This window comes from Dipteris shenzhenensis, chromosome 9 (genome assembly GCF_047967505.1).
Source record: "Dipteris shenzhenensis isolate YYH24624 ecotype China chromosome 9, Dip_SZ_1.0, whole genome shotgun sequence".
NCBI lineage: Eukaryota > Viridiplantae > Streptophyta > Polypodiopsida > Gleicheniales > Dipteridaceae > Dipteris > Dipteris shenzhenensis.
In genome coordinates, this window is record NC_141604.1 from 251,977 (window position 1) to 396,155 (window position 144,179).

The 144,179-nt window shown below is 40.6% G+C and overlaps 1 protein-coding gene and 7 pseudogenes across 1 annotated transcript; 2 read left to right on the forward strand and 6 right to left on the reverse strand.

The window, feature by feature from the left end:
- Nucleotides 1–2,853: 2,853 nt before the first annotated feature.
- On the forward strand, nt 2,854–5,972 carry LOC147898034 (protein NUCLEAR FUSION DEFECTIVE 4-like; annotated as a pseudogene).
- An 18,155-nt stretch (nt 5,973–24,127) lies between these two features.
- Nucleotides 24,128–91,084, reverse strand: LOC147898035 (uncharacterized; annotated as a pseudogene).
- LOC147898036 (uncharacterized) lies at nt 25,907–27,090 on the reverse strand (annotated as a pseudogene).
- LOC147898037 (uncharacterized) lies at nt 35,050–35,769 on the reverse strand (annotated as a pseudogene).
- LOC147898038 (uncharacterized) lies at nt 88,632–89,305 on the reverse strand. Its single transcript, XM_087378820.1, has 2 exons — nt 89,162–89,305; nt 88,632–89,054 (listed from the first exon to the last, which is right to left on the reverse strand). Exons 1-2 carry the CDS (start codon nt 89,288–89,290, stop codon nt 88,632–88,634), a joined length of 552 nt encoding a protein of 183 aa, XP_087234946.1. The 5' UTR covers nt 89,291–89,305.
- LOC147898039 (uncharacterized) lies at nt 89,566–90,407 on the reverse strand (annotated as a pseudogene).
- Nucleotides 91,041–92,771, reverse strand: LOC147898040 (uncharacterized; annotated as a pseudogene).
- A 2,244-nt stretch (nt 92,772–95,015) lies between these two features.
- LOC147898041 (uncharacterized) lies at nt 95,016–95,939 on the forward strand (annotated as a pseudogene).
- Nucleotides 95,940–144,179: the final 48,240 nt, after the last annotated feature.

The following is a 144,179-nucleotide window of genomic DNA, read 5'->3' on the forward strand; positions in this document are numbered from 1 at the left end:
AAGACTATTGAATATACAAATTTTTTGAATACCATGTTTTGTTGGATTTTCATATGTAATTGTGTTTAAGTAAGATAATTCAATGATAAGCTCTAAATAAGACTATGAAGTGCTCTATCCACATAAATTATATGGCCTTCCCAACAATATACTAGGAACAAAAGCATTGTCCATATGCACTAGACAATGCACTCTTTGTAAAAAGTAGGTAGTTTATTTAATATAAGATAATGGAGTCCACTCAGCCTCGCCCTTTACAATTCTTGGTCACCCCATTCTTAAGTTTTTCCTTAAAGGTAATGGGCATTGAGTAGTGGTCACCTTCTTGTCTTTTTTGTTAAATGTAATGTGCATTGCATAGTGATCAACTTTGTGCACAAGCACGATAGAAAAGCTAGAGCTTCTGCAACTTTTTGGCTTTTTATGTAATAGGAACATGGTCTAATGACATGTGATAGTAGGACTCGATGCCTTACATGATCGATGTGATAGGGACATTTATTTTGTCAAGATTTATTTGCTACTCATGTCCTAAGCTTCTTAATTAATTGAACAATTTACTCAATTTTGTTTTTGTTTTTCTCATGAAAGGTAATGGATAGAGATAAAAATCAGGACTTGGTGCCCACAAAGTCAAGAAGATGCTACTTCCTTTATCTTGATGACCGATTGCTTATCTTGCTAGAGACCGAAGGGAAAATTTTACATTTTTTAGGTAGGGGATATTTATGAACTTGGTAGATAATTATATTATGGTTAATTTGATTGAGATTATGGTTTAAATAAGCCTTTATCAATTGTAAGAGACCCACCCTTATTTTTAGTGCATGCTTAAAATGAGTTTTGAAATGGAGAGTTGGGTTCTCTTTTTATGATTTTTAAAGTGAAATAATTCTTTAAAAGAAATACTTTAGTAAAATTTTATGCCAAATTAATTCAACCATAAGCTCTGATGAAATGCTCTATACCATATGCCATGTCATAGTCTTGTTAAAAGTGTGCTTTACACTACCTAATGTACCCTTCCTCGTGGGAGATGTATACATTGTTCATTGCATGAATGCACTTATTAATTATAGATGGTAAATAATGTGTGGGTTGAACACACTTAGTACTAACATATAGTGAAATAAGGCACGGGCTGAACAATGTGACATTGGGAAAACTTTTTTTGTTCCCCCCAAGAAAGTGGAGGAATAAATTATAAGAGAAAGTAACAAAGAAGATTACAACTTCCTACTAGAATCGCACTATTCGGGAAAACAATTGCCAGCGAGGCAAAGAGACCAAAAATATTCTTCAAACATAGAAGCATCAATGATGAAGGTACGGGCGCTTTTTTCTAGATGTAGTCTATGACACTAGAGGCCAGATAGAGACTTTTTTTAAAAAACCAAACAAGTAACATGACCTATCTTCGATAGGCTAGAGACTTGCTCCGCTGGGTCTCAATGTGGAATCTTAGAATGCTTTTAATTTCAAGAAATAAAATTCATAAGTCTCACAGTTTTAATGACATATTCTTTATGTGTGTGTGTGTGTGTGTGCGTGCGCGCGCACATGCACCCCCTTCCTATACAATGTGCATGTGTGAGAGTGGGACCTCTCTCTCTTTATGTGTATGTATGAGAGTGGGACGTCTCTCTCTTTATGTGTGTGTGTGTGTGTGTGTGAATGTGTATGTGTATGTGAGTGTGGGACGTCTCTCTCTTAATGTGCATGTGATGTCATTGTAGGCATGTGTATGTAATGTGTGTGCATGTGTATGTGTGTACATGTGTGCCTACATGACTGAGTCTATGTGCGCATGTGTACGTGTGATTGTGCGTATGTTTGTGTATGTGTATCTATGTGCATGTGCATGTGTGTGTATGTGTATGTTATGTATGTGAATGTGTACGTGTACATGTATGTATATGTGTATGTGTATGTATATGTGTATGTGTATGTGTATGTGTATGTGTATGTGTATGTGTATGTGTGTGCTTGTGTGTATGTGTATACTTGTGCCTACATGAATGTCTTCATATGTGTATCTGTATGGTGTGTGCATGTGTATATGTGAGACCTGTGTGTGTTCGTGTGTGTGTGATGCCACGTGGTGCTCTAGTTGCTCACTTACAAATTATTGGGAGATAGTAAGATACATGTGAGAAAAAAGGGAAGCGGCTTTTGCATGCCACGTGGTGCTCTAGTTGCTCACTTTTTGGGAGCTTCCAAATTATGAATAGTTAGATACTCCGGTCAGTGCTTAAATTTGCTGCACACCTCTAGGCTTCATAAAAAATTCTGTGAAGTCTTTGAAAAAAATTCAAGCTTCAAAATGAAGATGACACTCAGTACAAATCCCTTTTTTAAGCTGATGCACAGACTGCGAGACTGGTGCCAGGCCCTCGAGATTCGAGAGAGGGGTGGGATACATATTAGTAGTATAGTAGACAAATTCTAACTAGTAACTATATGTATGTATATTATATGTTGAAGTCTTGGAGATAGGCTTGAGCTTCATGAATGCTGCGCTCTTGAAATTATTGGGCGTCATATGAAGCCCAAAAGTCTAATGAAGCTCAATCTGCACGGCAAATTTAAGCACTGACTCTCGTTTAACCCGGCAATAATTGATGTTATAGAGGCAGCGCGGAGATCCCAAGAGAGTCTTCTTTGTATCGGACTGACTCGTGAGTTCATTTTCTGCTACTGACTCGTGAGTTCATTTTCTGCTGTGTTCCAGAAACCTGATGGCTTTGTTTAATCATGTGGGAGTTTGCTTAAAATCTTCTTTAAAACTTTATATTTAGGCTTGTTTATTAATATGGGAGTCTGCCGCCTAAAAACTTGTTGGAGGTGGCAGCTATGGCCATGATGATTCTGGATGCATTGAAGCGAGTCGTGAAGAGTAGACGGCTGGTGCTGGTGGCGGGCATGTATCTGATGGCGTGTGCAGGCGCAGCCTACGATTTCTCAGTGTATTCGCAGAGCATCAAGGTGACGATGGGCTACAATCAGAGGGACCTCAACACAATCTCGTTCTTTTTAGGCTTGGGGGATGGCATGAGCTTCATGGCAGGACTGCTCTACGATTTCTGGATACCGTGTGGAGTGCTGGCAGTCGGTGCCTTACTGAATGTGTTAGGATACGTGATGGCATGGCTGGCTCTCACAGCGCGCTTGTGCTCGTTGTATAAGTTGCGAATATGGCAGCTTTGTGTGTTGTTCGCTGTTGGAGCCAACGCACAAACATTTCCGGAAACCGTAGTCATGCTGGTTTGCCTCAAGAACTTCCCACGGAGCCGGGGTACCGTCTTAGGCCTCGTCAAAGGATTCTATGGCCTTAGCGGTGCCATCCTTCCCCTTCTTAACTATGCTGCTTTCGGGGATGACCCTATTTCCTTCCTCTTGCTCGCAGGATGCCTTCCCCCTCTCATCTCTCTGCTCTCCATTTTCGTCATGCATTTTGTAGAGAACCATGATGATTCGCAGCACGAAGATGCTGATCATTCAGACAGCAATATATTGCGACTTTTCAATGGAATTGCCACCGCTCTCGCAGTATATCTCATGGCCCTCCTGGTAGTTGAAAATTTGGCTTCTAATTCGCTCACTAGGCCACTCGTTGCAGGTCTCACGTCACTCGTTTTGGTCATTTTGTCTCTACCCTTATTGGTGGTCTTTCGGTTGGAGATCAAAACAAAATCGAGCAACCTTGTAACAAATCACGAGTCTCATGAGCAGAACGAATTGGAAAGTAAGGAGGTTCACAACTCACAGACCCAGAACCGGTCTTTGACAACAGCTCACTTACCCATTGCCGGAGCTCATGATCGGCTCGACTCCTCCAACTTCCAAGAAGGATCTAATATTGAATTAGAACCATACATGAAGTCCAATACTATAGGGAACCATGCTCTCTTACAGCTTTCTTCTCGACCTGCACGTAGAGGGGAAGACCATTCCATCGCCCAAGCCTTGATGTCGCTGGACTTCTGGATTCTCTTTCTAACATTAACATGCGGACTCGGTTCAGTGATGGCATTCATCAACAACATGGCGCAGGTGGGATACTCGCAGAATTACTCAGCTCTTCATATCAACACGTTGGTATCTTTGGTCAGCATTTGGAACTTCTTCGGCCGCATTGTATCCGGTTTGTTCTCAGATTTCTTGATGGATGCTGCTTTCGTGATCACCCGACCTGCTCTTTTCGCGATTTCGCTAGCGATCATGGTGCCAGCAAACCTGTCGATTGCATTAGGAATGAAAGGGGGACTTTACATTGCCTCCATTCTTGCGGGTCTGTCGATTGGAGCTCAGTATACCTTGACGACAGTCATCATATCAGAGCTTTTCGGCCTGAAAATGCTTGGTACGCTCTACGCGGTGCTAGCCTGTGCAGAGCCATTGGGGGAGTATATTTTATCGATCCGAGTAGTGGGATTTATTTACGATGAGCAAGCCACAAGGCAAAACAGAGGGAATAATATCATGGGAACAACTCTTGTTTGCCAAGGAACTACATGCTTCCGATCCGCCCGGCTTCTTCATCCTGACTGCAGTAACTGCATTTGGGTGTGGTATGTGTGTGGTACTCACACTACGCACATTGGCATATTACAAAACCAAGGCAACTAAGCCTAAACTAACCACATCCCCTTAGCTCAAGTGATAACGATATTATGAGGAGTAGCATTGACCAACATGAAACCGCCTTTTTTTTTTCTATAGATAAGAGTAACATGACTCGTCTACTATGGGTTACAGCCCCGCTCCGTTGGGTCTTAAAATAGGATTATAAACCCTTTAATTTTAGAAAATAAAATCAAGTTTCATTTAAAAATTTCAATATGATTGTACAAAGGAACTCACATTGACATTATGATATGATATGAGGTATAGGAGGAGCTCACAGTAAAAATTATGCTTTAACATTTTTGTGGAAAAACATCTCTCTCTCTCTCTCACATACTCATCATGTGCATTTTTTGTGCATGTGGATTCGCAAAAGTGTGTGCATCTACGTCGGCTTTAAAATTTCCCCTTAACTCGTTTCATTAAGTTGTCACACGTATTTGAGACCATCCCAAATTGTACACGACTATTTTCATGTGTCTTTGTGTGCATGGATGTGTGTGAATCTTTTTCCCAAAGGATAAACTCACTCCCTTGGATTGCAAGGTGACATTCTACGTCCTCATGATTGATCTATTGATCACTACTAGTGTAAACTATATCTAAGGTATGCTTTGTGATATAGGTGAAACCATCAGCGACGACGATGGATGCTGGAAAGACATCACCTAAGGAGCTGGATGCATTTCTAGCATTATGTCCACATGTTTTTGGATATATGAGAGCCTCATACTGAGGGCTTACTACTATAGACTACATGATTGCTGAGCTTATATTGAGTATCTACATCATCTGATGTCATCCGTCAATGGCATCAGATCCATGCATACATGTGATGGTTGTACATCATTGGAATCAACCTATGTTGGTGTATTTAGGGTGCCTCATGGTGAAGGATTACAATCAAATACACATGATCAAAAAGCGTAGGCTAATCCATGCAAGCATGTGGTACATCTATGTATGATCTCTCAAGACAATGAGGTTTGAGTCATCATCATAAATTGATACATATCCTTTGGCAATGAAAGGTCAAAGTAGGCTCTCTTTCCACTCATGGATGTCATTCAGAGTCATGAATGGTGTATCATCAACTGTGTGATGCAAAGATGTATGGCTCCATACTAGAGGAAATTTGGTGCACTGTGCTAAAGGCTTACCTATGTATCATCAACAATCATGTCTACCCATGAGAAAATTGTGTGTGAGCTACCTCTATGGGTATGCTTGGTTAGCCACCATGGGGCTTATGATGAACCTATCAATTGGTCAACTAAGTCATGGTGGAAACATTGTGTGCCAAAGATCAAGCCTGTAATAAGATGATGACAATTGTGTGTCAGTAGTAGTAGATAAGAGGTTGTACAAGGCTAATATATGTGTGTAGGAACCGATGCCAAAAATAGTCAACACTATGTGACTATATATGGGGGGCATGTGTGTTCAAGCTGTATGCAGCTATCCTAAATTTGAGAGGAAATCACTACCAAAGTGTTGAAAATCTTTGATGCAGTGTATATAGTAATGTATTGCATTGGTGTCAAATGTGTGAATGTATATAGTAATGATATGACCAAGGTGACAAATGCTAGTGGAAGCTGATTGGGTGATATGGGCAATGGATCACTTAGATTGGTGGAGTTGAAATCTCTTCTAAGGCTGTGCTACTCTATAGCTAGACTACATGTCAGTGTGTAAAATGTACCAAAAAACTCAACAAAAGTATATATAATTGCCAAAACAAAAAAGTACCTTGTCTAAGCAACTACAATGCAATATGAAGATTAAAAAAGATGATATGGAAAAAGACCTAATATATGTCTACATATATGATCCTAATGGAAAAGAGAGCATCTAGGGCCTTTCCCCCTCCCTCAGGTATGTCAACGATGATGGTTGTACTCAAGGATAATACCTAGGCAATATTTAAAAATGTAAATATAGATTTAAGTTTCAAATACATTACATAACAACTTAACATGTCTTTGTCATTAAATATACTTAATCTATTGGATTGGTGTACCCATGCACCTCAAGAAGCTGAAAATGATATCACGGTGTGAACCATCTAGAAATACCTCCCACCCCACACGCTCTCGATATCCAAGAAAGCATATGGTCATGCTGACTCGACTCACTGGGCCTGCGACTCTCTCAAGACGAACCCCATAAAGTCCAAGGGGAAAATCCATATCCATATCTAGAAAAATCTCAAAGCTAGTAAGCCACACTCTGAATGTTGTATCTGGAATGTGCCTATAAAAAAGAGAATTGCTATTTTTACCCATTATTATTAAATCAAATAAAATTACATCAACCTGAAGGTTTTAAGGTGCAAGAATCGCACACCCTCAAAAGTATGATGCATAGTCCACAACACTTTCAACTCCTGTATACACCCATTGAATCAAGCCCTCCATGCAGTTTGTCTCTAATAGCATTTTTTCTAAAATTAAAACAATATCTTCTTTTATACATCTGTTGACTCCATTTCCAATATCTAGAACCCACTGTATAAACTCTTGCTCTGCCCAGTTCTAATTATTTTGGATAACTCACATATTCTATTTAAGATGCAATATTTTAACATATCTCCAAATTTTTGAATGACACAAAGAAACATTAACAATTTCCTCTCGCCTTGCCTTCGGAACCATTGGCAAAATTTGTCTGAAATCTTCCCCCAGAACCACCACCTTTCCACCAAAAAGTTGATCATTGCACATGATATCTTGCAATGTCCTATCCGGTGATTCAAATGCATAACGATGTGTCATAGGTGCCTCATCCCATATTATCAGCTTACTTTGCCTTGAAACATCTAGGAGATGGCTATTAACCTTTACATTGCAAGTGCTAGTGGCATCCAGATCCAATGGTATTCTAAATCGCGAGTGTGATGTGCATCCATTGGCAAGTAACAATGCTGCAATTCCAAAAGATGCACATGCCACGGTAATGTGCCCCTCCCCACGCAACCGAGCAAGTAAACAATTATAAGGAAATGTCTTTCCAGATCCTCCTGGACCATCAAGAAAAAACCCTTGACCAACGTCTGCATATACCATTTCCAATATTTGATCAAAGGCAATCCGCTGACAAATGTTTAGCGTCCTTTCCATTTGAAAACCAATTTGTGCCTATTCCACAACATCAAACATTCTTTCTTCCTACAATAAACCATTGGTAGGTATCGAAAAACATGATCTATTGATAGTTGGCAATCCATCAAACTCTGTTAACTTTTGTCCATGTTGCTAAAGAATGTGGTCCAAAAGCAAGAGAGCGTTTTTGGTTGCCAGTGCTTGACGATCAATTAAATTCTCCACATTGAACTCTGGTGCATGAAAAAAATCATTTGAAAGATTAGAGGAAAATCTTTCCCACAATTGACCAAGACAAGCAGGCTCACAAAAACAAAAATTGTGACAAACAGGTGTCTTAGATGTGTACTATTTTGATAAGAGATTGCCTCTTGCATGCACACAAACCGCTCTTCATCGCTTTCTAATAAACCTCTAGCTACACATGCTACCTTGAAGGTAGGATGTATTTGTCCATTAAAACTACGCAGGTCATCATATGACTTAAAATTCTTGCAAATGTTAAGCAACATGCGCAAAAAGTATTGTTCACTAGCAAGTGGAGAGATGTTGTACATTCGCCCAATACAATTGCCCAACTTTCTTTTGCTCCACTTCTTACTACTTTTATTCCAAACCCATTTGCATGGGAAGTCACCATACAGTAAATCATTTGCATCAAGTTCTAACTGATTGCATCTTATCCATTTTGTGAGAGTTTTTTTTCTATTTTGTTCTATGTCTACTACACTTTGCAAATCAGATGTCATTATCTCCAAATATGACATTGTTTTGCATAGGAAGATGAACATGTAGCCTCTGGACGTTGGGCTTTTCATCATCCATTTCATACTCAAAGATCCTCCAACATGCTTTCGAGGCTGACACATAGCATCCATCTAAGAACATGTTGATCTCATCGACGACACCATCAACTCGGTTGTGAAAAGCTCTCTGTCCTTCCGTATGGTTTATTAGCTGCATTTTTATTATTGCCCTATCATGTCCCTTATATACATATTTATATAAATACTTCACCGTAGTGATCGTGGAGCAAACCTCAATGTTGATGTGTGCCTTGTACTTCATTGAGAGAAAAGGGTTAAATGGCATGATCCAACGATTATCTACCATACTCCCTTTCACTTGAACCTTCCTACCATCATCACGACGCATGTAAATTGGATAACCATCATTACTAATTTCAGTACCACTACAAGGGATTGGGTTCATAACCCATGCCGCTAGCCGTGGAAAATGACTTGTGAAAAAAAAGTAGTGGGCCCATACAGACATGCGTGTAAAAGCGCATGTATGATGCCCATCAAATGCGCTGATACATGGGCTTATACATGCGTTTTACCAGTTTTGCTGCACCGATACATGCGTGTTTAACAAAATTTCCATGCATATACACGTGAGTTTTACAGATTTTATGCACAGATACACACGAATAGAGAGCAAAAATAAAAAATCCAGAGAGTGCTATTTGGTGCCTAAATGCTATTCCAGCATTCCAGCAACTAATAGCACTCTTTGGATTTTTTTTAGGTGCATTGCAAAAACATATATACAAGGGAGTCCATATGTCGAAGTAGCCCATGGCTTCATTTATAAACAACTATATACAAAATCAAATTGCTTTGTAAAAAAAAGCCCATGGCTTCAGTTACAAAAATATATATACAACCACATCCCCAATACGGATGTGATACTATAAGTCTGAGTACTACTCAGACTCAGATGATGACGAGCTGCTCCCTCCATGATCAAATGAGCTCACATCAGTATACATGTCTAATGAGTAGTACTCACCCTATCATTCACATCCAACAGGAGCAGGAGTAGGAACAGGAGCAGCGGCGGTGGCTGTAAGTGGATCTTCAATAGTAGGAGCATCAGCAGGTGCAACAGCAGCTTGTGCCTATTCAAGTAATATATCATATATAAGTATATATATATATATGTAATTCAAAATTTAATAAACCAAAATCATTCGTTTAGAGGTTTTAAGTACCTGTCGACTGTACGGTCTCATGGCCATCTCAAACTGCGCATTCGTAATACATGATCCCTTGGTTTTGAAGAGGGACCATGTGTCACGTCTGCAATAAGGGATCAGTCGCTTTTTGACGTTTATACCGACATCAACAACAAAGAAATTGAAAATATTTTTTAATAACTTTCGACGGTATTTCTGTCGGAATTGATACATTGGTATGTCAACAGTACATTAGTGTCGGTATGTGCCGACACCCATACCGACGCTGTTAAAAATAATTTTTTTTTTGGGTAGACTATAGCCTCATCAGCCACATTCTGCCCAATTCTACACCAAATGCAACAGGTGTATTAAATGTTTCAAATGGACACAGCATGTAGTTTCAATTTCAAGACTGAGCAATACATGACAATTGATACATAGAAGTCAAAAAATAAATCATATTATACAGGTGCTTCAAAATTTTGTATGTACAAATAAATGTGGGTGCAACCATGGAAAGCAAGCTACAAAACTTGGTCATTGAATATATAAAATGGCCTCTCTGAAATAGGCCGTACACTAGCTAAGTGTATGATACATTCCTAAACCTATGCTACTCCTCGTCCTCATCGCCTGCATCGTCATCCGGATTGTCACCAGCCATGTGCTCGTTTTTGCCCTCTTCAAAGAGATTTGCTAGCCCTTGCATCATTAATGGAATCATTTAATATATTAGTTGCTTCCAAATTAGACAGCGAGAGCAATGTGATGAGTACCAAGAAAGGGTTACTTACACGATACCGACTCACAACTGTCCAATCGACTACTCCTCCTCCATCCTCCACTTGTAGAAACATGGCATCCGCGCCATTCTCAAAGCCGTGCCAATACTCTTCCTCGGTCATAGGACGACCCACCGCTTCGTGCTGCAAGAATTAGAATCAAATTTATCACATACATACAAATCTAAATGATGAACAAAAGAATACAAATTAGGTAGTGCAAAAGATGAAAAAAATACTTACAAACCAAGCTCGTATGGTAGCCTTGCCGCCACTTCCAAGGTGGGAAGAGCCATGCGAGTCCATGGCCACTTGCTTTGCCTTCTTTTATTGCTCCCACCTTGTTGGGTCGTTGCAAAGCTCCCTCTTGGTGTGGTCCCAATCGCTCTTATCAACCTAGCCGGGCTTTGCTTTTTCGAGCCCGCACTGCATCTCTAATCTCAGAGCAGCGATGTTTCAACACATCGCACATGCATTTCAGCATGTACTTTGTGTCAAACAATTGTAACATGTCTGAACTCATAGCGAAGGGCCTCAATCACTGCATCCTTCTTGTGTTGAGGCTGATGAGGCCAAGTGTCCATAATACCATCTGGAAAGTGAATGGACATCAGCTGCCTCATTCGTGCTATGACTACAGCACCCCTCATATCCTCAATGATCTATCTAGACTCATCCACATAGTAATCCAGCAACTCCCCTGTCACCGGTACCCATTGTGGGGGTGGATGGGGGTGGACTGGCATCAACCGGGGGAGTAGGCAAGGGTGAAATGGGAGGTGTGGACTGTACACATGTCATAGGCAAAGGGGGGGCCTATATAATCTGCGTCTCCTCTGTGAAGAGGATCCTCCAACCTCGCAACAACTTGCACTAGGGGCCCTAGGAGTGATAGGCGAGGCGGATGTTGAGCGTGTGATAGGGGCGGATGGAGGGACTGGTAAAATGCTCTGTGCAGTCTCATCCACATTGCCACCATGACCTCCACAAAGCAAGTGTCTTGCTCAGGACTGCATTGTTGATGATGATGATCTCGCCTGTATGGCAGGAGGGGGTCTAGGTGATGGTGATGCCTGTCTACTAGCGAGACCAATTTGACTAGCATGGTGCAAGCGCTCTTTGTCCTCCGATGTCATCGTCCCTATCCTCGAGGGGGCCACTATGTATAAACCCTCTATACCACGTGCGTTCAAGGCCTATTTCTAAAATCCCCTATCTATAAATTTTTCATTAATAAAATGTACCCCTTTTCTTTACAAATCTGTAAAATTTTCCCAAAACTATTTTAAATAGTCCCTTATGTATATTTATTTCTGTAAATTTTAGAAATAAAAAATATCCTTCTGTTGAACTCACGTGATAGGGTTACATATCATGAGTGACCCCCCTGAGTCCCTATCCAACTCACTAACTCCTCATCACTCATGCAAGAAACGCGAGACCTTTGACTCCAGTGGGAGTCAGAGGAATCCGACCTCCTATGAGACATGGTACCTACAAGTAAAAGACATATACACATGCATATACACATTAACAAGATGCTAGCAATAAGCTGAAAATGATGATTGAAAAATGAGACGCATGTCAAATACATAAAATGCCGATTACTTCCGTGTTTATCATATACACAATTTCAGGTTTGTTATCCGAGTTTATCAAGTTACATGATAGGGGTGGCAGGGTTTATATACATTGCTTGAAAAGAGTGGCAGGGTTTAATACACTGGCAAAAAAATGGGGGTGGGACATGATAGAGTGGCAAGGGAGATACAATGCCAAAAAAGGGAAAGAGGATAGAGATACAATGCCAAAAAAGGGAAAGAGGATAGGGATACAATGCCAAAAAGGAGGAGAAGAGAGAAAGAGGTCTCTCCTCAACGACACTCTCTTCGAGTAGCACATGGGGCACACTCTCCTAGCAAGACAATAGAGGGATCTCCGTGCGACGAGGTACGAGTGGTGCGGGGTGTTAGGTGACCACCATCTTGCTTTGGGTCCTAGGGGGTATGCATGTGCTAACAAAGACACTGGACAAGCTTGCCTACGGCACACAAAAGTGCCGCTACAAGTAGTAGGACCCCAACTACCAAATACAAGAAGAAGTGGGCCTCCATCTCGCCTGTACAACAAGATGATGGTTAGATGACAGGATTATGCATAGAAAAGAGGAAAGAGGATAGGGGAAGAGGATAGGCATGCATATATATGCATAGGAAAGGCATAAGGGTAGGGGGTAGGCATAAGCATATGGGGAAGAGGATAGGTATGTGCGTATGGGGAAGGGGATAGGAGATGCAAAATGGATATAAATAGGCATATAGGGAAGGTAGGCAAGGGGATAGGCATATGCATAGGATAGGGGATAGCATATGCATATGCATATAGGGAAGGTAGGCAAGGGGATAGGCATATGCATATGTATATATAGGCATATAATGCATATGGGGAAGGGCATAGGCATATGCATATGCATAGGATAGGGGATAGGATAGGCATAAGGGCTCCATAAGGGTAGGGGTAAGGCATATGCATATGGGCAAGAGGATATGCATATGCATATGGGTAAGGGGATAGGGGATGGAAAATGGAGGGGAATTTGCATATATAGGGGAGGGGAAAGGCATCGACATATATATGCTTATGCATAGGATAGGGGATAGGGTTGGGGATAGGCATATGCATATAGAAGGGGATATGCATAGGAATATATATGCATACACATATATAGGGGAGGGGATATGCATATATATAGGATAGGGGATAGGGGATAAGGGAGGGTAGGCAAGGAGAGGGCATGTGCATATGCATATATGCATATATAGGGGAGGGAAACTACCACTACCCAACTCCAGTTTAAAAAGAACAACACTTTAAAAACACAAAATAGGAGCATATATAGGGGAGGTGATAGGCAACTATATATATATATATAGGCATATATATGCATATAGACATATAGGCATATATAGGGTTATATATATATATATATATATATATATATGCATATGCATATATACCCTCCCCTATCCCTATGCATATATAGGGGATATGCTAGGGGAAGAGGATATAAATATGCATATATAGGGGAGGGGAAAGGCATATGGGAATAGGCATATGCATATGGATAGGGGAGGGATATGCAAGTGGAAGAGGATATAAATATGCATGTATATGCATATATGCGTGCATATGCATATATCCCCTCCCCTATCCATATGCATATGCATATGTGCATATGCATATATAGGGGAGGGGATATGCAAGGGGAAGAGGATATAAATATGCATGTATATGCATATGCATATGCATATATCCCCTCCCCTGTCCATATGCAGGAGCATAAATATGTATATGCATATGCATATGCATATATAGGGGAGGGGATGCATATGCATACATGCATATATAGGGGAGGGGATAGGCATATAGAAGGGGAAAGAGGATACGGGATGTATATAAATATAGAGGATAAGCATATAGAAGGGGAAGAGGATAGGGGAGGGGGTAGGCATATAGAAGGGGAAAGAGGATAGGGGATATAAATATGCATGTATATGCATATGCATATATGCATATATAGGGGAGGGGATAGGCATATAGAAGGGAAAAGAGGATAGGGGATATAAATATGCATGCATATGCATATGTAGGCATATACATATATCCCCTCCCCTATCCATATGCAGGTGCATAAATATGTGTATGCATATGCATATGCATATATAGGGAAGGGGATGCATATGCATATATGCATATATAGGGGAGGGGACAGGCATATAGAAGGGGAAAAGGATAGGGGAAGAGGATAGGGGATGTATATAAATATAGAGGATAGGCATATAAAAGGGGAAAGAGGATAGGGGAAGAGGATAGGGGAGGGGATAGGCATAAAGAAGGGGAAAGAGGATAGGGGAAGAGGGTAGGGGAGGGGAAAGGCATATGGATAGGAGGAGGGAAAGGCATATGGGTATGGGAAGGGAAAGGAATATTGGCTTGGCACTCTCGAACTATCTTTTGGGCTTCAAGTAAACATTGTTTCTCAACAAAAGGGTTGGGATACTCACCTAAGCCTTTAGGCATGGATGGTTTGGTAGTTGGACCGACAAGGACCGGCATTAGTGGGTTATCTAGCATGGTCTGGAGACTATCCTGAGGGGATTTCTCACTAATTGATTGGGAGGATACTATAACAGTGTCCTCAACGAATCCATCCTGGATCATGACTTTCTCCTTTCCCTTCCCTATAGCTAGGGCTTTCTTATCCTTGGACTTTTTGGGTGCTTTTGCCTTAGTCTGAGGTTGCGAAGGTCCGGCCTGAGGGGATGTTTTCTTCTTTTTCTACAGGACCTTGTCTTGCAAGCGGGTCAACACATTCAAAGGAACTGTTGAGACTCTGCCCCCTTGGATGCCTAGCAGATTCAGGCTGATGATTACCGACGGGGGCAGTTGGGGTCTATTAGGGCAGTTTTGATAAAGGTGTTCCACACCACACTTGTTGCAATGGGGCGCAAGTGTTGGAGTTAGGGGTGGAACAGCAGACAGATGCTTATTAGGCGATTCTATGGTTCTCTTGATAGTGGTAGCATCGCATGGGTCCTGTTTGAGTTCTGAGGGGACATTCTGACTACCTATGAGGGGCTCCACATTTAAAGCATTGTTAGGGTGGACGCTTCGTCAGGCTATTTATGTCCCTAATTTTGGACTGAAAGGCTGTGCTCTGAAAGACGGGCACAGAGCCTTTTCCTTGTTGAATGTTATAGCATGGCTCGATAAGGTCATCTTCCAGTTGTGAATAATCATCATGCAAAGGATCAATGTACCCTTCCTCATCATACATTTCCTCAATTATCACCTGGTTTATAGGGGCTGTGCCTGGGGCTGGTAGCTATGGCGATAGGATCGGTGGGGGAAGAGGTAGGTCATTGGACCTAAATCCTCCTTTAGGGACATTGATGGGTGACCCTACTTGCTAGGCCGTGTTGTGGATAGAGGGGGCTGGTAATGCCAGATGCTGTTGTGGTGGGTACTGTGGAGGGTTGGGACCGCGAGGGTACCAGCATTGGGAAGTATCGTGGCTTCCATACCTCCTACAATGCTTGCAATAAAGAGATTGAAAAGCTCGAAGGTGGGGGCATTCGGATGTGGTATGATTCTGTCGACACACTCCACACCAAACGAGGTCTCTTCTCGGATACAGATGCGCATTGGGAGGGGCACTAGGGCCAACTGTGGGTGCTGCAATCTATTTTTGGATCAAGCTACCAAGCTCATCCGTGGTCATGTCAGCAACTCGAAGCTTATCCTCTTTAGAATCCTTGGATGTACTGAGAGGTATTGAGACCACTGAGGAAGCTACGGACGCTGAGGAGTTTGACCCTCCTTCATCCTTCATGTTATCGCTAAGGTGTATGGCAAGCTTGCAACACAACTCAAAGGATTTTGGATTATTGGTAATGAGGGTGTCATGGATCTTCACACTCTTGATACCTAGGATAAACCTTGGCAACAGTTATGTATTATTCAACCTCTCATGCTCTTCGCATCGAGAATTAAGATGTCGGATCTTGGCTATGTAATCTCGCATGCTTTCGCCACTTCCCTGGGATACAGAGTATAGTTGGATTATGGGGCTCCACTTGTGACCACTAGGGGCGAACCCTATAATGAACGCCTTTTGTAGGTTGGTGAAGGTGACCGTCTCAGTTGGACTTAAGGCTCGTTACCACCACCTGGCCTTTCCTTCCAATGTGAGTCCGAATGCACCACCCTTGGAGAGGTCATCAACCTCACCAAAGGTGCTACAGACTTGCTCAAATTGTTCTACATGCTGGATGGGGTCAGATTCACCTGCGAACTTTGGCACTAGCTTTGAGATGTTGTGTGGTCGGACCTTGGGGACTGGGTCATGGCGAGCTCCCCCTCCTAGAGCTTTTGCACATCTTCCTAAGGTTTCTAGTGCTCGAGCAAGAGCATTCCCTGGATCTTCATCCCTGGATCTTCAATAGGTGGAATTGGTGGGGGCTCTGGAGGGTAAGCCATGTGATGGTCACTGTGTGTTGGGTCAAAGGTCACATGAGTAGGGTAGGCTGGTGGCCCTCCATGATTCCCAACGAATTCATAGCCAGAGGGAGGACCATAATCATCATAATAGGTGGGTGCAACCGAAGGTCCTGTCCCTACTGGTGGGAAGGGTGGGTTCATAGGTGGGATTGGTTATCTTCCAGGTATGGCAGTCCAAGCATTTGGGGCTAAGCCTTCGTGATAAGCATGTGGGGTGCTTGGTCTAGCTAGCAGGGAATAAAGTCCTGTTGCTGCGTGGTAAGGGGGCCGGATCAGTGGTCTAACACTATGGTGCATCGGCACGGGCTTGTAGCAATGGCAGGGTAACTCCTTGGATCCACATACCCAATGAGGTTTGACTCATAGGGGCTCTGGGTCCACTAAGTGGTCCTTATGCAATTGAGGGATCTAGTGTTGCCACGGGGGCAACATTGCTCGATGGCGCATACTGCTATGGAACGGAGGTGGGCCTCATGGGTGGTCTAGACGAGGTCACTGAGTCTGGAATGAAGCTTGGCATGGGAGAAAGAACAGGTGCCGCACGCAGCATCGGGGGGTATACTGCTCTTTGGGCCATGCCATGAGATGTTGGTGGGCCCTGAGGGATTGCAGATGACTGCGATATATGGGAGGATGGCTCCAACAATTATCAGGCATCCATTAAGTTTGGACTCTCATTGTAATCCATGCGCCCTTGGGGTAGTGGTTGGGATTCCCAAAGTGCACTGAAGGGTGGCCTAGGGGGGAACCTGGGCAATGGGGGCCCTTCGTGACTAAGGTTACCAGATTGCATTCTTCATCGGCGGATGTCAGGTGCTATCTCAGTGAGCGGGCGAACCGCTTCTTGATATGGCAACCATGGATTGGCTGGGGGTGCTAATGGGTTGACTGAGCTTGGGTATACTGGGATATACTCCGCGCGATAGTCCACGATGTATGACTCTAATGGTGGCGGTTCAGTCAACTCCACAGGGGGTGGCTGTGATGGTGGATCGGCCATTACCCCTATGGGTTGTGAGGATGCAAGTCTAGGGTTATCTGCATGAGGGAGTTGGCTTTCAACCCTGACTTGGGCCTCTTGGAGGCGATCATGGATCCATCTTTGCTCCATATCCTCGTGGTGATGTCTCAAAGCCTCTTGATAGGCTAGATGTTCGGGTGGAGCAGCTTGATCGCTAGGTTCCGATCTGATTTTAGAGGAGGTCATTCTCTGAGTCGACGAGGTAGTTGGAACTCTAGTTCTCCTGGGATTTGATTGAAAAAGATTGGTCATTCGATTGAGTATTCCCATTGAGGAAGCTGTGTGTGAAAGGGGTACTCTAGGTGCTCCTTCAACCTCTTGGGTCTCTATGTCCAAGTTGATTGTGGTCATAGTTTCGGCTATCGCTAGATTGTGGCCAATTCCACGGGAGAGAACTGAAGCCTATATGGGCACTGGTATGATGGCTTCTGGCCTCTGGGGATAAGTGTCTTGGTGCTTGACGAGTCGTAGCTATGTTGGATGCACTTTCAATGGGCGGTTTGGTTGTGCCTAGTGTTCGTCCTGACCTTAGGTGCATGTGTTGATCAGCGCATTTGAGGCCTCGGACTTGAGGATAGTCCCGTTCAATGTGAGGTCAAGAGGTGGCAGCCCCTCATTAGTTTTTTTGATAAGGGCAGCTGGGGCAGTTATGCGCTTTCAATGGGAATTATGACCTTGACAACTGTGCCTGACAACAAGTTTACACATAATTTTATCAATTTTATGCATAAATTTAACAACTCTATGTGTAAACTTGACAACTTTACGTGTAATCCTGACAACTTTACGCGTAAAGTTATCTTCCCAAAAGTGATTGTGTTTGTTTACGAGCCGTGGGACATTGTTTTCGGCCTATGGGTGAGTCTCTCTACTCCAATTTTGACTATGATGTGCTCACAAGCAAGGGGGGAAGCTACTCTAACTAACTATCAAAGAAAAAACAGAAAAAACAACATTTTTTGGGTTTTGAGACTTTTTCATATTTTCAGTAGAAAAAACAGAACCTGACAAAATGCAAAAACAAGCTACTACCCTTTCTTTCACACCTTCTCCTCCTACCTCAACCTCAAGAGATCAAGCTCTATGTGGATGGAACTAAGAAAAACAACAAATCTAACCTCCTACCAACTCAACCGCTCCACACAAGCCTTTGCAAGCTATGATAAAGGTAATAACAAAGGAAAGAGAGAGAAGAATCAAGAAGGCTCTTCATCCATCCTCGGCAATGGCACCAAAAGATGTTAAGGTCTCCATGATCCTCAACGATGTCGTGGGGTGGATGTAAACCGAAGGAGCGCACTCACTTGCCCAAAGCTATTCTTTTAGCTTCTGGTCTTGATTCTACTTCACTCCAACTCGAATGTGTCACACATTCAAGCCTCCAGTCTGTCACTCATGCACATGGTGGGGGAAAGGGGGATGGAAAGGAAAAGAGAATGCAACAACACCAAAGCAAGAGGCATACAAGGTGGTACAAGAGAGAAAGCACAACAACATCAAATGGAGGGAGAACTCACTTGTGTATTCCTTGCTTGCAAATGACAAAATGAAGACTTGGTCAACTGACCAGCCTTTTATACATCAATTTTAGGATTTTTGCTAACCCTAATCTTCTCACTAGACCTAATCCTACTCAAATGGCCCAAAATAGGTCCAAATTCAGTTCTGAAAGTTTCTACCTCTTCCTCTTGGCCTAGGAATACAATACCAAGTGGAGTCTCCCATTTTCTAATATTTACAAATGTTGCTTCGTAATTATGTTACAAAGAATGAGTATGATATATTATTGTACATGTTGATGGAGCTGGAAACTCAACCTCTTGATACTCGTGGTGATATGAGGGTTAACAATCTACAAGCTCCCCATCATGGTTGAGAAGGAGAATACGTTTTTTTCTTCATGAAGCATCCAAAAACCACCCAAATCCATGTAAAAACCACCCAAGAATGCTCTAAACTACTTTCCAAAACCACCCCAATCCAAAGGGGTCCAATCACTAGCGGACATATGGTACCTATTCACTACCCGTTTGGTCCACTAAGAAGCTGGCATGCAGATTCTCTTATCCACCCATAGTCTCACCCCAACACCACTCGAATTCGGCACCAATTATCCATTTCCGCAACCACTATAAATTTGCAACCGTAGCCTCAAATGTCCAGCCGCAAAACTAAAAAAATATCCAAAAAATAGCCATAAAAAATCCACTTGGCACATTGACAGGAGGTGATACTCTGCCGATACCTGTGATACCCAATAATCACCATAAAAACCACCATAATACAGACACCAATCCATGATAGGGCATCAACTATCATCGTTAACAATAAAAATGCACCGTCACTGCCATAAAAATCCATGAACCAATGCGAATAAAAATAATAATAGCCAAGCATAATCATCATGACATGGCAATACGGTGTCAACATGGAACCACCGGCATCAATATCACACACTCATCAAGAATACCGCATCCACGGCATAAGACCACAGTCTCCATTAAAAAAAGATGCTACGACATCCATGAGACCATTGCATCCATCAAATCGGTACACCAAGGTGCCAACGACAACATCCTGGCTTAAAGCATCAGCATAATCAACAAACAATACCCAAGTATTTGGGGCCTTATTGGGCCAAGGCATCAATCACAAAGAAACTTGGCCTGGAGGTCCAAATCCCACAACCGTTAAGGCATAATCTAGCATCTTACATGAATCTATTCACAAAACCATAAGACCTACGAAAAACCAACCGTCATGCCAAGCTAATACATATCCTCAACCGGTCATCAATCCATCCTAGCAACACCATCTGCATATCCGAGCCTAATCCTAGAGTACATGAATCCTCATGGTATCAACAAGAAATACCATAAGCAACCTTGTCATCACAAATCACTTAAGGAAATAAAAGTACATGTCACCCAGAGGAATCAGCATCTGTAAACCATCCATACCCACATATGCCATATAAACCATAGCATACCAATGATGACCACCACTAGCATAGAAGAATGAACACCAGGATCCAAACCATAGTTCCATTAGATAGCACATCACATGCATGAGACCTGATGCCATAGCTACATCCTACACAACCCCAGGTACAAACCAAGACTAATAGTACCGAAACCACGAAGTATCAAAGAAATGCATCATGACCATATCAATCCTGATCATACACAACATACTACCATGCTGGAATCCGTTGATCCATCCTCATTGTCATCATCAGAACCCATGTGATCCTGCAAAACAAGCATGAAGAAGGCCCACAAAGTACCATGCTATACTGGCACAATGCAATAACATCATGAACACCACTGAAAAAGACCATCTGACATACCATAAAGTACTAGTCATCAGTCCATATGGGACATAGAACTATTATCCTCTTGGAATCCAACCATGAAAAAGTGACCATTCATCATCATGTAACCTTGACAAATAATGCATCATACCCAATCATAGCCTCGGCAACATCCATAATATGCGCACTTATATATGGCACGACTAGTCTGCTTCAACCTGCCACAAGTCATGCATGAACAACATACATGTAATCACCACGGAAACCATCTAGAAGCATTATAAATATCATCAGAAAACAACCTCCTAGCCATTGCATAAAAGATAGAATCCAATACACATCCAATCTCACAGAAAGTAAATGGCATCACACAGTATCCAAGTAAACCCATCCTGCAAAGAAACAATATGGCATGCATAACATCTATGCCATGCTGGCATATACCACAATGATAGTCACCAAACACAAGCATCAGTCTAGCCACTGGTATAAGCACCCATCACCATAACAACCCTAGCATAACATCATAAGTGAAAAATGGTGCATAATACCCGTGGCCACTGCATAAAAGATAGAATCCAATACACATCCAATCTCACAAAAAGTAAATGCCATAGCACAGTATCCAAGTAAACCCATCTTGCAAAGAAACAATATGGCATGCATAACATCTATGCCCTACTGGCATATACCACAGCAATAGTCACCAAACACAAGCATCAGTCCAACCACTAGTATAAGCATCCATCACCATAACAACCCTAGCATAACATCAGAAGTGTAAAATAGTGCATAATACCCATGGCCTAATTGATCCCAAAACATCAGTCATAATCAACTATCATCAGCATAGCCATGCAACTGATCACAATGTCCCATCACTAACACAATGTATCAATCCAGGCATAAACCATAGAACAACTGCAAGTCCATGTCATCAACTATCACCACAGCATCACTACATGTAGAACTGCATATCGATCGAGGTAGATCTAGTAACCACATAGCACCACCATGTGCTGCAGAAGAACTAGTCATGTGTCTGAATACCATCACCTGTTGCAAGGTATAAAAACCCAAAAAACCACAATGCATCCTAATACACCATATGAAAATTCCCCTAAACAAAATGATCATATAATGCCCAGCCAAATGATTTAGCAAGATGTAGAGAGAATGCTAGCACGTAGGAACATGCAATGCAGTCACAGTCAGTAGTGTCTAATGCAATGGAAAAGGTAAGTGCATATGCAAACACACAGAGGGTAGCCGATGCCGATAGAAAATCACTCCACTCAACTTACCACTCTCAGTTACATATGATCTAGGATACTCGAGGTCTCAGCCCACCCATTTACCATCACTCAAGCTAGCCGACTACAACACCCAAAACTTTACAATCCCGTGGCTCAGTGTCTCATTCAAGTGAGATGGGACCTAACAACATCATCTCCAAACTGGAATGACATATCAAAAATAAAGAAAAATGCATGTGAAAATAAAGTGAGTGCATAGGAAAATGTGACTGCCAAGTGATAGGTCTAACAAGGACCAGGCCTAGGCCCACCATGTCTCTCCAATCCAGAGATGTCCAAGCAACTACCATGTCAGTATAGTGCTCAAAGAAAATGTAGAAAAACGCATCCAGAAACACCCATGTAATCCTAGATGTCGGCATGATCAGAATGACGTCAAAGTAACTGGTGGTCCATCCATCCACTAATATAGTGTGTTGTTGTGAAGATAGCTACAAGAAAGACTCCTCCCTTTTTCCCACTCTCTTTTCATGGTATCAGATCTTGGTTCGAGGAGTGCAAGCAGTAAGGTAGAGTCCACAACATCCTAGTAAGAGGAGCTTTGCTTCTTTTCCATTTGGACTTTTGGGAGCATTCTCTATAGGTACATTGCTGTGAGTGCAAGGTGCGCTACATTTGATTGGGGCGGACTTTGACATAAAGCTTGGGGAGCATTACTTGGTCGAAACTCACTGCAAAAATTAGGGTCTTGGAGCCATTTTGGACCCCATTTTTGCATCGCAAGTTTGCAAGAGGCACTCGGAAGGAGTGGCCGTTTTTTCTTGTTTGTGTAAGAAATCGCTGTGTTGTGAGAAACCGACCCATAGTTTTAGGTCTATGCCTTTGAGGGAGATATATTGAGAAGCACAAAGCAATGGTGAATGCATGTCTATGTGTAAACATCACTTGGTGTGACTATGTGGTTATTGGTTTCAAGCATTGGGTGCAGACTTGTGTTTTTGACTGTTTGTGTGATGGAAGGTTGAGTTTGTAGAAATTGTGTTATTTGCCCTTGTGAGGTAGAATCTCTGTTTTTGAAATTATAGCTTGTTGGTTGTAGTTAATTGAGATGGCCTTTGATAGTCTCATCTAGATTGTGAGTGAGAAGCTAGACAAAAACAATTACCAGGCATGGAAGTTAAGAATTTCCAATTTCTTGATGTGTAAAGGCTATTGGGATTTCTTCACAGGAGATGAACAACCTTTTCTTCTTGATATTCCAACTGTAGCACAAGTGTAGGCTCTTAATACTTGGCATGAGACAACCAGAAAGGTTATATATTGGCTTTCTATGAGCATCTCTGATGCTATGATTGTGCACATTCAGGATGCACAAATGCCAAAAAATGCATGGGACACATTTTCCAAATGTATAGCACAAATATGCATACACGAAAGATGCAACTCAAATGAGTCTGCTTTCTATTTTATTCAGATATAGGTAGAGCCAAAGGAAGAGGAAAAGGTGCGGTTTGGAAATCAGAACCAGCAAGATAAGCAAAATTATGGAGTTGGAAGTGGTAGCTCTACACAACAACACAAAGGGTTGGTAGCCGCGGTATTTTGACACACAAAATGACGGGCCCGTCTATAATCATGGCTATGTTGGCTAAACTATGGGTGCGTCTATTAATGCATCTATTTTACGCATCTATTTGCCCATCTTAATTACGCGTCTATATGCCCATCTAAATTTTGCAGTTTAGATGCGTTGATAGACGCATTTTAAGACACGATACAGAGAGCATTTTTTTTATGATACTACAGTCATTGTCTTTTAAACATGGCAAATTCTATAATAAATTCTTTATATTGCACACATATAAGAGAAAGACATTGAAACTGACATGGATGCACAACAATTAACAACATACAATGGAACAATGGTTTGCTTTTGAATAGAATGAGACAATGTACAATATATTTGGTTAGTGCCATCTAAATATAAGTGATACATTGAAGCCTATGTTTTGATCTCATCCTCAATGAGATCCACCCTTGCCAAACTATCCACTTCAATATCTACATCTTGAATGTCACGATTGACAAATACATCCATCCCACTTGAACCATCATTGTGCTCATGAAAATCAACATAATCATTAGCGGGCTCATCCTCATGCTCATTAGTATCTCCTGTCTCAAGATCCACCTCTTCACCCATATTATTATCATCCTCATCTCCATTGCCGTGATCATCCTCCACTCGCTCCAAATTAGTAAATGTTCTATACATTGCTTTGGAACATGGCATAATGGGGATGACAAACCACCATATATTATTGTCCACTGCGGTTTGAAGATAACCTATAAAATTAAAAAAAACATGATCAATGATTTATATTTCCATAATTTGACATTGTCAAAAATAAGTAATGCTTTAAAATATGTGTTGAGTACCTGATCACATTGTTGCGGTAAAACTAAAGTTTCCTTCGTGCTTTGCCAAAACTTTGTGGAGTCAATAATTACAAATCCACTTGCATGGCATCTTATAGTTGCATTAGAGCCTCTTTCTACCACGTCCTTGAACCACTTCACATCCAAAACATACAGAAAGAAGCTTCAAAAGTCAAGCTTAATAATATCTTGGATTATGTCACAATAATCATCCATTTCTCCGTTGCATCCCTCAAAGCTAGCAATGATGCCACAATCCTGTGTGTTTCTCTTATCATCAATCCGTTGGCTCTGAAAATGCTTCCCCTCACACCATATAGCATTGAATACAATACAATACATCAAGACAAAAGCAATTGGATGAGAAATTGAATTTGTTGAACGATTTTATCTTATGCAAAATAATAATCAAGATAAGATACCTTCGATAGACATCCTCGACCATACTCTCATTCCTGATTTGTGATACGCATGTTCTCGTCTCTCTCTACTCTCTCCATTTTCTCATGTAGCCAATTGACAACCATATTCTTTAGAAGTGTTCTTAGATGATGGGGGTATGGCACATGAGGTCCACATTGTGTACGAAAGCTTTCCCTTTCTTTTTGTTTGCTTGCCTTTGCATGCTCATATCTTTCCACCCATTTCTTCATCACATCACTATTGAGCCAACAAAAGTGATTAAAGTTATTAATCATTTCACTATCCATCACTTTGCTCTGTCGTTTCCCCTAAGGCACAATAGAGGTCATCCTAGTATCTTCTTCATCTCTTCACATTCGTGGGAGAGATCTATCCACCTAGACAAGAAACTCAGAAATATGTACAAGTGACTCTTGTATCAACCAACCCTCAGCCATGCTACCTTCGGGTCTCACATTTTGCCTCACGAAGCCCTTTAAGGTCTTCATGAAGTGCTCAAGAAAGAACATCCACCATGCATGTACAATGCCACATAATGCTATCTCATCCACCAAATGCCCTATGAGATGTAGCTGTGTTGTGAGGATAGAGCGTGGAAATGTCTCCTCCACCAAACAAACCACTTCCACGGACATAACACGAGCATCCTCAAGCATGGTTGGATCGATTTCTTTCGAGCTCACATACCTGAAAAGGAAAGAAGCACCATCTTAGCATATCTGGAAAGCTTGTAAACCATGGATACACTTCACATGTAATGTTGTGGAAAATACCTCACAAGCTCACCAAGTTTGTAAATGCAATCCTTTACACCCTTACATGCAACATGAGAACTGCTAGTAGGTAGTATGAACTGAAAAAATGACAATAAGTTCATTAGTCTAGGACATAGTATAATTTAGGAAGGAAAAAGCCACCGTCAAAATTCATGTATACTTACTTGGAGCATCTTGTGCCAGTCATGAATACGTCTCCAAGCTGGAGTGTCTATAGCTAATCTCCACTTACCATCAATTGATCGATGGGAAGAATGCCATGACATGAGCTCTGCAGTGGATTTGCACTTGAACATATGTTGAATGCAAGGGACTATGGGAAAATGTCGTAGAACCTTACGAGCCACATCTAGAGTTTTGAGATCTGCTCTATATCTTGACTCACCACAAATAAGACACTCTTGAGCATCTATATGTGCTCCACGAAACAAGATGCAATCATTTACACATGCATGGATGCGTTTATAATTCAAACCTTCAAGAGAAGTCACATAATACCTCGCCATATCTCTCAATATTGGTAATCAGTTCTCTTTTGGAAGCATGGATGACAACAGCTTGCATGTGTAGACTATATATCAGAGAAAGGATGCACAATCTTGTTTTCACAGGACCGAAACTCACACGATTTAAAAGATATGAAAGCATACTTCAATAAGGCATTTAAACTTGTGTTGCTCCATCCATAGATTGTCTACAAGTTTAGTAATTCAAGGAAGGCATGCAAAACAGAGAAAGTGCATCCCTCAAATACCGATGTGCCCACAGCAAAAAAAATATGAGCCTTCTCCAAAGTATCATCACTGCCTTTGTGACCACATGGAAAAAGATCACGAACCATATCATCAAACACCTCCTCCTCCATGGCCTCATGAGGTAATGGTGGAGGGCTTGGGGAGGGCTTTCACCACCATCACTAAAATCCTCCTAAACCCGTGGCCTTGAAGATCCCGCATCATCTCTCCTACACTTAGCTTTGGCTTGACGTCTATATGGTAACATTTGCACATGTGGAGTTTGATCCTATGTGGAAAAAATGAAGCATAAATACCTTAAGCAAAATTACATGCATGCATACCCACATTAAAAAAAAGAGCATCAATTCCTTTTCAACTCTTACCAGATCTATAGCTAGATCCAACTTGCCGTACTTTGGAATGTGGTTCATGGTAATTCTCCTTGAGCGAGTCATGCACTTCCAACATCGATTACAACCACATTTTTTCCTTTGATCCAACCACGCTTGCAAATTGTGTATACAGAGTGATTCATCTTCATTGGATGAGTCATCACTTGTGTTGCCTATTGAAGAAGAGATTGAAAACATCCTAGACAAGAAATCCACAATTTAACCATCCATAGATCATATTTTTAACAAATCACAAAGAAGGCTTTTACATTCTCAATCTGACATGCATTTATGTGCACACCTAACATCGCGTCTATTTTACAGTTTACACATTTATAAGTGCATCTATTATGCAGTTAATGCGTCTATAAGCGCATTTATTGTTTAGTGTGACACATTTATATACATGTTTTTAGATGCACCATCGTTTAAAAAACCCTATGCAAGTCGTCTCTTCGCCACTTTTTTCCTTGCCTCTTTCAAGTGACTACGCCTTGTTTGTGTGTTGGAGGCCACCTACATCAAGCAAGCAATGCATCCACACAACCACCCTCTCTTCCCAAGCAAGGAACTCACCTTCCAAGTAAGATTTGTCTTTCTCCTCTTTGTCATTTGTTGAAAATTGTCTGCAAGTCCTTTTGTCCTTTGCTTTTGTCTTTGGTGGTAGGGTAGCTTTGCTTCTTTGTGAGTTGTGCCAATGTCTGGGTTTTATTCTAGCCTTATATTTTGTACCACAGCTATCAAGTTTTGTTGAAAAATTAACATGAGAACTGTCAGCGTCCAACCTTTTGATCGAGCACGTGTGCAAAAATGCGTCTATATGCACGTCTAAAAACACGGCTATTTAGTAGTGGTTATAGATGGGGTTTTTGCTGGAGCTATAGATGCGTTTTTAGATGGGCATTTAAATCAATTTTTAGATGGGTTTTTAGATAGGCTTTTAGATGGGCTTTTAGATGGGTTTTTAGATGGGTTTTTAAATGGGGTTTTAGACGGGCATATAGATAGGTTTAGGATAACTTACATAGTACATTGTGCATTGTGCATCAAGGATATTAAAGTGGTGCATCATGCTTATAGAATGTGGTGGGTTCTACAAAAAATGGAGCATAATCTCATTATTTTTGCGGTAGTTTTGGGGGCCTTGCTCATACTGGCAGTCCTTTCTTGTCTGGCCTTGTGGCTCGCGACATTTTGTCACTCCTACACTGAGGAGAGCTCATCTGTGTATGCGTGTCACCATGGCATGCATGGGGAGCGTGCAAAGAAAGCAAGGCTGCATCCTTAGCTGCATCCGTCTTTGTATATATAAACTTTTGTACCCTACAACTATAATATTATACTGGCATTACTATTAGTGGTAGCCTAAAACATATATACCAGCATGTAAAATAGTTACACCTCACGCAATTTTGAAAGCTCAAACATTGGAAATATTTTTTGAGATGACTTTCTCTCCATATAATTGATCTATGTAAATCTTTTTTTAGATGGACTTTGTAAATCTTTTTTGAAAATCTTTTTTAAATCTTTGCATATCCCCTCCCCCTATGCATATCCCATATCCCTTATGCGTGATGCATATCCCATATCCTTGTTGAGGCGACATGCAAGAGAGGAGGTAGCGCGGTTAGAGAGGAGAGATAGGGGAAAAGGCATGCCTCGCACCGCTCATAAAAAGGAGTGGACACAGGCAATGAAGGTTACAAAGGAAGACAAAAGCAAGCAACACATAGAGGCACGACGGATCTAGATGGAGCAGTATGGCTCCTCTCACTTCAGATCAAGCGGTCTTGCATCATGGCAGGCCGAATTTGTAAGTTTCGATCTTAACGTACCAAGTGATTATTTGCTTTTAATATGATATACTTTCTTTCTTCTAAACCTGTATGTGAGTTTTGTCATCTTGCAACTTGATATCATGCATAGGTAACCCACTACTACAGAGACTCAGTATCACCATTGCCATAATCGACGAGATACATGGCAGCATTTTTTGGATCAAGGGATGATCACTAAGGAGCAATTCCTCAGCTATGAGATCAATGCCCATATAGCAGGTATCTATATCACTACAATTAAAACTCGTTAATGTAAATATGGATTCATTTCAAATGCATTTATACATTCATTGTTTTTTAGCAGGCACAAGGTAACGAGAAGCCTGCAGTGATTCATCTAGTGAGGGTGCTGGAGGCAATGATGATGAGCATGGTGGCTCCTCTGAGAACGATGAGTAGTACTATAATTGTTTCTCGAAGTAGCCACATAATAAGCACTGCAACCAATTCTTCTTTCGGCATGCAACTTCTTGTACAATGTTTTATCTATCACATATTTTAAATGTTTAATGTTTCAATGTCTCGATGTTTTGAACTTGGACTGTTGCAACGTTCTAATTTGTGTTTGCCATCTATTTGCATGTTCAATGTTTCAATGTTTTACCGATTTAATTTGTGATGATCATATGGTGGCTCTCTTGTGAAATTTTTTAATAAAAAAAAGGCACAACATGCTGTGTGTTTGCGATAGTCCATTCCATACAGTATGAATGGATTACTACAAAAACACAGCATGATGTGATTTTATTTTTATTTTTCTTTAACCGCATTTAAAATCCCGTCTATCAGTGCATCTATTAACGCATCTATAATACAATCGTGATGTGCGAATAGATGCAAGTCTTTTGACATGCTAATAGATGAGATTTTAAACGTGCTCATCATTTTTTGTTATAGATAAAAAATCGTGGCTATTTGCATGCTTATAGGCACTTTCCCTTGTTGTGCTAGAGGCAAGGGGAGCCAGAGAGGCCATGGTAGAGTGCAAAGAAACAATAATGCAAGTAGCAGTATTGAATGCTAGCATTGTGGAAAGCCAGGCCATATGAAGAAGGGATGTCATAAAAGGTAGTATGATCTGAAAAATGGGAAGTCACAACAAGGTCACTATGTGTCATCAAGTAATAATAGAAATGAGCAATTGTTTGTTAAGCAGCATATGTTCAATTTAGTTATGAGAGGAGAAGCTACTTGTTCAAATGATGTCTAGTACATTCATTCAGGAGCCTCTAACAACATGACTAGCCATGCTGATTGTGTAAAGAAGTAGGGAGAGAGGGGGGAGACTCTACTGCAACTTTCTTCACAACTCACAAAAGAGAGAGGACATAGGATTGGAGGTTGAATCCTATCTTCACTTAGCACACAACAACAACACAACGAAAGATGGGTATACACTATACTTGTAACCCTAGAATACACAGTCCATATGTGAACCCAATCCAAACATACGTGGCTATCTAACTACACCACAAGTATACCTAACAAAAGACGGTGACATAAATGATAGTCACAGAGGATATACATCAGGGGTGGAGCTTGATATCTCAACACTCCCCCTCAAGCTCAAATCCATCTTGAGTACACCAAGCAAGCTCCTAAATCTGTGAAGCTTCTTTGTACCCAAGGCCTTTGTGAAGATGTTAACCACCTGCTCCTCGATGCTGACATATATAGTCAACCTCTCCAGCTAGAACCTTCTCTCTCACAAAGTGATAATGCACCTCAATATGCTTTCTTCTAGCATGATAAATTGGGTTATTAGCAAGCATAATGCTGCTAATGTTGTCACAATAGATGACAACTGTACCATGTATTGATTGGCCCAAATAAGCAAGTAGCTTTTGTAACCAAGCTACCTCACATGCAGCCATAGTTGCACTCCTGTATGTGGCCTCTGTGCTCGATAAGGCAACTGTCGGCTGCTTCTTGTTGCTCCAACTACTGGTAGCACTCCCAAGGGAAATATAAATCCGCTTACAGATCTCCTATTAGAGATACTACTAGCCCAGTCAGCATCCATGTACCCATCTACCTATATCAAACACCCAGCCTCATAAAAAAGTACATAAAAAAAGTACATACTGTAAAGTGGACTTCACATAATATCTCAATTTGCGCCTAGTCGCATCCAATTGTGGCATCCTCGATGCCTGCACAAACTGACTCACCAACCCCATAGCATAGCTCAAATCTGGTCTGGTGATAGTCATGTATGTGAAGATAGTGGGAGAGAAGGAAGGAGTCTCACTTGCGGCTTTCTCACATACACAATGGGGGAATACACACAAAGGTGGAGGCTAAAAACAGTTTTCCTCTTCTTAGTTGTGAAAGCCAAAAGAACTCTAGTATAAAGAAATAGAAGAACCCTATATGTGAGTCTCAAACCAAACTCAGCTAACTAAGGTGGCATACTAACTGAGCCACGAACTAGAGTACATAAGGATAGCTGTCATCCAGCTATTATTCATGGGCGGTGTACCAACCACATCTACAGCTAATAAGTCGGTGACATTAATGCACAACGGTCATCCTGGCATATCACGAGTGGAGCTCGATATCTCAACACTCCCCCTCGAGCTCAATCCCAATTCCTGCACACCAAGCAGGTCTCTAAACTTGCGCAGCTTCTCTATGCCCAATGCTTTCGTGAATATGTTAGCTACCTGATCCTCTATGTTGACATAAACTAGATCAATAAGACCTAGTAAAACCTTCTCCTGCACATAGTGATAATGCACCTCAATGTGCTTTGTTCTAGCATGATAGACTGGGTTATTTGCCAAGTGTATACTGCTCATGTTGTCACAATAAATGACAACTGGCCCATCTGTAGACTGAAGCATATCATAAAGTAGCTTACACAACCAAGCTACCTCACATGCAGCCATTGCTGCACCCCTGTACTCAGCCTCTCTGCTCGACAAGGCAATTGTAGGCTGTTTCTTGCTGCTCCAAGTGACTGCAGCACTCCCAAAAGAGAACACATATCCACTGGTAGATCGTCTATCAGAAATACTACCAGCCCAATCAGCATCAGTGTATCCATGCAACTGTATGTGAACCCTAGTCTCATAAAATAGTCCATACTGCAATGTGGACTTCACATACCTGAGTATGCATCTAGCCGCATCCAAATGCGGTTTCCTTGGAGCCTGCATAAACTGACTTACCAATCCAACAGCATAGCTCAAATCTGGCCTGGTAATAGTCATGTAAATCAAACTTCCTACTATGCATCTGTACATAGTAGGGTCTTCCAGAAGCTCACCTGCATCTGCACTCAGCTTCACATTCTGCTCCAAAGGAACTGAAATAGGCTTACAGTCTATCATCCCATATTTGGATAGCATGTCCAATCCATATTGCCTCTGCAAGAGCCGTATCCCACTTGTTGATCTAATCACCTCAATGCCCAAGAAATAACGCAGCTCTCCCAAATCCTTCATCTCAAACTTTTGCTTCAATAGCATTTTCACATGAAGGATATCTTCATCACTATCACCTGTGATGATCAAATCATCAACATAAATGACAAGCAGCATAATACCTTTCTCTGTTTTTCTCACATAAAGTGAGAAATCTGCCTTGGAAATCTGAAAGCCAATAGTGACAAGATACTGTCCTATCTTGTCAGACCATGCTCTAGGTGCTTGCTTTAAGCCATATAAGGCTTTCTTCAACTGCAAACAAACTCAGGATGAACAGCATGAACATAACCTGGTGGCTACTCCATAAAGACCTCTTCTTGCAAATCACCATGCAAGAAGGCATTCTTTACATCCATCTGATGTAAAGACCATCCCTTTGATGCAGCCATAGCAATGACTGCTCTTATGGTTGCCATCCTTGCCACCGGACTGAATGTTTCTTCATAATCAATGCCATATGTCTGTGCATACCCCTTGACAACTAATCTTGCCTTGTATCTATTCACAGAACCATCTGCATTGTGCTTCACCTTATAAACCCACTTACAGCCAATTGCATTCTTGTCTTTAGGCAAAGGCACCAATTCCCATGTAGCATTTGCTTCCAAGGCATCCATTTCTTCATCCATGGCTTTCTCCCATTTTTCTTTTCCCATGGCTTGCTCAAAAGAAGTGGGTTCTAGTTCCTGTATCACTTTGACCATATAGGCATAGTGAATGGCTGTAAATCCATCATATTTCAGCCTATCCACAGGATACCTAGCTCTGGTAGACCTGCGCAAAATAGGCTCACTTCCAGGTGCTCTCAAAACATCCTTAAAGCAAGTTGGCTCTAGTTCTTCTAGGATTTTGACCATATATGCATAATGATGGGCTAAAAAACCATCATATCTCAACCTATCAACAGGATACTTCACACGTGTGGATTTGCATGTTCTTGCATCACCTCCAGGAGTCTTAACCACATTCCTGTTTTTTCTTACACCTAGCATAACAACTGAAGGAATCCCAAGTTCCTCATCAAGGCTCATTTCTGATCCACTTGACTCTCCATCAACATGAGAGTGACCACATGAGGCATCAAAGATAGGTGGAGGGTCCACCTTCTCTTTCCCTTTACGTGATACTTGTGCACCACTATCTGGATTGCCATGAGAAAAGCCATTAGATCTCATTCTCTCTATCCATGCATTGGATCCATTGTTTGAGGACTCACCAGGTCCACTCAAACCTTGGGATTGCTGCTCTACATTTGCAACAGCATTTCCATTTCCTGTATCTACATCTTCTGTCACTTTTGTTGGACCATACCAACAACTCATTACATCAAAAACCACATCTCTACTCACTTGCATCCTATGAGTGGAAGGGTTATAGCAATGGTACCCTTTTTGCTGCAAAGAATACCCAATGAAGATGCATTTTTCTGCCTTTGGATCCAGCTTAGTTCTCCTCTCATCAGGAACATGAACATAAGCAATGCAACCAAATATTTTCAAGTGTGAAATATTTGTTTTTCTGCCTGTATACTTTTCCTCAAGCATCATGCCATGGACAACTGCAGTGGGGGTTCTATTCATAATATACACAGTAGTTGCTACTGCTTCAGCCCAAAAATAATCAGGCATCTTCTTTTCATTTAGCATAGCCCTTGCGACTTCTACAATGTGCTTGTTCTTTCTTTCTACAACCCCATTCTGCGGAGGGGTAGATCTTCATGAGTATTTTCTTTGAATTCCCTGCTCTTTTATATAATCACTGAATTCTTCTGAAAAATACTCTCCCCTTCCGTCAGATCTCAGCACTTTTATCTGCATGTCCTTTTCCTTCTCAACCATGGCCTTAAAAGCTTTGAAGTGGCTAAACACTTCACTTTTATGCTTCATAAAATACACCCATACCTTCCTTGTGTGATCATCAATGAAGTTCATGTAATAATGACATCCACCAAGAGACGTAGCTTTGGTTGTCCACACATCTGAGTGGATCACCTCCAAAGCCTTGTTGCTTACTTCAACATTGCGTGGAAATGCATGTCTAGCTTGCTTGCCCACTTGGCATGCTTCACATACCTTTTGCATTCCATCCACTCTGAATTTTGGCAAACCTGCAACAATACTCTATGTTTGCATAGATTTTAGCCTTTGTATATTCACGTGGCCAATGCGCTTGTGCCATATTTCAATATCTATAATGACCCCTCTTCCATGCGCAAACATAGCAACCTGCACCTCTGGGATATCATCATCCAAGGTAAACATTCTACCATTTCTTTTGCCTTTTGCAACCAAGCGGCACTGATTTTTCAAATCCTCAACAAAGCACCCCTCAGGATTAAATCTTACCTACAAACCCTACTCTTCCATTTGGCCAACTGAGACCAAGTTCTTGGTGATGTTTGGAACATGAAGTACATCTGACAAGTACTTTGTTCTTCCATTCTACATAGCCAGTGGCACCTTACCAACCTGTGCAATTAGATGAGCACTATCATCGCCTGTTTCAACATAACCTGGCTTTTCCAGGTTTCTGACATCACTGAACCACTCACCATGACTGGTCATGTGGTTAGAAGCACCTGAGTCAACAAACCATACATTTTTACAATCTGCAGCATTTTTTGTCATGGAGTTAACCATGTGCTGCATCACAAAAAGATGCTCATTGCTGTCATCACCATGCCCATTGGATGATGCATAGTTGCTTTGCTGCAACTTTCCATTTATGATGTCATTTTGCTTTTTATAGCAGGTCTTCTCTTTATGTTTAGGCTTCCCACAATAATAGCACTATGTGTTGCTATCTACCTGCTGGTTCCTTTGCCATGAACCATGTCCTCTTTGGCTCCCCCTGCCTCTAGAGTTACCATGTCCTCCTCCATAGGACTAGTTTTCCTGTTGTTGCTCTTGGTTCTGATTTTGTGAATGACCACCAAAACGGCCTCTTCCTCTACCTCTGCCTTTATCTTGATTTGAGTAGAGTGCAGACTCTTGAGAACTTTCTACGGCTGAACCACCTTTCCTTTGCTCTTCACTCAACAAGAGAGCAACAAGTTCCTAAAAGTCAGGAAAAGTCTCACAGACTCCAATGGATGTCCTAAATTGTGCATATTCTCTCCCAAGACCACCATTCAAGGTCACATACACTAAGTCCTCATCATCAACAGGTGCTCCAATTGAGCCAAGTGAATCTACAAGGCCTTTAACCTTCATGGATTACTCATTTATATTTAGCTTATTCCTTTGCACATTATGCAACTCCTGTTTAAGCTGCATCTTCCGCACAGTGGTATTGGTGCTATACATCTTCACTAATGTATCCTGTGCCTCCTTTGGTGTCTCTGCATCCTATATATGCACAATCATGGAGTTTGAAACATTGACAGACAACCAGTAGATGACCTTCCTTGCCTTTGCATGCCACTCTTTGAATGTCTTCAAATCTACAGCAGTAGGAGCAGCACCCAAAATTGGTTCCTGCTCATCACCATTGATAAATGGCCATACTCCCTTTCCCATAAGGAAGTTTGTGATCCTGAACTTCCATGCTTGGAAGTTGTCCTTCTCAAGCTTCTCACTTACAATAGTTAACAGATTCTCAAACATTTTACAAAGTCAAAAACTGTGACTACAAGAGAAAAGAACAAAGTTCTACCTCACAAGGGCGAACAGCAACAATTCTGTAACACCAAAAATTCTGCCTCACAAGGGCGGTGGCAAGCAACCATGAGTCACACCAAGTGACAAAAAAGCATAAACAATGCAACCCAAAACTGACTTGCATTTCTCAGAATCTCTGCAATGGGGCACACAACAACCTTTCTATTGCAACTTCACTCAATGGCGAAAAATTGGCATACACAATTAAAAACGGCCACTTTTCCTGAGTGTCTGTTGAAACTTTGCAATGCCAAAACGAATGCCGAAACGGTCTCGAAATGGAAATTTTCGCGACAATTACTCCTTTGCAACTTAATTTTTCTAGGTAATGCTCTCATGCTCCACAACGAAGGGCGCCTCAATCTAAGGTTGTGCAATTTGCACTCACGACTGTGTACTTGCACCAGTATGCTCCCAAAAGCTCAAAAGAAATAAGACGTTGATCCTCTTACCAGGGTTTCGCGATCTTCGCTTGCCTTTGCTTGCTGCCTAAGCTCCTCACCACGAACCAAGCTCTGATACCATGTAAAGAGTTAGGGAGAGAGGTAGGAGACTTGACTGAACCCAAAACATAGAACTTCCTGATGTCAATACCGATATGGACATGTAACCGGGATCGTCACAACCACCCCCACAACCATCCACCTCCACCTACTCCATCACCACACACACAAGCAACAACACTACCACACAATGTTGCTTCCACATCACAGCCTACTACAACCACACAATCACCTCCCCCACCACTCATCCTCACTGCACAAGCCGCCCATGATGCACCACTAAAACCATCCACAAAACCACCACCACATCCATCCACATCACTTCCACCAGAATTGGGATTAGGGCTGATGGCAACCTTCTTAGATGATGACCGTTTTCCAACAGAGCTCCCATACAACGACTTGCATCTGGAGATCGACCCGCCACCCGTTGTTAAGGTTTCCCTCTTAACGTGTCATGGGGAACTTGGCATGAGTTTCTGAAGAGCTCATCCTTCACATGAACCTTCGTTTGAAAGCTAGTAAACCTTCCAACTGACAAGAGTGTCAATCTTGCTCCCGGTCTCACTCATTCATGCATCCAAACAAGAGAAGAAGAAGAGGAGAGAGAGGAGAATCGATGCGTGAGCGTGGTGAAGGGTGAATACATAATCGTGAATGCAAGAAGGGAAGGAGAACAACAACAATGACAACACAAACAAGAGTGGGAGGCAATGTAAGGGAAGCTTGTTGCTCTTTTCATTCCACAAGTGAATCCCCTCAAAATGGCCAAAAGTTGGCCTTTATACATAGGCTTTTTAGGGTTCAGCCCTAACCCTAATTACATTTAGCCCTCTTTTTAGAGACTAAAGTCCTTTTCATTACATAGTTCCGAGGCAATTGCCTTTATGGTTGCTCCCTATTTTATTCCTAGTGTTGGGAACAACTTATTGGCTCTTCTAATATACAACATATGTCGGAGTAATGTTAACCTTTGTTAACAAACAAAGAGTAATGTTAACATTTGTTAACATACCCCCCTTCCTGAGGTAGATTCCAGTACTCGGAATCCTTTAGCTTCCTTGCAAAAGATGTTCTCGCCGCACCCAACTGACTAGGTTGAAGCGAGACAAAAGCTGATGCTCTTTGTTGCAAAAGGCATAATAGAGCTTCCCAAAATTGGTATCGTGCATGTCTTCAAAAATTGCGATGTGGTACGCATGCGGATTCCTGACCTTGTAATATAGCCGTATTAATTGCTTGAGATTTGGTCCTTTATTGAGGTCAAAAATGAGCTCGGATTACACCTTCTGCCAATGCTCCTCATGCGACCTAGGGCATTCTTTTAATAATAGAAGAATGAGTTGTAGATAATCAATCGTGGCAATAAAGGTTGGATCTAGTATGTCTTGGTACCGCTGGATCTACCCTTCGATTTTCGTATAGAATCCGAGGGTAGTAGCTACTTCCCAATGGAGAAGTTGTGGAAAATTGTATAAATATGTTGGATCCTGCCGCAATTGTTCGAATACTTGCCACGAGTACCTTCTCCTATAGGGCATATATTGAGGATCTACCCTTATGGAGAGGGGTGCATGAATGTACTGTAGCCAAAAAGATTTTTTTCGGAGGTACTTGATCCTCCACTCTGGTTGGATGCCGAAGTTATTAAGAGTTGGCCGCATGTCATCTGTCAGTGGTCCTGCTCCTCTTGTGTGCCCTGGATGCTACCTTCGGAATTCGTGGAAGTGAGAATTTCGCCCAAGCACCATGAGCAATGTGCTCATTGGTGTGTCTACTTCTTCGGCTGGCACCCTTCGTCCTTCCCAAAGTTTGATCTCTTGATCATGCTTGATGTGTCGATCAGGATCTTGCGTGGCAGATGGTTCCTGTGTGAAGAAGAATAGTGGCGGTGGATCGATCTCCATATGGAAATCATTATAAGGAAGTTTTGTCGAAAAGCGATCATCATCTGAATATGTTGCCATCAGCCCTAGCCCTAACCCCTGGGTGGTGGTGGTGGTTGTGATGATGGTTTGAGAGGTGCACTGTGAGCGGCTTGTGAAGTGATTATGAGTGGTGGGGGAGGTGATTGCGGGGTTGTGGTGGGCTGTGATGTGGAAGCGACGTTGTGGGGTGGTGTTGTCGCTTGTGTGTGTGGTGATGGAGTGGTGGAGGTGGATGGTTGCGGAGGTGGCTGAGATGGTTTCGGTCCCATGTCCATTCCGGTGTTGACATATGGGAGTTCTATATCCTGGTGTGCCGGAGGTGGGTTCATCGGCAAAATCGAGGGGATAGGCGACAAAATTGTCATAAAAAAGCATGATGTTATCAGTGGCATCGAGATGCCTTTGGAAAATATTGATTATTCTATAAAAAAGAATAAGGATGCCCTTTGGGGGATATAGAAGGGCTCCTTGGTTTGTAAGAAATTTATAAGTTTGTCGGACTAGAGGCCGAGCCGTATCTTCTAACCAACATATCCCAGCGATGATTTCATCGTGATTTATGGGATACGTGGTTAGGTCGACGGGTATGCTAAGCTCTATAATATTATCTTTCTCCAAGTCATGGCTTTCAAGTAGCATGATGCACCATGACTTGAGATTAAGCAAAATGGGTTGAAGGCTCAATTGATAGATATCATAGGGGTTTTCTAAGGTGAGTTCCCCTTGAAGAAAGAGCATTGCCAACACCAGATGGACATGAAATGGGAATTTGTGGATGAGTGTGATGAGGTGGTGTGGCGGAAGTGTGTCATCTAGTGGAATGTCTAGTGGGAGGACCTTTAAGTGCAGTGCTTGTTCAAGGTAAAGATCTATTAACACATTCAAAAGTAAAAAGCAAAGACCAAAAAGTAAGAGGTGCTCACATGCTATATCATATTATACATAGTTTGAGAGGAAGTGTGCCACACACCTCTTTCCATACATCACGCATGGGTTTTCATTCATTATTTTATTAAATTATTTTTTTGACACTTTCTCATTTTTAAAATTCCTTTATTTGATTTTCTTTGAAAGGGGGAATAAAGTTCCTATTTTCTAATGAAATATGTGCTTATTGTACCAAAGTAGAATAATGCTATACGAGAAGCTAACCAAGCGTCTCTTTCTTTATGCATGTTCCCAATGGTGATCGACTGTGAGAAAATCATTCAGAATGACCTTGGTAGATACAAAATCAATGGGCAATAATAGCCACCTGCATGTCCTTGTAGTCCATCTCGTTATTTCTTATTGCCATGTTATTAAAGAGATACTAGTAGTGCATGACCAAATCCAACCATAACATGTTTATATACCTTGAATCAGTTAGTAAGACTAAGACTCCTAGATTGTTTCATTAGAATGCAATTTCTACATTTTCATAGTGTAAATTGTATAGTTTGAACTTCTTTCATTGTCCAAATGTTCAAGAAAAACCTAAAGTTTGACACCCATAAATCCTAATGATAGAGAGTGGATGATGGCAATGAATATAGCTCCTAATCTATAGATATGGATAACTCTATGCATACAAGCTATACATGTATAATGGAGAAATTGTCATCATCATTCAATATGCAATAAAAAATGAAGATAACATACTTGCACGGATGTGGTGTTGGATGTGACCATAAGACTTGTTGGCATACAAGCATAAACATGCTTTTTGTCTTCCATTTCTTTATACCTTGATAGCCATCGAGGCTTTGGGAGTTTCCCAAAAGGTGTCAAGAAATCCCTCGGGGGGGTCACTATGTACAAACCCTCTATATCACGTGCGTTCAAGGCCTATATTTAAAATCCCTTATCTGTAAAATTTTTCATTAATAAAATGTGCCCCTTTTCTATACAAATCTGTAAATTTTTTCAAAAACTATTTAAAATAGTCCCTTATGTATATTTATTTCTGTAAATTTTAGAAATAAAAAATATCCTTTTGTTGAACTCACGTGATAGAGTTACATATAATGAGTGACCACCCCGAGAGAAATCCAAGAGTTCAAAGAAACAATCTTGGATACACATCATCATTGTAAAATTCTGTGTATTGGTTCTAATCTCTACATCTTTTTAAAAATATTAAGAATTAATAAATGAGCATTATATTCCAAATCGATAATTATATGTAAAACGAACTATGCTCTTATGACTACCATCATGGCTACAGAAGAGCTAGTGTACTTCGAAGACGCAGTAGACAAGCCAGAATGGCAAACTGCTATGAATGAAGAAATGGATGCTTTGTATAAAAATAACACTTGGGAATTATGCGACCTTCCACCAGGAAAGAAGGCCATAGCCAACAAATGGGTATACAAAGTGAAGTACAATCCAGATGGCAGTATTCAGAGATACAAAGCCAGATTAGTTGCAAAAGGATTTGCACAACAATATGGTCAAGATTATGATGAGACTTATGCTCCAGTAGCAAAGATGGATTCCATACGGTTCTTGATATCACTAGCGACACTCAGTAAATGGAATGTGTATCAGCTCGATGTCAAGAATGCATTTCTCAATGGTTATCTAGACGAGGAAGTCTACATGCAACAACCAGCCGGTTATGTTGAACCAGGAAAAGCGAACAAGGTTTGCCATCTCAAGAAAGATGATAGCTTTTAGAAAAATGATATTCAACAAATACATGATTAATGACCTAATCCATGAACTCATGAGTTGTCTTTGATAACAAAGAAGTAATATCATTGTGGTATGTAAGATGTTATGAGCTAGATTACAATCATATGAATGTATTGTCATCATTTGATTTTGCATCCACCATCATCTATTACTTTTGATTCTCTAGTGGTCGCCCATCGTCAAACACATGAAGTAAAAAAGAGATTGGGAGTTAGGTTCTCATTATTTTATTTAAGTAAAACAAATTGCTTAAAAGTAATTACTTAAAAATTGACTTATAAATAATTGACAAATAAAAAGCCATTTATCTTTCATAGAAACCCAAAATAAAAAATTGTATAAATTTAAGAAATGTTGAAATTAAGATGTGTGGGGAGAGGTGGCACACTTCCTCTCCGGTTCTATATAATATGAGAGAGCGTCCCCCTCTCTCATCAATTTTTATGTTTTCTATTTATTTTGTGCTTTACTTTTAGCTCTATTCTTAGCTCTTCTACACTAGCTTTTTGCCATATTTACTTATTTCAGATGTAGAAAGGTTATCTTTGATGCAATTGGCTCATATGCTAGATAATTCTGGTAATGAAAGAGTAATCAAATAGGTAGTTGCAAGACAATGGGAAAAGCATCAAGGAGAAGCAAAAAATTTAAAGCTAGCTTAGATTGTGCATCCATAGTTTTAAACATAGTGACTAGTAGAGCTAGTCCACAAATGATCAAGATCATCATCAATAACATCAAAGAAATATGATGAGCAACTTTGAAACTCCAAATTTGGGACATGTCATATAATTCTTATGTTAATCTTTGAATCAATACCGGTCCTCAGGCTTAAGCATCAAATCAAAAGAAATTATAGATCCTCGTAGCTTAAAATACTATAATTCATGGTGCTAGTCTTGCCCTGCCGGCTCAATGTAATATATTATAAAGGTTTGTATATATTCTAGTGAAGGGCATCGATGACATTACCATTGATGGTGGCCATGTAGAGAGGCCAACATTGATTCATTGGTCCACAAACCTACATCAATTTGGATTTTCCAAAAGGAGTATATGAGGTCAGCTAGGCTATGCTCAAAAGAATGAATGTTGCACCACCCTTAAACCCATCTCTCAACAACTATCCTTTATGCTTTGAAAAAGATCTCTATGAAAGAAAAACCAAACCATCACTCTCCTTTGCATTCTCCTTTGGAAACATGTGTACCATATATTTGTACCTGAGTCAACAAAAGGGATGCCCCGCCAATGGCTCCATGGAACAATGGCTTGTTTTGTTGCCACATTGTTGAAAGCCTGTAATTTGTGGACCTTTGATCTAGTTTGATGCAAGAGAAAGACTCATATTAGTTTATGGCAACAATTGGAAAATTGGTTGGCAAAATTCATCATTAGCCTCCTCCTAAAGGGTGCAAGTGCACAATTCATGCACCAACTCCTTGTTTACTATGAAAATGACATTCTTTAGCCTTACACACATGCATAGATCGACAGAGTGATCACTTGTTGTGTGGCCAATATGTCTCACTAGTACTCTTCATGTTGTCCATAGTTAAGAGGCATTCGAAATCTTCCACAAAGCTTGCAAATATTTGGGATTCTGTAACGAAAGGTGGAAAAGTTTGATGATGTAAAATGTGATGTTTGCAAGATGAATTGGAGAATAGTTCAAAGGTTTGAGCTCGGCAAGTCAAGAACAAACGACTGCAAATCATGGCACTCCAAAGAAGGTGTAGTAGATGTAGCTAAGTGACAAAGAAAATTGTAGGCATCATTTTACTCCACAAATAAAATTAGTGATTGGTCAAGCAGATGCTTTAGTCACCTTGATGGGTGGTGTGAGAATCATGTCCGACTTCAAGCTCTTTGGCTACAAAATGTAATACAAAAGAACACAAAGCACTAATGAGGATTGATTGTTTCACTAATCTTCTTCCAAGGATAGTATGAGAGGAAAGAAAACCATCCTCACTTTTCATCAACCGGGTCTACATTGTAGGCCCAAACATAGCATCGATGTCAAAAAACAAAAAGATTTCAAAGAAAAGACTCGATCCATTAGTCAGAAATATTAAGCAAGCAGGGCATTCTTCAACAATATAGACAAGAAATGAACAATTCAACATGTTCCTACAAGATCGCATGTTTTGGACAAAAATGCATTGAGGGTTTTGATTTTTGTTTATACTATTATGCTACTGTTTCAAGTAATGAAATGGATGCAGCTAGTCTGAAGGACTTCTAGAAAATCAATGAAATCATAGACATTTCGTGACTTGAAATGGCTTATTCGGTGAATGATCTCATAACTAACGTACTTATATCCTCCGCCAGAACATTCCCTTGCTAAGTTTTGAAGCATGAAGCACATTTGTTAGGGACCCAATGGATTGAATGACGTTAGGTAGAATATTAAACCATCTATCAAAAGCTTCTGTTGCCAGAGAATGCACAAGTTCGAGACTTAGAATTTAGATCTACTCTTAAATATACAAGTCACCAATTTTTGCTTCAAGTGCTTACACCCAACATTATCAATGTCCAAAAATGGCTTTCAAAATCAATTTAAAATGAATGTATAGTACTCTATTCAATATGTATTGTGCATGTGCTCTATTCAATTTGAGTTCATGTTGGGAGTTTGAATATTTTAAACAAGTATAGGGATTCATGTCACAACAAGCCAAGCACATCCTTCTAAGACAATGAAATTTCAAAAGTTGACTATTTTCTCTTTTGTGAGTTGGTAGTTGATCCAACCATTCTTGTGAAGTTTATCAAACAAGATCAAGTCCAATGTCCATCCAAAACACTAGAAGACTTCTTAGCTTGATTGACTGGCTCATGCTGCCAATAAAAGTCATGCAAGGCAAGCATGGGAGATCGAAGAATCACTTTTGAAGATCCAATTCCCAAGAAGCACTAATCCTTGCATATCACAAGTAATAAATTTTGCTATATCCCTAGTATTTACAAGGAGGATCATGTCCAGCGGACTTTGTGTCATGCCTAATGTCAAAATGTTTTATGGTTGTTTTTTACCTCTTTTATAAAGATGCTAAAATACTAAAATTAAGATTATATTCTAAACTAACAATTATGTGCTAGATAACAAAAATGAAAATATATCAATAAATAAGAAGCTTGTCAAGAAATGAAATCAAATTAAAAAGTAATCACATAGCAAGCAAGGCACATGCAGACACAACAACCAATAAGATTGGTTTTTTTAACAATAATTTTAAAATACTCCAACCTTCTCTAAGGCCTTCCCCTTGGGGATAATTGTGGGAGAGGTGAACGTTAGTTATTTCTGTGGAAAGGTTGGATCTTACAAGCATATGATCTAAAAACCACAACTGGTGGTGCCATGGGGAGTATTGTAAACACATCCTGATGCACCGCTTATACATTTTTCCGCGGCGCAGCATGTACATGGAAGGTTTGTTCCTCTACGAAATGTTGTGCACGTCACGTTCACGTCTAGACGACATACAATAGTGGGGCACAACTCTCTGCATGTCAGACCTGCGCATTCACAAAACATAGTTAGGATTCTCTTTCGCCAACCGCACGAGTCTTGATTTTTCCATGATAATTAAACTTAGTTCCTAAATGCGGTAACCAAGGCCATAAACGACGATTCAGAGCAGCATTCTTATCAAAACGATTACCTCTGAGGCTGGAGCTCTCGCCGCATGTCTTTTCTTGAAATGCAGCTGAACTACGAAGTAGATCAAATGTCAAAGACTGTGCATGGAGGACTAATGGCATGCAGCTAGCTGCCTAGAGAATAATAAAAACAGAATACCTGAGAAGAGCAGGAGTAGCATCAAGAAGCGGAGAGGACGAGCTCTAGCCATCGTGAAAGAAAGAAAATTGCAGTTGTAGATTATCTCCGACAACAGCTCCCTCTTATAGTGTCGAAAATATGCATATGCCATCAAGATATCGGACGTTAATCAAATAGGCCATGACAAATGCTTCACCTACTCCTCTCGAATACAAAGCGTGCACGAAATTTCTTCCATCTTTATTCATGTAGTACCTCATTGTTGTTGTAAGGAGGTTGCCATGAAGTTGCTGTTGGTTAGAGGCCACAATATTTCACGTTTAATGTCTACTCTTTATCTTACCAATCACACAGGCTTGAAAACCTAGCTTTATCACAAGTTTACACGAAGGTCCTTTGCTCAATTGAGAAGTGATAAATGTTCTCTCTCTTGAATTCAAACTATGCATGAAACTTCTGTGCCTCATCACAACACCCTAAGACCCCCAACCAAAGAAAACATGATTAATCAAAGGAAAAACATAAAGTGTTTCAAAATACATAACCCCGACTGGTGTAAAATGTCATTAATGCAAAAATGATGGGAGAGGGGCACGCTTAAGTAAGGAGTGGAGGGTTAAATCATTAAACAGACCTGACGTTGAGGAGAGAGACATGATTGAAAAAGAAAAGTAGGCACATTTATCACATCATGCTCTACTCATAGTACATGGAGGAGAAGAGGTCGTGGATTCAAACCTTTTCAATGCGCTTTTGAGGAAATAGGGCCCTCTTAATTAGAGTTAAAGATTAATTAAATATGGTGTGAGAAATAAAAAGTTAATTAATCTCTTGAGCATATGTTAATCACCTCTCCATGGACGAAAACAAATGAATGGAATAGGAGAGATGAACTAGAAGTGCCACTTGGAAGATGAGAAACTCTCTTTCTTAGGTAGAACAATCAGTTCTGTTTACTTGTATAGGTGGTAGGTTGCCACGGCTAGTCCCACTTCAAGCCCCAACCTCGCATTTTCAAACATGAGTAGTTCACAATTTTTAATCTCAACAAAGTTAGATCATTTGAAATTAAAAAAGCTATAACTTTTGATCATTATAACAATAGAGAGATCAATAGAGGAGACTTGATACACACATGTAGATAACATACATTAATACTTAAAAATAGAGAGATGAACACAAGAGATGCTTGAAGTGTAACACAACCAATGCTCACTAGCACATATATATGTAGATAATATACTATAATTGTTACAAATAATCACACATTGGAAATCTTGACACCTCTAGATTTAAAGCGTCAAGTATAGTTAAGTAACACAAAGTTAAAGTCAGTCTATGCTAACATGTTTTTATTAAATTGTGCATTATGCTACACTCCCATCCACTTTATGTCCCTTAAACACACTCCATCAACATAAATTAAAACCCAAATTAAACATTGATGAAACAACAAATGCAATAAAAATAGCTTGTATGTACATTATCAAAGTTAAGAAAAATAAAGCAATAGATGATTATGCATATTATTGGCCGTTGGATAGTACTAATGTGATGCCTCCTTTGATTCTTGAGGATGGATAATCGTGTGAGCATCACATGCACTTCTCATGCTCTTCCATAATATGGACAAGTCGAGGACCCACACATTTTAGAAATTGGCTGTATAGCATTTTATTTTTTGTAATGCGTAAAAATGAATAAATGTCAATGCTTATAGCATAGCTTCTAAAACCTTATCCTAATGCTTAAGGCATGCATTTGTGAAAGAATTATATATTCACACAATTACCATTAATTCAATGTAAAATTCAAAAGAATAAAAATAATACAAAAATTGCGATGTGGTACGCATGCGGATTCCTGACCCTGTAATATAGCTGTATTAATTGCTTGACATTTGGTCCTTTATTGAGGTCAAAAATGAGCTTGGATTGCACCTTCTGCCAATGCTCCTCATGCGACCTAGGGCATTCTTTTAATAATAGAAGAATGAGTTGTAGATAATCAATCGTGGCAATAAAGGTTGGATCTAGTATGTCTTGGTACCGCTGGATCTACCCTTCGATTTTCGTACAGAATCCGAGGGTAGTAGCTACTTCCCAATGGAGAAGTTGTGGAAAATTGTATAAATATGTTGGATCCTGCCGCAATTGTTCGAATACTTGCCACGAGTACCTTCTCCTATAGGGCATATATTGAGGATCTACCCTTATGGAGAGGGGTGCATGAATGTACTGTAGCCAAAAAGATTTTTTTCGGAGGTACTTGATCCTCCACTCTGGTTGGATGCCGAAGTTATTAAGAGTTGGCCGCATGTCATCTGTCAGTGGTCCTGCTCCAGTGGTCCTGCTCCTCTTGTGTGCCCTGGATGCTACCTTCGGAATTCGTGGAAGTGAGAATTTCGCCCAAGCACCATGAGCAATGTGCTCATTGGTGTGTCTACTTCTTCGGCTGGCACCCTTCGTCCTTCCCAAAGTTTGATCTCTTGATCATGCTTCATGTGTCGATCAGGATCTTGCGTGGCAGATGGTTCCTGTGTGAAGAAGAATAGTGGCGGCGGATCGATCTCCATATGTAAATCATTATAAGGAGGTTTTGTCGAAAAGCGATCATCATCTGAATATGTTGCCATTAGCCCTAGCCCTAACCCCTGGGTGGTGGTGGTGGTTGTGATGATGGTTTGAGAGGTGCACTGTGAGCGGCTTGTGAAGTGATTATGAGTGGTGGGGGAGGTGATTGCGGGGTTGTGGTGGGCTGTGATGTGGAAGCGACGTTGTGGGGTGGTGTTGTCGCTTGTGTGTGTGGTGATGGAGTGGTGGAGGTGGATGGTTGCGGAGGTGGCTGAGATGGTTTCGGTCCCATGTCCATTCCGGTGTTGACATATGGGAGTTCTATATCCTGGTGTGCCGGAGAGTGGGTTCATCGGCAAAATCGAGGGGATAGGCGACAAAATTGTCATAAAAAAACATGATGTTATCAGTGGCATCGAGATGCCTTTGGAAAATATTGATTATTCTATAAAAAAGAATAAGGATTCCCTTTGGGGGATATAGAAGGGCTCCTTGGTTTGTAAGAAATTTATAAGTTTGTCGGACTAGAGGCCGAGCCGTATCTTCTAACCAACATATCCCAGCGATGATTTCATCGTGATTTATGGGATACGTGGTTAGGTCGACGGGTATGCTAAGCTCTATAATATTATCTTTCTCCAAGTCATGGCTTTCAAGTAGCATGATGCACCATGACTTGAGATTAAGCAAAATGGGGTGAAGGCTCAATTGATAGATATCATAGGGGTTTTCTAAGGTGAGTTCCCCTTGAAGAAAGAGCATTGCCAACACCAGATGGACATGAAATGGGAATTTGTGGATGAGTGTGATGAGGTGGTGTGGCGGAAGTGTGTCATCTAGTGGAATGTCTAGTGGGAGGACCTTTAAGTGCAGTGCTTGTTCAAGGTAAAGATCTATTAACACATTCAAAAGTAAAAAGCAAAGACCAAAAAGTAAGAGGTGCTCACATGCTATATCATATTATACATAGTTTGAGAGGAAGTGTGCCACACACCTCTTTCCATACATCACGCATGGGTTTTCATTCATTATTTTATTAAATTATTTTTTTGACACTTTCTCATTTTTAAAATTCCTTTATTTGATTTTCTTTGAAAGGGGGAATAAAGTTCCTATTTTCTAATGAAATATGTGCTTATTGTACCAAAGTAGAATAATGCTATACGAGAAGCTAACCAAGCGTCTCTTTCTTTATGCATGTTCCCAATGGTGATCGACTGTGAGAAAATCATTCAGAATGACCTTGGTAGATACAAAATCAATGGGCAATAATAGCCACCTGCATGTCCTTGTAGTCCATCTCGTTATTTCTTATTGCCATGTTATTAAAGAGATACTAGTAGTGCATGACCAAATCCAACCATAACATGTTTATATACCTTGAATCAGTTAGTAAGACTAAGACTCCTAGATTGTTTCATTAGAATGCAATTTCTACATTTTCATAGTGTAAATTGTATAGTTTGAACTTCTTTCATTGTCCAAATGTTCAAGAAAAACCTAAAGTTTGACACCCATAAATCCTAATGATAGAGAGTGGATGATGGCAATGAATATAGCTCCTAATCTATAGATATGGATAACTCTATGCATACAAGCTATACATGTATAATGGAGAAATTGTCATCATCATTCAATATGCAATAAAAAATGAAGATAACATACTTGCACGGATGTGGTGTTGGATGTGACCATAAGACTTGTTGGCATACAAGCATAAACATGCTTTTTGTCTTCCATTTCTTTATACCTTGATAGCCATCGAGGCTTTGGGAGTTTCCCAAAAGGTGTCAAGAAATCCAAGAGTTCAAAGAAACAATCTTGGATACACATCATCATTGTAAAATTCTGTGTATTGGTTCTAATCTATCGTTTTACATATAATTATCGATTTGGAATATAATGCTCATTTATTAATTCTTAATATTTTTAAAAAGATGTAGAAAAAGAATTAGGAGCATTCTACACATGAGATTTGATGACACAAGGTCCATTAAACCTAGTCCTCCCTGCAAATATCAGGGGTGCTAGCTTTATTATTTGTAATGGACAAAGATGATAGCTTTTAGAAAAATGATATTCAACAAATACATGATTAATGACCTAATCCATGAACTCATGAGTTGTCTTTGATAACAAAGAAGTAATATCATTGTGGTATGTAAGATGTTATGAGCTAGATTACAATCATATGAATGTATTGTCATCATTTGATTTTGCATCCACCATCATCTATTACTTTTGATTCTCTAGTGGTCGCCCATCGTCAAACACATGTAGTAAAAAAGAGATTGGGAGTTAGGTTCTCATTATTTTATTTAAGTAGAACAAATTGCTTAAAAGTAATTACTTAAAAATTGACTTATAAATAATTGACAAATAAAAAGCCATTTATCTTTCATAGAAACCCAAAATAAAAAATTGTATAAATTTAAGAAATGTTGAAATTAAGATGTGTGGGGAGAGGTGGCACACTTCCTCTCCGGTTCTATATAATATGAGAGAGCGTCCCCCTCTCTCATCAATTTTTATGTTTTCTATTTATTTTGTGCTTTACTTTTGGCTCTATTCTTAGCTCTTCTATTCTTAGCTCTATTCTTAGCTCTATTCTTAGCTCTTCTACACTAGCTTTTTGCCATATTTACTTATTTCAGATGTAGAAAGGTTATCTTTGATGCAATTGGCTCATATGCTAGATAATTCTGGTAATGAAAGAGTAATCAAATAGGTAATTGCAAGACAATGGGAAAAGCATCAAGGAGAAGCAAAAAATTTAAAGCTAGCTTAGATTGTGCATCCATAGTTTTAAACATAGTGACTAGTAGAGCTAGTCCACAAACGATCAAGATCATCATCAATAACATCAAAGAAATATGATGAGCAACTTTGAAACTCCAAATTTGGGACATGTCATATAATTCTTATGTTAATCTTTGAATCAGTACCGGTCCTCAGGCTTAAGCATCAAATCAAAAGAAATTATAGATCCTCGTAGCTTAAAATACTATAATTCATGGTGCTAGTCTTGCCCTGCCGGCTCAATGTAATATATTATAGAGGTTTGTATATATTCTAGTGAAGGGCATCGATGACATTACCATTGATGGTGGCCATGTAAAGAGGCCAACATTGATTCATTGGTCCACAAACCTACATCAATTTGGATTTTCCAAAAGGAGCATATGAGGTCAGCTAGGCTATGCTCAAAAGAATGAATGTTGCACCACCCTTAAACCCATCTCTCAACAACTATCCTTTATGCTTTGAAAAAGATCTCTATGAAAGAAAAACCAAACCATCACTCTCCTTTGCATTCTCCTTTGGAAACATGTGTACCATATATTTGTACCTGAGTCAACAAAAGGGAGGCCCCGCCAATGGCTCCATGGAACAATGGCTTGTTTTGTTGCCACATTGTTGAAAGCCTGTAATTTGTGGACCTTTGATCTAGTTTGATGCAAGAGAAAGACTCATATTAGTTTATGGCAACAATTGGAAAATTGGTTGGCAAAATTCATCATTAGCCTCCTCCTAAAGGGTGCAAGTGCACAATTCATGCACCAACTCCTTGTTTACTATGAAAATGACATTCTTTAGCCTTACACACATGCATAGATCGACAGAGTGATCACTTGTTCTGTGGCCAATATGTCTCACTAGTACTCTTCATGTTGTCCATAGTTAAGAGGCATTCGAAATCTTCCACAAAGCTTGCAAATATTTGGGATTCTGTAACGAAAGGTGGAAAAGTTTGATGATGTAAAATGTGATGTTTGCAAGATGAATTGGAGAATAGTTCAAAGGTTTGAGCTCGGCAAGTCAAGAACAAACGACTGCAAATCATGGCACTCCAAAGAAGGTGTAGTAGATGTAGCTAAGTGACAAAGAAAATTGTAGGCGTCATTTAACTCCACAAATAAAATTAGTGATTGGTCAAGCAGATGCTTTAGTCACCTTGATGGGTGGTGTCAGAATCATGTCCGACTTCAAGCTCTTTGGCTACAAAATGTAATACAAAAGAACACAAAGCACTAATGAGAATTGATTGTTTCACTAATCTTCTTCCAAGGATAGTATGAAAGGAAAGAAAACCATCCTCACTTTTCATCAACCGGGTCTACATTGTAGGCCCAAACATAGCATCGATGTCAAAAAACAAAAAGAGTTCAAAGAAAAGACCCGATCCATTAGTCAGAAATATTAAGCAAGCAACGCATTCTTCAACAATATAGACAAGAAATGAACAATTCAACATGTTCCTACAAGATCGCATGTTTTGGACAAAAATGCATTGAGGGTTTTGATTTTTGTTTATACTATTATGCTACTGTTTCAAGTAATGAAATGGATGCAGCTAGTCTGAAGGACTTCTAGAAAATCAATGAAATCATAGACATTTCGTGACTTGAAATGGCTTATTCGGTGAATGATCTCATAACTAACGTACTTATATCCTCCGCCAGAACATTCCCTTGCTAAGTTTTGAAGCATGAAGCACATTTGTTAGGGACCCAATGGATTGAATGACGTTAGGTAGAATATTAAACCATCTATCAAAAGCTTCTGTTGCCAGAGAATGCACAAGTTCGAGACTTAGAATTTAGATCCACTCTTAAATATACAAGTCACCAATTTTTGCTTCAAGTGCTTACACCCAACATTATCAATGTCCAGAAATGGCTTTCAAAATCAATTTAAAATGAATGTATAGTACTCTATTCAATATGTATTGTGCATGTGCTCTATTCAATTTGAGTTCATGTTGGGAGTTTGAATATTTTAAACAAGTATAGGGATTCATGTCACAACAAGCCAAGCACATCCTTCTAAGACAACGAAATTTCAAAAGTTGACTATTTTCTCTTTTGTGAGTTGGTAGTTGATCCAACCATTCTTGTGAAGTTTATCAAACAAGATCAAGTCCAATGTCCATCCAAAACACTAGAAGACTTCTTAGCTTGATTGACTGGCTCATGCTACCAATAAAAGTCATGCAAGGCAAGAATGGGAGATCGAAGAATCACTTTTGAAGATCCAATTCCCAAGAAGCACTAATCCTTGCATATCACAAGTAATAAATTTTGCTATATCCCTAGTATTTACAAGGAGGATCATGTCCAGCGGACTTTGTGTCATGCCTAATGTCAAAATGTTTTATGGTTGTTTTTTACCTCTTTTATAAAGATGCTAAAATATTCTAAACTAACAATTATGTGCTAGATAACAAAAATGAAAATATATCAATAAATAAGAAGCTTGTCAAGAAATGAAATCAAATTAAAAAGTAATCACATAGCAAGCAAGGCACATGCAGACACAACAACCAATAAGATTGGTTTTTTTAACAATAATTTTAAAATACTCCAACCTTCTCTAAGGCCTTCCCCTTGGGGATAATTGTGGGAGAGGTGAACGTTAGTTATTTCTGTGGAAAGGTTGGATCTTACAAGCATATGATCTAAAAACCACAACTGGTGGTGCCATGGGGAGTATTGTAAACACATCCTGATGCACCGCTTATACATTTTTCCGCGGCGCAGCATGTACATGGAAGGTTTGTTCCTCTACGAAATCTTGTGCACGTCACGTTCACGTCTGGACAACATACAATAGTGGGGCACAACTCTCTGCACGTCAGACCTGCGCATTCACAAAACATAGTTAGGATTCTCTTTCGCCAACCGCACGAGTCTTGATTTTTCCATGATAATTAAACTTAGTTCCTAAATGCGGTAACCAAGGCCATAAACGACGATTCAGAGCAGCATTCTTATCAAAACGATTACCTCCGAGGCTGGAGCTCTCGCCGCATGTCTTTTCTTGAAAAGCAGCTGAACTACGAAGCAGATCAAATGTCAAAGACTGTGCATGGAGGACTAATGGCATGCAACTAGCTGCCTAGAGAATAATAAAAACAGAATACCTGAGAAGAGCAGGAGTAGCATCAAGAAGCGGAGAGGACGAGCTCCAGCCATCGTGAAAGAAAGAAAATTGCAGTTGTAGATTATCTCCGACAACAGCTCCCTCTTATAGTGTCGAAAATATGCATATGCCATCAAGATATCGGACGTTAATCAAATAGGCCATGACAAATGCTTCACCTACTCCTCTCGAATACAAAGCGTGCACGAAATTTCTTCCATCTTTATTCATGTAGTACCTCATTGTTGTTGTAAGGAGGTCGCCATGAAGTTGCTGTTGGTTAGAGGCCACAATATTTCACGTTTAATGTCTACTCTTTATCTTACCAATCACACAGGCTTGAAAACCCAGCTTTATCACAAGTTTACATGAAGGTCCTTTACTCAATTGAGAAGTGATAAATGTTCTCTCTCTTGAATTCAAACTATGCATGAAACTTCTTTGCCTCATCACAACACCCTAAGACCCCCAACCAAAGAAAACATGATTAATCAAAGGAAAAACATAAAGTGTTTCAAAATACATAACCTCGACTGGTGTAAAATGTCATTAATGCAAAAATGATGGGAGAGGGGCACGCTTAAGTAAGGAGTGGAGGGTTAAATCATTAAACAAACCTGACGTTGAGGAGAGAGACATGATTGAAAAAGAAAAGTAGGCACATTTATCACATCATGCTCTACTCATAGTACATGGAGGAGAAGAGGTCGTGGATTCAAACCTTTTCAATGCGCTTTTGAGGAAATAGGGCCCTCTTAATTAGAGTTAAAGATTAATTAAATATGGTGTGAGAAATAAAAAGTTAATTAATCTCTTGAGCATATGTTAATCACCTCTCCATGGACAAAAACAAATGAATGGAATAGGAGAGATGAACTAGAAGTGCCACTTGGAAGATAAGAAACTCTCTTTCTTAGGTAGAACAATCAGTTCTGTTTACTTGTATAGGTGGTAGGTTGCCACAGCTAGTCCCACTTCAAGCCCCAACCTCGCATTTTCAAACATGAGTAGTTCACAATTTTTAATCTCAACAAAGTTAGATCATTTGAAATTAAAAAGCTATAACTTTTGATCAATATAACAATAGAGAGATCAATAGAGGAGACTTGATACACACATGTAGATAACATACATTAATACTTAAAAATAGAGAGATGAACACAAGAGATGCTTGAAGTGTAACACAACCAATGCTCACTAGCACATATATATGTAGATAATATACTATAATTGTTACAAATAATCACACATTGGAAATCTTGACACCTCTAGATTTAAAGCGTCAAGTATAGTTAAGTAACACAAAGTTAAAGTCAGTCTATGCTAACATGTTTTTATTAAATTGTGCATTATGCTACACTCCCATCCACTTTATGTCCCTTAAACACACTCCATCAACATAAATTAAAACCCAAATTAAACATTGATGAAACAACAAATGCAATAAAAATAGCTTGTATGTACATTATCAAAGTTAAGAAAAATAAAGCAATAGATGATTATGAATATTATTGGCCGTTGGATAGTACTAATGTGATGCCTCCTTTGATTCTTGAGGATGGATAATCGTGTGAGCATCACATGCACTTCTCATGCTCTTCCATAATATGGACAAGTCGAGGACCCACACAATGCTCTTGCATTTTAGAAATTGGCTGTATAGCATTTTATTTTTTGTAATGCGTAAAAATGAATAAATGTCAATGCTTATAGCATAGCTTCTAAAACCTTATCCTAATGCTTAAGGCATGCATTTGTGAAAGAATTATATATTCACACAATTACCATTAATTCAATGTAAAATTCAAAAGAATAAAAATAATACAACTAATCTTAAATATAATTTGACATAAAAATACATAATATTTTGTAACACTAACAAATTAAGAATTATTTCAATATAAGAAGTTTTAACTTGTTACTTTTATATCATATTGCATATAAAATACTAGTGTGAAACCCATGGCATGCCATGGACTATTATTCTTGTGAGTTTATCTATCTTTTCTTTCTTGCAAATGAATGTATGAGCAAGAAGCTACCTATGAACTTTTCCCCCTAGGCACCCTCTTAAGGACACCTTTCTTTGCAATACAATGTGGAAATGTAGCCTAGTTGCCTTTCTATCTCCTTGCGATCACTTCTTGTGGTAACAAAATTCCAAAATGTGAGATGATTTGACAGAGTTGTGGTCTTGATTCATAATTGGAATTCATTGAGACATGGATGAGCCTTCATCGCTCTTGCAGTTTCCTATGCAAACTCACTTGAAAGCAAAACTTTCTTCTTTCATGTGCTTCCCTTCCTCTTGTTGATTCTTGTGATTGTAGTCATCTGTTTTATTGCCAAAGTAACATGTGCAATTGGTTCTCACTATGAACTTTTAGATGAAATGATATTATTAAAAATTTTGTTCATCATGAACTTCATGGGCAAATCTAGATGGTGCACATAATAGCCAAGTTTTTCTCCAGCCATGATTTACTTTGCATCTAACAATTGAACTTTTTCTATTGATAGAGTCATCTAGGTGCTGGAACATCACCCATCTTGTAGCAATTGTGAAAAACATCGCTTAAAATAAATTCTCTATCGATAATAACTATATGTGAGTGCATGCTTGTGTAAACATACGTGTTTCTGCCCAATAGGTGATTATCATGTACCATTGCTTTCATGTTCAAACTGTTTCATGTTAATGTACTTTCGAGAGCAAGTTGAGACAGAACTCATAACATATACAAAGCATATCCAGATTTTTTTTTGAGACTCAAAAGCATAGTTGAATATTTAATCAATGAGAGCACTTAGCTACATGCATCCAAAACGATGTCCTTGCATGAGCCAACTAGAAAGGCATATATGGAATGCACATAGAAATGAGATTTATGAAAAATTTTAAGATTATTTCTTTTTAAAAGTAGTATTGATTTACCTTTACCCTTTTAGAGTTTCTTTTTACACAATATTGCTAGTTGTAATCACATCATCTTCATGAGTTACACTTTTTTTTTGTGCGAATTTATTACGTTTTCTCTAATAACACCTTTGTTGTATCAAGTACACAAGTTTGTGATATTGATGTACAATTGTCCATGGGTATAGATTGATGACATCAAGAAAAAGCCTAAGATGCCTAAAGATTGGACTTGCACTTTATTTACAACCATTGCAAAAGCTAGTTGTATTGGATTAAATTGTGTTTTCCTCATGGGTTGATGCAACCTTGAGTCTAGACATTTTTGGTCAAGTTCATGGCATTTTTTGTACATAGTTAACTTGATCGGCCCATATATTACACATTGCGTAATGGATTTTGACAAACTTGACATCCAATCAGTAATACACATTCCAATATTTAAGATGAGATGAAGAAAACATAAAAGTAAACTTTATAATTTGATCATGAAATGGTTACATGTTCTATGTGGCATGTGAGGCATGTGTTCTAAAAAACATATATTGTTATAACAATTTATGCAAAAACATTTAAAAAATTTTCTACATATACATGCAACCCAATAATCAAACTAAAGTTCATTATGTGAGCTTCTTCTCAACTAAAGGATACATCCAATTGAGAAATGTATTTGGTATGGTATAAAAGTTTGCATACCCATTTGAGGGCATGCTCAATACCTTTTTTGGGCTTATTGAAACCAAAATGGATTGAAAAAATGAAATCCACACTAGTGGGACTAGTGAAACGTTGTCTTTACACACGTTAGTTGGTGATATTTGTATGTTAATTCAACTATTTGACTCTATGCAAAGTTGTGCCACCTCTTTTCCTTTGTCTCTTGTTGGCTTAATCTTTCCAAGAGAGAATCTACATGTACTCTTAACTCCAAGGCTACTCCTTTAACCACTAGATTCAACTCCTTGCACATGAATGTAATGATTTCTCTTCTTATATCATGGGCATTTGTAACTACATCTTTGGAGTTGAAGTCCACATTCTCACCTGGGACAAATTTCATGTACAACATCTTAATGGCCAGTTAGAATGATGAAGAAGATGGACAAACAATGTAAGGAAATCCTCTCAGTGTTTGCCTTCATATCATCTTTGATGCACTTAGTCCCCTTCCATCATCCCTTTCTAGATTCGTTTATTGCCACTAGCCATACTCCATGCACATCATCTATGGTAATCTGTTTGTTTATGTCCTTCCATTAAGGAACATAGGTTTGGCCCACTTGCTAGTTCTTGTAGCAACACAAGCCGCCCCAATAGTATCCATTCTTAGAGCCAAAGAGCGCATCCGCTTGAAAGCTTTTTGAGGTCTTTTCTTTGCAACAGCCTCCTCGTCCAACTCCTCGTTTGTCATCGACTATTTCACCTATCTTTATTACGTTTCTCATCCTTTTGTTTAGCCATGGAAATACACGTTCAACTTGCTAGGATTACAAAGATAGTCATCTACAGAACAAAAGCACATGGTGTTCAGTGCATAGGCAGACATAAAATTTTTCAATTGCAAACACGAACTTTAACTAATTGAAACTTTATTAAGGTTTTGAAAGCACGAGTAAAAGTTAAAATTTAAAAAAACACTCAACTATCAAATGTAACAATTAACTAATAATTAAGTTTAAATCAATGAACAACAATTTAATTCAAAACTGTGGGCACCATATGGATAGAGTAAATTTAACATGCAAACAAGAAGGAGAACTTTTTTATACCAATTACATTTTGAACTACAAATGCAAATGGATTCTCAAAATTAAAAATACCAACACAAGCAGCATTTCATAGAAACTTGAATACAATATACAAGTCCATACGAACATGAATTACACAGTGTCATAATTGAGAAGCTATTGAATACAATAAACACTACCATAAAAATATGGATTAGACAATTCCAGAAGAGAGTACCTATATTTTTCAATTCATATTCAATAAACACCTCCTTTGGGTTGCTTGAGCCATGAGATCTTCCAAAGTGGTATTTACCCAATCCGTTGTTACCATTGCGGTTCGAAGCAAACGAGACAATCCAGAAATAAAGTAATCATTGAGCACTTCAGCTGCTGCAGAGCATTGTGCTGGGAGGCACTTGCTACCTGCAACATTTGTCAGAATTGTGCCACATAATCTTCCACCTCATCATCACCTTGATCGAGTAGCCATAGTCCTTCAGTGATTTGTAGTGTGATCTTCTCACTACTACTCTATGGAACCTCTGCAAGAAGGCCGTTTTGATTGCATCAAAGTTTTCAAAGTGGTCTGTTGCATATTTTGATAGCCACCGGGCTTCAAACACCACCGCTTGTCGAACGGGATTAATAGCCACCTTGTTGAGTTCATACACTTTACCAAATTGGCAAATGTGGGCATGCAGATCTTCCTCCCTCTTCCTGGAAAACTTAGTGTTAAGCTCCAAGCGGAGACTCACGTGTCGTGGGGATCCTCCAACCAAGCTGCTATGGAGAGCTTGTCCTTGTGAGAGTTGTATCGTGTGCAATCGTGCAGTGGCATCACAAACATCGCCGTCCCTGGATTCGTTCCATGTTGCTATCAAATCAAGGGGGAGAAGGGAATGAGAAGGAGATGAGAAGGAAGTGTGAGCGTGGTGAAAGGGGAATCGATTCGTAAGGTAGCAACAAGAGTGTAGGGAGAGGGAGACAATGAACAATAACAACAAGTTGAAGGAAGCTTGATCTCACTCTATTCCACAAAATGAAGAATGAAGACCAAAGTCAACAGACTTGGCTTTTATACGAGGACCTTTTGAAGGGAGGTTCATCCCTAATTTCCTTACTCCTTTTTCACTCAATTGGCCCACGGCCTATTACAATGAATTACACCAAATAGATAGATAAGGTAGAGCTATGTTACAGCGTGTAACATGTCCCCATTCCTGTTCAAAAATTCATCCTTGGAATGGTTCAAAATTGGGATGGTTTAAGAATATTAGTTGTCAAGGCATGCTTTAATAAGAGCATGTCTGGCAAATAATTTCTTGGATAGCCTTGTGAAATAGGGGTGTGGTGGCTAAAAATGCATGTCTACCATATCCTCGAATGTGTGGATATGGCAAGCATGGAGATTACGTACTCTTATGTACAATTGGCCAATCTGTTTGAGATCTGGGCCGATATCGTTTGAGAATTGGTGATTGTCGAGGAATGGTGTCCAGCAGCAAAATTATGAGTCTATTAAAGTGACATGCTGCAACAAATGTTGGATCAGGTACACGTTGATACCGTTGATTCCAGTCCCTCAATTGTTGGGCAAGTCTTGTGGATGTTGCTGTTGGTGTGAGAATGAACTTTGGAAAGTTATACACAATATTTGGATATTGCTTGCACAAGTCCTTAAATGTTGTCCAGCTCCACCTTCTTGTCATGGGCATAAATGTAGGATCGATGCATCTGAACCTGTGCGCGTTACAATACATGCTCCATGCAAGAAGGTTTTCCTGTAAGAATCGTACATGCCATTTTGGCTGTACTCCCATCTATTCTTCCGTTGGTGGGAAGTGGCTTGTCTAAGGCTATTTGAATCTGCCTCGCTTTCCTCTTGGATGATCGTCTGCCCAACACCACATTGTATTGCTTATAAACCTGGTCAGGGTTTGGATGTCCATTATGTCTATCATCCTTAAGCCTTGTTTTTTCATCTCTCTTGTCCAAGTGCATAGATCAGCTTGCGTTTGCAAGTCCTGGAAGGTGTACAGTGCTTTTGTCCACTCTTTTGGTGGTGGTGGTGCTGGTTGCGGTGTGGACGTGTTGTCTTCATCTGCCTCTGCTGGAAAATCTTCGGGGAATTGAGGGAAGAACTGTGCTGGGGCTAGAGTAGCTTCTGTGTTGGTGACGAGGGGTTTAAGCATCTGTTAAACATATGAATGAATGTCCCCTCCATCACATGCTTCTTTGCTCATTGCTGGCTCTGCCTCTGCCTTTCCCTTGTCCTGTTGAGTAGGGTGGTTTCTGCAGCTATAGGAGTGCTGAGGAGTGAGGAGGATTGTATGGGTTTGGCATTATATGTATGTAGGGCATCAAGGGCTGTTTGATGCGGTGGCTGATAGGGGTGGTGAGGTCTTCGGGAGGGGGCTTTAATGTAGCAAAAATGGCCCATTCAGCCTGCTGTTCTTCTAGGGTTTGGCCTTCAGGATGAGCTACGAGCGAGGTATCATAGTTATTGGTGTAGGTGGTATACATAGTGCTAAGGCATTCATATACTCAGTTGTACAAAATGATGATGCCAAGAGGGTTATATTGAGTCACCCCTTGGTCTAACAAAAATTGGTGACATCGGCGTGCCTCCATCCAGCCTTGCGACTACATCCAAAATTGACTTTCAAAAATCTGATCTTGCGGATATGGGTAATCCGATAAGTTAGTGGGCTTCGATAGCTCCATTACCGGTTCAGAGGGTGAAAAGTCATTTGATTCTTGAATGCATCAGCACCATGAACGGAAATTGAGTACTATCGGATGTATGGGGAGTTGATAGATTTCTGTTTGATCCTTGAGGCATAGATCACCTCGGAAAAAAGACATAGCAAAAATGGGATGTGTGAAGTAGGAATGTTTTTCTAGGAGGGTGGTGAATTGTGAGGGAGGGGGAGGCTCGATGAGATCAACTGCATGCCGTACAGACGAGGTGGCGATGGTATTGAAGAAGTAGGTTAGCGTCTGGTCCACCATTCGGTGTTCCAGAGCTAAGGTTACTCTATTTGATGAGGCTGTCATGATCATTCGATGCTCGTTCTCGAGCTGCTCATCAGGTGAGACTAGAATTCTAGGAATTTCCTCCAATTCTCTAATTTGTTGTTCTCTTTGTCTCTTTTTCTACTGCCCATCTGCAAAGAGGATGAAGCTCTCTCGCGTGTTCCTATCATAATTCTTCACAAATTCAGGGTCTTCCAAAAACTTGTAGCATTCTGAGCTGTGATAAGTGATTTTGAAATGTTCTGTCCCCTCAATCAGATAATTGGAGTGGATCACAATGCTATTGAGTTTCTTAATCCATTCCATTCCCAATGGTGAGTGATGGAAAATGGTGATGTTATACTCAGAGTAGGCTATTGGTGCGAAGGTTTTCGATATGGATCTATTTTGGGTGGGTCTCGATGATGAGGCAACTGTGGTGGCTGAGGTCAATCTAGCTGGGTGTATTCTCCAATTTTTTGTTTTGTTTGCCAGTGATTGGTGTGATTTTTGATTGATTATATGCTGTGTGTCCGAATTTATTTTTGTTTTCGACTAGTGTCAACTGTGGTATGGTTACTTCTGATTGTTGTCACTTGGATTAGGGTTCAGTGCCGTATCTTTCGACCCTTCAGTGAGATGAGTGGGGATGGTGCCTGATGGATCGGTGAGCTAGTCATTCTATCAGTATTTGTGAGGCTGAGTGGATGGACTGCTGGTTACTTCGATGTCATTCCGACCATGCCAACATCTAGGATTAGATGGTTGTTTCTGGATGGGTTTTTCTACATTTTATTTGTGCACTGCACTTGCATGGCGGCTGCTTGGACATCACTGGATGGGAGAGACATGGTGGGCCTGGTCCATGTTAGACCTATCAACCAAGGAGTTATTCCTTCTTTTGCTCTTGGTCTCAGTGGATGGCTTGTAGTAAGTGTGAGAGGTCCATAGAACCTTTTCAACTTATTCTAATTGATGTATCCATCCATGACGACTCCATCTAGTGTGGTAATCCATACGGCTCCTTGTGGTGTAATTTCAACCACACGATAAGGGCTGGTGTTGCACACACTAAACATAAGAGCTAAATCTCCTTCCGAGAGATCCTTGTCCTTGAGATTTTGGTCGAACCATGTTTTTCGTCTTAGTTTCTCGACCTTCATCCCATAGGCTGCCCTTAGTCATGTCTCTTCTAGTCTCTCTAATTCGACTAACCGTTCTGATAAAGCTTCTTCGGTAAGTCTTTCCCTTACTGCCAATCTCAAGCTTGGCACTAAGTATTCCATGGGCATTACTGCCTCCATTCCAAAGGCTAAGCTAAAGGGTGTGTGGTTTGTGGCTGCTTTGTAGGCTGTTCGATAAGCCCAGAGTGCGGCTGAAAGTTTGTAATCCCAATCATTACGACTGGCTTCCACTGTTTTCGTTAATATGCTGCACAATGTCTTGTTTGTGCTTTCAGCTTGCCTGTTGGCTTGGGGATAGTAAGGGGTTGATTTTTTGTGACATATGAGGAACTCAGTTGTGAGTTGCAAGATCACTTCATTTAGAAAATGTGAACCTCTGTCACTCACAAGTTCTAAGGGACATCCAAACCTCGAGAAGACTTGCTCATACAAGAACTTCGCCGTTGATCTGGCATCAGCCTTCCGTGTCGCTCTTGCCTCCACCCATTTCGTGAAATAGTCTGTCGCCACGATGATGTATTGGGCTTGTGTCATTTTGGCGGCAGGGCTTATGGGACCTACGAAGTCAATACCCCATTTCTCAAACGGTTGAGAAGCTAGGTTTCCTGTCAAAGGCATCCTGTCCCATTTATGTGGTTTGGCAGTTCTTTGGCATGGATCACATCTTTTTGTGAATTCCGCGGCATCTCCAAAGAGTGTTGGCCACCATAACCCAGATTGTAACGCTTTCCTTGTTGTTGTCTCAGCGGAGAAATGACCTCCTACTATTCCAAAGTGTGCTTCTTTGAGAATGGTTAAGAACTCATCCTCTCGTACACACCTCCTAACAATACCATCCTTTCCGGTTTTGTACAACTGACCCGCGATCAGTTGATAAGGCACTGTGCTAAGAATTAATCTTCGCGCTCTTGCTTTGTCCAAGGATATCCCTATTGCTAGTCCATTAGCAAGATAATGACATATCTCGTCCGCCCACCTTGGAACAATATCTATTAGGAACAGTGAGGCGTCGAAAGATCGTCATCTACTCCTATAGCGGCTTCCCCAAATGGTATTTGTGACATATGGTCAGCCAACATATGAGTTGTGCCTTTTCTTACTGCAACTATGAAGTCAAATTCCAATAAGACAAGCATCCATTTGGTGATGCGACCAGTTAAGCATGGTTTGTTAACCAAGTACAACAGAGCTTGATGGTCTACGAAAAACACGAATTTATTGGCCAGCAGGTAATGCCTAAATTTCTTAACGGCATAGACCATTGCTAGACCCTCTCGTTCTGTTGTGGTGTAATTCCGTTCTACATCATTTAACTATCTGCTTGTGAAATAGATGGGATGGTCAAGCTTGTGTTCGCCCGGTTGTGTGAGGACGCAACCTATAGCAAAATTGGAAGCATCGATATGTACTATCTCGTATATGAATCCTGCATCGAGCAACTTGTTAATTTCTTCCTTGACAATCATCTCATATTTAGGATTCATATCATATGGTTTTTGTTGGACCGGTTTCTCCCGGATGGGAATCGTATGTTGTACCACTTCAGGTGGTATGCCCTTCATGTCTTCATAGGACCATGTGAAACAATCTTGGTATTCCTTGAGGAGTAGAACCAATTGTTGTTCGTACGATCGGTTGTGTCTGACTCTGCTACAAACAAATGACCACTAAGCGGCCTATGTTTCCAGGTCTCAAGATCTACCTTGATGATTTGATCATTCTTCCGTAGGTAGATGATGTTTGTTAACCAATCATGTATCAGGCCGGCCGTACGCATGCATGGTCTACCTAGAATTATGTCGTATGAGTCCGACTGGTTACCAAAGTCCATGACCACAAACCATACCTTGTAGGTTAGCTCAAAGGTCTTTACCTTTAAGTTCTTGACTACCCCTACTGGTCTTGTGGTCGCACCATTTGCTAATTTGACGATCAATGAGGTTTCTTCCATTTGTGGCTTACCCCACTTTTCCCAGCATTGCCGCATCATAATACTAACTCCTACTCCTCCATCTAAGATGGTGGTTACTGCTTGCCCTTGGTAGGAGACGGGAATTACTGCATTGGTATCAGCGCTCTCAAAGTATTGTCCCAATTTGTTAATTGGAACTGCTGGTGCCTCTTGTGATCCTTGCATAGATGGTTCCCTAGGTTCCGTTGGTTTGTTAGGTACTCTGGCCATTGAGTCAAGATGACCATTCATCTAGTCACATAGGTCATACCACAGGGTTGGGTTGCTTCGTAGAAGTGTGGCGATTGGTATCTCTACCTTCATGGATAGGAATGTAGCTAATCCACTAATGTCCCTTGGCCCATCTGGTCTTGTGACTACGTTCGAATACCTGTCCGGGAGGTTGAATATTCCCCATGGACCTTCTTCTTCCAACTTTTTGCATTCCTGGGTCTTCCGCGAACATTCTGTCCATCAGGAATGAGCTCTTGCTGGACATTCCCTCCTCCTCTTGTATAATTGAAGGTATCTTCAGTGGAATTTTTGGTGGAGGATATGACATGTGTGGTGGGAACGTGGTTTCCCTGATGAATTGGGGTTGGGTCGGCGTCTCCTCGCGTTTCTTGTATTCGGCGATCGGTGCCTTGGCCTGATTTAGCCTTTCTATTTCCACTGTCGGGTTTGGATATCCATCCAACCCCTTGGGCGTGCTCGGTCGTGGGTTTCTAATTGTCTGGTCTCTTGATCCCTTTCCTTGTTTGGAACTAGATTCCTTGCTCACCGTGCTATGGGTTGTCTCTGTTTCTACCCAGGTGGCAGTTTCTTCTTCAAACCGCTTTGCTCAATTACTTGGTCTCGTCCCTTGCCAATCTTAACTGCGTGTTTTTGTGACGTCTCTGTCTTGGGTGGCTGTTCATTGGCTATGCTAGCTTATTTTAGCTTCTCCTTCTCATGTTTTCTCAACTCCTATCTCATAGCTCTGGCTTGTAGCCGTGTTATTGCATTTAAAGGAATATGAGCTATTCTTCCTCTTTCTACCCCTAAGAGTTTGAGACTGGTTGTCTTTGGACCTACTGCCGGTGTAGCCGGTCTTCTCATGGAAGAGTCTTTGTACATAGAGGTACGTTCTGTGCTAGAATAGCTTGTGGTTGTGCTGCGATTGCTGATGGTGTAGCATTGACCGTGTAAGGGCAATCCTTGTAGAAGTGATTTCCTTGGCATCCATAGCATAGTATTAGCTGTCCTAGTTGGCTTCGGTAAGGACATTCATTAGCCTTGTGTGGACCGCTACATTTGTAACATTGTATCGGCGGACTTGTGCTTGTGGCATTCATGTCCCGTGCCTTTGGGTTGACTGGTACTATTTGGTACACAAGAATATGCTGCTCTCCGTGTAGCACGTAATGGCTTATGACATTGGTCATTTCCATTTCTTCTTCCATATTTGCTTGGGAGTTGTTGGGTTCCTCTATGGGCATTTCTTGCTCCACCCACTCTAGTGTTCCTGCTTCTACGGGTTGCGTGAATGGAGTTTGTGGGCTAGGAATTCCTCCTGTGCTCTCTTCATGTTGATGTTTGGAATTGTTCTGGGTGCATAGGTAGGTGGTATATAGGTTTGTGCAGGCGCCCATGTCATTTGTGGTGGCATTCCGAACTATTCTGGTATCTGCCCTGAGATTCTAGGCTCAATCATTGACGATTGTGGTATGACTGTCTGTCGAGCTGCGATGTTCGTCATTTCGTTGCTCGTCCCGTGGATATGGTCATTTGATTGGACCCTTCTAGACGATGATGCTGAAGGCATCGATGTGCCTGATGTGGTTACTTCGGTCAATCTGTCTCCTGAGTTCTGAGGTACATTGGAAAACCTAGGAGACGGTTCTGGTTCTTGGAAGATATCAGGTATGTTCCTTGGAAACCCTTGTGATGGTCCTGTTTGATACTCTTCAAATCTCACTGAGGGCCTTCTAAGGTTTGATCCCCTAAGGTGTACTCACCCCTTTCTTCTATTGTAATGGGATCTCTATTCATGGGCTCTAAAATAGGAGGTTGGGTTGCTATTGGTGGTAAGTTGTTTTGTCCGATTAATCCCCCTACATATTCTGGTTCTTGAAAACCAAATCTTCCCATCATATTCGTGAATCCTTGGTACAGCCTGGTTGCTGCTGATGATGTGGGAGAGTGTGTTTGCTCCTCTACTATAGTAGAGTTAGGAACAATGTTCACTCTAGCCTCATCTTGGCAATCCATATTATCTATTTGACTTGATGTGTCCTTGGAGCTAGTTTCTTCGGATCGTTCAAGCCCTTGGACCGAGGCTGAACTGTAATTAGATCTGGAACCGTCAGATCTGTTTTGTCTGAAACTGGGCACACTGAAGTGTGATGACTCGTAATTTGTGTGGGACAGATTATCTTCTGGCTCAGAGTCAACTCCTAGGACCCTTCCTGACCTAAGGTACATGTACCTTAATGAATGTCCTTCTAAAGACTTGGTGTCTTGTTCTTAGCAGAAAAGATTAGAGAAATTGAAGACGGGGCTCCACACCCTTGGTCTTGTATTCACCCAATTCAGTTCAGAGTGAGGGGTTCTGTTGTTTTGAGATTCCTGACGTCATTTCTACCTTGAGGGGATGATTTTTGTTATGTTTGGACAGCTCCAGTTCTATGGCCATGACGTGGCTACACGACTACGGTGGCACAACTGAATCCGAGGCCACTGTAGCCACGGCGGGGCTACCCTTCTGCCTTAGTCGATTTTCAGAAGGTTTCTTTTTTGGAGGCTTGTAGGTGTTGTGATGCCTGCCTTGTGCTTTTTGAAGTGTTTTAGTGCCTTGACAGATTTTGCCAGGGCTGGAGATGCTCTTTTTTCGATTCAAAGTCAATTTTTGGCAGTTTCAGGTGATGATTTTGAGTACGGGGGCACAATTTTGACTTATGTTCTTTGATGGTTTTATGGGTGTTTGACAGTGGATTTAATAACCTGGAATGCAATGCATTAGTTTCTCACAAACAATATTTGATAAAAATGCAATTTCCAAGGTGGAGATTCACTACGTGGCCACACAAAAATATCTTGTGGGTAGGTGGACACGTGTCAGAAAACTGGCGACTGTGAGCAGGATAAGATTTATGTGGTGTTTGTCCCCCTGGAAGGCGGTGCCCATGGTGGTGCTCCAACTGACTACGGTGCTACAACTGACGACGATGGCACATAGACAGTTACCCGCGACTCAGCCAGAATGTGAAAAATCCATCTGTCAGCTCAATTTTTTGTGTTTTCTTTATCTGTTTTTTGCTAAATGGGTGCTCTACTACCCGATCTACGAACCTATGACAATAAAAAACCAAAACAAACACAAAAACATGGAGAATTTTGGGTTGAAAAGTCACTCAGCTATCACAACAACCATGGTGCTGCGACCTCCAAATCACTTCGTTTTTGCAGTTCTTTTTGGATTAGACACCTACAATGCTTTAGCAATCACAAACACTGACTATTCAATACACAAACTCAACAAAAACAACAAACAATCGCCCGAATCGGCCACAAATCACTCGCCCACAATGGCACCTACTTCTCCAAAACCAGTCGATGTTTGCTACTCATTCAATGGTGGGCAATGGGTGTTTTTCGAGAGAGATTGGGGTGTAGTAAGCTCAATGCGTTGCTCCCCGACAACGGCGCCAACGTGTCGTAGGGAACTTCGCAAGAGCCTATGAAGAGCTCATCCTTCACGTAAACCTTCGTTTGAAAGCTACTACACCTCCCAACTGGCAAGAGTGTCAATCTTGCTCCCGATCTCACTCAAACATGCATTCAATCAAGAGAAGAAGAAGAGGGGAGAGAGGAGAATCAATACGTGAGCGTGGTGAAGAGTGAAATACGTAACGTGAACGCAAGAAAGGGAAGTAGAACAACAACAATAACAACAACAACACATACACAAGTTGGAGACAAGGTAAGGGAAGCTTGTTGCTCTTCTATTCCACAAGTGAGAATACATGCAAATGACCAAAAGTTGGCCTTTATACATAGGCTTTTTAGGGTTCAGCCCTAACCCTGATTTCCATTTAGTCCTCTTATTAGAGACCAATATCTTTACAATTACATGGCCCAGAGGCAATTGCTCTCATGGTTGCTCCCTATACTATTCCTAGTGTTGGGAACAACATTGTTGGCTCTTCTATTATACAAACAAATGTGTTGGAGTAGTGTTAACATCTTGTTAACAACAGTAATGAACATAAACCTATTCTTCCAGATACTCCTATTGTAGCACAAGTGTATGCTCTTAAGTCCTGGCATGAGAGAGCTAGAAATGTTATGTGTTGGCTTTCTATTAGTATCTCTGATTGTGCACATTCAAAATGTAGAGATGCCAAAGGAGGCATGGGACACTGTGTCTAAATTGTATAGCACAAATACGTAGGCAAAAAAGATGCAACTCAATCAAGAGTTGCATAATGTACATAGGGAAAATATGAACATCAATAACTACTCCATGAAGGTAAAGAAGCTTGTAGATTCACTTGCTTCAATTACTGCACTAGTCAAAGATGATGATGTGTCTATGACCTTGAATGGTCTTGGTAAGGAGTATCGTCAGTTTCAAACATCTATTAGCGTCTAGAAGAGATTTCTTGACCTTCAAGAGTTGGTTGCTCTTATGATAAGTGAAAAGAAGAGAAATGGAATCATCTCTTCAAGTGAAAATTTAAATGAGTCTGATTTTTATTCATATTCAGGTAGATGTAGAGGTGGCCATTCAAGTGGGCTAGAAATCAAAATGGAGAAGATGAGCATAATTATGGAGGTGGACATGGAAACTGTAGAGTCACAGGAAGCCAGAGAGGCCATGTCAGAGTTCAAAGGAAAAATGATGCAAGGAGTAGTGTTGAATGCTATTATTGTAAAAAACTAGGCCATATGAAGAAGGAGTATCGTAAAAGTAGAATGATCTGAAAATTGGGAAGTTGCAACAAGGCAACTATGCGTAATCAAGTGATGACAAAAATGAACAACTGTTTGTTATGTAGCATATGCTCAATTCAGTTTGACAGGGGAAGCTAGTTGTTCGAATGATGTTTGGTATGTCAATTCAAGAGCCTCTAACCACATGACCAGCCACGTTGACTGGTTTAGAGAAATGGAGAACTTGGAAAGATGAGGTTATGTTGAAATAGGGGATGATACTACAAACCCTATTGTACATATTGGAAAAATGCCATTGTCTATATAGGATGGATAGACAAAGTACTTGGGATATGTACTTCATGTCCCAAATGTACCCAAGAATTTGGTTCATGTGGGACATATGGTTGAGCAAGGCTTGCAACAAGTGAGATTTAATTCTCATGGATGCTTTGTGGAAGACATGAAGAATGATTACTATCTAGTTGCAAAAGGTAACAAAAATGGCACGATGTTAACTCTGGATGCATGGATACCAAAAATGAGTGCTGCAATGTTTGCACATGGAAAAGCCTGGGTGATTGTCATTTATGTCACTAGCGTGGTTGGTTGTGGCTGTTACATCACCACCGAATAACAATTGTAATACAACTACTCTTGTGTGTGGTAGTTGTGGCATAGTTAGATTGCCACGTATATATGGTTTGGGTTCACATTATGGATCATGTACTCTAGGGTTAGAGATATTGGGTATACCCCTCTTTTATGTATAGTAGTTCAGTCGTGAGTGTAAGGTGCACTGCCTCCGATTGGGGAAACCTTTAACACGGAGCTTGGGAAGCATTACCTAGTCGAAACATTTTGCAAAGCAGTTTCTGTTTGGGTTTTGGAGCCATTTCGGGCCTATTTTTGCATCGCAAGTTTGCAAGCGGCACTCAGAAGGAGTGGCCATTTTTGGTTGTGTGCACAAGGAATCACTATGTTGGGAGAAATAAATATAGTTCTAGGTTTATGCCTTTGACGCAAAGACATTAAGAAGCACAGAGCAGTGGTGAATGTTTGTCTATGCATAAACGTCACTTGGAGTGATTGTGTGGTTGCTGGTTTCAAGCATCAAGTGCAGACCTGTGTTTCTGGCTATCTGTGTGATGGGAGGTTGCATTTGCAGAAATTGTTACTTGCCCTTGTGAGGCAAAATCTCTATTTTTGAAATTGCAAGTTGTTGGTTTTAGTTGATTAAGATGGCCTCTGATAGTCTCACACAGACTGTGAGTGAGAAGCTGGACAAAAACAACTTACCGGGCTTAGAAGTTTAGAATTTCCAATTTCTTGATGGGTAAAGGCTATTGGGATTTCATCACAGGAGATGAATAGGAACCTGTTCTTCCAGATACCCCAATTGTAACACAAGTGCAGACTCTTAAGACTTGGCATGAGAGAGCTAGAAAGGTTATATGCTGGCTTTCTATCAGCATCTCTGATGCTATGATTGTGCACATTCAGGATGAAGAGACACCTAAGGATGCATGGAATACATTGTCCAAATTGTATAGCACAAATATGCACGCACGAAAGATGCAACTCAAGCAAGAGCTGCATAATGTGCAAAGGGAGAATCTGAACATCAATGACTACTCCATGAAGGTAAAGAAGCTTGCAGATTCGCTTGCTTCTATCGGTGCACCAATCGATGATGATGACTTGGTGTCTGTGACCTTGAATGGTCTCGGTAGGGAGTATCGTTTGTTTCGGACATCTATTGGAGTCCGAGAGACATTTCCTAATTTTCAGGAGTTGGTTGCTCCAAAGAAATAGAACTAGCCCTTCAAGTGGAAATTCAAATGAGTATGCTTTCTATTTAGATACATGTAGAGGCAGAGGCAGAGGCAGAGGCAGAGGTGTTGGGGTAAAGGGCAGTGTGCCCACCCACTTGTACAGTGCCCATGTATACTCATATATATATGATAGAGGAATAAGTTGGAGTAGCTTTTGCTCCACCACTTTTGGTGTCTCCTTATCCCTTTGTGTGTGCTCTCCTCTCCCACAACTGGTATCAGAGCCCACGGCGTTTGATCTACGAGGAGCTTGGTGAGAGGAGAACGGGCACTGCTTCGAGAGATCTGCCAGGAGCTTTGGAGAGCTCGATTCTCTCATTCACGGGGGGATTTTGGGTAGACATCATCCAGATCTGTTTGCTCTACAATGCAGCTACAAGAATCACTTTGGGTTATCTTCCAGCGCTCCAGTGCTCCAGCAACCTGTAGGACCCATCCATGGGCGTTGCTGGTTGGACGATAGAGCTTCAGAGCTCAGAGGCAACTTGGCTCGTGAGCACTATCTTTGTTGATGTGCTGCTACTGCGCAGGAGCTTGGAGATGCGGTCGTTGGTGGCTACGTAGTTTTTATTGTAGGCTGCTGCTTTTACTGTAGAGAGAAGGAGAAGCTCAAGGGAGCTTCTACAGTGTGGAAAAGGGCTCTTCTCTTGGTGAAAGGGCTAAATCTGGTCACGTTACCAATTTTGGAGAAAAAGAGTGTCAATTTTGCTTGTTGCAGTTTGCACAGTCCTCCGATTGCGATTCCGTCGACGCCAGGATTCCTTTAAAAAAAAAAAAAATTACAATTGTGCTACCTATAACCTCACATCGAGGTTTCCTCCCAGCAGATTTGGGTCTTATTTTGGCACCATAGCCATTCTTGGAACTTGCAGGTTCAGTCTTGGCATAGTTCTTTGCCATTGTCTCTAGCTCATCTGGGAGCTGTTGGGGAGCCTGTGGATTGCATGTTTGATGTAGTTGTATGCTTGGGAGATAGCCGGTGTTGCATTTGAGGTCTTGGAGCTGAGCATTGGCTGATTTTGGTCTCTTTGTAGGACATTTTGCAAAAGTACGCCTTGTGGACATTGTGTGGGATATGTGCTTGTGCACTATGCAGCTTCTTTCGGTTGCAGTTGAGCTTTGTTAGCTCGTGTTTCCCCGTGCATTTGGGTCCTGTTGGACATAATTTGGTTGCATCTTGTCCGTGCTGGGCATCAGACAGCGTCAGTTTCTTTCAGTTGGTCTTGGCTTCTCGGGGACAAGTGTAGGTCTCCCCAAGTGACAGTAGGCTAACAGAGACTCAGGTTAGGAGTTCTCTTGTCAGAGGCCATTGCAGATACTTTTGTTGACTAAGGACACATGTTTTGAGGTCATTTTTACAGTGATTCAATGGACATTTTGATGGTTTTACACCTACATGTATGGTGGTGTTTATGTAAGTTCATTGAACATCTGAGGAGGATGTATTGTCAGTGATTTGCTGTTGTTTGGAGCACATTTCGGGGCTGTTTTGCCAGTGCTTTTGGGCTATTTTATTACTGATCTGTGAGCATTCTCGGGGCTGATTTGGTTGGGCATTGTACTTGCCATTTTGCTGGTGTTGCAGTTGACATACGGGGTGATCTACTGGATGTATTTTGACCATTTTTGGGGCTGTTTTGCCTGAGCAGATGAGTGCTGTATGTTACGCTCTAGCCGAGGTAGCATGACCTCGGAAGAATCAGTCGACGTTTCCCTTATAGGATCTATCTTTGTAATATATGTGTTTGCGCTTTATGTAAATGATCGGGAGGGATTAATGTCAAGGTCCTAGGTGAGGGCTGATAGCACCAGACTAGATAGATCTGAGACCAAGGGCCTAGTGCAAAGATTGTGCCTAGGGGCAAGGAATTAAATGCATCCCAAGAGAGGGGTGAAATGTTGCATTAGGAAGGCCCTATATGGATGACATGTGGCATCTAGATCTATCTAGGGATTTGGGGTCTGTCAAGGCTAGTGAGAGAAGTGAAGAATGTGAGATTTTTACGTGATTTTGATATAGCTCTCTCTCTTGCTGGGAAGCTTGGGCAGAATTGGCTGGGAGGAAGATCAAGGTGCTACTCCCGTGATCTGCAACAGAGATTAGGATAGTAAAATCTGGTTACACTTACTGTAAAGGGCAGCAAGCATAGAAGGAAGTTGCTGCTGTTGTTTTTATGACAAAACAGTCATTTTCAGGACTGAATATCTCTTTCCTGGTGCGGAATTGCACTTTGTCCCAAACTGGAAAGTTGTAGTTCACAGAACATACTACAACTTTGCTTTTGGATGCAAGATGAACTGGTATAAGCTGCAGGAGTTACAGCCTCTGCAAAATCACAAAAAGTTGCAGTCTACTGTCTATTTGTGACCAATGTGCAGGAAGCTGTTTTTCAGGTGAGAATATCTGAGAATCCATAAGGATTTGGCTCTTGAGGTCAACTGATAAGTTGTAGATCTTTCTACCAGCTACAACTTTGCTGTTTACAGCTTTGGCATCCGGTCTTTCGGTGAAAAGATATCACTGTTCAAAAACAAGAACATCATGTTATCTTGCCCAAAGTGGATGTGATTTCTCTTGCACAACAGTAAATTACAAAAAGTGATTGGGATCTCACTTCAGTCCAAGGGCATTATTGGCATTTTGGCAAGTCACTTTGGCACATTTGGCAAGTGGTGAATGCTTGATTTTGTTGCCAAAGGATTGCACAATCCAATGGTTGAAGAAAATGCAAGTCTAGAATATTATTGTAGGGTTGCCAAAGTTTAAGGTGGATAATATGCACAAGGTATGTGAGGCATGTCTATTTATTAAACAAGCAAGGCATGCATTTCCACATAATGCAAAAGTAAGAAAGAGACCCTTGGAGGTAATACGCAGTGATATGTGGACTACCAAGACAAAATCTAATGGAGGCTGTAACTATTATGTCAGCTTTATTGATGACCACACAAGGAAGGTGTGGGTCTATTTTATGAAACAAAAAAGCGAAGTGTTTAGCCACTTCAAGAAATTTAGAGCAATGGTGGAAAAGGAAAGGGGTATGCATATTAAAGTGCCAAAGTTTGATGGAGGGGGAGAGTATTTATCTCATGAATTTAGTGAATACCTGTAGAATCATGGAATTCAAAGAAAATACTCATGCAAACATACCCCTGAGCAAAATGGGGTTGCAGAGAGGAAAAACAGACATATTGAAGAAGTTGCTCATGCCTTGTTGAATGAGAAAAATGTGCCAAATTTCTATTGGGCTGAAGCGGTAGCAACTGTAGTATATATCATGGACAGAACTCCCACTACAGTAGTGCATGGAGTCACACCTGAAGAAAAGTTCATAGGAAGGAAGCCAGATCTTACACATCTAAAGGTTTCTGGATGCATAACATATGTGCACATTCTAGATAAGAATAGGACTAACTTAGATCCTAAAGTAGAAAAATGCATCTTCATTGGTTACTCTCTGCAGTAGAAAGGGTACAGGTGCTATAACCCTACAACTCAATAGATGAGGGTGAGTAGAGATGTTGTGTTTGATGAGATGAGTGGTTGGTATGCACTAGTGAAAATGACAGAAGATGCAGATGTAAGAAGTGACAATATTATACAAGATGTAGATCAGCAGTCAGAAGTCTTGAGTGGACTGGGAGAGTCCTCTAACAATGGGTCTAACATTCTCCCATGGATAGGGAGGTTGCGATCAGGAGCACCTGCTCATGAAAGTGCAAAAAGTGGTACACGTATCACAAAAAGGGAAAGAAAAGGTGGATCAACCCATATTTTTTGATGTGTCTACAGGACACTCACAAGTTGATGGTGAATCAAGTGGCTCAGCAGAACAGAGCCTTGGTGAGAAATTGGGGATACCAAGGGTAGTTACCCCTGGATCAAGGAGAAGCGGGATGCTTCAAAGATACCTGGTAGTGATCCAGTGTTACGAAGATCCACATGAGCCAAAATACCCCATTGATAGGCTAAAATATGATAGATATATAGCCCACCATTATGCATATATGACAAAGGTGATAGAGGAATTTGAGCCTACATGCTTTGAAGAAGCAATAAGAAAGACAAATTGGGATGCATCCATCGATGAGGAAATGGTAGCTTTGGATGCAAACTACACTTGGGAGTTGGTAGCATTACCTCATGCTAAGAAGGCTATTGGATGCAAGTGGGTTTACAAGACAAAGCAGAATGCTGATGGGTCTCTAAGCAGGTATAAGGCAAGGTTAAATGCCAAGGGATATGCACAGACTTATAGCATTGACTATGAAGAGACTTTTAGCCTAGTTGTAAGGATGGAAACTGTGAGAGCAATGATAGTGGCTAATGCAAAAGGCTGGACATTGCACCAAATGGATGTCAAGAATGCTTTCTTGCATAGTGATTTGCAAGAAGAAGTTTATGATACAACCGCAAGGATATGAGGATGATGCACACCCTGATTTTATATCTAGGTTGCACAAAGCCTTATATGGCTTAAAACAGGCACCCGGGGCATGGTCTGACAAGATTGGTTAGTATCTTGTCACCATTGGATTTCATATTTCCAATGCTGATTTTTCACTCTATGTGAAAAAGACAAAGAGGGGGATTGTGCTTATAGTCATCTACGTTGATGATTTGATTATCACAGGAGATAATGATGCAGATGTATGTAATGCAAAGCTGTTCTTGAAGCAAAAATTTGAAATGGACTTGGGAGAGCTGCAATATTTCTTAGGGATTGAGGTGATTAGATCACCAAGTGGAATACAGTTGTTGCAGAGGCAATATGGATTGGATATGCTATCTAAGTATGGGACGATAGGATGTAAGCCCATTTCAGTTCCCTTGGAGCAGAATACTAAGCTCAGTGCAGATACAGGTGAGCTGTTGAAGGATGTTACTATGTATAGATGCTTGGTATGGAGTCTTATTTATATGACTATCACCATGCCAGACTGAAGCTATGCTATGGGGCTGGTTAGTCAATTCATGCAAGCTCCAAGGAAGCCACATCTAGATGCAGCTAGACGTATCTTGCAGTATGTGAAGTCCATGTTATATTACAGACTTTTCTATGAGGCTAGAAGACTAATTGAGGTCTATGGATATACAGATGTTGACTGGGCTAGTAGTATCTCGGATAGGAGATCTACTAGTGGATTCATGTTCTCACTTGGGAGTGGCGCTGTTAGCTGGAGCAATAAGAAGCAACCCACTGTTGCTTTGTCAAGCACAGAAGCTGAGTATAGGGGTGCAACAATGGTTGCATGTGAGGTAGCTTAGCTAAGGAAGCTACTTGATGATATGGGCCAGTCAGTGCAACAATCTGTTGTCATATATTGGGACAACATTAGCAACATCATGCTTGCTAATAACCCAGTATACCATGCTAGAACCAAGCACATTGAGATGCACTATCATTTTGTGAGAGAGAAGGTTCTAGTGGTATATATTGATCTTGTGTATGTCACCACCGAAGAGCAGGTGGCTGATATCTTTGTGAAGGCATCAGGCACAGAGAAGCTTTGCAGGTTTAGACGCTTACTTGGTGTGCTGGAATTGGATTTGAGCTTAAGGGGGGGTGTTGAGATATCAAGCTCAACCGCACGTGCTTGGGTGATTGTCATTCATGTCACGGGCATGGTTGGTTATGGCTATTACATTGCCATCGAATAACAGCTATATTACATCTACTCTTGTGTGTGATCGTTGTGGCATAGTTAGATTGTCACGTATGTATGGTTTGGGTCCACACTATGGACCACGTACTCTAAGGTTAGAGATATTGGGTATACCCCTCTTTTATGTATAGTAGTTGTGTGGCATTTGCAAATAAGAAGAAGAAAGCTTCAGCCTTTATCTCGTGTGTCTTCTCCTTATGTTGTTGTTAAGATAGCTGCAAGTAACACTCCTCCCTCTCTCCCGCTTTCTTTTCATTCTAGGGTTACACATATAGTGTATACCTATCTCTCATTGTATTGTTGTTGTGTGCTAAAGTGAAGACAGGCTTCCGCCTCCAACCTTGTGTCCTCTCTCTTTTGTGAGTTGTGAAGAAAGCTGTAGTCGAGTCTCCTCCCTATTTCCCTACTTATTTACATGGTATTAGAGATTGGTTTGTGGTGAGAAGCTCAGGTAGAAAGCAGAGGCAAGCGAAGATCACGATACCCTGGTAAGAGAATCATCGTCTCCTTTCTTTCGAGCTTTTGGGAGCATATTGGTGCAGGTACACAGTCATGAGTGCAAAGTTCACAACCTCAGATTGAGGCACCCTTCACTGTAAAGCATGAGAGTATTACCTAGAAAATTTCCATTCCACGACCGTTTAAAGCTCCTTTTTTGCATCACGAAGTTAGAGCAGGCACTTAGGAGAAGTGGCTCTTTTTTACTGTGTATGTATTTTTATTGTTGTGTAAAGTTGCAATAGAAAGGTTGCTTTGTGCCATATTGCAGAGATTTTGAGAAATGCAGGCCAGTTTTGGATTGTTATGTTTATGAATTTTTGTCACTTGGTGTGACTCGTGGTTCCTTGCCACTGCCCTTGTGAGGCAAAATTTTTGGTGTTAGAGAATTGTTGTTGTTCTCGTCTTTGTGAGATAAAACTTTGTTTTTTTAGGTTGTAGTTACAGATTTGGACTTGTTAGATGTTTGAGAATATTTCTACTATTGTTGGAGAATCTTAGAAAGATAACTTCCAAGCATGGAAGTTCAAAATGACAAACTTCCTTATGGGAAGGGGAGTATGGCCATTCATCAATGGTGATGAGCAAGAACCAATTTTGGGTGCTTCTCCTACTGCTGCAGAGATGAAGACATTTAAAGAGTAGCATGAAAAGACAAAAAAGGTCATGTATTGGTTGTTGGTTAGTGTTTCAGACTCCATGATTGTGTATATATAGGATGCAAGTAGGAGCTCCATAATGTGTAGAGGAATAAGATAAATATAAATGAGTATTCTATGAAGGTTAAAGGCCTTGTTGATTCTCTTGGCTCAATTGGAGCACCTGTTAATGATGAGGACTTGGTGTCCATGACCTCGAATGGTCTTGGAAAAGACTATGCACAATTTCAGACATCCATTGGAGTTTGTGAGACCTTTCCTGATTTTCAAGAATTTGTTGCTTTCTTGTTGAGTGAAGAGCAAAGTAATGGTGGTTTAGACAAAGGAAGTTCTCAAGAATCTACATTCTACTCAAATCAACATAGAGGTAGAGGAAGAGGCCGTTTTGGTGGTTGTTCAGGAAATCAGAACTAACAACAACAACAAGAAAACCAGTGGAGGAGGACGTGGTAACTCTAGAGGCAAGGGGAGCCAAAGGAACATGGCTCATGACAAAGGAACCAGCAGGTAAACAGGAACACAGAGTGCTATTATTGTGGGAAGCCTGGACATAAAGAGAAGACCTGCTATAAAAGCAAAACATCAGGAATGGGAAGTTGCAGCAAAGCAACTATGCACCATCTAGTGGGCATGGTGATGACAGAGATGAGTACCTTTTTGAGATGTAGCACATGGTTAACTCTATGATAGAAAATGTTGCGGATTGAAAAAATGTATGGTTTGTTGACCCAAGTGATTCTAACCACATGACCAATCATGGTGAAGTGGTTTAGTGATGTCAAAAGCTTAGAAAAGCTAGGTTATGTTGGAACATGTGATGATATTGCTCATCCACTTGGTCTCAGTTGGCCAAATGGTTGAGCAAGGTTTGCAAGTCAAATTGAACCCAGATGAATGCTTTGTTGAGGATTGAAAAATTAGTGCCGCTTAGTTGCATAAAAGTTGTTGAGAAAGCAAACTCAAGAGTGGTAAAATGTAATGGGTAGCATCAAGGTTGATCATATGGGAGTGCATAGGACTAGGATTGTGCTTGTGTGTGCTAGCCTATGAGCTAAGCTATGATGTAGGCAGTATTGCCATGTGTGTGTTGCTAGAATATAGGAGTGTGCCATGTGTGTGATTGAGAGAATCAGGGAGTGATTTTAGGATCTAGGATTCCGGTAAAGGAGTCATCAATGATGCCAATGGTGTATACTCTCATGCCCATTTATATTGGGCTCTCTCATGAATAAAGAACACACTATTTTGCATATCCATTGCTTCCACTGTGCTCATTTCAACATGGTATCAAAGCCATATCACCCTCCTTGACTCTCCTCCATGCTTGCCACGTGTGTCATCTTCCTCTCCAAGCTCATCTCATTTCTCCCCAATTCTGCTCAGACCTTGCAACTTTGATTTCTCTAGATCCGACTGTTAACTTTCAAAATCCTTTTAGCCACAGCTTTTCCTCACTAAGGCACACCCTTTCCACCGTTGGGATTGACAAAATTTTACTCTGAGTTGCTGTGACATCCTGTTCTTTGCTCGCCAAACTTCTTCACAATGCGACTTGTAGAGATCAAATTTCACCAAACCCTTTGAGGTATAGTTTGGCGATGTATGAGCTACTTGCTATTCAAATTTGAGCTCACTTGGCCGAAGGGTTGAGGAGAAATCATCGAAATACTAGTTAGCTTCAAGCTGTTGGCTATGGCAATGTGAAGCACATTTTACTCTCTCCTCTCTGTTGCTTTTGGAGACCTCAAGGGACTTCATTTTCCTACAAAAGCCCTCTCATTGTTGGCTTGAAAGTGCTCAATTCAGCCCTTCAATTGTTGGTCTATCAATTTGGGATTATTAGTCAAAATTCTGGTCAAGTTCAATCATTTGACTTGGTCAATTGCTCGGTTTACTCTTTGTTATTAGGTTCAATTCCTTGCATCTTCATTTGGTTGATTTGGGTTGGTTGGAACCTCAATTTAGTGCTTCATTGTATTCTTATGCATACTTTGACTTTGGAGGTGATGACAGTTTGATATTTGACTTGCATTAGTCAAAGAAGAGTGACCAAGGATTGCAAATCCAAGTTTGTTTCTTATCTTTTGGTGACAACGCCTTCCAACAATGAGTACTCAAGCTTCAAATTCAAAGGTACTTCATTCCATACTTGGCAAACAAGGATAAAGCTCATCTTGATGAAGAAGGGCCTATGGAATATTGCAAATGGCAAAGATCGAAAACCATGTGATGCTACACTTGCTTTGGCTTGGGAGGTGACAGACGACAAGGCTCAAGCCATCATCATGACACCTACATCCATCATGTAGATGGTTGTGACACTACAAAGGAGACATGGGATCAATTGAATACCCTCTTTGGTACTAATTCAAAGAGCTCCAAGTTTGGATTGCTAATTGAAATTTTTAGATTAGAAATGAAGTCTCATGCATCCCTTGCATCACATTTAACTTATATGAAAGGCTTAATGATCCAGATTGCCGGCATTGACCTTAGAGTGGATGATGATGTTGCTATTGGTGTATTGTTAAAATATCTTCCAAAAGAATATGATAATGTGGTTACTACTTTGACAAACATGCCAGATCCTAGGTTGGTAGAGGTTGAATCTTCTCTTCTTGAAGAGGAGAAGAAATTGAAACCCAAGCAAGAGACACCGATACCTACAATAGATGAAGTGTTTTTCCACAAAAGTTACAATGGCAAAGGAAAGCATAAGTTCCATGACATTATTATATGTGATTTTTGTCGCAAACAAGGCCACAAAGAGAAGGATTGTTTTCAAAGGAAGAGAGCACTGAAAGCATATTTGATGAGCATCACCAACAACGAGGAATTGGATGAAGATGAAGACCTAGAGCGAGATGAAGGACAACATCAGAACCTCAGTATGATAGTAAAGAACAAGGGAGCTTCCAAAGCTCCTTCTACATCCCATTATGATGATAGATTGTTTTGAAATGATGTAATCCCTTAACATTCGTTGCTTCATGATGATGTAGATCAAACCCAAGTAAACTCTATGTATCAAGTCATGGCTACACCTCTGGCACAAGTATCCTAAATCTTCCACATCTCTGAGCTACTAGGGGTAGACACGTCCTTGAGTTGATCATGGGTGACCAAGCTACGTCATGCCTACACTTTTGTACATTATGAGTTTGAGAGGGGGTGTTGAGAAAGCAAACTCAAGAGTGGTAAAATGTAATGGGTAGCATCAAGGTTGATCATATGGGAGTGCATAGGACTAGGAGTGTGCTTGTGAGTGTGTGCTAGCCTATGAGCTAAGTTATGATCTAGGCAGTATTGCCATATGTGTGTTGCTAGAATATAGGAGTGTGCCATGTGTGTGATTGAGAGAATTAAGGAGTGATTTTAGGATCTAGGATTCCACTACAAGAGTCATTGATGATGTCAATGGTGTATACTCTTATGCCTATTTATACCGGGCTCTCTCATGAATAATGAACACACTATTTTGCCTATCCATTGCTTCCATTGTGCTCATTTCAACAAAAGTAAAGTGTTCAGCCACTTTAAAGCCTTTAAGAAGGCTATGGTTAAAGAAGGAAAAGGGCACACATATAAAAGTGATGAGATGTGATGGAGGGGGAGAGTATTTCTCATATGAATTCAGTGATTATTTAAAAGAACAGGGAATTCAGAGAAAGTACTCATGTAGATCTACCCCTCAACAAAATGGGGTTGTAGAAAGAAAGAATAGGCACATTGCAGAAGTTGCAAGGGCTATGTTGAATGAAAAGAAGATGCCTGATTATTTTTGGGCTGAATCAATAGCAACTATTGTGCATATTATGAATAGAACCCCCACTACAAGTGTCCATGGAATGACACCTAAGTAAAAGTATATAGGTAGAAAACTAGATATTTCACACTTGAAAGTATTTGGTTGTATAGCTTATGTTCATGTTCGTGATGAGAGGAGAACTAAGCCGGATCCAAAGGAAGAAAAATGCATCCTCATTGGGTATTGTTTGTAGCAAAAAGGGTACCATTGCTATAACCTTCCACTTGTAGGATGCAAGTGAGCAGAAATGTAGTTTTTGATGAAATGAGTTACTGGTATGGACCAACAAAAGTGATAGAAGATGCACATGCAGGAAATGGTGATGCTACTATAAATGTAGATCAAATGTCACAAAGTCTGAGTGGACATGGGTGAGTTCTCAAACAATGGATCCAATGCATGGATAAGGAGATTGTGATCTAGTGGATCTTCTCATGGCAGTCCACATAATGGTACTAAGGTATCATGTAAAGGGAAGGAGAAGGTGGACCCTGCACCTATTTTTGATGTCTCATGTGGTCACTCTCATGTCGATGGAGAGTCCTGTGATAGATAGGGCTAGCCTAGCAGGGATCATTATCCTATTTTTTGTTTTGCTTGATGTTTTTTTGTGTGGTTTTTGTTTGATTTTGTGATGTTTGCCGTGATTTGTTCTTATTTTGGGGCTTTGCCAGTGGATGTGGTATGGCTACCTATCAATGGTTATTTCATGAGGCTGGAGGTACAATGTTTTATCTTCCAAACCTCCACTGAGTTGAGTGGGGATGGTGCCCTGAGCAATCGGTGAGTCAATTTACCCTAGTAGTATCTATGTGGACATTGTGAGGCTGAGTGGATGGACCACTGGTTACTCCGACATCATTCTGACATATATTCCAACCATGTCAACATCTAGGACTAGCTATTGTTTTTGGGTTGGGTTTTTCTACATTTTTTTGTGCACTACACTTGCATGGAAGTTGCTGGGCCATCTCTGGATGGGAGAGACATGGTGGGCTTAGGGCCTATTTTTTGATCTAACATTCCAATTTGGAGACAATTGCTGTTTAGGTCTCGTGTCACCTGAATGAGATAGTGAGCTCGGGTGTGAGTTGGGAATTGCCTCATCCTACTAGCTAAGTGATGGTAGGGGTGGGGTGAGTCCTCGAGACATCCTTGTCACAATTGAGTGTGGTAAGATGAGTAGAGTGATCTTCTTGGACTCCAATATTAGTTGTCATCTTTATATTTACATTTTCACTCACTATACCTCTTGCATTTAGGCACACTTGCGTGTGACTGCATCTCATTTACCTATGTGCTTGCATTTCCTCTTGCATCTTGCATAGCATGATCCTTGGGTTTTTTCCATCATTTTGCTGGGCATTACATCATAATTTTGTTCAGTGGGATATCTACATATTGTGTGTTAGGTTGCATTGTAGGGGTTAGGTCTGCATCCCTCTTTTACAGGTGGTTCCAAACCTTAGCATTCTGCTAGGGATGTTGCAGCAGCTGCGTAGCAGACAGTTGCTTCATGGATATGATGGATGTGCTTTACGGATGATACCATGGAGTTGCAGATGCTATGTGATTATGACTTGATGTCTGATATTTTTGCCATGTTGCTAGTGGTTTGTTCATGGATAGTATGTCTATCTTGATGGTGCTTCTCATATGTATGCCTTGGATTAGTTATGCCATGGATGTAGTGGTTTCATTGATGTATTATGATTCTTTTTTATGATGCCTATGTTAGCAGATCATTGCTTATGTTGGTAGCAGATGTGTTTATGGCTTATGCCATGAGGTTATTATAGCTGTGGTTGTATTGTTGCCAGTAGACCATTATTGGTTTTTATGCAGGATGTATTCAGCTAGATGCCATTAGATTTGGCAGTGACACCTGTTCTTGTGGCAGCAGCTTATAGCTAGTTTTATGGTGATACTGGTGTTTTTGTATGCTACTTGATGGTATCTGGGATGGCTCTTGCATCAGATTCCATATGTGCATGTTTTTTTTATATCAGTGGATCAGATCGGGCATGATTACATTTGTTCTAGTGTCATTTTTACACATTTTATTTCATCTGGTATGGTAGATGGATCTTGGGCTTCCATTTCAGCCTTTTGGGCCTTGCCGAAGAGTCCACTTTTCCTTTTTATTATGTTCCTATCTGAGTTGATGGTGCCAAAATTTTTACCTATTTATGCGAGCATCCGATGCGTCTATTTTTAGCAAATTCCGTATTTACGGGCACACGATCCGCTCCAAGGTTATTGTCAGGAGTGATCCGGGCTACACTTTCATTTTTACGAGATCTCGCTCCAAGCCCCTACGGAAGAGATGCGGTTTGACATGCAGTGCTACAAGGACTAGCGGTGGTTTTCGATGTCAGCATTGCCCACGTGATTGGTGCTACGAGGCATGTTTGCGGCTTCTCGTCATGGATTTTGTGGTTCCGCTAGTAGTTTTTATGGCATTCGGGTCTTGACACTTCGTCTACAGGGTCTTGCAGATGTTTCCGTAGCTTCGAAATGTAGCTTTGGAATTCAGCTTCGGAATGTAGTTTCAGAATTCAGCTTCGGAATTCAGCTTTGGAATTCTTATTGATTCTTTCATGAGTCGATTGATTAGACCAGAGGTTCTCTCTGGATGCAGAAAACTCCCCTTCTTGGACGATTTGGGGAGGGAACCCATGGCACCTAATCTTCTTCTGATTAGACCTCCGAATTACATGCTAACATTAGCATCTCATCTTCTCCTTCTTCTTCCCTATAACTCACGTTTGGGCAAAAGGAGAAAGAAAGTAAGGAGGAAAAAACTTATGCTTTTAGTGCTGGCTGCCTGCTGGTTTGCTCGCCTCCTCCTTCATCCTTTCCCTCTCCAGCTGCCTTGTAAGGCTGCCTTAGCCATCTCCTCCCCTCGTTCTTCCTTGGATCCTTTGACCTCTACCTTTCTGGTTTGCTACTACTTGTTATGCGCCGACTTCTCCTCCTCCTCCATCTTTCCTACTCAGCCATCTTTTGCTTCCCTGCTCTCAATTTCCTTTCTCCACCTTTCCTACTAAGCTTCTCCATCATTCCTTCTTCCTTCCACTCCCTTCCTCTTTCCTCACAGTTCGTGTTACGCCATTCCGTCTCCTACACGCCATTTCGTCGCCACTCCGATTCCGTCTGTTTGGGTTCCGAAAAAGCATACGTCAAACAAACCTTTGGCATACCCTTGTTAAGTCTCCTTCAATCCCCTTGTGACAAGTGGCAGCTTCTCCCCAAGTGGTAGCTTGTGCTTGCGACAAGTGGCTACATAGAAGCTTGACAAGTGGGCACTCAGTTTAGCTCACGGGGTAGCCAGGTTGGCATCCGGTTTTCTTTGGCATATTCTTTTGGCTTATTCTGAGCATATTCTAGCAAACTGGTTGCTATTTCTTTGGTTCTCAGTTTGATCTTCAGTTCTGGTTACACTACTCAAGAAAATATTTGTAAAGAATTTTGATTTTTTAACTATATCTCGCATGGATGATCCTTTTTGATCACGGTTGCTTCTAGAATGTTGTTCATTGATCTTATTGCATTCGTAATGAGTGGTTGCATGACCTATTTGGAGCTACCTAGGTCCTGTTTTCGTGCATTGGGTCGGGCCTAGGTCCTGGGTTGCGGTTTTTGCAGATTTTGTAATAATTAAAGATCTCATGGTTGTTATGTCAAATTGCGGTGGTCAAAAAATATACTTATGTTATTTTTTGGGCATGATTGCACTCGTAATGTCTGATTTGTAGTTTGAACCCACTTGATTGTACTTGCTTTGTAAACTGACCTATTTGACCATACAGTTGACCGTGAATAATGCTTGATGCTGGAATCAATTCTTCTACGTTCTGCATGATGATGTGGACAAAACTGAAATTTGTCTGATACTCTATAAGGTTGCTTCAGAAATGGAACCAGGGCTTCGATGCCTTTGAATGTAAATATCTTGAGCTGGTTAGGTCGAATAGGGAAATTTCCAACTAAAATTCCCATTAATTTTCTTTGCTCTTGAAGGATGTGGACTTTGATTTTTGGTCAACCCAAATTTGAGGGCACTTCCTTTGTAAATTGGACTAGTTAACTAGAACTTTGATTGCTTTGACCAAGTTCTTAGCTTACTAAAACTAAGAAACTCAAAACTAAAACTCACATTTATTTTTTGTATACTTTCAGCCTCTAATGTCAAATTCTTCCTCAGTAGCATTCTGTTAGTACTTGCTTTGTAAATTGACATGTGTGCACAAGTGTTTGACCGCTGATAACTTACCCACCGGCAGTCAAGTGCAGAAAGTTTGAACACAAATGTGTCCATGAATTTTGTCCTCTAGAGGCCTATGGAATCAAATATCCATTTGGATATCATCAGTTAGTGCTTCCTTTTTAACTGAACCCAAGTGACTGCAACTTTGACATCATTTAGGACTGAGACTTCTCATTTAACCTTTTCCCTTCTTTGTGTGTTGACCGTGCTTAGGTGATAGCTAGGCAGAGAATACGATTAGAATAGTGATGGTACTATGATGACAATGACGACTTGGCATATGTGACTTCACCTGTGGGATATATTTTTCCCATCGAAAGACCCCGAGTCCTTGTGGTTTGGTAGGGTCAGTTGACCCCTTCCCCCCACAAGTCTAGTGGCTCAAAAATGAGCCTTGATGAGGAACTTGGGATTCCTTCAATTGTTACACCAGGTGTAAGAAAAAGTAGGAATGTGGTTAAGACTCCTAGAGGTGATGTAGGTACATGCACGTCCACACGTGTGAAGTATCCTATTGATAGGTTGAGATATGATGGTTTTTCAGACCATCATTATGCATATATGGTCAAAATTCTAGAAGAAAGAGAGCTAGCTTCCTTTAAGGATGCAGTGGGAAAGAAAAATTGAGAGGCAGCCATGGATGAGGAGATGGCTGCCTTGGATGCAAACCACACTTGGGAATTGATACCATTGCCTCATGATAAGAAGGCGATTGGCTGCATGTGGGTGTATAAGGTGAAGCACAATGCTGATGGGTCTGGGAGCAAGGTTAGTTGCCAAAGGATATGCATAGACATATGACATTGACTATCAGGAAACGTTTAGTCCAGTTGCAAGGGTTGAGAGCAATAATTTCTATGGCTGCTGCAAAAGTGTGGTCTTTGCATCAAATGGATGTAAAGAATGCATTCTTGCATGGTGATTTGAAAGAAGAGGCTTATATGATGCAACCATAAGGTTACCAAGATGATGCACATCCCGTTTTGTTTGCAGGTTGCACAAAGCCATGTATGGCTTAAAACAAGTGCCCAAGGCATGGTGGTCAAATAGAATAGGCCAGTATCTTGTTATGTTTGGATTTCAGATTTCCAATGCAAACTTTCACTTTATGTGAAAATAATAGATAGAGGGATTGCGCTCATAGTCATCTATGTGGATGAATTAATTGTTATAGGTGACAGTGACGTAGAAATTGATGAAGTGAAGCTACTTTTGAAGCAAAAATATGAAATGAAGGATTTGGGAGGGTTGCGCTACTTCTTGGGCATTGAAGTTATTAGATACCCTAGTGGGATATAACTGTTGTATAGGCAGTATGGCTTGGATATCTTGTCCAAGTATGGGATGATAGGTTGTAAGCGCATCTCTATTCCATTGGAGCGGAATGTGAAGCTCAGTCCAAAAAGAGGGGAGCTTCTTAAAGGTGTCACTGTGTACAAATGCATAGTTGGCAATTTGATATACATGACTATCACCAAACCGGATTCGAGCTATGATGTGGGGTTGGTGAGTCAGTTTATGCAGGTGTTGAGGAAGCCACATTTAGATGCGGACGCATGTTGAGATATGTGAAGTCCACTTTGTAGTATGGACTTTTTTATGACGTTCAGTAACCCATACAGGTACATGGGTACACAGATGCTGACTGGGCTAGTAGTATCTCCAATAGGAGATATACTAGCGAATTTATGTTTTTCCTTGGAGTGCTACCATTAGTTGGATCAGCAAGAAGCAACCGATAATTGCCTTGTCAAGCACAGAGGCCGAGTACAAGGGTGCAGCTATGGCTGCATGTGAGGTAGCTTGGTTACAAAAGCTACATGTTGATTTAGACCAATCAGTATATGGTGGAGATGTCATTTATTGTGACAACATTAGCAGCATTATGATTGCTAATAACCCAGTCTATCATGCTAGAATGAAGCACATTGAGGTGCATTATCACTTTGTGAGAGAGAAGGTTCTAGCTAAAGAGGTTGATCTTGTATATGTCAGCACCGAGGAGCATGTGGCTAATATTTTTGCAAAGGCCTTGGGTACAGAGAAGCTTCAAACACACTATTGAGAAATTTGAGACTTTATATATTGTTTTCGACTTTTTTCCAAACTTGTTCAAATAAGTGTAAGTGTATATCCAAGTAAAAAACACACAAAAAATAAAAAATTGGCATTAAAATTAAGTTACTTTTAATTTTTATCTTCTTTGATTGAAAACATGACTACTTGACGGTATTTGTAGTGAAAGATGTGTTTAAAAAGGAAACTTGGACATGCTATGTTTATTTCTTCTTTTTCCAACTGATAGTTTGGTGAGAAAATGATTAGTTTCTTGGTAAGGTTTAAAAAACTCCTATTATTACCAAAACATAACATGAATTTAAAATTGATATTATTAAAATATTTGATTCATTATTAAGAGAGTACGACATAGTTGGCACGATGCAAGAGTTGTTGATATCAACACACAATGGTGGCATAGAGATACACCCTTGTTGAAACAAATAACTTTCTTCTATGCCTCTGAATCTCTTTCGAAGTCATCTAATTCTAAAATCACTACAAGACAATGCTACCATACACGCGATAAGTTACGGGCGTGTGTATGGTCGCGCATGTATATGATAGTATCGGGCGCGTGTATATGTGCATCTAATTTTGCATGTATATCTGCTTTTAAAAATGCGTATATCAAAGCGTGTATATACGCGTAAAACTTGTGTTATAGACGCAAATATACACGCGATATTACACGCAATAGCAGAGAAAATTACCTTTATTTTTAAAAAACCATCTTCTTTAAACCATCTCATAGTGCATTACAGTATATATCATTACACGATCCCACTAAATGCATTTACAACAATTTATATTCAAAAACAAATCATGAGATGATAATTAAAAGACAACATATACAAGAGAATTGTCATCAATTTAGAATGATACAATGATGGATTGGTTAGGATTCGATCTCATCTTCAATGAGATCCATCCTTGCCAAACGGTCAACATCAATATCCATTTGATCAATTTGTAAGGCTATGATTAAATTTATTCCACTATCAATATTCTGTCCATTGATAATGGTACCGATGCCCCGATCATCCTCATCAACATCAACATCACCATCATCATCAATGGTAGGGTCATCCTCATGATCATGAGAAATGGCACGCTCATCCTCATTATCATGAGGATCTCTTATTTCTTGATCATCAATCACAACATCTTCATTGGCATGTTCGACATCATCTTCATTACGGCCTGCTACATCCTCCATATGCTCCATATCAGTGAATGTATTGTACATCACTTTGGAACATGGTGCAACAGGAATGACGTACCACCATTTAGTGTCATGCACCATTGGCTGATAGATAACCTACTCAAATATACATATTGCAGTTAGTTAGCATATCAAAAGTCAAGGGGTACGTGAGCTTAGATATATATGTATATAAAACACATTGATAAAAAAATATTGCATACCTGCTCACATTGTTGTGGCAATACGAGCTTATCTTTCTTTGTTTGCCAAAACTTTGTAGAGTCAATAGTTACATAGCCACTTTCATGGCGTTTTATCGTTGCATTAGGTCCTTTTTCCACCACGTTCATTTGCCATTTTACATCCAAAACATACACAAAGAAGCGACGAAAGTCAAGCCTAAATATGTCTTAGATTGTGCCACAATAATCATCCACTTTTCCATTGGCTCCCTCAAAGCTACTAATGACACCGCAATCTTGTGTATTCCTCTTATCATCAATTCTTTGTGTTTGAAAATGCTTTCCTTCACACCATATAGCATTGAACATAGTGCACTGGACCAAAATAGAAGCAATATTTGTGTAAGCAATGTGAATAAATATTAAAAGCAAATCACTTACAACTAATGTAAAATGTTAGTTCCATGTACCTTTAACATGCATCCTTGCGCATACTCCCATTCTTCCGCCGTGATATGCAGCCCCTCGTCTCTCTCTGCTCTCTCCATTTCTTCATGCAACCAATCAACATGGATATCATTCAGAAGTGTTGCTCGATGCTTAGGGTACGCCTTACGAGAGCCATGTTGCCTCTGAAAGAGAGCTCTTTCTGCTTGCCTTCTTGTCTTTGCATCCTCATTTCTTGTAACTTATCTGCTCATCACATCACTATTAAGGATGCAAGTGAAATTAATATCATCAATCAATGCTTTGTCAATTACTTTACTATGTCCTTTTCCTTGGGGCACAATAGAGGTCATCCTCAAGTCCTCTTCATTGCTCCATAGTCGCGGCAAAGAGTTGTCCACTTGACCAAGAAATTCTAAAATATATACAAGAGATTCTTGTATCAACCAACCCTTAGCCATGCTTCCTTCAAGCCTTGCACTTTGTCTCACAAAGTCTTTTAAGGTCTTCATGAAGCGCTCTAGAAAGAACATCCAATGTGCATGCACAGTGCCGCATAAAGCAATTTCATCCACCAAATGCACAATGAGATGTAGTTGGCTTGTGAGAATGGTTCGCAGAAAAGTTTCCTCTATCAAACAAACCACTCCCACTGCCATAACACGCGCATTATCCAATGTCGCTAGATCAATTGCTTTGGAGTTAACATATCTGAAAAACAAATGAATAGTATGTTATACCTCATGCACGTTCATTTTGAAAAACTATCAAATCAAAGTGCAAGGTATAATGAAGGGTGATTCAACATGGGTTTTACATACCTCACAAGCTCACCCATCTTATAAATACATTTTTTCAAACTCTTGTTTGCACCATGGTCGATGCTAGTAGATAGTATGAACTGCACACATAAGAGCACATGTATATATGGTTGATGGCATTACAAAATTTAATTTCAACGTACAAGACTTGGAAAACACTTACTTGGAGCATCTTGTGCCAATCGTGGGACTTCAACCCGTATAGTTGCTCAACACCTCTTTTCTTAGTAGTTGTGAAGGCTCCCTTCAATGATCTCATGCATCCAGTGGGAGTACGCAAAGTAGTGATGGCCTGCTTTACCTGCTTCTCCTCCTGCTTTGATATAATCCATGGTGCATATGGAAGACGAACGTGCCCATCCTCCTTTCATGGCCAAGCTTGACGCATCCGTCCTGCGATGCGCAAGTCCTCCCGTACGCTGACATTGTCTCGTTTACCAGTAACATGTTCCCAAATACCAAATGCCACATTCTTGAAGATGTGCATGGGATCAAGAAGATGGTTGATCTTAAGATGGGTCCAATATGGTAGCCTGAAAAAAATGGAGTACCTACACAAGAACAAGATTGCTCTATGTGATCAAAACAAGATTAAAAAACTTATTCATGCCATCTGGAGGAAGAACATTTGTAAACTCCCAAATGCGCTTTCAATCTTTTGCACAAAGTATTTGTGGAGGAATGTTACTCTTACTAGCAACATATTTAGGATAATCTGATGGGAGAAATCGATGATGATTATCAAATACGGTCTTACATAAACCGTCAGCATACTCATATACTAATGAAGGGCCACAAAAAGGACATGCATGTTTACCTGATGTTTTCAAACCTGTTAAAATATAAATAAAAGTTAGAATAATAAAGTCAATAATTATAATAAATACAACCAATAGTATTAGAGTAGAGAGGTGATTTGAATTCTTACCAAAACAATCGCTGTATCCTGGAAAGTCATGCATTGCCCATATTAACACTGCTTTCAAGTCGAAGTGTCAAGAGGAGGGAGGCCTACTAACATCCACCACTGCAACACCTCTCCATAGTCCCTCCAACTCATCAATCAATGGTTCGAGGTAAACATCCATGTGCTTTACTTTATGTTTCTCTGAAATTAGAAGGGATAACATAAGATGTCCCTTCTTGATCGCCATTGATGGTGGAAGGTTGTAATTCACCAATACAACTGGCCACACGCTGTATGCGGTACTTTTGAAACCAAATGGATTCACTCCATCCACACCTAGGCCAAGTCTCAAGTTTCTGGGCTCTGTTTTAAAGCTGGGCCACTCATCTTCAATATGCTTCCAAGCATGAGTGTCTGCGGGAATTCTCCACATGCCATCATCCGATCGATGTGACGAATGCCATGACATGAGCTCAACTATGGATTTGCACTTGAACATGTGTTTGATGCAAGGAATTATAGGGAAGTGTTGCAAGACTTTATGAGGTACATCAAAACTCTTCACATCTATTCTATACCTTGCTTCACCACAAGTGGGACAATGTCGAGCCTCCTTATGCGTCCCATGAAAGAGAACGCAATCATTGACACATGCATGTATGCGATCATAATCCAATCCTCCAAGAGATGTCACATAGTGCCTCGCTATGTCTCTTGAGGTGGGTAGTCTATTCCCCTTTGGAAGCATATTTGATAATAGCCTGCATTCCATATCGTCAATTAACGATTAAAACATATTGAGTTTTATTCATTGCGAAACCCTTAACCACTTATTCAAATTAGAATGCTTACTTCAAGACTTGCATTCCTCCATCCATAAACTATCTATAAATTTAGTAGTTCAAGTGAAGCACATAAAATAGAGAATGTGCACCCTTCAAATACCGGTGTCGACGAAGCCTTGTAAAGATGCTATTGTTCTATATCATTGTCATCCATACCTTTGGGATCATCCCTAAAAAGATGCCGCACCATATCTCATCGAACACTTCCTCTTCCATGACTTTGTGGGGTGCAGGGCTATTGTCTTCCCTTGCCCACTCATCTCTGACAATAGATCCCGAAGCTCCAGCATCATCTCATCGACGCTTCGCATGCTCACGCCGAGCGTAAGGCACCATGTTAGGGTGTGGTACTGTATCTTGCTCCAATTAGAGTATATATATTACAATTCCATTAATTTGGACACCATGAGTCATTTGGATACTATCAATTTACATCTACTCACCTCTAAACATGTTTGACTCCATTCTCCATACATGGAGATGTGATTCAAGATAATTCGACGCGCTCGTACAATGCATCCTTGACATCGATTACACATACACTTGATTCTTTGTGCCAACCACATATCGCGATTATGGTGACGCATTGTCTCATCCTCACCAGAACTGCTTAAGGAGTTTGATGACATCTTGTATATAAAACAATAAACACAAAATCATAATCAATCTTTTAATTGAAGTTTAAAAAGACTCTGTATCACGTGTATGGGCGCAGTTAAGACTGTGTGAAAATTGCGTGTACCAGCGTGGCTATGCTGTGTGAAAAGGTACAGCGTGGCTATGCTATGTGAAAATGCGTGTACGCACGTGACTATGCTGTGTAAAAATGCATGTATACACGTGGCTATCCTTCTGTACACGCAAAGATACACGCTCTTTTACCCACGACGGTTTGTGTCAAACGTAAAACAAAACCCGCTGCCTACCCCAAATACCTTTCATTTTCACTTCTTTCCTCTTCTTCGTCGCCGCCAAATCTTCTATCATCCAATAGACAACGAAAGGCAAGTGCAAGGAAGATCACACGGGTGGAAGGAGCACACATGGGTGAAGGAAACCTCAGCACAAAGGCCAAAAAGAAGACTCACTTTTCCAGAGGTGAGTCAGTTTGTCCTTTGTCCTGTCTCTTTCCTTCCTTTTCTTTATGCAAATGTCTCTTTTTCTCATGAAATTGTCTCTCTCCTTTGTCCTCTTTCTTTCTCTGCACTTTGAGTAATCATTTGTGTACTTTTGCATACGAGAATGTTAGTTTGGGGTGATGTTTTAAGGTCGTTTGTCAGTGGTCGATGATTTTTCTCGAAACGTTTTTGGCAGGTCACGTGTGGCAATGCGTGTAGTCTGTCTACACAGTCTGTTCACGTGGATATACACACATTTTTTGATAGATGCATACACGTGTTCCTTGACAGGTGCATACATGCGACTATGCATTAGTTTCTGTCTTCGTTTTTTGCTTCTTGCCTGCACATGTTTTGATTTTGATTTTGTTTTTGTTCTTTGTTAGTCGCAGAGTAGATTCGTTATAAAAGGAGAAAGGTAGAGGAGGTAAGGAAAGAAAGGGGAAGGTAAGAGAAGATAAAGAAGAGAAGCTAAGGGGAAGGTAAGGGGAGAAAGAAAGAGAAGAGAAGATAGGAAGTAAGAGGGGAAGAGAAGGTAGGAAGAAGAGGGGAAGAGAAGGTAAGGGAGTAAGGAAAAGAGAAGGTAAGAAGTAAGAGGGGAGAGAAGGTAAGGAAGAGAAGGTAGGAAGTAAGAGGGGAAGAGAAGGTAAGAAGTAAGAGGAGGAGGTAAGGAAGAGAAGGAAAGAAGTAAGAGGGGAAGAGAAGGTAAGGGGAGAAGGTAAGGGAGTAAGGGGAAGAGCAGGTAAGAAGTAAGAGAAGTAGGTAAGGAAGAGGGAAATAGAAGGTAAGGGGAGAAGGTAAGGAAGTAAGTAAAAGTAAATGAATCAATGAGATTAGATGCTATGTTTTATATGCTATGTTTTTTTTGTGTGCAAATTCTTCATGGATCCAAGTTCTTCATCCGATCCATTTGCATACGGCATTTGGTTTGCGGAGATGCTAGCTCATTTTGGGAACCAACCTGGCCCAGTAGAGCTGACAGAGTATATGTATGCCCATCCCCGTCCTAGATTCCCTAGTATGGTCACCCCACTTCCGGAGTTCCAATGTCACTCCACTGTCGTCTATGCCTGCGAGTCTAGCGAGACGGCATGCTTCTCCTCTCCCACGCCCATCGAGGAGACATACCCCTTCCTAGACACACTCACACACCCCTCCTAGGCACCGTCACGTCAGGGCTCACAGCCACCATCACATACTCCCTCACAACCACCGTCACGAACTGTCTCACGTGCACAATCCCCCAGTCCTGACTCCACCCATAGTACAGAGTAGAGTAGAGTTGAGAGAGTATATGTATGCCCATCCCCCTCCTAGATTCCTTGGTATGGTCCACCCCCCCTTCCCGAGTGCCAATCTCACTCCACTGCCGTTTGTGCCTGTGAGTCCAGCGAGACGGCATGCTTCTCCTCTCCCACACCCATTGAGGAGACATACCCCTTCCCAGACACACGCACCCCCTCCCAAGCACCGTCACGTCATGGATCACAACCACCATCATGTACTCCCTCACAGCCACCATCACGAATTGTGTCACGTGCACAATCCCCCAGTCGTGACTCCACCCGCAGTACAGAGTAGAGTAGACACCGCACGAGGGAGAGTGGGAGTGGAGGATGCGTCGGGTGCTTTGGTGGGGGAAGTGGTAGGGCACGCAGTGGGAGAGGAGTTAGAGGAGACAGTGAGGATGAGGAGGAGGTGAGAGAGGTGGAGGCAGAAATATACTATGATGTGATGGATAGGGGTGGGATAGTGATGGATGCAAGGGGGAAAGAGGTAATGGAGTACATGCATGGGGTAGTCTCAAATTTATACAAAAATTATTTTATTAAATTTAAAGATCAAAATAGTTGATTAGTTGGAGAGGTGATAGAGGCTGTACATAGTCGGTACCCCAATCCCCCACATGCGACATTCTCGGATGTATGGGGAAGGATGCGAATAAGGGAGATCTTAAGTAATAAAAGATCTCACCTTAAGAAACTCGCGTATGATGATCGAGCAAATCAGGAGGCGGGTGGCTATCCCATGGAGAAACCTGCCACTACCCACAAATGCGAGTGGAAGGAGGCAAAGAAACGAGCAGAGGGTGGCATGAAGAGCAGGCAACATGTGGAGGCACGAAACATCCAGATGGAGACCATTGGATCTTTGCATTTCGGATCTAGAGGCATCAAGTCGTGGGAGGCAGAGTTCATAAGTATCTTGTCACCTTATTTGATTTTTTACTTAATTCATTGATTGTATGATTGTTTTAATCTTACAAATTGTGTTGATTATGTTACAGCGACGGGTTATGGGGAGGAAGCCCACAGCCCACGAGACTGCATATGCTCGTCGGCATAGTAGACGTGACATGTGGGCCCTCTTCAGAAGCCAGGGACGTATTACGAACGCGTAGTTTGAGATGGCCATGAGACCCTACGGTCGACAGGTACTTGAAAAATCTAAATGAATGATTTAGGTTTATTAAATTTTGAATTACATATAGATATACTTATATATGATATTTTACTTGAACAGGCACAAGCTGCTGCACCTGCTGATGCTCCTGCCGTTGAAGATCCACCTACCTCTGCCACCGCTTCTCCTGCTCCACACTACACATCGGACATGTATACCGATGTGAACACATCTCATACTGGAGGGAGTGGCTCGTCATCATCTGAGTCTGAGTAGTACTCAAACTCATAGTATCACATCTGTATTGTGGATGTGATTGTATATATATTTTTGAAACTAAAGCCATGGGCTTTTTTAGACAAACCAATTTGATTTTGTATATATTTGTTTATAATTGAAACCATGGGCTATTTTGACATATGGACTCCCTTGTATATATGTTTTTGCATAATGAAAGCCATCGATTTATTTCAGCACACCTCAAATTTTGATAGTATTGCATTCATGTTTGTCTTGAATCGTGTATTGATAATGTTTGCATTCGTGACGTTCTTGATTTGTGTCTTGACAATGCACAAAATGTTCTCTGTGGATGGTGCCATGCACCTTAAAAAAAATTCAGAGAGTGCTATTTGGTGTTGGAATGCTAGAATAGCATTCAGGCACCAAATATCACTCTGTGGATTTTTTATTTTTGCTCTCTGTTCAAACTTCACGTGTATATGCACATAAAGTTTGTCAAAAATGTGTGTATACGTGTAGGAGCTCTGTTAAGAACACATGTATTGGTGTAGCAACACTGGTAAAATGCGTGTATAGACCCATGTATAAGCACGTTTGTGGCGGCTCATACACACGCTTTTACACGCATGTCTGTGGCCGTGATCATACACGTGCTGATACACGAGCCCGCTACTTTTTTTTCACAAGTCATTTTACACGGCTAGTAGCACAGGTATGAGCCTGATCCCTTGTAGTGGATTCTCTAAATCTTCTTGATGTGCATCAAGCCTATGTAAATGGTGCTTGATATGTTTGCGACTGATGTCAGGAATTGTGATACATTTTTCCACATTGTATCCATGCTTCTTTTTTTGACTTTGCATCCATGACCTCTAGCAATGAATAATGCTACTCACTTCTACTTTAGCTAAGATGTCGTTGTTGGAAACCCATTCTCATTTCTTTAGCAAACAACCATTGTAAGGCTCTTTCAGTGTAAACATTTTTGGTAGACCTTTAGAGGGTTTTGGTTCATAACACAAAGCTATGAATCTAGTGGTCGTTCCCTCTTCATCCTTGGATATCTAAACAACCTTTGCTACCCAATTGGTCCACCTTGGTCATTTGTCTCTTATTCGTCATTTGTTGCCAAAACCATAATGAAAATACCTTCTTGGATTTCATGAGATGGTATAAACTCTGGCAAAGGCTTATCGCCCTTTCGTCCACAAAATCTGCGAGGCATAAGTAGATGTTGAGCTTCTTCCCTGACTATGGTTGTCGTGCATCTAGCAATTAAAGACCCTACAATGCCACATAGTTGTGGCCAAAACAAATCACAAAACTCAATGCTCGGCAAGTGCTCTTGTTCTTTCAAATAATTAACAAGCGACTCACTTGACTTGATTATCTTATCATTCTTTTTGGACTACTCCAGATATTTTTGTGTGATACTTTTAACGTGATTGATGAATGCTTCAAGGCCTTTCATTTCATCAATATCGAGTGATTTGTTTTTTGCAAGAACAAATTTGCTTTCCTCTAATGTTGGTATTTTTTGCAACAAGCATATGGATTACTCCATAGATCATCTCCATCCATTGAGTAGTCTCTCCGTTGCATCATTGGAGTATTTTCGTGTAATTTGAATCTAAAATAATGTGGATTCATGTGGCCCACTAGAGAATCATCTCCTTTCTTCAAATGTGGCTCTATGAAGCTCCTCCAATCTACCATCCTATCCAAGAGAGCTACTTCAGGCCCTTCTTGTCTACCCCCATCAATTTTCTTTTTTGATCTTTCATGTCCCCCATAGTTAACACATTCCGGGACTTCAACTCTCTAGAAATAACACTGAATTTTTTATCTATATCCTCATGTGTGTGGCCTACAAGAAGAAAACCCATTTCCACTTCGTCAAAAAATTTCAAATCAACCAATATGGAACACAAAGCAAGTATGTATCTATTCTTATTCTCTCTGCAACAAAATTGTTAGCCTGTATTCTTAATATGGGAGGTAAATATCCACAAGCATCTCTCACTTTTCAAATTGCCTTCACGTTGGAAGTTTCCACTTGATTAGTGTCATGTTCATGCAAAGCATCAAACCACAAATCACAAAACAATCGGTGTCCATGTACCAATACTTCACACAAGTGCATCTTTGGTCCACGTTTACCCTCTAGTGAAGGTGGAGTGCGCTTGAACCTTGGCAAAGTTGTGGTGTTTTTGTCCATTCCATCAATGGTGATGCACATGGACGTACGCATATTTGATATTGCTTCATGCCTCCAATAAGCATATAGTACTCTAGCATCTTGTACATGGTGTAAATGGATTGCTCGCCATTTTATGTACCTTCCTCGAAGCATTTGCTATGCTCAATTTCATTTTTCATTTCATCACAAGTTTTACATTTTGACATCCGTTGCTTTGTTGGTGTTTTCACATTGCAAAGTTGTGACCGCCAAATTTTATAAAAAGTGCAACTTGAAATTAATCTTTCTTCTCTATCTTGTAATGTTTTGTTCATAGTCTCTAGCACAATCTTTTTTAACATACCAATAGGAAGATGCTATTGGCACACTACAGTTCCATTTGGCATTGTTGTCTGGAGACGAGGTTGAGGGAGTGCATTATCTTCGAGGATTTGCGCCAAAGTTGCACTTGCATTGATACTATTTCTTTGCCCCCTTTCGAAGAGCTGCATGTTGTCTTTCTTTACCTTGCATTGTAAAGGCATAATCAATGTGGCACTTCAGCAGGCAGTCAAATACCCGCATGAATGCATGTAAAGTGCAAAAGTGAACATTTTTTAATTCAAAAGGAATAATGGGTTTCCAGTTTCTGTCAATTAAATGCCTATTAGGCTCAGCTAGCATATTGGCTGACATAACACCACCAATCCAATTGTCAGTGTCTCCATTTATTGTGTCCTCATCACCTTGGTTCTGAGAATTACTATGCTTACCTCCCTTTGATTTTTTGTTCTCACCATCCTCATACAAAATGGACAAGGATTAATTGTGTTAGCACCTTGTTCATAGCCAAGTACACACTTGATTGTTTTCAAGTCACCTCCCAAATGCCAATCAACTGTAAAAGTTCCAAATCCTTCAACTTCCAATCCTCCCCCTTGAATTTGTGCTTTCATGACATCACTAATCCAAGGAATCCTATCAAAAACCCAAGAAAGTACCTCATTTGTCTCTTTTGGCACCTCAAATGCCCCAAGCCACCATAACTCTTTCTCAGATTGAACACTAAATGTGGGACTAGTTTCTTGTATGGTATCATCAATCAACAAAGATGGCTCACACTTGGAATATGCCAGTGATTCATTCATGAGTGTAATACTCATTCTTTCTACTCTCTTATTCTTCACAATCTGACACTCATCTCATTCATGAGTGTAATAATCATTCTTTCTACTCTCTTATTCTTCAGAATCTGACACTCATCCATCTTAAGAACAAAACTCACTTTTTCCCCTAGCATGTGAAGAAAAGAAGAACTGTCAGTCCTTGCTACATAAAAGTGCAATAGAAGATACAATCACTCTAAATTTACTTACATTGATGAGGAAGGCCATAAAATAAAATCATGGCTTGTTGAAGTCGTTGCAAATCAACGAATATATTATTGAACTCATCGTATAAATAGGCAATGTTCCCATCTTTCCCTTGATTTCTTCCCCAAGTTGCTATGGTCAATGTGTCATTGATACACATGAATTCTCCAATTTTGTGCTTCAACTCATCATTGCATGTTCTTTTTGCAAATCACAGTTTTTGGGGACAGGAAAAATGCTCTTTGTTATACCATGTGTGCGAAGTGTATCTTTTAGCAATTGATACAATGCATTGTATCCTTTTGTGCTTATGCCCACTTCATCACATACATGTTGTACCTCATCATTGCTTATAAACTTAATAACATCTTTTAGGACTTCATTTGTGAAGAGCACTTGTAATTTCTTCCATTTTGGATCACGAATGACATAAATAATATCACGTCTCTTCATACATGCACTTAATATATTCCCATAGTCATCAGCATCACCACCACCAATTGCTTCTTTCAGGAAATTCCTAACATATCATATACAAAAGATCATTACAACATGATAAATATTCCAAACAACATAGATCATCGTTGCTTTCTCGAAACCATACCTTGTTGCAAGGACTCTTCGTTTACGAGCACCACCACCCACCGTGAGTGCTTATCAATGACTGGTCTCTTACGCTCTCTAGCTCCCATTGGAGTGCTTTTCATTCGAGATATTGTCTCTTTTAGCTTTTCAACTTGTGTCTCTTTGGCTTTTGCTTGGTCTTCCAACTGCAAGATATGATTTTGAGCAGATTGCAGTGAACTTTGAGCTACATTTAAATTAGTATACAAACTTTGTAAGTGTGCATGCAAAAACTGCACTGTATTTACATAACTCATATTTAATCTCTTACAATACCCAAGCAACCCATTCTCTCCTTCTCCAACAAATTGTAAAAATGACAGAATATCAGAGAAGGAAGGAGGATAATGTGATGAAGGATCGTTGGGATATAAATCACCCTGAACCCAAAGATCCAAGTTAGTATGACCCTGTTGTCTTCTTGTCTGCTTCTCTTGTGCACTCAAATGTTCATTTTTGGTTGGTGCATACTCATTCAGTATACGAACATGCAAGTCTTTCTTTTTTGTTGTCATTGAATGTTTGTTACTTCTCTCAATGCCATAGAATACAAATGAGCTGAGAGAAAATACAAATGTTTGTCACTTCTCTCAATGCGAATAAGAATGAGAGAAAACTTGAGAATGGAGAGAGTCTGAAAGGAATCAAGGTCGAGCTTGACAAAATATCAAGATTCTAAGTGAAGGCTTGAAAAATGCCGCCACAAGCATGAGATTGTGAATGGAGAGAGGTGAGAGTAGCAACGGAATGAATCTGACAAGTTTTCGCCATTATCTAGGCTCTTAATGATTGATAGAAGAGAATTTTGAAGGCGGCTCAAGGAAATTTGATACAGATTATGTATTAAATGCATTTTAGATTCAAATATTTTTAGAAATGAGAGAATAGTGATTTTCTTGTTAAAAAATCTTTTTCATCATTTTAAGGTTGTTAATGCACTCAATAGTTTGTAAAGGATGAAGGAGAATAATATAGAGCAATTCGTGGGCTTAAAGAAGTGGGACCCTCCACCCTTAGGCCCACAAACAGCCATCTTTATGACCTTTGTCTCCTTAATCCCAAAAAAATTAGTCTTAAGCTCATGGGATTAAGAATCCTTACGAGGCCCTTTCTATGTTCAAATGCCCCCTAATGGGTGGTTGTCAAGGTTGGTTCTATTATTTCCCCAATTGATGTTGGTAGAAGGATTGAGGTTGATGGGTGTTGGCCATGAATTTGATAGATTAGCTGCATACCCTCTACATTATAACTTTGTGAAGGTCCTGGCTGATTCATTCCTTCTCTCCTCATTGACGGCCTTCTCGAGGTTGATTCTTCTTGAGTGAAAATTCAAAGTGCTTCTAGTGTGGCAGTAGTTCCAATCATGGTTTTTGGAACAATTGATCATGTGGCAATAGGGGGTTCCTGCTCCTGCCTATTTGCTTCTTCTACATATTGGACTCCTTCATACTAGGGGTCTTGGAAACCAAATCTCCCCATAATGTTGATGAATCCATGATATTCCCTTGTAGCGGTTGATGAAGTTGGTGGATGTGATTGCCCTTCTATTGATGTGGAATTCTGGGCAACTATCATCCTTACATTCACTGGAAAGTTCTCCATGGTACCGTCTGGCTTAAGGGGTCTTTTGTACTAGAATCTTTAGGGAAGTTTGGGTTCTTGGACTGAAGATGAATTTTTAAGATTTGCAAATCTTGCAATGCTAAAATGCGAGGACTCTTGTGCATCTAAGGTACATGAACCTTAACAAATGAGTCTACTACTTATTTTGTCTCCAACCCTTGGTAATGTGGTGGTTTCTATGTTTGTACCAAGTTATTTCCTTGGACCAAATTGGAGTGCCTTGGGGTAGAGATATGGGATTATCCTTGAGGTCTAGATAGCACATGGGCACTCTGTAGCCACAACGTGGGCACCAAATAGGAAGTTTGAATTTTTAGGAACTAACACTCTAAGGAAAGTTCTAAATGTCTAAGTATCCCTTGGGTATTGGTATGGTCTCAGTGGAGGTAGTTAAGTGGAGGATTGGACGATGTGGGCACTATAGCCATGACATGGGTACAATCCACCACTTGTGAGTTTTGACACTTCCACACTTGCTATGCCTTTCTTAGGCTATTTCAATGATGTTGGCTCAATCTTTATTCTAGAAAAGATCAACTAGAGGATGGATATATGCAACATGTGGGCACATTGTAGCCATGATGTGGGCACAAAATGACTTTGTCTCAATTTGATTTTTTATGATGCAAGATGTTTTCTTGAGTGCTAAGTCTTCCTTTTCTTACCTTCTTGCACTTGGAGGGTTGATAGATTGTGAAATACACAGCACGTGGGCACACTGCCTTGTGCTTTGAAAGGTGAATGATTTGGCTGGGTTGTTGCCAATTTTTATAGCAGATATAAACTGAGAATTTTGAATTATGAGTATGAAGTTAAGTTCCTTGAATGAGATTTGAGTCCTTGTTGACACTTCCTTTATGTGTCCACGGCATGGGCACACTGCGAAGTGTCTTATTCTTGAAGTTGTTCACACCCAATTGGTTGAGGCACTTGCAGATAAATGGCTTGAATACAAGTCTTGTTCTAGAATGGAGAAAAATCGCTTTTCTGGAGCATGTGGGCACAATTCCACCATGGTCCAACTGAAGTGTTTGAGGCTTTCAAGTTTTAGTTTGGACTTCTAAGGTGTTGTTCTTGGAACTTTTTAGAGCAATCTAGTTTTTGAGAAATTTCTACAACATCTTGTTACCCTTGCTAGAGCTTGACGAGGGCACCGAGGTGAATGTTCCAATGTTGAGTTGTTCTAGATTGAAATGATCTTGAAGTGTTGGGGAAGTTCTTTGTTCAATATTTTATGCAGTTGTAAGTGCTTAGATGTGAATTCTTATACAATTTCTCTTTCACAAATCAACACAAGGCTCCAATTTATCCTATAATAGATTGGTAATTATTAGCCACACACCACAAGATAAGGATAAGATATTTTGATCCCAGCGATGCCCACAACGTGGACACAACTCAGGATGTGGGCACACTGATAGGACGTGGGCACGTAGCCGAGACTGTGTGTCTCTTAAAAAAAACACTCTATCGGGGCCTCTTTTATGTTTTTTATGTTCTGTTTTTTGATAGAATGCTAGCTAAGGTCCTATTCTACCTTCCTACAACAAAAAATATGCAAAAGAACCACAAACAATACACGATTTTTTAGATATGAAGATCGGTTGTTACATCCACTTTTTCTTATGTGATGTCCAATGTACCTCAAATTTTCAAATTCTATTGACTGAAAACTGACAAAACACACTTTCCACTGCAATACTAACAAACAAAACACACTAGTATACACATGAATCAATGCACAATCTCATCAAATTCTCAAAACACTCCTCCACTTAAGGCACCTACTCTCCACTACAAGTTCCTTGTGCTAGCCACTTAGAACTTGGCAATGGGTGGTTAATGGTAGAAATTGTAGCATTGTAAGCTCAATGCCTTGCTTGTTCCTGGCAATGGTGTAAAAATTATTAATCCTTCCACTCAACTACCATTGGGAATGTGGCAATGAGCCAAAGAGGATGATTATCTCTCTTCTAACACTCTTGGAGAAGCAACAATGTCAAAACAATCAGCAAGAGTGTCAACCTTGCTACCAGTCTCACTTTTTGTGCCTGCATACGTATTGAGAGGGAGGATAAGAGAAGAATAGAAGTGTAAGCGTGGTGAAGGGGAAATCGATTCACATCATGCATGAAGGGAATTATAGAAAATGAATGCAACAATCACCAAGTACACAATGTAAACAAAGTAGGCAAGAGTGAGGCATTGAGATCCTTGAGAGAGTGATTGAGAGATTGAGAGATTGAGAGGTTCTCTTGAGTGTTCTTCTAGCAAGTTCACTTCCGTCAAGAGAAGATTTCCGTTCATTGTGTTGGTAGAATTTCCGTCCATTGGTGAGAGAATTCCGATCATTGAGAGATTCATTGTTTGTGAGAGGGAGACATAGGAGTCCAATTGATTGATTGAGAAAATTTTGATTTGAGAGAGTCTCTTACAATCCATTTGAGAGGAACTTCCATCCTTCTGTTTTGAGAGATTAAGACAGGTTTCCTTACTCTTTGAGATACAAAGAGATAGGGTGACTAATTTTGGTTCTATAGTAGAGAGTCTTGCTTCCTTGCCTCCTACTCAGCCTCAATAAGGCACATGCTTCTTCAACCAGAACTAAAGGCGGCTAAGGTGACTCGCTTGAGCGACCAACTATCTACAGCAATTAGGAGCGGGACTCTTCAATACAGCCAGCAACAAAGCATTGCAAAGACAAGCAAAACTACCTACCTACAGCAATAATGACAATAGCAAAGGCAGCGAGCAGTAGCACCGACTCTACAAGCTTCTACGAGCATCTCAAGACAGCTTCATCAGTCGCTCTCTACCGGTGCCCCCGACTATAGCAGCGCTCGAGCTTCATCTCCTCCAACATCAATAGACAGCCTTGGCAGCTCCATTGACCTCTACATAGAGGCCTCTACGACTCGAGCTGCTCCTAGCTACATGAAGGCATTGACTCAAAGCTCCCAACGGCAACGACTTTCATGGGCTTCTACAGCTCAGGGGCCTTCTACTCCTCCATCTGTCAGGCCCGTAGCTCCAACTAAGGCTTCCAAGAAGTAAGTGTCGAGAAAATCGGCTCCAACAGCCTCAACCAAATGACCTTGGCAATGAACTCTGCAGCCACGGGCCATTGACACGACGCCAGCTTTCCAAAGGCCTTTAGCTGACTCCAGCGACTCCATGAGCAGCGCCCACCTACAACATCGCACCTACAACGACCGACGGGCAACCTCCAGCAACAACCGAAGACACTCCCATGACTTGAGCAATCTGTAGTAGCAAGTCCTTGGCGTAATCACTGTCTGCTTTGTATATTTGGGTAGTCTTCTCGCGAGTGGCCATGGACACAGCCAAGGTGGACATGGGGATGAGGCTCAGGCATCGACCAATCTCTTGCTCACGGGCGACCTGCAGCAAGCAGAGACTCCCAAAAGCACCGATGACATCAATCTCCTACGGGCAGCTGCACCATTAGCGCCCGCTCCATCAACAGCTAGGTGGAGCAGCAAACAGCCAACTAGCCCAACGGCTATTCTCCCACAACAGCACGCCATCTACGCTCCCAGCGTCGATCCTCAACGACCTTTACAACGAGACACCCGATGCCAACAAAATCTACACAGATTCTGATGAATCTTAGAAAGATTTAGGCTTCGTAGCAATAGACACGTGGCAGGATAAGGTAGCACCTAGGTGTGCCACATGGCACCCTTATCTCCAAGTGCCACATCATCTACCACGATGGTAGCCACGTCATCATCAACTGACATGTCATCACTGCCACGTCAGCTTATCTTCCACGTTATCTACCATGTCATTTGGCCATGTCACCATTACCACATCATCAAGGACATGTCACTTGCCATGTCATCAGGGACATCATCAGTTCCACGTCATCTACCACATCATCACTACCACATCACTTGTGCCACATCATCTGCTAACATCATCATCTGTGCCACCTCAGCTGTCCAGTCAGCACTGACCTCTGCAGGCACACACAGTGCTCCACAGTCACTTCTTGTGACCACTCCTTGCCACCTCAGCACAGGGCTCCACTAGCACACCTCTTGCTAGGCACAGTGCCACATCATCACTGCATGTGACTCACAGTGACACATCATCATTGAGCACCATTTGCACTCCTTTTGCCCCTCCACCTAGATCAAGTTGTATGTCTTGATCCAGGAAGAATTTGAGGGCCCTCCAAAAAGAAAAGTTGCTCATTTTTTTGTGCTCTATGTGCTCATCACATCATGCGCACATTTTGGCACAAGTTACACTCACATTTGAGCTTCGTCGACAAAACCACTTCCTTCACGCACATTTGCCTCTACATCGACGCATCTGACCCAGCACTTAAAAAGAACAAAAGAAAAGGAATTATTTACTGTTCTTTCATCGATCGACGGTTGGTATAGATCTAGATCAGAGTAGACTAGATCGCCATAGAGGGGACGCTTTGAATTTCCCCAAGTTGCCAATCTAAGCCATGCCTGAAATTCCCGACTAGTACCTACTCGGAGTCAGTCCATACGCTCACATATAGTTTCACATCATTACAAACCTTACATTCATCAGTTCAGTGAGCAGACTTCAGCGAGTACAGAGGCATTGTAGATTGTTTCAGTGGGTAGATAGCACTCGATTTCACACACACCTGCCACCATTGTAAAGCCTATTCGGCTATCTCACAGCATTGTGCACATCATTTCAGCCTTGTAAAGCCTCTTGGCTATTCCCGGCATCATTGCCACAAGCCTTGTAATATAGATCAAATTTTATATATTGCAGTTCTATCTTCACCGACGGTTCATAGATTTCACTTGGCATAGTCAGTGTATTTGCAGTTGATTCATATAGAGATTTTCACGACACTTTTGAGTGCATTTCTTGCACCATGTCAACTAGCAACCTCAATCTGGAGGCATCTGCTAAGTTAGACAACTCTAATTACGGTACATAGAAATACCGAATGGAGACCATTCTTGTACTTCAGGACAAATGGGAGTATGTTGATGGGTCTACACCAAGACCATTGGGCAATCCAGCCACCAGTAGCTCTACTCCATTTGTTGTCACAGCACCAGCAACAGGATCTATAGCTACACAAACAGTTTTCGCACCAGTAGCAGATCCTGCCATTGCTTGAGCTCAAGCAGAATGGGATAAGAAAGACAAGTACGCCTATCATCTGATCAAACAGAATGTGCAAGATGTCATGCTAGGACAGCTCAACACAGTCAAGACATCGAAAGAAGCATGGGATATGTTCGCAGCTCTCTACGAGTCCGAGAACACATCCAGGATTCTCACCCTGAGAAACCAAATCAACTAGAGTTTCCGCAACAGCAGTGAAACCGGTCATGCTTATGTACTCCGCATAAAAGACTACAACAATCAACTTTGTAGCAGTAGGAGAGACTATGAATCCCGCAAAAATGGTTCAAGTAATCATGAATGGACTAGGAGAGGGATACAAGAATCTAGTCCAGAGTATTGCCAACGGCAAATTCCGACACTGGAAGAACTTTAGTCAGTCCTACTTGGTGAAGAACTCAGGACTCAGGCAATCCAAGCACGTAAAGGTCATTCTAATAATCAGGCATTCACAGCTTTAGACAGAAGTAGAGGTAGAGGCAAAGGCAAAGGTAGATCATACTAGAAAAGTGGTCATCAGCCGCAACAAAATCAAAATTAGCATCAGCATCATCCTCAACAGCATCAGAACCAGCAAAGAGGAAATCATTCCAACCAAGGAAGATTTCAAGGATGAGGGAATGCATCCACCAACGTGTCAAACATTCAGTGCGACTACTGTCACAAGTTTGGACACTATGAAAGAGATTGCCACAAGAAGCAGTACAACCAAGGCGGTCAATCCAGTAGTAATCGAGGGAATTCCTGAGGCAGAGGAAATCATCATGGTGGACATTCTAGTCACAGTCATTTTGCAAATGAACATGGAAATATGTTTCTTGCAAGTGAGGAAATGCATCAAATTGATACAGTGTACCCAAGTGTACCCAGACACTGATTTCAATCCCAAAGAGGATTTCAGCTATCAAGTCCACCAAGTGGAACAGGATCCTTGGTACATCAACAACGGTGCATCATCTCACATGACAAATCATCAGGAATGGTTCACAGAAATAAAGCCATTAGAAGGACAGAAAAATGTCATCTACACAGCAGATAATACACTGAATCCAGTTCAAGGGACATGCATTATCCCTATGAACAATTTCACTAGTACAAAAGGATTAGTGAAAGATGTGCTCTATGTTCTGAAGCTCAGCAAGAACCTTTTGTTAGTAGGTCAAATGACGAAACACAATTACAAAGTCATCTTCGACGGTGATGAATGCACTATCAGAGATAAATCCAAAAGATGTCGGCTAGTAGCAAAAGGTGTCAAGGAAGGACGCTTATATAGAATGCTTGCTATAGTACCAGATAAGCATGCCATGTCAGCTCAATCACAACAAATGCCACTATCTGCAAAATGGCACAAGAGATATGGTCATGTCAACTTCAAGTACTTGTTAGATCTCAGGAATCAAAATATGGCAATTGGGATTCCAAAGCTACAGTTTCTTGGAAAAGTTTGTGAAGCATGCTACTTCGGCAAACAAAAGCGAACCAACTTTGTTAGAAATACCTCTCGTGCACGAGGTATTCTTGATTTGATACATACAGATGTATGGGGTTATGTCCAGTCCCACAACATCAATGGTTCACTTTACTACTTGACTTTCATCGATGACTACAACAGATATTGTTGGGTCTACTTTTTGAAAGAGAAATCTGAAGTGTTTTCCAGATTTCAAGAATTCAAAGCCATGGTAGAAAACCAGACAGGCAGAAAGATCAAGGTCATGAGATCAGATAGAGGAGGTGAATACATGTCTTCAGCATTCATGAACTTTTGCAGAAATCATGGCATTCGAAGACAATTCACATGTGCAGATACTCCTTAGCAGAATGCAAGAGCTGAAAGGAAGAATGGGACTTTAGCAGACAGTGCTAGAGCAATGCTTAGTGAAAAGCATCTTCCGAATCAGTATTGGGTAGAAGCAATAGCTACAACAAACTATTTGCTTAATCGGCTTCCTATCGAACCGATACAGGGTATGACTCCTTATGACGCATTCACTGGACACAAGCCACACATTGGGCATCTCCGCATATTTGGTTGCATAGCATATGCCCACATACATGATGATCATCGCAAGAAATTGGATGCGGTCACGCAAATGCATCATGGTTGGCTACAGTGAAGAAAGCAAAGCATACAAATTGTATGATCCCATCAACCGCAAGGTCATTATCTCCAGATCTTTGATGAGGAATCAGAATGGAAAACCTCACCTACACAGGAGATAGAAGCATCAACTTCACAGTCATCTACAGAACAGGTTAATGAAGAAGAGCATGAATTGCTAGAAACACGCCAAGCAGAGCCACAGCAGCTCAGACGGTCTACTAGGGAAAGCACACCTCCAGCCAGATCGACATATGCTTAGAAAGGCAAAGCAATTCAGGTTGAAACCACCAACTATGCTCTTATGACTACCATCATGGCTATAGAAGAGCTAGTGTACTTCAAAGATGCAGTAGACAAGCCAGAATGGCAAACTGCTATGAATGAAGAAATGGATGCTTTGTATAAAAATAACACTTGGGAATTATGTGACCTTCCACCAGGAAAGAAGGCCATAGCAAACAAATGGGTATACAAAGTGAAGTACAATCCAGATGGCAGTATTCAAAGATACAAAGCTAGACTAGTTGCAAAAGGATTTGCACAGCAATATGGTCAAGATTATGATGAGACTTATGCTCCAGTAGCAAAGATGGATTCCATATGGTTCTTGATATCACTAGCGACACTCAACAGATGGAATGTGTATCAGCTCGATGTCAAGAATGCATTTCTCAATGGTTATCTAGATGAAGAAGTCTACATGCAACAACCAGTAGGTTATGTTGAACCAGGAAAGGAGAATAAGGTTTGCCATCTCAACTAAAGTCTCTACAGCTTAAAGCAAGCACCCAGAAGTTGGTACAACAGAATTGACAAGTATTTTGCTGATCTGGGATACATGAAATCCAATGCAGATCTTACTCTCTATTACAAAGTTTAAGGGGAAGACATTACTATTGCACTTTTGTACGTAGATGATCTGATTGTGACAGGAAGCAAGGATAGTAGCTTCATCAAAAAACTAAAACAAGACTTATCTGCAGAGTTTGACATGAAAGATCTTGGACTTATGCACTATTGTCTTGGAATTGAGTTCTAGAGAGATTCAGATAGCACATTCATGAGTCAGCTCAAGTATGTTGACAGTCTCCTGAAGAAGTTTCATATGGCAGATTGCAAGATTGTAGCCACTCCCATGGAACAGAGTTTGAAACTTACTAAAGATTCAGAAAAGCCTACAGTCAATGATAGATACTACAGGCAACTCATTGGATCTCTTATATATCTGACAATCACACGGCCAGATATTTGTTATGCAATAAGCTCACTAGCACAGTTTATGGCAAATTAAAAGAAGATGTGGAAATATAATGCAAAAGTTCACAAGATGGAAGAGAGAGCGAGATACAAATTTACGTGGTTCACCCAAGGTGGGCTATATTCACAGAGAAATAGACAAATTGTGTTTTTCTTATCCAGAAGATAAATAGATACAAGCTATAGAGAGCTACCAAGTGCAACAATGTGGTACAACACTCTCAGATTGTTCTCCACACCACAAAATGGCTATCCACCACTTTTCCTATGTGAGCCAAAATTGCCATAATTTTGCCACCAAATCAGCCAAAATCATTAGCCAATTTTAGCATGATTTTTGGCTTAAGGGGGGCCGGCAACCTTGTCCACTCATGGTGGTACAAAACAACATGGATCCCAATCCCCACATAGAAACACTCTTTTCCCAAGAGATCAAGCTCCACATACAACAATATGCACTAGTGAAAATGACAAAAGATGTAGATGCAAGAAATGACCATCCAAAAACCTTTAGATGTGAAAGATCTGGCTTCCTTCTTATAAACTTATCTTCAAGTGTTACTCCATGCACTGTTGCGGTGGGAGTTTTGTTCATGATATACACCATAGTTGCTATTGCTTTAGCCCAATAGTAATATGGCATATTTTTCTCATTCATCAAGGCACAAGCAACTTCTAGAATATGTATGTTTTCCTCTCTACAACTCCATTTTGCTAAGGGGTATGTCTACATGAATATTTTCTGTGAATGCCCTGATTCTACAGGTATTCACTAAATTCATCAGAAAAAATACTCTCCCCCTCCATCAGACCTTAGCACTTTGATCTGCATACCCTTTTCCTTTTCCATCATTGCTTTAAATTTCTTGAAGTGCCTTAACACTTCACTTTTTTGTTTCATAAAATAGACCCTTACCTTCCTTGTGTGGTCATCAATAAAGTTGACTTTATAATTACAATCTCCAATAGACATTGTTTTGGTAGTCCACACTGTAAAGAAGTAAGGAGAGAGGGAGGAGACTCGACTACATCTTTCTTCGCAACTCACAAAAGAGAGAGGACACAAGATTGGAGGCAGAAGCCTATCTTCACTTTAGCACACAACAACAATACAATCAGAGATATGTATACACTATATGTGTAACCCAAGAATACAAGGTTCCTATTGAACCCAATCCAAACATACATGGCTATCTAAATATGCCACAAGTATAGCTAACAAAAGACGGTGACATAAATGAGAGTCACCCAGGATATACATCAGGGGTGGAGCTTGATACACTCCCACTCAAGCTCAAATCCATCTCGAGTACACTAAGAAACCTCCTAAATTGGCAAAAACACACTATTGAGAAATTTGGGACTCAGCTTAAGTCCATTTCCAAATGTGGACTATATAAAAGTTCCAAAACATTGAATTGATTATTGCAATGGCTTTTTTCTGAAACATTGAAAAGGAAATTCACTGTAAAAAATGTTCTCTCTTTTATCACTTGAGAAACTAAGTACAACCACTTGACATGATTTTAAAGTCATATGATCAAAATAGATTCATATATCCACGTAAAAATTTTTAACTTTACTCTAATAAAGAAGACAAATGTAGGAACGAAGAAAACCATATCTTTATTTCAAAAACATTTTTACATCATTCGAGATCATAATACCAATGTCCGAATGAAAAAAGCCATGTCTTTGTTTTGAAAACATATCGACATCATTGGGATCCTAATATCCTATGCATGTTTTGAAAAACATCATCAAAGTTTTTAAACTTTACTCTAATAGAGAAGATACAAATATAGGAATGAAGAAAACCATATCTTTATTTTAAAAACATTTTTACATCATTGGTGATAGTAATACCGATGTCCAAAGGAAAAAAAAACATGGCTTTGTTTCGAAAACATATTTACATCATTGGAGGTCCTAATATCCTACACATTTTCCTCTCCTGCATCACTATCATTAGCCAATCGTGTTATCATGGAAGCTTGTGTTGTAGGCTCAAGGCCCTCTAACCCTGTCCTAGAAACTTGTGTTGTAGCCTCTGCACCTCCTATGAAACCTATTGCATCTCCTACTCCTTCACCTCACACTCCACTGTGTCCATTTCCAACCCTCGCTTCTGAATCGATTCTCTCATCACCATCTCCACCCCAACTCTTATCCCAGTCTCCCTTATCGGGACTTCATCTCTTTCTGGTCTCTCCATGCCCTCTCCACTTGTGTCACCTTGAAAAACCAACTTTTTTGGGGGCTTTTTGCATGGAATTATGAGATGCTCTTTTTCCTCTCCTTTGCCTTCAATTGCAATGATTTCGATGCCTTGCTTGGTGCCACCTTCCCTTATGATCACGAGGGTTTGCATTACCCTTTCAAGCCCTTGATCGATGAATTTCTTTGTGCGTTTCTCTGAGCATGCTTCCTTCCTAGATCCACATGAATGTGTTTTTTCTGATGATCCATGGCATCTTTTCTCTTGTTCTTGGAATGGGAGCAGTGATAACATCCTCTACCTTCCTTTTCCTTCCTCTACCCGCTTGCATTCACCTTCTAGAACCTTGTGCCCCTCTATTTGCTTGCATTTGCCCTCTAGAACCTTGCACACCTCTACGTGCTTGCATTTCTCCTCTAGACCCTTGTGCCCCTCTAGTGCATGTTTCCACTTGCTCCTGTGAGCCTTTTGCCTCTCCGCCTTCCTACTTTGAGCCTTTAGCCTCTGTGCCTTGTTGCTCTGATCCTTTAGCCTCTGCACCTTCCTTACTTGAATCTTTGAGAGAATCAATAATCTGATCAGCTGCATAGCCAACTTCCCTCTTATCTTGAATCAATAGTGGATCACCAAGTCCCACAACTCTATCCGGTAATGCATCCCATATGCTCTTCAACGGCCTAAACGCATTACTGAGGTATGGAAAATTTAACGCATCTAGTACTAGTTTAATGAGGAATTGCCTACCATTTGTTTACAACTTCAATGCACATAGTTCCAAAAGATTTACAATCCCCTTAACTTTCACCACGTGTGTACATAGTGCCATTGCGATTCCATCACCAAGTAGATCCAGTTGCACGAGTGTACTAGCATTTCCAGCTGCCAATAGGGTAAAATCTGTAGTTTCCACATTGTCTCTTGTGAAAATTATGTGGCAATGATCTTTCTTCTCTAAAATGAACCAAGCATGATGGAGATATCTATCCACTTCATTTGTGTTAATAGTGCGAAAATCTAGCTTTTCTAGCAATCTTCTAGTGTGGTCAATGAGCTTGTGCATCCCCATTGATGTTGTGCATTCAATGGGTGTGTGCATCGCCATTGACGTCGATCAAGTACGTTTGAAAATATGCAACAATCCATAAAATGACATATTATTCAACACTTTAATGTTTTCATTAATTAAATATATACTTTTAAATTAAATTAATTTGATATTTTATTTTTAAAATTAAAATTTAAATAAATGAACATGATATTTTTTCATAATGTAATCAATTTTTAGTTAAAAATAATTTCAAATAATTAAACTAATAAAAAATAATAATAAACTAAATTAAAAAAATTTAGTAGTCTTAAATTATTTCTAAAAATAAACTATTAAAAATATATTAGATTCTCTTAAATTATTTCTAAACATAATTTAAATAAAATGATAAATAATAAAAATTAATTTAAATACATTAAAACTATTTTAAAAACAGTTTAACTAAACTTATATAAATAAATATATATATATATAAGTATTAAAAAATTTTAAAATTTATCCCTTTGATTGAGTGTATGCTCAATCGTGGGAGATTGAGAGTGCGCTCAATCTTGAAGGCCAACCTTCAAGGCTGGTTGGTTGTTGGCCTTTGCTAGCCTATGCACGTAGGCTGGATGGCTGACCGCCAACCTACGTATGCAGGTAGCTGGTGGCCAACATGCACAACTGGCCTACCCTACACAAGGGGAAAAAAGGGGGGAGGAGGAAGCAGGAAAAGGGGGGAGGAGGATGGAGTAAAAGGGGGGAAGAAAGGACGAGGAAGGAGGAAGGAGGAAGGAAGAAGAAAGAAGGAAGAGGAAGAGAGGAGGAAGAAAGGAGAGGAAGGAGAAGACGAGGAAGGAAGTGGGGAAGGGGGAAGGAGGAAGGAGGGGAAGAGGAGGAAGGAAGAGGAAGGAGGAGAGGAGGATCACCTGTAGGTCTTGATGAAGACTGTAGTGAGAATGAGGGAGGAAGAGGTTTAAACACGAGTTTGAGTTAGACATATTCTTTTTTAATATTTCTATATTTGTGTGTAAAAGGGCTGGCAGTTCTGTTTGCACACGAATAAGCTCTCCATCCTCTCCACCCGAATAGAGCTTGTTTTTTAAAAACATCTCATACCATGGTAAAGGTTTCTCTTTGAGCGTATGCTCAATTTCCATTTAGCACTTTAACAAATTTTTAGGCCAAAATTTTTTTGTCGTCAAACTTGCCTAACTTGGTAAAAGCTTCTCTTTCAGCGTATGCTCAATTTCCATTTAGCACTTGAAAAAAATCTTTAAGCAATTTCTTTTTTCCATCAAACTTACTAGACGCCCAAATTGAACACGCTCAATTCCCATTTAGCACAACAAATTTTAGGCCACATTTTTTTTTTCTGTCAAACTTACTTAACTTGGTAAAGGCTTCTCTTTGAGCATACGCTCAATTTCCATTTAGCACTCGGAACAATTTTTTAAGCAAAAAAAAATTATTCCATCAAACTTACTAGACGTCCAATTCAACTCTGGGATTTTGCTCAACACTCATTGAGATTACACCCAATTTGAAATTCTAACCTTTTGTTTAAAGTTGAATTTCTCTCATTCAAATAGAGATTTCACCTCATTATCTAATCATGTTGTTTTTAGAAAAAAAGAAGTTTTCTAATAATTGAATAATTTGCAAGATCTAAATTTTTACTTGTCTCATTCTTAATAGAAGAAGAGTATTTTGTAATTATCATTCCACTTGTTAGTTTTATTTTAAATCTTTCAAAAATAGAAAATTTTAGTAAAATAAAGGATCTTTAAGTATTTTTAGATTTTTCAACTTTTATTAACCCAACAAAATGTTGAGGGTTTACTGTGAAAAGATCGATTAAATTTTTGTTCATAGTTATATTGAAATTAAGGGTTTTCCTAATGTAGTTCCACATCTTCTTTTTTTCAAAAACCCTAACAAGACTTTAAGGTTTTTTGAAAAAATTAAATTATAATCTTTTTGTTAAATTCTATTTAAAAACGAGGGTTTCAAATACATATCTACAAATTCAATATTATTTCTTTATAATTTCAAACTTTTGAGGGTTTTTTTCTATAAAAAAGCAAGAAATGTTTTTTTAATAAATTTGACTTGTGTTATGAGGGTTAGTTTATCGGTGTACGGTGAATTTCTTTTCCTATAATTTAGCTTTATATACAATCTTCTATGCTCTTACTATAACCCTTTCACAATCAATTATAATGAACATGAATTAAGCATGTATCTAATGCTCTTTGTAGGTGGGTGTGGGTTCATAAGGCTCACATCATAAATATATGTCCATAAAAAACACTATTGGGAAAACTTCACATTTCTAATTTGCATACAAAACTTCTTTGGTTTTTTTTTTTTTTTTTTCACTCTAACAAAGGGTTTGGATATTGTGTGCAATCAGAGCAATGAAGTTGTGGCCTTTGGATACATACATAGTGTTGATCCCATGATAGCGTGTCATGTTCAATGTTGTGGTGACAAAAGATGTGTAGTGATATTCTCAACTATAATTTGCTTTGAGATTCACTTAACATATCCACATGGAGATTTTGAAACACTAGGTGATATGTTACAATGCAACTTTTTTGACATGCAAGCACAAAGAACTCTTTGGTATCACGACGAGATCATTCCAAAGCATTTTCTTAATGATATCACACAAATGTTTGCTGAGGGACAGAAGGTTGACATGCTATCATGATCAGGAGAGATTTTAGCAATCGGTAAATTCAAAGATATCTTCAAAATATTCTTTGTACAATGGAGGTTATCAAGTTGACAAGTGAAGACGCCATAGAAAATGCTATGGAAAGTAACTCGCGCTTAAAAGTTCATGAGACTATCACATGGGGGGGTAGCTTTCTTGAAATTATCGGTGCACAAGATAGTATCATTCAATGCAATGCACAACACAAAATTATATTACATGAGAAATAAAGAGAGAAGAAATGATATTACCACAAATGGAACGACACAAAAAGCTTCTGAATCCATGCATGTTCTTACTAGAGTTGAAGATATCTTCAATGTGGGGACTAATGCAATATGGACTAATGCAATAGTACAAAAAGTGTATGATCCCCTTCATGTTCTTACTGGAGTGGAAGATATATCCACTATGGTGTCTGGGTTAAGTGATTCCATCATGGAAGATACAATAAACCATATTGGGAAAAGAAACACATTATCAAATAGCATTTGTGACCAAATTCATGATCTTATTGGAGTGGATGATATATCTGACGTCCCAAAATGTAGTGAAAGTCATGTGGACTATTTCTTTGACAACATCCATGAACCCCTTACTAGCATTGAAGATATATTTGATCATAGTCAAAGAGTTATTACACGAGTAGGGGATGGTATAAGTGAAATGATAGGTGCTTGTGATGTTCAATGCCATGGAAGAGACACAAATCCACGAAGCGCTATAGATTCCCTTGATTTTGGTAATCGGCTCACCTCAACCACAATGTCTAGAAGACTACCTATTGTGAGATATTACTGACGTTTAGGAAAAAGTCGTGAAGATCAATCAATGTTTGATTTTACAAATGAAGATGAAACAAAATCACATACAATGAAGGCTACTTTAATTGGATAGAAGCAAAAGTTTTTGCACCAAAAAATAAAGTACGTAATGGTGAAGAGGCGTCGAATCATGGCACCAATCCTAGAACCAAAGAAAACAGTGATGCTATCGGACAAGAATATTGAAGAAACTATCATGAAGATTTGTTGCAAAAAACTTTGTGTTCAACGGATATCATAGGAGGATTGTGAGGCCATACATACAAGAATTTGGAGCAAGGTGGGTCTAGATAGACATAACTATCTTCTTCAACAATTTTCTTGCTTTCTTCGGCAAGAAAATTCCAAGACAAGGCAACACAAAAACAAATTGGATCCAAAGGTCAATGGGATTTACATTTACAATTGTGGATATCAATTGTTGCACAAAAAGTATCCATGAGTGGCACTAAATCAAAACATTTTTCGGAGAGACCTGAAAAAACAAAGAACTCTGCAAAGCCTTGGGAACTCTGGAAGGATTTATGTAACTGTATAACTTTTGACTACACTGAACCAAGTCTTGTAGTAACTTGTGAGAAAGTTTGGTTTTCATTCAATAAAATGGTGAAATTGATGAACAAACCAAGGACAACCTTAGAAGAGCACAATAGTTTTAAAGAGGTGCTTTGAGAATTTACAAAGGCCATGGTGCACGCATGGGGTGAAACCAACATTACACATTACATGGTATAATTTCTTCATTATTTTTATGAAGTTGCTTTTAAACAGTACTTCACAAGCAGTTGTAGCTTGAATGAAGAGATTTTGGACTGCTTTTTGATTAGCCTTCTCCTTTAGTGCTAGCCTTCGTCATGGCTAAGTCTGCCCTTCACCTCCGGACTGCTGACAGAAACTCAGTACGAAGACTTTGTATAAATGGATGCTCAAGTATGTGTGGGTGTGTGGATTTGGATGTGTGAGCGTATTTTTATACTATGGTCTTTCTGCCTTTCAGTTCAAGGCACTCAGGCATGTAAAGATTTCCGAGGTGTGTATCAATATAGCTGATGAAGGAAACACAGGTGTTTATCTGCCGCTATTCACCCCTTAGGAAATAGACTCCTTTATACATACAGGTTACCAGTATATACATTATGGTTGTTTTGTCCTAGCTATAGAACCATTGTTTCGTTCTAGTGTAAATGCCACTGTGGTGCTCAATACTTGGAGTGATGCCGTAGTCTCTGTTCATGGCCTCGAAATAATTATGGCCCTTACGCACTAAACCCATGTGACTGCATATAGTAAGGACAATAGAGAAAGTGACACCATTTGGCTTTATCCCTTCTCCTCTCATCCTCTCAAGCATATGGAAAACCATTTCACTTTTGTTATGTCATGACTTTCTCATTGCTTTTGCCGCATATACTATATGCCCATGCTACATATTTTATGAATGAACATGGTTCCCTTGACATGTGGAGTACACAAGGAATGGAAAAGTCGCACTATCAAGCGAGAGGAGTATACTTGAAAAATATTAGACATGGAGGAGGCGACTCACATTCAAATTATCTTGTAGAGATGTTTAATTAGTTTTACAGATATACTTTTGGAAGGAAATTATCTATGGAAAAGCTCAAACAAGCAAAATAGCAAAGGCAGTTAGAAATGAAGCTAAAGCAAGGTCATCCTTAAAATGGAGAGCTGGCATAGGACCAACACGGCATGCTGCATGGAGATCTACATGAAGGCGAGAAGGAAAATTTTGGAAATAACTTGTAATGATTCCAGAATATATGACATTGCAAATAAAAACATGTCTTCATATGTACATTGTCAGAGCGAATCACTCTTCCACTTTTTGACACTTGAGTCTTCATCTTGTGGCATTTCTCCTCTGTAACATAAGAAGTTTTTGCGAGTGTAACCCTATAAGGATTCAACACTTTTCATTCCATGATCGAGGGCATAGGCAGAATAGCACAAAAAATATCCAGCAATCCATGATCATTGATTAACTCTAAGGGACACCCATAATGTGATATCACTTGTTCATATAGAAATTTAGTAGTTGATCGAGTGTCTGCCTCACGTGTTGCTCTCGCTTTTGCCCATTTTGTGAAGTAATCCATGGCAACTATAATGTACCTTGCCTGGCTACTATGGACAGCTAGACTAATGGGGCCGATAAAATCAATTCCCCATTTTTTGAACGGTTGCGTGGCTAGGTTCATTGACAAGGGCATTCTATCCCAAGTTTGTAGTTTTGCCGTCCTCTAGCAAGGTTCACATCTTTTTACGAACTCTGCCACATCACTAAATAATGTAGGCCACCAAAGGCCTGCTTGAAGTACCTTTTGTGCTGTGGTTTTGGCCACAAAATGTCCTCCTATGATCCCTGAGTGTGCTTCATCTAAGATGAGAATAAAGTCATATTCTCTGATGCATCTACGTATAATCCCATCTTTCCCTTATTTGTACAATTGTCCTGCAATAAGTTGGTAAGGAGCTACATCCCTAATCAACCTTCTTGCCCTCGCTATGTCAAGGGGTCTATCCGTGGGAAATCCATTTGTCAAGTAATGACAAATCCCTTCAGCCCATTCTGGAACTAAGTCTATTAAAAATAAGGGTGCATCTAGTAATTCGTCATCCACCCCTATTGGCGCTTCTCCATTGGGAATCCTAGACATGTGGTCGGCAGGAACCTTGTAGTATTGGTGTTGATGCTAGAGCTCGTTTCAAGGCATCATATGCCTTTTGGCATTCATCTGACCATTCAAAAGCAATAAGTAATTTGTACAACAGACGAGCTAACTGAGTGTACATATAGATGAATCTCCGATAATACCCTATATGTCCAGTGAATCGTTGAACACCCTTAAAATTCTTTGCTAGGGGTAATTCCAAGATCAGTATGATCTTATTGAAATATGTGGAAATTCCATTTGTGGACACCACATGACCTAGGATAACACAATGCCTTATCCAGAAATGACATTTTAATGGGTTGAGTGAGATCCTATATAATCTACAGTGATCAAAGACCATTCGTAAATATCTAAGGTGTTCTAGCCATCGAGAGTATATGCATAAATCGTCTAGAAAGATTTCTAGCCATATACGTAAGTATTCCTTGAAGGCTGTACTCATGAGTCTTTGAAATGTTGTTGGGGCGTTAGTCAATCCAAACAGCATCTTGCGATATGCAAACACACCCCAAGTTGTGGCAAAGGCTATTTTATGTTGATCCTTAGGATCAATGGACACTTGATTGTATCTAGAGAATCCATCCAGGAAACTGTACGCTTCATAGCCTGCCACTCTCTCGAGCACATGTTCAGTAAGTGGCAAAGGATAATGATCCCTAATGGTTGCTGCATTGACTTTTTTGAGGTCAACGCACACTCGTATCTTACCATTTTTCTTCGTTACGATCAGGATGGGTGATACCCACTCCATATGCTCAATTTCGTATATGAATTCCACATCGAGAAGTTTATCAATCTCCTCCTTTACCACTATTTCATACTTGGGATTCATGTCGTAAGGTCTTTGTTGCATTGGTTTTGCATCATCTCGTATGGGAATTGTGTGTTGCACCACTTCTGGAGAAACACGTTTCATATCCTCATATGACCAGGCAAAACAATCCTTGTATTCTTTCAACATCACGATGATGTCGCCTTCTTCTTCCTTGGTAAGGTCCACTGACACAAAGACTGGCTTAGGGGTCTCTCCAAGTTCGGCCAAAATAACTTCTTTTACTTTCGCTGGCCCTTCGTAGACTCCATCGTCATACGTGTCAACTATCCTTTTAGCCTTTTCACAGAATATATCTATGTTTTGGATGGAGTAAGAGTTAAAGTGTCTAGGGACATCCTTCAGGTTCTGCTCTTCCAAAGACTTGACTCTTGGGCAGGGTTCCAACGGCTCCCTTGGATTTTCTTGAGTTCAGAGCTTTTTCCTCACCCTTGTTTCCATCCTTCCGCCACGTCTCTGATGACGGTTCTTCTACTTTTACTGACCCTACTGGAACTAAGATCTCTTCCTTTTTTCTACCCCAATCTTTCATGAACTCGTGATCGATCATGGTTGCATGTACATATCGTAACCATTGAAGGTCAGATTCTACATATGCTACCCCATTGTCTCCCATTTTGGTTGTGGTGTAGGATTGAGTTGGTATGACATTTCGTCACTTAACATGTTGGAGATTTGGTTTAACAGGCAATACATCGTTAAGCTTCTTGTCATGCTTCACGAGATTGATCATGTAGAGAGGGACTACTGTGCTTTTCGAGCCACTCTCATCCTTAACCAAGTGACTTCCTCTTTTTTTAGGCACATCCATGGATGGTTGCAAGTAAATGCATCCAATTGTGTGAATACTCAGGTTCAGGTAGAGGTGTGTACCATGTCTCATTAGCATCTCCTCCCATTATCCCCTCATTTATAGCTTCGAACTGATTAACGATTGTTGTTCTAGCTGTTGTTTCTGATTCAACAGCAAATAAGATGCCACCTAGTGGACGAGATTTCCACGTTGTTAGGTCCACCTTCGTTATTGAAGTATCCTTTCTCAGATATATGGTATTTGATGACCAATCATGCACTATCCCTGCTGAGAAATGGTCTCCCTAGGATTATGTCATGGGAGTCAATTGGATTCTTAAAGTCCATGACTACAAACTAGACGTGGTAGGTGATGCCGAAAGTTCTGATCTTTAAATCCATCACCACACCAATTAGTCTTGTAGTGGTTCCATCAGCCAACTTGACTATCAATGAGGTTTTTCCATGGGCGGTCTTCCCCATTTTTCCCAACATTGTTTGGTCATGATGCTCACCCCTGCACCGCCATCTAGGATAGCTTCCACTTTCCTATGATGGTAGGATATAGGAATGACTGCATTTGAGTCATCGCTTTTTGAAATATTGACCTAACTTATTGATAGGCACCATAGAAGTGTCATCTTCTAAGTTTGATCCTTCCTTAGTTAGCTCTTCATCATGAATCTTTGCCATCGAGTTGAGATGTCCGTTCATCCAATCTAATAAATCATGCCATAGCATTGGGTTTTCCCTGAGCAATGAAGCAATTGGCATTTTGACTTCCATGGACAAGAATGCTGCAAGTCCTACGACATCTCTTGGCCCATCTAGCATCGTAATGCCATCAAATTACCTTTCCATGTCATCATGAAGGTTGTTGAGACCCTCATGTCTTAACCATTCCAAGACCGGATCCTCTTCAAACCTTCGATCCATAAGCAAAGGACTATCAATTGACAATCTATCCTCATTTTGTTCTGCTATGATGGATGGTCCTCTAATAGGTATCTTATGTGTTGGGTATTTTTTCTGTTGTGGAATTTAATGTCAATCTGCGCCTTAGTTTCCGCCTGTGTTGCTTGACATTCTTCTACAAGAGATTTGGCCTTCACTAAATTCTCCTTTTCCTGGGTGGGATTAGGATATTCATGAAATCCACTAATTCTATTAGGTCGCGGCCCTTCCTCCCTTCTATCCTTCAAGCTTTCCTATTCTTTACCTCCTTGACTGGACTTCATTCTTGAACTCCCCATCATTCATGAGGTTGCTAGTGTGGCAGTGTCCTCATCAGAACCACTTTGCACTATCACTTTATCGTTCCCCTTACCCACTTTAATCGCTTGCTTTTTGGGTGGGTTGTTTTGTGGGTTAGGAATCTGTGATGTTCCTGCTTAACCTTCTCTTTCTCTTTTGCGCAATTCTCGTGTGATTGCCTTGGCTTGCATGCATGTGATTGCATGTCAGGATACTTGGGCGATGCGTCCGCATTCAATCCCTAACTAGTTGAGACTTGTCGTTTTTGGATTTGAAGCATCTACAGGTGCTCTTCTCATTGAACAATCCTTATAGAGATTATCAATACCACAGCCACTACAGAATGCGACATTGGCAGCAACTATGGTGGTAACTAGCGGTGCGTTATTGTGTCTGTATGGACAATCCTTATAGTAATGAGGTTTGGCACATCCGTAGCACTAGACAGGTTGTCCCGCTTGTGCCTTTTATGGACACTCATTTGCCTTGTGTGGTCCATTGCATTTGTAGCATTGGATCGGAGGTCTTTGAGCCATGTTATTCATATCCCTAGCTTTGGCATTGATTGGCGCTGTTTGATACACTGGGATATGTTGATCACCCTGAACAACATAATGACTGAGGTAGCTCATGTATTTGCTTTCCTTTGGAGTGGATATCAGTTGTTCAGTGTAAGTTTCTGTGATCCTTGGATCAGGTTCCATCCAATCCTGCGACATTTGTTCCATCATCACTTGATTCATTGGAGTGCTTCTTGGTGGAGGCGGTTGAGGTCCTAGGATTGGTGGCAGTAATGGCAAATTCTGTGCTTGATATGGTATTGGATTAGGATTGTTAGCTCCTTGAATCATATGGGTAGTTTTTAATGGTGGAGCTGGAAGTGCTAGTTGTTGCGGTCTCGATTGAGATGTCTATGTTTGCACTGGGGGCAACATTCTAGGGTATCTGCATTGGGATGTTTCATGGTTTCCCCACCTAGCACAATGTCCACACCACAAGGCTGGTGGTCTCGCACGTAGCCTTGGACACTCATTAGATGGATGATTCCTTGAGCACGCACTACACCAAACCATATCACGTCTTGGATACAAATGTGCATTACCTTGGTTATCCCTATGCACTGCATTCATGGGTTGAGGATTCAATCTTGCAAGTATGAGATCTGCAAGCTCATCGATGTTCATATCCTTGGCTTCCTTGGATTGCTCCTTAGAAACTCGAAACGAACTTGCATTAGGGTCCTTGGATCCCACAATCAAGGGTATAGATGATGTAATAGTTTTGTCACCCTCTTTCATGTTGTCTCCTAACCTGATCACCTCTTTACTGCATGCCTCAAAGGATGTTATGTTCAGCACGGTAGGTTGATCATGCACCTTTGGACTTCTTAACCCCAATAAAAATTGAGGTAAGAGAGTTGCTCATCACTGAGCCTTTCATGAGGCTCACACCTTGCATTTAAGTGTTTGATCTTCGTAATGTAATCTCGTAAGGAATCCTTGCCCTATTTAACTTGGTTCAATTGGTTTACAGGACTCCACTTTGGGCCTTTTGGAGAATACTCCAAGATGAAAGACCCTCTTAAAGTATTCCATGTGTCCTTCTCTCCAGATTTAAGAGCCTTATACCATGCTCTTGCTTTGCCATCTAATTGTATTCCAAAGGCTCCTATCTTATCACTGTCAGAGACATCTCCAAAGGCGGCACATACCTACTCGAAGTGTTCAACATAGGTGATTGGATCACCTTCTCCTTGGAGTTTCATGATTAACTTGGCAATGGCTATGGACCAGTTTCTAGACCCATGATTATCTCTAACTGCAGGTACTGCAGCTGGTGCTGGCACCCCCCTTCCTATAGCTTGCACTAGTGCCCTAAGCACTTCATCAGAAAATACCATTTGATGAATAGGAGGTGGCTATGGATATGGCATTGGCGGTTGGCCTGGATATGGATATGACGGTTGTTGTGGTCCATACTATTGTTGCGGTGGACGCAGCCTTGGTTATTGCCTCATGTTGGGATCCACATAGTATGATGTACTTGGTACTTCATTCTGTGGATTCACCATTGGATGAGTTGGAGTGAATGTTGGTCCCAATTGACAAAGGATTAAACCTCGGTGTTGTCCCTTGATATGCCATTGTCGTGGTTGGGGGTCATGGGTTTTGAGGTCTACCTTGGAATTGTGGTCGGGGCCTCAATGGTTGATGAATTCTCTGACCAACTACCTCAAGTTGTTGCATTTCTGGGTATGATCTATAGTCTCCTTGTGGCTCAGATGGTCCTGCCTCCATATCAAATCGAAAGGTGGGTCTATCTTCAACATGTAAGTTCTGAGACCGTACATTTGTTTTAGAGGGTGGTGTCATCACCCTTCTAATATTTTTCGTAATGACAGGTGGTCCTGAAGTCACTGTGTTTGTACGAGTAAACGGGTTTACATTTTTCGTGTTATCAAAAAGCTGTGCTCGTGGGTCAAACCTTCCAAAGAAATGGGTTATGCCCTCGTAGATCCTATTGGAGGTTGATTGTGTTGGGGACTGGGTCCCTGAATTAGGAGCAATGGATACTTGGATATCGTTCAGGTTCTGTGTATTATCCCCCATGCTTAGTGTTTCGTCTATACTTGAGTCGTACTCGAAGAATGGTCCTAGTACAGATGAGCTGCTATTCAATGAAGACCTCTTTCTCACAGATATGCTCCTCTAAGTCAATGTTAGCGCTGCCTTTCGAGCAACTTCGAATCCTAAGATTCATCCAGACCTAAGGTGCATGTATAAATTTAAAGTTCAGGGTTTGGTTGAGGCTTGCTATCAGTCTACTAGCCTGGGCAATGTCAGTTAGTTGCTTTTTAGTGCAGAAGTTTATTGCAGCATGCTGCAATACCGTAATGCAACGCCCTAAAAGGTCTGGCTTAATGCAGCACTCTGTTTGATCAAGTCAACTAGACTCAGGCAAAAGTATAGTTTTCTAGGTGAGGAGTGCAAGTATGAGCAAATCCTGATGCAATAATTAATGCAACGCGTTGCAATAATGTAATGCAATGCCCTAGATTGTGTGACTTGGACTAAACCACTAATTGAATTTTAACTTTTTGTTCAATGTTTTATGTATTGTGTGCAACTTTCAGTATCTTCAGATGAGATTATTAATGCATCACGCTGCATTAACAAACAATGCAATAATCCATTTTGATGATTGTTCAGAAGTCAACTGGAGCCTGGATGGAGATATTTTTTTCTCAATTTAAAACCACAAATTATTGCAGCGCGTTGCAATAATCTTGATAGTTGGTGCATTAAATTTTGTCCGATAGGGGTAGGTGGTGACAACTGTCAGTGACTGTTGGGAGCTAATGCAGTGGCCTAGAACACCAATGCAGCATGCAAGAACCCCAACTTGTTTTTTACACTTTTCACTCCAATTTTTAAGTTTTTTGAAATCTGTGATGCATGCACAATGCAATACTAGCCCTATTGTACTTTCCTATCACAAAAATAAAAAAATTTTGAGTGAAATGATTCTTGACTCTTTTTGACCCCAAACTCATTTCTGAGAATAAAACTCCTCTTGATGCAGCATATCATAGGTTGTTTTAGATGCCAAGGACTTATCTAACATGGATATAACCTCTGAATGCACAAACATCACACAAAAATTCTCATTTTTTCAAAATTACAGCCCACTGGCCACTTTTCTTCACTACTCTCCTTTTGCAACCAATTAACAGTTTTGAAGGGTAAAGACAAGGAAAACAAAAGCACAGAAACTAGCAAGGTTGGACTTACCTCCCCATCAACGATGCCACAGTGCTTAAGCTTCGAGCGGAGACTCACGTGTCATGGGGATTTTCCAACCAAGCTGCTATGGAGAGCTCGTCCTCCAAGCCACTTCCTTATGAGAGCTACCTTGTATGCAATCGTGCGATGGTGTCACAAACACCGTCCTTGGATTCGTTCCATGTTGTAGACAATCGTAGGGGGAAAGGGAATGAGAAGGAGATGAGAGGAAACATGAGCGTGGTGAAAGGGAAATCAATTCGTAATAATAGCAACAAGAGTGTAAGGGAGAGAGACAATGAACACCAAACACCAAGATGAAAAAAACTTGCTCTCTCTATTCCACCAAGGCAGAATGACGACCAAGTCAACCAACTTGGCTTTTATACAAGGACCTTTTGAAGGGAGGTTCAATCCTAATTTCAAGACTTAGTTTCCTAGCCCTTGGCAAAATTGGCCCATAGCCTATAATGAATTACATCAAATAGGTAGATAAGGTAGAGCGATGTTACAGGATGTAACATTAATGCACTTACAAAGGCATTTAAATTTGTAGCGATAGGGGAAAAGTTCAAAAGGACAAAAAATTTGGCCAAGGACCTAGGCAATTTCATCATAGTCACGATAGACAAAAAGAGGCATAAGAATGGAATTTACTTCCATTAAATACAAAGGGGAGAGTTTGTAAAGGCCACAAGGTGTCTTCCCCTCATACTCCAACTTGGACATCATGATCACCCAGCACAAATGTAGGGATTCATGCTTGAGAGACTATTCAACAAGCCACAAACAAATTGGGCAAAATATTTCTACAAGGAAATATGCCATTTCTACAAATATAGTCAAGGCCGCATTAACAATCCTTGGATCATCATGATATGTGCCTATAAACTCGCAGGATGGAAGAAGCCGATGGAAGCATAACATGGATTAGATAACAAAATAAATGCCATACTAGAAGAAGGAGCAACAAGCACAACTTCATTCCAAAAAGACAAGCCAGTATCGTCAACGATGCATGCATGCCAAACAGAGGAGGAAGTAGCACTTAAAGCAGCCCAAGAGGCAAGGGAGACAAAGGAACAAAGAGACAAGAGAGATGCCACAATACAAGCAAGAAAGGAATCAAAGGACCAAGAAGCCAAATCGACCATGAAGCAGACATCAACAAGGGATCCCAAGAGAGACACCAGGGCAAAAAACAAGGAATAGAAGAGGCAAAAACTACAAGAGGAGGAGAAGGTACTAAAAGACATGGAAACACTGGAGCCAGCCACACCCTTGAGCCCTCCATCACCCTAGCCTCAGCCCCAATACTTTGAACAATATAGTAAACAAGATCCAAACCTTAGGGACAAACACAAGGTTCTTCAAGAATGATAACTCTGCATAAGATCAACAACATGAAGAACATGACACAGCTACAACATCAATACCCAAGCAAAAGGAAGCACCAAAACCCTCTGCATCATCTCCTAAAGTACATATGGAATTAAGGCAAATGTTAGAGTTGGATGGAGTGTTCGACAACCAAGTTAAATATCAACATTTTCTGCAACAATATGTGCAAAAAATGCTTCAAGTACAATATGTTGCATTTCTGGATATGATCTATAGTCTCCTTGTGGCTCAGATGGTCCTGCCTCCATATCAAATCGAAAGGTGGGTCTATCTTCAACATGTAAGTTCTGAGACCGTACATTTGTTTTAGAGGGTGGTGTCATCACCCTTGCAATATTTTTCGTAATGACAGGTGGTCCTAAAGTCACTATGTTTGTACGAGTAAACGGGTTTACGTTTTTCGTGTTATCGAAAAGCTGTGCTCGTGGGTCAAACCTTCCAAAGAAATTGGTTATGCCCTCGTAGATCCTATTGGAGGTTGACTGTGTTGGGGACTGGGTCCCTAAATTAGGAGCAATGGATACTTGGATATCGTTCAGGTTCTGTGTATTATCCCCCATGCTCAGTGTTTCGTCTATACTTGAGTCGAAGAATGGTCCTAGTACAAATGAGGTGCTATTCAATGAAGACCTCTTTCTCACGGATATGCTCCTCTAAGTCAACGTTGGAAGCGCTGCCTTGCGAAGCAACTTCGAATCCTAAGATTCATCCAGACCTAAGGTGCATGCATGAATTCAAAGTTCAGGGTTGATTGAGGCTTGCTATCAGTCTACTAGCCTGGGCAATGTCAGTTAGTTGCTTTTTAGTGCAGAAGTTTATTGCAGCATGCTGCAATACCGTAATGCAACACCCTAAAAGGTCTGGCTTAATGCAGCACTCTGTTTGATCAAGTCAACTAGACTCAGGCAAAAGTATAGTTTTCTAGGTGAGGAGTGCAAGTATGAGCAAATCCTGATGCAATAATTAATGCAACGCGTTGCAATAATGTAATGCAATGCCCTAGATTGTGTGACTTGGACTAAACCACTAATTGAATTTTAACTTTTTGTTCAATGTTTTATGTATTGTGTGCAACTTTCAGTATCTTCAGATGAGATTATTAATGCATCGCGCTACATTAACAAACAATGCAATAATCAATTTTGATGATTGTTCAGTAGTCAACTGGAGCCTGGATGGAGATATTTTTTGCTCAATTTAAAATCACAAATTAATGCAGCACGTTGCAATAATCTTGACAGTTTGTGCATTAAATTTTGTCCGATAGGGGTAGGTGATAGCTGTTAGTGACTGTTGGGAGCTAATGTAGTGGCCTAGAACACTAATGCAACATGCAAGAACCCCAACTTGTTTTTTGCACTTTTCACTCCAATTTTTAAGTTTTTTGAAATCTGTGATGCATGCACAATGCAATACTAGCCCTATTGTACTTTCCTATCACAAAGATCAACACAAAAGAAAATTTCTTTTGAGTGAAATGATTCTTGACTCTTTTTGACCCCAAACTCATTTCTGAGAGTAAAACTCCTCTAGATGCAGCATATGATAAGTTGTTTTAGATGCCGGACTTATCTAACATGGATATAACCTTTGAATGCACAAACATCACACAAAAATTCTTGTTTTTTCAAAATTCCAGCCCACTGGCCACTTTTCTTCACTACTCTCCTTTTTGCAACCAATTAACGGTTTTGAAGGGTAAAGACAAGGAAAACAAAAGCACAAAAACTAGCAAGGTTGGACTTACCTCCCCAGCAACAGTGCCAAAGTTGTTAAGCTCCGAGCGAAGACTCATGTGTCATGGGAATTTTTCAACCAAGCCACTATGGAGAGCTCGTCCTCCAAGCCACTTCCTTATGAGAGCTACCTTGTATGCAATCGTGCGATGGTGTCACAAACACCATACTTGGATTCGTTCCATGTCGCTAGACAATCATAGGGGGAAAGGGAATGAGAAGGAGATGAGAGGAAACATGAGCATGGTGAAAGGGAAATCAATTCATAATCGTAGGAACAAGAGTGTAAGGGAGAGAGACAATGAACACCAAACACCAAGATGAAGGAAACTTGCCTCTCTATTCCACCAAAGAAGAATGACGACCAAGTCAACCAACTTGGCTTTTATACAAGGACCTTTTGAAGGGAGGTTCAATCCTAATTTCAAGACTTAGTTTCATAGCACTTGGCAAAATTGGCCCACGGCCTATAATGAATTACATCAAATAGGTAGATAAGGTAGAGCGATGTTACAGGATGTAACATTAATGCACTTACAAAGGCATTTAAATTTCTAGCGATAGGGGAAAAGTTCAAAAGGACAAAAAATTTGGCCAAAGACCTAGGCAATTTCATCATAGTCACGATAGACAAAAAGAGGCATAAGAATGGAATTTACTTCCATGAAATACAAAGGGGAGAGTTTGTAAAGCCCACAAGGTGCCTTCCCCTCATACTCCAACTTGGACATCATGATCACCTAGCACAAATGTAGGGATTCATGCTTGAGAGACTATTCAACAAGCCACAAACAAATTGGGCAAAATATTTCTACAAGGAAATATGCCATTTCTACAAATATAGTCAAGGCCGCATTAACAATCCTTAGATCATCATGATATGTGCCTATAGACTCGCAGGATGGAAGAAGCCGATGGGAGCAGAACATGGATTAGATAACAAAATAAATGCCATACTAGAAGAAGGAGCAACAAGCACAACTTCAATCCAAAAAGGCAAGCCAGTATCGTCAACGGTGCATGCATGCCAAACAGAGGAGGAAGTAGCACTTAAAGCAGCCCAAGAGGCAAGGGAGACAAAGGAACAAAGAGACAAGAGAGATGCCACAATACAAGCAAGAAAGGAATCAAAGGACCAAGAAGCCAAATCGACCATGAAGCAGATATCAACAAGGGATCCCAAGAGATACACCAGGGCAAAAAACAAGGAATAGAAGAGGCAAAAACTACAAGAGGAGGAGAAGGTACTAAAAGACATGGAAACACAGGAGCCAGCCACACCCTTGAGCCCTCCATCACCCTAGCCTCAGCCCCAATACTTTGAACAATATAGTAAACAAGATCCAAACCTTAGGGACAAACACAAGATTCTTCAATAATGATAACTCTGCATAAGATCAACAACATGAAGAACATGACACAGCTACAACATCAATACCCAAGCAAAAGGAAGCACCAAAATCCTCTGCATCATCTCCTAAAGTACATATGGAATTAAGGCAAATGATAGAGTTGGAAGGAGTGTTCGACAACCAAGTTAAATATCAACATTTTCTGCAACAATATGTGCAAAAAATGCTTCAAGTACAATAGGGAGTATTTGAATCCTAGGTTGACATGGAAGCTACAACAAAAAAGATATTCAAAAGGCAAGACCAATTGATTAAGCAACAAATTACATAGAACTAGCAACACCTACAATGGATCCAAACCCAAGGTTTAAGGATCGACATGGAGACCTCTTGAGCTAATGAGCCAGAGCAAAAATTAAAAGAGGTCTAGGCCCAGGGACTCTCTTACAACAAAAAGATTATCTTCATTTTGAGGCACAACAAAGAGAGGTCGAGGATCTCAAAGGCCAACTAGCAGCACTCCAAGAAACATTGGAGAAAGAATGACAAGAGTTCCAAGAAGACATCAAACAAAAAGAAAAAGACTTCCAACAACCCACCACAAGGACCCATCAACTAGAGGAATACCAACAAAAAATAAGAATGGAAATGCAACATCATGCTAAAAGGAGAAAAATGGTTAAGAAGCTCAAGAAGAAAATCAAGACCATGGCACAAGACCATGAACACAAAATGGCTAGGCTAATGAAAGAACACGAAGAAGTTTGTGAGCATTGGCAACTCTCAAGGAAGAAGTAAAAGATAAGTATGAAGCCTCATTATCTGCGCTACGGATGTGCAGATATTTAAGGATTTGTATGTAGCAAGGATCCTGCTAAATTTGGCAAATCTCTAATTTAGTGGCACCAAATTAGCAGCAATGATGGGGCTTTTCTGATGGCCTTATGGAGCATGCTGAGGGCATCATTTCTTGTGTTTACTGCATTTGGATTAGAGTTGGTGGTATGGAGATTTGCTAGGATTTGTAGCGGAAAATGGTGCCACAACCATGACTTTTTTATGCGGCAGCAGTGGGATTATTACCGTATCGGTGGTTCCAGTGATGGGGCATTTGTGGTAGCAGTCTTGTACATGCGGAGCACTAGAGGTTCCCTTTTGACGACATCTTGATCTGGGCTATGGTTCCTATTTTGCGACGGGATCTTCTAGGCCTGCGGCACACATGTTGATTCTCGATTTTTTGACTAGTCTTTTTGTCGCATATGGTACTTGCGGAGGTGCCAGGGTGATGATGTATATCACGGGGATGTGACTATTGTTTGGGGTATTTACTATTTCTAGGTATGCCGAAATATTGTCACCATGGAGTATGGACTGGCTCGGGGGTGTCAAACTTTGTTGCCACTGAGTTTTTTTTAATTGCCGGCTATCTTGCGAGGCTTCAAGTGGGCCACAAGGTTGCAGAATTTGCATTTGTTTAGGGTGGATGTCAAGGTAAAGGGAGATGGGGACGTGGATAAGGGGGTGCCACATGTCAAGATGAGGTTAAACCCCAAAAAGGTGTTTGGGGTGGGTGGATTGGGCAACTTGTGGGTGCTTTTTGCATCTTCATGGATGGTTTTGAGGAAAACTACATCTGGAAGAAGAAGAAGGACGTTTTTCAGCCCGTGGGGAGGAAGAAGAGCCTGCAGACCTCATTGGTAAGCCTAGAAAGAGCTCCCTATCACTTGCTACCTGCTATTCAGCAACCCGTGGAGGAGAAGGAGGCAATCATGATGACGTTTTCTTGGCGGGAGCTCTTCCAAGAGAGAAAGGTGGACGACTATAGGCTGGAAGGAGGGCTGAAGTGAGTGTTCTTGCACCCCGTAGGTAGCCTAGAGTGGTCCTAATTGCAGGGGAGAGAGGGCAAAATAGGTACGAAGCCATAAAGCGTGTCTTCTTCTCCATTTTGTATTCTCTGTTCATAACAGACATGAAAGAGCTTCATTTCTTTGTTGTTTTTTCAGCCTTGGTTAATGAATTTTCTAAGGTTCATGTCCCAAGGGTAGGTGTGAAGAGACTTTAGCCTATAGGCATGGAAATATGCCCCTTTGTGGTGTTTTTTTCAAGCTCTAGTGACCCAGTATGGTAGCCATTTGCGGGCAGGTTGGAATGTCAGAATGGGAAATAGTGAAATGGAAGTGTTGCTAGTTTTTCAAGCTCCAAAACTTTGTTTTTTTTAATTTAAATAATAAAATGATTATGTGGTACTTGTTTTGTATTTTGGACTAGTGCAGGCTAGTGAGAGGCTAGTGACATGGCAATGATCATATTTTTGTGATAAATTAGAAAATGGAATCAAACGAAAACAAATGCTGAATTTAAAGGCATTATGGGTGTATGGATAAAATGAAGGTTTATTGTGCACTACAATGGAAAACAAGGCACGACACACCAGGGGACTGCATGCATTTAGGCATTGGAAATGGAAAGGAAACATTTGCTTTGAATTGAGACCTTCGTCCATCATACATGTCGCTTGATAGGACACATTAAGTACCCACATGAATCCATGCACATGAATGGAAAGAGTACATCCACTTGCATGCCGAATGTGGTATTGAGACCCTTCTCCCCTCCCTCTTTCTGTTGTGGCCATGCTTAGGTGATAGCTAGGCTTATACGGTAGCTAGTGGTATGACGGTAGGAGTGCAGTACTACAATGACGATGACCTGTGTATGTATGTGCTAACACTTGCATTTGCGGGATATATTTTCCCCCCTCCAAGACCCCGGCTTGCACTTGTGTGGTTCCGGCTTGGCTAGCCCTAGTCATCCACAAGGCACTTACGAGAAGTGGCCATTTTTGACTGTGTATGCCTAGTGTTTGTTATTGTGCAAAGTTGTAATAGAAAGTTTGCTTTGTGCCCCTATTAGGGGTAGTATTAGTCAGATGTGAATAGTACTTTAGGGATTGGTTATGCAGAGATGTCATGTGTCGCATCTACATGCAATCAAGGTTTAATGCACAAACTATCAAGGTTTTTGCAGCGTGCTGCAATAATTTGTGGACTAAAATTGAACAGAAAATATTGCCACCCAGAAATAGACATTCAGTTGACTTCAAAACAATCATCAAAACTGGTTATTGCATCGTCTATTAATGCAGCACATTGAATTAATATTCTTATCTGATGATCCTGAAATTTGCACAACACACACAAAACATTGAACAAAAAGTCAAAATTCAATCAGTGATTCAGTCCAAGTCACACAATCTAGGGCACTGCATTAATTATTGCAATGCACTGCATTAATTATCACATCAGGATTTGGTCATACTTGCACTTCTTACCTGGAAAACCTTATTTTTGCCTGAGCCTAGTTGACTTGATGAAATAGAGTGTTGCACTAAGCTAGACTAGTCAGGGCGTTGCATTGCACCGTGCTGCAATAAACTCCTACACTGAACAGCAACTGAGTGACATTGTCTAGGCTCGTAGACCCACAACAAGTCTGAAATAACCCTGAACTTCGAAATTATACATGCACCTTAGATCCTGATGAATCTTAGGTTTTGAAGTTGCTCCGGAGGGCAGTGCTTCCAACATTAACTTAGAGGCCATCTTGGGCCCAAGCATATCCACAAGAGATAGGTCTTCTTTGAATAGCATGTCATCTATACTAGGACCATTTTTCGAGTACGACTCAAGTACAGACGAAACATTGAACATGGAAGATAACACATAAAACCAGAATGATATATCCAAGTATCCATTGCTCCAAATTCAGGGACTCAGTCCCCAATGTAGTCAACCTCCAATAGGATTTATGAGGCCATAACCAATTTCTTTGGAAGGTTTGACCCATGAGCACAACTCATTGATAACACAAAAAACGTAAACCCATTTGCTTGTACAAACATAGTGACCTCAAAACCACCTGTTGTCACGTAAAATATTGCAAGGGTGATGACACCACCCTCTGAAACAGATTTATGGTCTTAGAGCTTGCATGTCAGGGAAGGACCCACCTTTCGATTTGATTTGGAAGCAGGACCATCCGAGCCATGAGGAGACTATCAGTCATACCCAGAAATGCAACAACTAGAGATAGTTGCTCAAAGAATTCCCCCACCACTTAGGCCACGACCATAATTCCAAGGAGGCCCTCAAAGTCCACGACCCACAACTATGACTACGGCATATCAAGGGCCAACACCAAGGTTTAACCTGGTGACAATCGGACCAACATTTGCTCCAGCTTATCCAACGGTAAACCCACCTAATGATGTGCCAAGTACATCTTACTATGTGGATCCAAATGGGAGACAATACCCAAGGCCGAGTCCACCGCAACAACAATATGGTTAACAACAACCATCATATCCATATCCAGGCCAACCGCCAATGCCATATCTGTAGCCACCTCCTATTCATCAGATGGTATTTTTGGATGAAGCGTTGAGAGCATTAGTGCAAGCTATAGGAAGGGGGGTGCCAACACCAGCTACAGTGCCTATAGCTAGAGTAATCATGGGTCTAGAAATAGGTCCATAGCCATTGCCAAGTTAATCATGAAATTCCAAGGAGAAGGTGATCCAATCACCTATGTTGGATGCTTCGAGCAAGTGTGTGCTGCCTTTGGAGATGTCTCCGACGGTGACAAGATAGGAGCCTTTGGAACACAATTAGACGGCAAGGCAAGGGCATGGTATCGTGCTCTTAAGCCCAAAGAGCAGGGCCCAAAGTGGAGTCCTGTAAACCAACTGAACCAAGTTAAATAGGGCAAGGATTCCTTGAGAGATTACATCGCAAAGATCAAACACTTAAATGCAAGGTGTGTGCCTCATGAAAGGCTCAGTGATAAGCAACTCTTACCTCAATTCTTATTGGGATAAAGAAGTTTAAAATTGCATGATCAACTTACTGTGCTGAATATAGCATCATTCGAAGCATGCAGTAAAGAAGCGATCAGATTAGGAGACAACATGAGAGAGGGTGACGAGACCGTTACAACATCTATACCCTCGATAATGGGATCCAAGGACCCTGATGCGAGGTCATCTAGAGTTTCTAAGGAGCAATCCAAGGAAGCCAAGGACATGAACATCAATGAGCTGGTGGATCTTATAGTGGCGAGGTTGAATCCTCAAACAAAAAATGCAGTTCATAGAGATAACCAAGGTGATGCACATTTGTATCCAAGATGTGATATGGTTTGGTGCAGTGTGTGCTCATGGAATCATCCATCTAATGAGTGTCCAAGGCTACGTGCTAGACCACCAGCCTTGTGGTGTGGACATTGTGCTAGATGGGGAAACCATGAAGAATTGCAATGCAGATACCCTAGAATGTTGCCCCCAGTGCAAACACAGACATATCAACCGAGACCACAACAACTAGCACTACCAGCTCCACCACTACAACCCACTCAGATGATTCAAGGAGCTACCAATCCTAATCCAATACCATATCGAGCACAGAAGGTGCCATTACCACCACCAATCTTAGGACCTCAACCCTCCACCAAGAATCACTCCAATGAATCAAGTGATGGTGGAAGAGATGTCGCAAGATTGGATGGAACTAGATTGAGGAATCATGGAAACATATGCTGAACAACTGATATCCACTTCAGAGGAAAGCGAATACATGAGCTACCTCAGTCATTATGTTGTTCAGGGTGAACATCATATCCTAGTATATGAGACAGCGCCAGTCAACGCAAAAGCTAGGGATATGAATAACATGGCTCAAAGACCTCCGATCCAATGCTCCAAATGCAATGGACCACAAAAGGCAAATGAGTGTCCACAAAAGGCACAAGCGTGACAACCTGTCCAATGCTGTGGATGTTCAAGACCTCATTACTATAAGGATTGTCCATATAGGCACAATAATGCATCGCCAGTTACTACTATAGTCACTTCCAATGTTCCATTGTGCAGTGGCTATGGTAGAACATCTCTATAAAGATTGTTCAATGAGAATAGCACCTGTAGATGCTTCAAATCCAAAAACAACAAGTCTCAACTTATTAGGAATTGAACACAGACGCATCACTCAAGTATCCTTAAACGCAATCACATGCATGCAAGCCAAGGTGATCACACAAGAATTGCACAAAAGAGAAAGAGAAGGCCAAGCAAGAACATCACAGACTCCTAAAACAAAAAACAACCCACCCAAAAAGCAAGCGATTAAGTTGGGTAAGGGGCAAGATAAAGTGATAGTTCAAAGTGGTTTTGATGAGGACATGGCCATAGTAGCAACCTCAGAAACAACAGGGAGTTCAGAAAGGAAGTTAGCCAAGGAGGTAAGCAAGAGGACAACTTAAATTATAAAAAGGGGACAGAGCCTTGACCAAATACACCCAGTGGATTTCACAAATATCCTAATCCCATCTAGGAAAAGGAAAATTTAGTGAAATCCAGAGCTCTTGTAGAAGAATGTCAAGAAATATAGGTGGAAGCCAGGGTGCTAGTTGACATTAAATTCTCACAACATAAAAAATACCCAACACATAAATTACCTGTTAGAGTACCTTCCATCATAGCAAAAAAGAACGAGGATAGGTTGTTGATTGATAATCCTTTGCTGATGGATTGTATGTTTGAGAAGGATCCGGTCATGGAACGATTAAGACATGAGGGTCTTAACAACCTTCATGATGACATGGATCGAGAGCTATCGCAGGACTTGCAGCATTCTTGTCCATGGAAGTCAAAATGCCAGTTGCTTCATTGCTCAGGGGAAACCCAGCATTATGGCATGACTTATCAGATTGGATGAACAGGCATCTCAACTCGATGACAGAGATTCATGATGAAGAGCTAAGGAAGGAAGGATCAAACTTAGAAGAGACATAAGTGTAAAGGGCCATTTAGCTTTTTATGTTTTAAATAAGAGAGAGAGAGAGAGAGAGAGAGAGAGAGAGAGAGAGAGAGTTTTTTTGTAGTTTTTGTTTCTTGACTTGCTTGTTTATTTTTGCTTAAGTCACCTGCTTCGTTTCTTCTTTATTTCTTGTTTTCATTCTCTTTTGTTTATTTGACGTATTTTAGTAAGCGCTGGGTTTGCCCAAGAGACTCCACGGGTCTTTAGAAACCCAGTATAGCTGCTTATGCTTGGGCACTGACGACGACATAAGTGTTGCTTTGCTTGCTAAGTATGTCTTCCTTTTGTTTTTCATAAAAGTCTTTGTTTACCTCTTTTTTCTTCTCTTTCATTTTCTCTTTTATTTTCTTTGTAGATTTTTTATCTTTAGAACTACCAAAATTCTAAATTTGTATGATTGGACTTATTCTAGTCTTACAAAGGTATATTAGAAGATGACACTCCAATGGTGCCTATCAATAAGTTAGGTCAATATTTTAAAAGCGTGACTCAAATGCAGTCATTCCTTTATCATATCATCATAGGAAAATTGAAGCCATCCTAGATGGTGGTGCAGGATTGAGCAACATGACCAAACAATGTTGGGAGGAATGGGGAAGACCGCCCATGGTAAAAACCTTGTTGATAGTTAAGTTGACTGACGGAACCACTACTAGACCAATTGGTGTGGTGAAGGATCTAAAGATCAAAACTTTTGGAATCACCTATCACATCTAGTTTGTAGTCATGGATTTCAAGAATCCAATTGAGTCATATGACATAATTCTAGGGAGACCATTTCTGAGATCAGTAGGGATAGTGCATGAATACTCATCTAACACAATATATCTCTGAAAGGAGACTTTAGTAACGAAAGTGGACTTAACAACATGGAAATCTCATCCACTAGGTGGCAATTTATTTGCTGCTGAGTCAGAAACTACAGCTAGAACAACAACCGTTAATCGGTTTGAAGTTGCAAACGAGAAGATAATGGGAGGAGATGTTGATGATACATGGTACGCACCTCTACTTGAACCCGAGTACTCACATAATTGGATGCATTTATTTGCAACCATGGATGTGCCTAAAAAAAGAGAGGATGAGAGTGGCTTGGAAAGCACAATAGTCCCTCTCCAAATGATCAATCTAGTAAAGCATGACAAGAAGCTTAATGATGCATTACCCATGAAACCCAACTTACAACATGTTAAGCATCAAAATGTCATACCAAATCCATCCCACACCAAAACCAAAATGGATGATGACGGGGTAGCGTATGTAGAATCAGATCTTCAATTGTTATTGTATGTACATGCAACCATAGCTGATCACGAGTTCACGAAGGATTGGGGTAGAAGAATGGAAGAGATTCTAATTCCAGTAGGATCAGTGAAAGTCAAAGAACCATCATGAGAGTCGAGGCGGAAAGATAGAAACAAGGGTGAGGAAAGGGCTTTAAAATTAGAACAATCCAAGGGAGCCATTGGAACCCTACCCAAGAAACAATGTGAACCTAAACTTGAAACAACAGCAAGAGCGATACCTACACAAAGCAAAAATCTCGACTATATTCGCCTGATAAAGGTTCAGACAAGTCTTTGGAGGAGGAAAACATGAAGGATGTCCTCGAACACTTTAAATCTTATTCCATCCAAGACAAAGATATATTTTGTGAAAAGGCTAAAAGGATAGTTGACACGTATGACGATGGAGTCTATGAAGGGCCAGCAAAGGTAAAAGAAGTTAATTTGGCCGAGAACCAGGAGAGACCCCAAAACCAACCTTTGTGCCAGTGGATCTTACCAAGGAAGAAGAGGGCGACCTCATTGTGCTGTTGAAAGAATACAAGGATTGTTTTGCCTGGTCATACAAGGATATGGAAGGTGTACCACCAGAAGTGGTGCAACACACAATTCCCATAAGAGAGGATGCAAAACCAGTGCAGTAAAGACCTTACAATATGAATCCCAAGTATGAGACAGTGGTAAAAGGGGAGATTGATAAACTTCTTGATGCGGCATTCATATACAAAACTAAGCATATAGAATGGGTATCACCCATCGTGATCGTAACGAAGAAGAATGGTAAAATATGAGTATGTGTTTACCTCAAAAAGGTCAATCGTAAGGGATCATTATCCTTTGCCATTTACTAAACATGTGCTTGAAAGAGTGGCAAGCCATGAAGCGTATAGTTTCCTAGATGGATTCTCTGGATACAATCAAGTGTCCATTGATCCTAAGGATCAACACAAAATAGCCTTTTCCACAACTTGGGGTGTGTTTGCATATTGCAAGATGCCGTTTTGATTAACTAACGCCCCAGCAACTCATGTTCTTGCCGACCACATGTCTAGAATTCCCAATGGAGAACTACCAACAGGGGTAGACGGTGAATTACCAGATGCGCCCTTGTTTTTGATCGACTTAGTTCCAGAACGGGCTAAAGAGATTTGTCATTTTTGACAAATGGACTTCCCACTGATAGACCCCTTGACACGGCTAGAGCATAGGGACACAGCTCCTTATCGACTTATTGCAAGACAAATGAACAAACAAGGGAAGGATGGGATTATACGTAGATGTGTAAGAGAGGATGAGTTTGTTCTTATCCTAGATGAAGCGCACTCAGGGATTGCAGGAGGGCACTTTGTGGCCAAAACCATAGCACGAAAGGTACTTCAAGCAGGCCTTTGGTGGCCAACATTATTTAGTGATGCGGCGGTGTTCATGAAAAGATGTGACCCTTGTCAGAGGATGGCAAAACCACAAAATTGGGATAGAATGCCCTTGTCAATGAACCTAGCCATGCAACCATTTGAAAAATGGGGAATTGATTTTGTCGGCCCCATTAGTCGAGCAACTCGCAGTAGCCAAGCAAGGTACATTATCTAGTTGCCACTGACTATCTCACAAAATGGGCAGAAGCGAGGGCAATGCGTAAAGCAAATGCCTGATCAACTACTAAATTTCTATATGAGCAAGTGATATCCCGTTATGGATGTCCCTTGGAGTTAATCAGTGATTGTGGATTGCACTTTCTGAATGAGGTGATTGCACACCTGACAAGCGAATTCGTGATAATTCATAGAAAATCCTCAACATATTACCCACAAGCCAATGGTCAGGCTAAAAGTACCAACAAGACCTTGTGTGGAATCTTGACCAAAACAGTGGAAGCCAATCGAAACAATTGGGAACATAAGCTCACTGCAGCTCTATGGGCTTATCGAACTGCTTACAAAGTAGCAACACATTGTACACGGAATATTTAGTTCCAAGCCTGAGGGTAGCAGTTCAGGAAAGGTTGACGGAGGAATCCTTAATGAATAGGTTAGTGGATCTAGAATAACTCAAGGAAACTAGACTTCATGCAGCCTATGGAATGAAGGAGGAAAAACTATGACGCAAGAAGTAGTTTGACCGAAATCAAAGAATAAGGACCTCAATGAAGGAGATCTATGCCTCATGTATGGCATTAGAAATACAAAACAAAAATTGAAATATCAAGGTATGGGACCCTATCAAGTGGTGGAACTCACACCACAAGGATCAGTCAGGATTGCTACTCTTGACGGAGTAGTAATGGAAGGTTATATAAACGGGAGCAAATTGAAAAGGTTCTATGGACCTTTAACATTGCAAACGTTACGACAATCCATGACGATCAGAAGAGGAAAAAGGATGAGAAACTGGCACTGCTAAAGGCTTGCTAGGAAGCAAAGGAAAGAGAGGTGAAGAAAAAGTCCAGAAGGATGACCTTGTACAAAGGCACCCTTGTGGATGAAAACCTAGGGGAAGAAGAACCACGAATAGAACCTGCCAGAATCCCCTTAAATCTAAGGATTATGAATGACACCATCTTTGGTTTGGAAGCATTCATAGATCTAGGAGCCAGCCACAATTTTACATCTTTTGAAGCTTGGCAAAGCCTACCAAAGGGAAGCATGGTTCCAATGAACACGACGGTTAGAGCAATAAATGGCACACAAACTAAACCAATAGGCCACATTACTCTAGACATAGCTATTGCTAAAATGTGTTGTAGGTACGTTTTTATGTGATGCCTACAGAATCAATGGAAGAACATATTGTGCTTGGACGCACATGGTGCTATTTGGCTAATTGTCAGATTGATTAACACATGCGACAAGCCAAGATGCTGTAAAAAGGGCACTCGGGGGGGTCACTCATTATATGTAACCCTATCACGTGAGTTCAACAGAAGGATGTTTTTACTATCTAAATTTAACAAAAGTTAATTTACATAAGGGAGTATTTAAAACAAATTTCAAAAAAATTTACAGATTTGTATAGAAAAAGGGTACATTTTATTAATGAAAAATTTACAGATAAGGGATTTTAGAAATATGCCTTGAACGCACGTTTTTTAGATGATTCGCCATTGACACATATCTCTCAACCTTCCGCCATCAAATCCACATCCTCAACTACATCATCTAAAACTCTGCAACCGCACCAACAACCTCAACCTTGTCCACTCAAACCATTGACAAAATCATCAGTGCCAAGGTGGATTCCCACAAAATTACTTCACACCCAAGGATACCTTGAGGGGGAAACAAGTGTGTGGATACCACGAGAACCTCTACATCAAAAGCCAACATTTCTAGCCTACCCTAAGCCTCGTTGATCAAGGACCAGAAGATTGCAACGAAAGAAAAAGACGTATCAACAATGGGTGCCAGTTACATTGCTAGAAACCAAGATTTTTACCATGGTAATACACAAATTTGGGTACCAAAGCAGAAAAGAACAACTACTACAAAAGTACCACATGCTGTCACTCAACAACAACTGCAAGTAACGCAAAGGACAAAGAAGGTATGGGTATGCAAGACGGTTGAACCTTTAAAGGAACAACACCCATTACCAACAACATCGACACAACGAGCTAAAAGAGCAGAACCACAAGAACCTACCTGGAGAATGGTGGACACCTCACCCATCATTCAAAAGGTACATAGAGCAAGTAAATATCACAAGAATCTAGGAGCTCGAGGCCATAATCAGAGCACAAAAGGTGGAAGCAGAAGAGCAAAGAAAGGAACAGGAAAAGCAATTACAGGAGTTAAGGGCAGAAAAAGAAAAAGAACTACAAGAATTCCACCAAGCGGCAAAACAGGACAATAGATAGCTCTACAAATAGAACCAAGTACTTGAGCAGACACTTGAGCAGACACTGGCAGAGCAACAAAAGAAGTTATACAGCCTACAACAACAAGTACAGCAGCTCCAGCAAGCCCCAACCCTTCCAGCACAAGTCGATGACACCATGGAAACCGAGAACAAAATTTTGTTGAGTGCAATTGCTGATTTGGTTGAGTGCAGTTGCTGATTTGTTTGAATTATCCTTAGAACCTCGAACTGTAGAACAAACCCTTAATTATTACTATGGAGCCATAGTTTCATCCTCTCTCCAACACCAGCTAGACCTAATCCACCCCTTAAAGCCCAGCCAATTTCGCCGCCTCCTCCAAAAACAATCCTTGTACACATATGCTATCTTAGCAATGGCATATTTCAACGGTGATTTAACTCTGAATGATCAAGCTAAAATGTACCAATTGCCCATCCATCCTATTATACTAAACCTCCTAGCCTGGTGTAGATGTATATCAAATTCTCATTCTTTTCCACCAGAGCTTCTGATCTTAGAACTATCTAAACCTATAGACCTGGAAGATTATCCATACCCCCATGCCCAATTGTCACGGGGGCGTGAAATTCTAAGTACTTTAATGTACTACAAGACCGTGACAACTTTGGTTTTAAAAGTCCAAGCATGGGCTTAATAATGTGTAATTAAACGCGGCATGGTGCCTATCACATAAGCGTAATTAATCCCTAGGCCCAAAGGCATTCCAAGGAATTAAAAGAGTGGTTGTTGGGAAATGATGATGTGGCATTTTTAATGGGCCCCGTAGAGGGCCATGTACCTTCAGTGGCCCCCCTAGAGTTCCAGGTGGCTCTAGTGCCTTCTACATGCTCCTTTGCTATTCCTGGACCTTCCTGGGCCTTCTAAACTTCACATGTGTGGTTTTCTCTCTCATCTTCTCCCTTTGTTGAGATTTTGGACTGGTTTTTCAGCCTCCTTCAGCTGAATTCCGTTTTTTTTCATAACTCCTCACCCGTTTGGATTCCTCGACTTCCGTTTGGCCCGATGGCTTCCCCTCTGCCTCCCCTTCATAGTGATATGCTTTTCCCTCCGTGCGTTTGGTAGAACGGGCAGAGCTGAGCACTTCTTTTGATGGTCGAATTTGCAAAAGTGGCTTTTGCTAGACCTTTTTGCTTCTACCGCCTCCTGGGCCTCTCCTCTTGCAAAGCTACAGCTTTTTGTTGAATTTCGAGTGGTCCTATACGCTGGTTGACTGGTTTTTCTCAGTTTTGGAGGACTTTCCGGCGATGAAACTTCTGCAAAACCTTCTCAATGCATTCCT

Excerpts from the sequence above, each read along its gene's own strand:
- LOC147898038 (XM_087378820.1), bottom strand. The coding sequence starts at position 89,290 with ATGAACGTGGTGGAAAAAGGACCTAATGCAACGATAAAACGCCATGAA. Across the intron at positions 89,055-89,161 it reads TGCCACAACAATGTGAGCAG|GTTATCTATCAGCCAATGGT; the intron begins GTATGCAATATT and ends ATATTTGAGTAG.